A 144,179-nucleotide genomic window follows, 5' to 3' on the forward strand; every position below is an offset into this window, starting at 1 on the left:
AGAAACATATAAAAAGAGGAGCCAAAGCTAGCTCTTTCTCTGAATCTTAACAAATTTACCTCTTACCTATCGCTTTGTCTCTCACTGAATTTTTGCAATGAGACATCAGAGCCTAAGCTTCATTAGGTCCTGAAGTCAGGCATCCTGGGTTTTGGTCGGGCTCGAGTCCCGGGAGACAGAGCTGAAGGACAGGAAGAAAAAGCAGTGGGAAAAACGTGACAAGCGATTTCCTCCATAGCCTGCTGGAAAATCTGTTAAATTTGTGACCTGTGCTCACAGTTTTCATTGGTCTGATTCTTGGCACAGAGAAGAGTAAGGACAGAAGAACCCCCATCAGCTTGTGTAACAGCTACTGGGGCTCAGCAGGTAGCGCCTTTGGGACATGAGGAGTAGTCTCTCCAGACTCCCTCAGTTGTGCCCACTGCCACTCGCTTGTTTGTGGGGGTTCAAGGAGACAAGAAATGAGAGATTGTAAAGGAATTAAGATTTCGTTAGGCATATGTCCCTCCAGCCATAGGAGTGAGGACCTCCTACCTTAACTGGAGGTCTTCTGGAATCTGAGACTGAGCCGCGTGAGCTTTCTGCTGAGTTCGTTTTTCGCTGTCCCGGTTTCCAGCACGATGGGCCTCTTGTCACTTCCCTGCGCTGGGTTTTCTTCACGTTCCGCTTCTACCGCGGGAGCTTCGCTGAGTTGGGCTCCTGCTGCGCTTGACCTCCTCCTCGGGGGGCCATGCCAAGGTTGTTTCAGCCAGGTTAAACCGCGGTCATGGCGCCATAGTTGTCAGGCGAGTGTATGCTCCTCGGCTCTTCTCTCGTCATACCAAAGATTTGGAGTGACGGACATTAAAGCCCCCTTGGCGTGTCACAGCTCTCGGGTCTTGGACAGACCATGTTATAGCTCTCAGGTCTCAAATGGACCGTGTTATAGCTCTTAGACAAATCAGTGTTACAGCTCTATTTTATTTAGAAGATAGCAGGAAAATCCATCTTCAAGGCGTGAGGGCATGTCGATCCAAAGACGTGAAGAGAAGAGCGCCCCAGCGCGCGGGAGAGAGAGAGAGCTAGCTTTGGCTCCTCTTTTTATATGTTTCTCTCTCCCTGGGCCTGTCCTATGTAAATTGGGCCAGCCAGGAGTGCTGTTTGTTTTACCTGAGGTCCTCACTCCGGTCCTTGGACCTTCCTTTGTTCTATTTTCACGGGCTTTTCCCTTCCAGGTCTTTTAGCCACCGCCATTCTGGACTCCTTTTCCCTATTCTAACTACCTAACAGTTGGATGGCATCACCGACTCGATGGACATGGGTTTGGGTGAGACTCTGGGTGTTGGTGATGGACAGGAAAGCCTGGAGGTGCTGCAGTCCACGGTGTCGCAAAGAGCCAGACAAGACTGAGAGACGGAACTGAGTAATGATGCCATACATACTAAAAAGGGCTTCTCTGGTGGCTCAAATGATAAAGAATCTGCCAGCAATGCAGGAGACCCTGGTTTGATCCCTGAGTCAGGAAAATCCCCTGGAGAAGGGAATGACTACCCACTCCAGTATTCTTGTCTGGAGAATCCTATGAATATAAGAGCCTGACCTATGGGATATGGTCCATAGGTTTGCAAAGAGCTAGACAACTGAGCGACTAAGCATGCACATACAACAAATCAATAAACCTATATTTTGAAATTAAATATTCTATTGCAGAAAGTTCTCTCCTGATACAGGAATGAACTTTACCATTCAATTTGAATTCACAGCATGAGTGATATTGAAAAGAACTGGATCAATTTATTGAGGGAATTCTTAATTTTTTTTTAAAAGTAAATGGATTGTTATTACTATTGCTAAACAGGAAGACAAAATATAAGGCTTTCATTGCTATTTAATGAATTATACCAATATACTGAGAGAATAGAGCTTTAACTAAGTGAACATGAATGTATAAAAAAGGAAAATATAAAAATACAAGGTAGAATAGAAAGTGGAATACACACACACATAGAGAGTATAATAATGACATTTAGATGGGAGAAATTTTGAAGAAAAAATGTTCTCTGAAAGATATTGCTTTATGTTTGGTATTAAATATTCATACAATTTAGTCTCTTTAGCCCATGACACAGATCCAGCCTATGAAAAACCCACTATGCCTCCTCTGTACTCTGGACTCTACAGAATTTCCCTAACTTTTGGGGACCAGGGATCAATTTAGTTGATGATAATTTTTCCATGGACCTGGGTGGGGGGTAGTTACAGTATGGCTCAAGCTCATTATGTGTATTTTGCACTTTATTTCTATTATTATTGCATCCTTGTCATATCAGATCATCAGACATTAGATTGCAGAGTTCGGAAGCCCCTGGTCCAATACTTGAGGTCACAACAATGAGTCCATTAGATGTGATTCAGATAAGGAGTTGGAAGTTAGGAAGGTGAATGTGAGTCAGAGTGAGAACTAAGAAGTCTTTCATATTGTTGAAGATTTAACTCCAGTGATGTTCATTTGGGAGACAGTCCCATTCGAGTGATCTTTTTCCTGACATTTTTGGATTGTCTATATTAACTAACAAATACTAATACAAGAAATCAGGTAAAAGATTAGGAAATAACACAATTTTACTGAGTTTGAAGAAAAGAAGAGGAGCTTCCCAATGGGAAAGAAATTATTTAGGGAAAGATGTAATAAAGTCAACAAGTAGCATTTCTATTCCAGTATTTCAAACACTCAGAAAAGCCTAGGTTAAAATTCCTACTCCTCTTATTTAGAGTATGTGATTTGGATAAAATTTAAAAAATATATTTTTAACCTCATACCAATCAATAAAACTGCTGCTGCTGCTGCTGCTAAGTCGCTTCAGTCGTGTCCAACTCTGTGCGACCCCATAGACGGCAGCCCACCAGGCTCCCCATCCTGGGATTCTCCAGGCAAGAACACTGGAGTGGGTTGCCATTTCCTTCTCCAATGCATAAAAGTGAAAGTGAAGTCACTCAGTCGTGTCCAACTCTTCGTGACCCCATGGACTGTAGCCTACCAGGCTCCTCCATCCATGGGATTTTCCAGGCAAGAGTACTGGAGTGGGGTGCCATTGCCTTCTCCCCAAATACACACTAGCATATGGTAAAAAACAAACAAAAAAAGTCTTAAATATAAGTTCTCCCAAGTTAAATTAATATGAAATAGCCCTTCCAGAAATAAATTCCAGTTCTATCCATGGATATTTCCTTTTTCTTTGAGCTTCTTTGTGTTTTTCTCTGAAGGTTATCGAAAAAAACAAGATAATGAGAAACTGCACAGAAATAAGAAAGTTTATCCTCCTGGGACTGTCAGATGACCCACAAGTTCAGGTTGTGATCTTTGTCTTTCTGCTTATCACCTACATGCTCAGCATCACTGGGAACCTGACCATTATCATCCTGACCCTACTGGATGCCCACCTCCAGACCCCCATGTATTTCTTCCTCAGGAGTTTCTCTATATTAGAGGTGTCATTCACAACTGTCACTATACCAAAGTTCCTGGCCACCATCATTACAGGAGATAAAACCATCTCTTTTAATGATTGTATGGCTCAGTTATTTTTTTTCATTCTCTTGGGAGTCACTGAGTTTTACCTTCTGGCTGCCATGTCCTATGACCGTTACATTGCCATCTGCAAACCGCTGCATTACATGACCATCATGAATCATAGAGTCTGCACACTGCTTGTCTTGGTTTCTTGGCTGGCTTCATTCTTAATTATATTTCCATTACTCATGCTGCTCATACAGCTTGATTACTGTAAGTCCAATGCTATCAATCATTTTACTTGTGATTATTTCCCCTTATTACAACTTTCATGTTCAAATACCAAATTACTAGAAGTGATGGGCTTTTCCTCTGCTGTGTTTACCTTAATGTTCACTTTGACATTAATAATTCTGTCTTATACATATATAATCAGAACAATTTTGAGGATCCCTTCTACCACTCAGAGGACAAAGGCCTTTTCCACGTGTTCTTCCCACATGATTGTTATCTCCATCTCTTACGGCAGCTGCATTTTCATGTACATGAATCCATCAGCAAAGGATAGAGTGTCTTTGAGCAAGGGGGTGGCTGTGCTTAACACCTCAGTAGCCCCCATGCTGAACCCCTTTATTTATACCCTAAGGAATCTACAAGTCAAGCGAGCCTTCATGGACATGGCCAGGAAGACTCTACTTTTCTCAAGGAAATGAAAAAATAAAAGTCCTCGCTTTATAAATTAGAGGCATAACAAAGAGCAATCAAATAAAAATCAGGGCTTTTCAACATGCATTACTTTTCACATAATTTCCCTGGAAGTGTTTTTCACTGCTCATACTTTTAGTGCCAGCATCTTACCAGAGATAGTGTATACACTATTCCCATTCTAATTCCCATCATTCACTCATGTATTTCCCTCCCTTTGGGCTCTTCATTCTGCTCTTTAACCTTGGACTGACTTAATTTCCCTTTTTGAAATGTTTTTTAATTCCATGTTTTCACAATATTTCTTAGAAAATTAAGGGCAGACAGAAAGAGGCAGAGCAGCAAACATGAGAGAAACCTGTGTTTTGGTTTCACCAGGAAACATTCTCTCTTGAAATTTAGGAAATATTAAATTATTTTGAACACTGTTTTTTCATTTTTTTAAATTGGAGGATAATTGTTTAACAATGTTGTCTTGGTTTCTGCCATACATTAACATGACTCAGTCATAAGTATCCATATATTTCCTCCTTCTTGACTTCACTCCCACCTCCTGCCCCAGCTCACCACTCTACATTGTCACAGAGTCCTGGGTTAAGTTCCCTATATTATACAGCAACCTCTCATTGGCTACCTATTTTACATATGTAATGTATAAGTTTCAAAGCTATTTTCTCAATTCATCCCACCTTCTCCCAACCCACACTGCCACCATGCTCACAAGTCTGTTCTCTATGTCTGTGTCTCTATTCCTGCCCTGCAAATAGGTTCATCAGTACCATTTTTCTAGATTCTATATTGAACATTGACATTTTAGCATCAGCAAACTAAAATGGATGGGAATGGGTGAATTTAACTCAGATGACCATTGTATCTACTACTGTGGACAAGAATCCCTTAAAAGAAATGAAGTAGCCCTCATAGTCAACAAAAGGGTCCAAAATGCAGTACTTGGATGCAATCTCAAAAATGACAGAATGATCAAAGAGAACACACTGGCCATAGCAAACATCCTATTCCAACAACACAAGAGAAGACTCTACACATAGACATAAGCAGATGGTCAACACCGAAATCAGATTGATTATATTCTATGCAGCCAAAAATGGAGAAGTTCTATACAGTCAGCAAAAACAAGACCAGGAGCTGACTGTGGCTCAGATCATGAATTCCTTATTGCCAAATTCAGACTTAAATTTAAGAAAGTAGGGAAATCACTAGACCATTCAGATATGACCTAAATCAAATCCCTTGCAATTATACATTGGAAGTGACAAATAGATTCAAGAAATTATATATGATAGACAGAATACCTGAAGAACTATGGACAGAGGTTCATGACATTGTACAGGAGGCGGTGATCAAGACCATCTTCAAGAAAAAGAAATGCAAAAAGTCAAAATGGTTGTCTGAGGAGGCCTTACAAATAGCTGAGAAAAGTAGAGACACAAACTCAAAGGAAAAAAGGAAAGATATACCGATTTGAATGCAGAGTTCAAAAGAATAGCAAAGAGCGATAAGAAAGCCTTCCTCAGTGATCAATGCAAAGAAGTACAGGAATACACTAGAATGGGAAAGACTCAAAATCTCTTCAAGAAAATTAGAGATACCAAGGGAACATTTCTTGCAAAGATGGGGACAATAAAGTACATAAATGGTATGAATCTAACAGAAGCAGAAGATGCTAAGAAGAGGTGGCAAGAATACACAAAAGAACTGTACAAAAAAGATCTTCATGACCCAGATAATCACAATGGTGTGATCACTCACCTAGAGCCAGACATCCTGGAATGTGAAGTCAAGTGGGCCTTAGAAAGCATCACTATGAACAAAACTAATGGATAGTAATGGAATTCCAGTTCAGCTCTTTCAAATCCTGAAAGATGATGCTGTGAAAGTGCTGCACTCAATATGCCAGCAAATCTGGGAAACTCAGCAGCGGCCACAGGACTGGAAAAGGTCAGTTTTCATTCCAATATCAAAGAAAGGCAATGCCAAAGAATGCTCAAACAACTGAAGAGTTGCATTCATGTCACACACTAGCAAAGTAATGCTCAAAATCTTCCTAGCCAAGCTTCAACAGTACATGAACCGTGAATTTCCAGATGTTCAAGGTGGATTTAGAGAAAGCAGAGGAACCAGAGATCAAATTGCCAACATCTGTTGGATCATCAAAAAAGCAAAAGAGTTCCAGAAAAACATCTACTTCTGCTTTACTGACTATGGCAAAGCCTTTGACTGTGTAGATCACAACAAACTGTGAAAAATTCTTAAAGAAATGGGAATACCAGACCACCTGATCTGCCTCTTGAGAAATTTGTATGCAGGTCAGGAAGCAACAGTTAGAACCAGACATGAAACAGCAGACTGGTTCCAAATAGGGAAAGGAATACGTCAAGGATGTATATTGTCACTCTGCTTATTTAACTTATATACAAAGTACATCATGAGAAATGCTGGGCTGGATGAAGCACAAGCTGGAATCAAGATTGCCAGGAGAAATATCAATAACCTCAGATACGCAGATGACACCACCCTTATGGCAGAAAGCAAAGAGGAACTGAAGAGCCTCTTGAGTTGAAAGTGAAAGAGGAGAGTGAAAAAGTTGGCTTAAAACTCAACATTCAGAAAACTAAGATCATGGTATCTGGTCCCATCACTTCATGGCAAATAGATGGGGAAACAATGGAAACAGTGATGGATTTTATTTTGGGGGGCTCCAAAATCACTGCAGATGGTGACTGAAACCATGAAATTAAAAGAAGCTTACTCCTTGGAAGAAAAATTATGACCAAACTTCCCAGCATATTAAAAAGCAGAGAAATTACTTTGCCAACAAAGGTTCATTTAGTCAAAGCTATGGTTTTTCCAGTAGTCATGTATGGATGTGAAAGTGGAGCATAAAGAAAGCTGAGTGCTAAAAAATTGATGCCTTTGAACTGTGGTGTTATAAAAGACTCTTGAGAGTCTCTTGGATTACAAGGAGATCCAACTAGTCCATCCTAAAGGAAATCAATCCTGAATATTCATTGGAAGGACTGATGCTGAAGCTGAAACTCCAATACTCTGGCCATCTGATATGAAGAACTGACTCATGGAAAAGACCCTGATGCTGGGAAAGATTGAAGGCAGGAGGAGAAGCAGATGACTGAGAATGGGATGTTTGGATGACATCACTGACTCGATATCCATTGAGTTGGTGATGGGCAGGGAGGCCTGGCATGGTGCAGACCATGGGGTCCCAAAGTGTTAGACATGACTGAGTGTTTGAACTGAACTGATGTGTATGCATTAATATACAACATTTGTTCTCTTTCTGGGAGAAGGCAATGACACCCCGCTCCAGTACTCTTGCCTGGAATATCCCATGGACAGAGGAGCCTGGTAGGCTGCAGTCCATGAGGTCGCTAAGAGTCGGATACGACTGAGCGACTTCACTTTCACTTTTCACTTTCATGCGCTGGAGAAGGACATGGCAACCCACTCCAGTATTCTTGCCTGGAGAATCCCAGGGATGGGGGAGCCTGGTGGGCTGCTGTCTATGGGGTCACACAGAGTCGGACACGGCTGAAGTGACTTAGCAGCAGCAGCAATTCTCTTTCTGACTTACTTCACTCTGTATAGTAGGCTCTAGATTCATGCACCTCACTACAACTGACTCGAATTTGTTCCTTTATGTGAGTGCTTGGTTTATGAATCAGTTTATAACCCAGCATATGGTTGTGCATGTGTGCTCAGTAGGGGCCAACTCTTTGTGACCCTACGACAACCTTCTCTGTGCATGTGCTTAATACAACTTGTTTATCCATTCATCTGTCAATGGACATCAAGGTTGCTTCCATGTCCTGGCTATTGTGAATTTTGCTGCAATGAACATTAGGGTACATGTGTCTTTTAGAACTGTGATTTTGATACATTGATTCTTCCAATCCAAGAATTGCTATATCTCTTCTGCGTGTTTATGTCATCTTTTATTTCTTTCATCAGTGTCTTATTGTTTCCTGTATTGCTTCCTCTTTTGTGCATTTATTCCTATTTTGTTCTTTTGTTGCCTTGGTTAATGTGGTTGATTCCTTAATTTCTCTTTTGGATTTTTGTTGCTAGTGTATAGGAATTCAAGGGATTTCTGTGTATTGATTTTGTATCCTGCAATCTTACTAAATTCACTGATTAACTCTAGTCATTTTCTGATAGTATTTTTATGTTTTTTTTTTTTTTTTTTTTTTGTATAGTATCATGCTGTCTCCAATGAAAGTTTTACTTCTTCTTTTCCAATCTGGATCCCTTTTCTTTCTTACCCTTCTCTATTGCCAATTGAATGTAATTCCAGTTTTTACCTTTTCATCATGGCTGTGAAATAAGAACAATCATATGAAACATTTCCAAATGAAAAACAAGGTAAAAATTTCTTCAAGAGAAAAACAATTACAGTTACCTCAGAAAGTTGTTTAAGAAAAGCTATTATGAACCTAGATAGTGTATTAAAAAGCAGAGACATCACTTTGCAAACAAAGATCCATATAGTGAAAGCTGGTTTTTTTCAGTGGTTATGTATGAGTGTGAGAGTTGGACCATAAAGAAAGTTGAGCACCCAAGAATTGATGCTTTTAGACTGTGCTGCTAGAGAAGATTCAAGTGTCCTTTGGACTACAAGATCAAACCAGTCAATCCTACAGGAAATCAACCCTGAATATTCATTGGAAGGACTGATACTGAAGTTGAAGCACCAAAATTTTGGCCACCTGATTCAAAGAGCCAACTGACTGGAAAAGACCATCATGCTGGGAAAAATTGAGGGCAGGAGGATAAGGGGGCAACAGAGGATGAGATGGTTGGATGGCATCACCAGATCATGACATGAGTTTGAGCAAACTCAGGAAGAGAGTGAAGGACAGGGAAGCCTGGTGTGCTGCAGTCCATGGGAACACAGAATCAGACATGAATGAGCGACTGAGCAATGACATAAAATTGTTGGAAAGATTCAATCAGCCAACATAAAGAAAATAATTAGAATAGGTCTGGACTATAGTAATTGCTGACAAAAATTAATCTCAATCCTCCCTTTCTCTTTCTCCTCATTATCATAATAGTATTATTAATAGTAAAAAGAGTTCAATGTACTTGAATTTCTAATCTTTTAAAAATATTTGAATAGATATTTCTATTGTATTTCCAGCACTCTAGTGATTGTCATTGTTTGATTTCCTGAAAATTCCAAATAGAATAAAATTTCCTAATAATGCCATTTCTATTACCTGTTAAAATGAAAATTTCAGAAATCCACATCAACCCTCACACGTTTTTCATCAAACTAAATGGCCTGTGCATCTTCAAAAATAAAGTTTCTACTCAAAATTACATTTACCTGTATTTTTTACTTCATTCAAGTATATTTGAATAAAAAAATTACAGAATATTCTGAAACAATAGTTAGCTTTAACCAGTTTATTGGGTTGAGTGTGGGTAAAATTTGAATATGGAAATAAATGAAAAGGAATCATAAAACTGTGCTGAAAGAGTTTTTGACAGATTATGAGTAATAGAAAGTATTAACAAGAACTTATTCTTCTAATGATATAATCACTTGCATTTACTGGAGAAAAAGATGACCTTTTGGATGGTCTCCTTGAAGGCTTGCTTCACTTGCTGGTTCCTCAGTGAATATATGAATGGATTCATCATAGGAGCAACAGAAGTATTCATAATAGCAACTCCTTTGTTCAAGGATGCCTTTTCTTTTGCTGAAGGGTTAGCATACATGAATATACAGCTTCCATAAGAGATGGAAATGACAATCATGTGAGAAGAGCACGTAGAAAATGCCTTTTTTCTCTGACTGGCAGAAGGTAGTCTCAGAATTGTCTTGACGATGAACATGTAGGATAGAATTATTAATGCCAAAGTAAAAAGCAGAATCACTATTGCAGAATAAAACCCAATCACTTCAAGGAGCCATGTGTCTGAGCAGGATAGTTGCAAGAGGGGGAAATAGTCACAAGCAAAGTGGTCAATGATGTTAGAACCACAGTAATCTAACTGGAGAAAAAGAATAACAGGTGGGAAGATGTTTAAGAACCCTGCCAGCCAAGCACAAAAGACAAGCAATACACAGACTCTGTTGTTCATGATGCTTGTGTAATGCAGGGGGTTGCAGATAGCTACATAGCGATCATAGGACATGGCAGTTAGAAGATAAAATTCAGTGATACCCAAGAAGATTAAGAAAAACAACTGAGCTGTACAATCATTGTAGGAAATCGTTTTGTCCCTGGTGATAATTGTGCCCAGAAATCTAGGAATACAGACCGTTGTAAAGGAAATTTCTAATATGGAGAAGTTCCTGAGGAAAAAATACATAGGTGTCTCTAGATGGGAGTCCACCAAGGTGAGAATGATGATGGTCAAATTTCCCGTGACACTTAATATATATGTGATGATTAAAAAGAGAAAAGTCACAGTCTGAAGCTCTGGATCATCTGATAGCCCCAGAAGAATGAATTCTGTGGGTCTTGTATAGTTTTTCATTGCTGATCCTTTGCCCCCATTCAAACAGAAAATGGATGTGTTTCCTATAAGAAATAAAAGATCAAAATACATTTGAGCATAGAATACAAAGCTTTTAAAGTATCCTTCATGATGATAATGAATGAAATTTAAAAACATGTTCACCTACAGAACTCTCTCCAATTTCCATTCAACTTTTCATTCTAGTAAGGAATATTATCTGAAGTTCAGTATTATTTATTCTTCAAAAATACATTGTCATAGACTATGGATAAAATAAAACTCATATGATAACACTTATATAAGGCTTTTTCTCTAATAATTTTTAGTTGTTTCAAGTTATTCTTTAAAATATTTAGCTTCCTTTGTAAAACACACAGATAGATTTTAATGATTCTTCTGCTTTCCTCAGTATTATAAAAACCAGTATAGTTTGCATTTTAATCTAAATAGAGAGTTTGAAATTGTACACAGTTTATGTATGCCTACTTCCACATTTTATATTCTGCATAACTGAGGCCCACTTTGTTTAGGTGACTTTCACTAGTTTAAACTACTAGTCAACATACTAAAACTGTGGAAAATTCTTAAAGAGATGGGAATACCAGACAATCTAACTTGCCTCCTGAGAATTGTATATGCAGGACAAGAAGCAAAGTAAGGACTAGACGTGGAACAATGGACTGTTTCGAAACTGGGAAAGGAATACTTCAAGGCTGTATATCATCACCCTGCTGGTTAATGTGTGTGTGATTTAGTCGCTCAGTCATGTCTGACTCTTTGAGACCCCATGGACTGTAGCCCACCAGGCTCCTCTGTCCACAGGATTCTCCAGGCAAGAATACTGGAGTGGGTTGCCATTTTCTTCTCCAGAGGATCCAGAGGATCTTCCTAACCCAGGATCAAACCTGCATCTCCAGCATTGCAGACAGACTTTACCATCTGAGCCAGCAGGGAAGATTATCACCCTGCTTATTTAACTTATATGTAGAATGCATCATGTGAAATGCCAGGCTGGATGAATCACAGGCTGGAATAAAGATTGCTGGGAGAAATATCAATTGCCTCAGTTATGCAGATAATACCACATTAATGGCAGAAAGTGAAGAGGAGTAAATAGTCTCTTGATGAAGGTCAAAGAGGGCAGTGAAAAACCTGGCTTAAAACTCAGCATTCAAAAAGCTAAGATCCCGGCATCTGGTCCCATCACTTCATGGCAAGTAGAAGGGGAAAAAATGGAAACAGTGGCAGATTTTCTTTTCTTGGGTTCTAAAATCATTGCAGATGGTAACTGCAGCCATGAGATTATAAAGGTGCTTGCTCCTTATAAGAAAAGCTATTATGAACCTAGACAGTGTATTAAAAAGCAGAAACATCACTTTGCCAGCAAAGGTCCAAGCAGTCAAAGCTGTGGTTTTCCAATAGTCATGTACGGATGTGAGTTGGACCATAAAGAAGACTTAGAGCCAAAGAATCGATATCTTTGAACTGTGGTGCTAGAGAAGACTCATGAGTCCCTTGGATAGCAAGGAGATGAAACCAGTCAATCCCAAAGGAAATCAACCCTGAATATTCACTGGAAAGACTGATGCTGAAACTGAAGCTCCAATAATTTGGCCACCTGATGGGAAGAGCAGACTCACTTTAAAAGACCCTGATTCAGGGAAAGATTGAGGGCTGAGGAGAAGGCGAAAACAGAAAAAAGATGAGCTACCTTCATGGCATCATCGACTCAGTGGACATGAGTTTGAGCAAACTCCGTGAGACAGTAAAGAACAGCGAAGACTGGCATGCTGCAGTTCATGGGTCACAAAGAGTCAGACACGACTAACCACCTGAGCAACAACCACACAACACAGTAATATCTCACTTCAGAATACGGGTGTTTACCCATGGGGATATTTTGCTGGTACTCTGTCCCAAATTCCCTTTTTAAGGCTTTGGTTGATGCAATCCCTTCTTCCCTTCCTTATAATAGACTAAGAGCACAGGAAGGGCAACTTCTGCTACCAAAAGAAATAATTGCCTGGACACAGTTTATTTCATCCAATGCACACTTGTTTTCTTTTGCTTTACAATTTTACTTTATCAAACGAATAAGTAGATGGTCAAAACCTTTACTGGGAAGCAGATATTCCTCTAAATCGGGGATGTCATTTTTATAGTTTTATTCCTATAAAAGAAAACTTTTCAACTTAAGAAAAATTAATGAACAACTCAAAACTTATTGCTATGCTGCTTCTTTAGGACTCCATGAATAGTTTTCTTGTTAGTAAACCACCACTTACTCTTTAATAACAAAAATTTCCTAAATTCACAAACCCATATGCAAATAATTCTTTAAAACACATAATTGAGATATAATAATATGCATTAACTTGAATAATAACAAATTTTACTTACTTCCTGGTTTTTCTTGATGGTTTAGTTTCAAAATTTATGGTCTGATCACTTCAATGATTATATCATTTCAGAGTTGATGAAGTGAGTTAGCAATTTATTTGGTTTCTATAGTACTCTGAAAACAAATATGGTGAGTTAACTCTGGAATGGCTCTCAAGGATTATATTCTCATTGTGGTTCAACTGGTAATATTTGACCACAACAGCCTTCATTCCTGATACTGCAAGATTTGGGGCACATTTCACTATACCTGCAACTCATAATTGCTATTTGTCTCTTACACAAGCTCTGTATAAAAGGTGGGAGGGGGGTTCAGGATGGGGAACACATGTAAATCCATGGCTGATTCATATCAATGTATGGCAAAAACCACTACAATACTGTAAAGTAATTAGCCTCCAACTAATATAAATAAATGAAAAAAAAGTAAAAAGAAAAACAAAAATCAGAATAGATTGAACAGTCAATAAAGGACTTTCTTGCAAAAAAAAAAAAAAAAAAAACTCAGTTGCACTGGGTAGGTTAGTAAAACACTTCTTATATTTGCCCCTTTTCATATAATTAAAACACTTCTTATTAAAAATTTCTTTGTATTAATGCACAGATTTTAAATGATTATTTTCTAATTCTGTGATTCTATATCCATGCAATTTGAGTAATATTTTTCTTAGATTTCAGAGACTATTATATTTTCCTACAAATGCTGCTTTGAGAAAAAGAGATTTAGAAATTTCTTCTCCATGTAAGTTATACACACAGAATTGGATTTATCTTGTCTTTCCTGTTTTCTCACGGGACTGTGTTAAGTAAACAGAGGGCTGATGAGGCATTATTAAAAGACACAGGTGAATTGGTTTTGTAAGTATGAATAAGACAATGTTTGGGTTTCCCTGGTGGTTCAGTGGTAAAGAATCCACTTGCCAATGCTGGAGACACAGGTTCGATCCCTGATGTGGGAAGGTCCCACGTGCCACGGAGCAACTAAGGCAGTGTGCCACAAGTATTGAGCCTGTGCTCTAGAGCCTGGAAACCACAGTTTCTGAGCCCACATGCTGCAACTACTGAAGCCCCTGCCACCTGCAGCCCTGCTGCACCTGAAGACACGCCACCGCAGTGAGAATCTCACACAACAGAAATAGAGAGTAGCCCCCACCTGTCTCAACTAGAGAAAGCTGGTGCAGCCAAAAATAAATGAATAAGTAAAATTATTTTAAAAAAGAAAGTGTCAAAAACCAAAATGACTGAGGTAAATGAGGCAACTTCATAAACACATGATATTGAGTCAGCAAAATTTTGATTTAGATTTGACTCTTTATTATTGTATTTAAAGAGTCCACACTTTTCCCCCAGAAATTCTGGACTTTTGCTCAGGATAGTTACTGTGATTATTTCCCTTGAATTTTGACTTTGCATCATGGAAATTGGCAAACATGACAAAACAGTGCCTCACCTTCACCCCTGAGAGACAGTTGTTAAACATTTACTATTCTCTTATTTAGAAGATGTCAGTCATGTGGTGGATACTCAATACATAATTCTGAGTGAATAAATACATTCAAATTATTTTGGTGTATAATCAATCTCCAGTACTCAATAAAATCTTTAAAACTGTTAAAGAATTTGAGAAACAAAATATGAAAAGAATCACTATTTGGATACAAAAATGTTAGTCACTCAGTCGTGTCTGACTCTTTGAGACCCCACAGACTGTAACCCATCAGGCTCCTCTGTCCATGGAATTCTCCAGGCAAGAATCCTGGAGTGGGTTGCCAGTCCCTTCAAATATAAAGGCAAATCTCTCACTGTGGCAGATTTCAAGCTACCAGTGCACTGGTGGGTCCTGTGATGTGGTCCAAACAGGCTCCAGCACACCATGGTTGGGAGTGAACCAGTTCATCTACAAAGTGAACAAAGATCACTGCTTTCATGGGGTGAGGGATGTGAGAGAATGTAGACAGTAAGCATGAATGTAATTAACTAGTAAACTATATAGTATTTCATATGCTAATAATTATTTTGAAAAGGAAGAGAAAACTGAAATGCCTTGGAAGTGGGGAGCTGGTATAATTTTAAATAGTGTCAATGGGGTAAATTTTATTGAGGTGGTATTTGGACAGAGATCTGAAGGAGGGATGGGTGCTAACCATATGATCATCTGGGAGAGGAGACTTTCCATTTTAAGAAGCATTTAGTGTAAATACAGTAAGGTCCTAGAAGGAAAATCACATTACTTGAATGATTTTGGTTGTTTATTTTGTTTTCTCCTTTCTGATATTTTTCAATTTTTGTTGAACTAGTCTCCTCAATAGAATCTCTAGGACAGTATTGAATAAAAACAGTTATAGTGGTCCTTCACATCTTGTAACTGATTTTACCAAGACTACAGCTACTATTTAAAACACTAAAAATGATGTTTGCTGTAAACTTTAACTTTTGAATATTTTCAAGTATACACTAGGATAGAGAACTGGAGAAATAGTTTCAAGTGCAGATCAAGCAGATTCAATAAATATGAAGGCTATTTTATATCTCTTTACTTGTTTTTTGAAAAACTTTTAAATATTTTGTTGTATTTTAAACCAGAACTTATACAGGATACTTTTTCTTACCTATATATTTTCAGGATGAATTCCTAAAATATATACATATATATATTTTGCTTAACCCTGATGCAATTTCCAAGATAGCTAAATTAGCAAAATGTCTTTGGTATCATTTATCACCTTGCACACACTTGTGCAAGTTCATGCTCACTTGCTCAGTTGTGCTCAACTCTTTGAGACCCCATGGACTCCAGCCCACCAGGCTCCCCTGCATATGGGATTTCCCAGGCAAGGACAATGGAGAAGGTTGCTGTTTCCTCTTTGAGGGGATCTTCCTAACCCAGAGACTGAACCCATGTCTCCTGAGTCTTCTGCATTGGCAGGAGGATTCTTTCCCACTGAGTCACTGGAAACATACTCCTTGATATCCAGTTGTCTCAAAACATCATTTTTTGTTGACTTTTCAAATTGGAGCCGGACAAGGAGCATGTAGCATATCTAGTTGTGATGATCTAGTCAGGTTACTTATGCTACTGAAATAATGTTTTATTCTATTTTACTAAGAGACTTTGAAAAATCATAAATGGTCACTGCATTTTATCAGAGGATATGTGATTTTCTTTTTCAATTTTTGTTTTCATTTTTAGTCTTTTAATGAGGCAAATTTCACAAATAAATTTTCTAGAGATAAAGTTTATTTGAGATAAGATCACATGTAACATGAAATACTAATTTGATAATTTATTTTAGTGCATTATCTCCTTATTTGTGAGTCAAATTGCTGGTGACTTTATCTCTCACTTAATCTTTTGATATCATAAACATTATAAATGTCCAAAAATGAATTTGAAATGCTTGCCTCATCTTTTTTCTGAAAATACTTGATAAGATTGTGCTCATTTACCTTCTTAACAATAAATAAAAAAATAAACAATTTTGCTGTTAAATTTAAAATCATTATTTTAATTTTTTTGAATTTTCAAATTTTAGTCAAATTACCTTATATTAAATAAGTAGTAATATACTAGCCAATATTTATGGAAAAGTCTGAAACAGAGGTGAGCCAACTGTGGTCCATGGGCAACAGTTTGTCCACCCCCTCTTTGTGTTAAAAGTCTAATTGGACACACCTGAGCACTTTCATTCACACATTGTTTATAGCTTCACTTGTATTACAGAGGGGAAGAGATGAGTAATTTCATCAGGGACGCTATGGTCTGCAAATTCCAAATTATTAATATAGTGTCTTTTAGACACAAATTCTGTTGACTTCTGATACTGATAATTAAAATGATTATACTGATTGAAATCTTTATAATAACCACTAAAGAGTTTGTGTAGAATTATATAAACAGCTTATCTGATATCCGCATAAACTCTCTCATATCTCTTGTAATAATTTTACAGTCCTTTTAATTCCTGGAAATACAACTAGCTAATTTATGGTATATTTTTATTCAGGTAACAAGAACCCACATCATCAATCAATTCTAAGCTTCAGTTTTTCAAATATTTCCAATTAACTGTAGAAATTATTGATTCAACAAGAAGGTAGGAAATAGTAGCTCCATGACTCTTTCCAAACTAGAAAACTCTTTAGTACTGTTTGAAGTTGTTTTCTTTGATTTTCAGCAAAGTATGGCTCTAAATCTCTCAACTGAGTACAGTGTATGCATATCAGGAAGAATTTGGCTCAATGAATTACAATTATAGCCTTTCTAGTAAAATGTTTAGAAAATGTAAGATGAGTTTGTGTAACATTCATATTATTTGAAATTTTGGCTTCATGGAAAAGCAAAAAAAAAAAAAAAAAAAGAGAGAGAGAGAAAAAAATTACTTTAGTGCCAGAGAGCAAGATCTTGGATAATCATCTTCTAAATTCTAATCAACACATTTTCAAATGCAATGCTACATTATAATGCTTAAAACAGAGTAAACACACATTTTTAACAAAAGAAAAGCTAAAATTTATATATAGTAAAATTTTGCCTATGTTAACATCTTTATCCCTATTAATTGTCATTTAATTAGGTAATTGAATGAATTATGTGTACTGTATTAACTAAAAATCCATTAATATGAGAAAGTTGTAAAAAGTGTCAGCTATTGATTATTAAAAAAAACACCTTGACATCAAGCATTAATTTAAATATACAACTGACTATAGCAAATGTAATTATATATAGTTTCCAATAGTATCCAATTCTTCATGGTTTTATTAGAAATTGTTATGTTATATGTGTTAATTAAAGAGTTCCTAAAAAGAGGGACAATTTCACAGTTTTCTTGAAAGTATATATTCATAATTGTTCTCAGATTGATAAATTATATGGCAGAGAAGATTTTAAGATGGATTATAAGAAAAGTTTTTTGATTTCTCAAGAAATTATAATTCCATTACTTTTTTAGTTGTGCTGTTTTTTACACAATTACTAACTAGGCCATAGTATGGAGAAAATAATATGTGTAATACTCTAAAAAGATGGTCAGATTATGTTCATGGTCTTGTATAGTAAATTAAAAATAGTATTTAGCATGATTTGTTATTTCCTGAATTTCTAGAAAGAAAGAAATCATAAAATACAGGTCTCTCTCACATTCTTACTCTGCCTCTTTCTGTCTGAATTTAATTTCCCAAGAAATACTGTGGAAGAAATGGGATTTTTAAAGTTTCAAAGAAGGAAATGGCAGTTTCAGAGTTACAGAGAGGAACACACACGTGCAGCTGCACAATCATGCCCAGTCTTTGCAACAGCATGATCTATAGCCCATCAGGGTCCTCTGTTCACAGAATTTTCCAGGCAAGAATACTGAAGTGTGCTGCCACTTTCCTACTCCAGAGGATCTTCCCCACCCAAGAATCGAACCTGTGACTCTTGTGTCTCCTGCATTGGCAGGTGGATTCTTTACCCTGGTGCCAACTGGGAAGCACAGAATGAAAAGCTGAGCCCAAAAGTAGGGAAGTGCATGAGAGAAGGATGGGAATATGAATAGAAAAAAAAAATGTATAGAGTATGCTTGCAAAGCTGCTGTCAAAGAAAGTATGAGTAATGAAAAAGAACTCCATGGAGACAATATGAATATTAATAGATTTTTGAAAAGCTCTGAGTTTTATTTAATTGCATTTCATTATGCCTCTAGGGTTTACCTGTGGCTCAGATGGTAAAGCATCTGCCTGTAGTGCCAGAGACCCGAGTTCGATCCCTGGGTTGGGAAGATCACGTGGAGAAAGAAATGGCAACCTACTCCAGTACTCTTGCCTGGAAAATTCCACAGACTGAGGAGCCTGGTCGGCTACAGTCCATGGGGTCGCAAAGAGTCGGACATGACTGAACAGACTTCACAGGTCACATGCCTCTAATTTATGCCTCTAATAAATAGGACTTTTATATTTTCATTTCCTTGAGAAAATTACATTCTTCCTTGCCATATCCATGAAAGCTTTCTTGACTTGTTAATTCCTTAAGGTATAGATAAACGGGTTTAGCATGGGGGCTACAGAGGTATTTAGCACAGCTACTCCCTTGCTCAAAGAGACCCTGTCCTTTGCTGATGGATTCATGTACATGAAAATGCAGCTTCCATAAGAGATGGAGAGGACAATCATATGTGATGAACACGTGGAAAAGGCCTTTGTCCTCTGAGTGGTGAAAGGGATCCTCAAAATTGTTCTGATGATATATGTGTAGGACAGAATTATTAATGCCAAAGTGAATATCAGAGTAAACACAGCACAAGAAAACATCATTATCTCCAGGAATTTGGTGTCTGAACATGAAAATTGTAAAATGGGGGAAAAATTATAAGTATAATGTTCAATAACATTGGACTTGCAATAATCAAGCTGTAGGGAGAACATGAGTAATGGAAATGTGATAAAGAATGAAGCCAGCAAAGAAGCCAAGACAAGCAGTGCGCAGACTCTATGATTCATGATGGTCATGTAATGCAGCAGTTTGCAGATGGCAATGTAATGGTCATAGGACATGGTATCCAGAAGATAAAACTCAGTGATTGCCAAGAAAATGAAAAAAGAAAAATAACTGGAAAAAAAATACAATTAAATTGTATTTAATAATACAATCATTAAAAGAAATGGTTTTATCTTCTATAATAATGGTGGCCAGAAACCTGGGTATAGTAACAGTTATGAATGATACTTCTAATATGGAGAAATTCTGAGGAAGAAATACACGGGAATTTGGAGGTGGACATCCAGCAGGGTCAGGATGACAAAGGTCAGGTTCCCAGTGATGCTGAGCATGTACGTGATGAGCAGAAAGACAAAGATCACAACCTGAAGTTGTGGGTCATCTGACAGTCCCAGAAGGATAAACTTTCTTATTTCCATGTAGTTTCTCATTTTTTTCTTCTTCTGAGTAACATTCAGGAGAAAACAGAAACAGAAAAGCTGAAAGAAAAGATAATTATTCATGGACCTCACTGGAATTCACTTCTGAGAGTGTTATGCCATACTGATGTAACTTGGGAGATCTTTGAAACAACAATAAAATAGATAACTTTCTTTAAAAGAATTTCTTAAAATATGCCACTGTGTGTGTTTTCCATAGAATGCTTCTTTTAAAATCTCCATTTTACTTATTGGAGCCAGGCTAAAAATACTTTAAAATTTTTTATCCAAATCACATCCCCTAAATGAGAAGAACAGAAATTTTAATCTAGGCTTTTCTAAGTTTTTGAAACTGGAATAGAAGTGCTGCCTGTTGACATTGACATGAATCAGCCATGGATATACATGTATTCCCCATCCCGATCCCCCTCCCACCTCCCTCTCCACCCCATCCCTCTGGGTCTTCCCAGTGCACCAGGTCCGAGCACTTGTCTCATGCATCCAATCTGGGCTGGTGATCTGTTTCATCCTAGATAATATACATGTTTCGATGCTGTTCTCTTGAAACATCCCACCCTCGCCTTCTTCCACAAAGTCCAAAAGTCTGTTTTATACATCTGTGTCTCTTTTTCTGTTTTGCATATAGGGTTATCGTTACGATCTTTCTAAATTCCAAATATATGTGTTAGTATACTGTAATGGTCTTTATCTTTCTGGCTTACTTCACTCTGTATAATGGGCTCCAGTTTCATCCATCTCATTAGAACTGATTCAAATGAATTCTTTTTAATGGCTGAGTAATATTCCATGGTGTATATGTACCACAGCTTCCTTATCCATTCATCTGCTGATGGGCATCTAGGTTGCTTCCATGTCTTTTTAAAAGTCCTTACCTAAAAGATTTCTTTCCCATTGAGAATCTTGTCTTTTCTTCAAACCTGGTAAAATTATATTATTTCTTAATCATTCACCTAATTTTGTATTGTATTTGTTTTTTAATATATATAAAATTCAAAAATGCCAGGAAAAAGATCACTCAGCTGAGTCTGTCTCTCAAATGAAAGTCATCGGACTTAAATCTTCAACAATGTAAATGATTTCTAAGATTTCACTCTGACTCACATTTACCTTCCCAAGCTCCAATTCCTTATCTGAAGCCACATCTAATGGATTCATTGTCATGACCTCCTCAGATATTAAAGCGGTGGTCCCCAATCTCTGAGTGCTAATGTCTGATGATCTGAGGTAGAGTTGATGTAATAATAATAGAGATGAAGTACACAATAAATGTTATGCACTTGAATCATCCTGAAACCACACCCTTACCCTCGGTCAATGGAATAATTTTCTTCCAAGTAAACTGCCCTTAATGCCAAAATGTTTGAGGACCACTGTAGAGAGTCCAGAGTCCAGAGGAGGCAGAGGGCATGTTTAGTAGACTGGATCTGTGTCATGGGCTAAGAAGACCAAATTGTATAAAAAATCTAAAATAAAACATAAAACATCATCTTCCAAAGAACAGTTTTTTCTTCAAAATGTCTCCCATCTAAATGATGCTATTGTTCTCTCTATCTCCACTTCCTTCTCTCTCTCTGTGTGTGTGTGTGTGTGTGTGTGTGTGTGTGTGTGTGTGTGTGTGTATAGCTTTCTACTCCGTGTTATACTTTTAGGTTTTTCCTTTTATCTACATTAATATTCCTTAATAGAAAGTCTATTTTGCTAGTACTTTGGAGTAATGCAAGAAGTAGCAAGGAAACACCCTTATTTTTGTCTTCCTATATAACAGTAATGATAACGTGCCTTCATTTTAAAAGGAAGCTAAGAGTTCTGTCAGTAAAGAGAGTTTTCGCCCGGACCCATGGAATTTAGGATAACAAGCTTCATATTCCTTTCAATCCTTTTGCTGTTTTTTAAAATGAATTTTAATGTCTTGGATATCTCATTGTCAAATCAGTCTTGTAGCTCACTGAACGTGAAAATCAATTTCTATAAACATATAGAAAGGCAATTTGCACCCTCAGCATTGCTAAACAGTGTTCCAATTCTCTATCTTGCCCTCTTTCTTGACTATCATTTTCTGTGGTAGCTTTATATGCTAGGTTATTTTGTCATAGAAGAGAAGAGAATATTGTTGGTAATTTAATATCTTGGGTAAATTTTGAGCTTAAAACAACCTGAACTTTTTCTGGAATAATCCACTTCACTCTTGACTGTGCTTGTTGACATTTAGTATCATGTAGGAACTTCATCATGACTTCAGTAAAAACAAAAAACCCATAAGAAGAACTAATTTAGATTATTTTAAGATCATTGCTTTAAGACTGCCTTCAAATAGTCCTACAATTAGCTCAGAATTCTGTTTCTCTGAGTCCTCTAGAAAAAAAAAAAAAAATGACCTTATTTTTTCTTAATGGAAAAAGGGAGTCAGATCAAGTCAATCAGATCAAAGCACCAACCAGTACAAATAGGAATAATGAAGGAAAATTGTAATCACCTAAATTACTTTCAAAATCTATAGCTTTTCATAGAGATAGATGCTCTAATTCTTCCCTGATGACTCAGTTTGTTAACTAGTATCTATATTTGAAGATAATATTAACTTAAAAAATAAAAGAAGTTATATATAACATATGAGATTATTTGGGGTTTGCATTCCAAGAGAAATACATGAAAAATGCAGCTCTCTCTGAGTTTTAGGTTTGTTTGTTTGTTTCTCCACTGGGAAGATGGAGATAATATTTTAGGGAATAATTGTGAGGGCTAATTTATGTTATAAGTAAAATTCAACTATACAAAGCTTTTAAAGCATGTACTCCACATAGAAAATATCATTCTTTATTATTTCCTAAAAGTAAAATCGATTATCATATTTGAGGAAGAGGGTCCCGCTAGGAAACAATAATATTCATTTCAAGGAAACTTATTTGAGAGACAATGCTAAGATTTATGCATATATCTCATTGACTCATTACAATTATGTTACTTTTGAAGAAGCTGACCATGAAACTTTAAGTAACATAATGAAGATAATACTACTAGTTAATGCACACATTGGAACTCTAAGCTCTTTTTGCTGAAACTGAAGCATGTGCTACTTATCAAACCTATATTCAATGAGGAGGACCAAACTCAGAAAGTAGTTTTCTGAAAACTAATAAAGAACTAAATTAGTAAGACAAACAGGGGATGTAAACATGTTCATTTTTCATAATCCTGGACATACACTGGAAGAAATGCAACCCCAAAATATTCCACTCAACTGGATGAAAGGTTAAGCCAAGAATGACTAAATCAACACTAAGAAAAAGAATGCTTTATATGCTTTTAACTTTGCAAACTATCTTCTTCTTGTCATACAAATGCATCATATGAGCCAGTTTCAATTATTAAAAATTTACTGGCAGCCATTTCAGTTTTAGGTTAAGCAATCCAGTACTTCTAATAGCCATTCTCTCTCAACACTCTGAGTTATCTCAACACATTCAGAGTTATTTCTATAGATAGTATTTTTGATACATCTTCCACTGTAGCCATGGGAGCAAAAAGAGTGAAGAGAGTCACGATATGGAGTTACTGTGGTCCTTTCTGGACAGGACTTTTATGTGGATTTTAACCTGCATGAGCCACACATTGTTTAATCCACCACACATGGGCAAGGCTCGTGGGAAATACTCCACTGAATCAAATGTGCCAACAAGGGCCATGAAGAAAATGCTCCAAGGATTATAAATATGCTATCGACATTTGTACCACTATTGAAACAGAAATCTTGGAAGACAATGTCCAAACTGCTAGAAGAGCATGAGAAATAGGCCAGAAGTAAATGGAAATTTGTGCATACTTTCTATGTGAAAATATCTAAACATGCAAAATTTTGGAAAAGATTTCCTGAATTTTCTAAGTCAGGATTTCTCTGAAGAATAGGCTTTTTCACTTCTTGTTTGCTGAAATACTGAGAATGTATCTCATGTAAAAATGTTACACTTTTTTTTTTCTCATGTAATGAAAGGTCTCCATAAAATGACTTTGAAAAGGGGCAATTCTCCAAGAAGACCTAAAAATTCCTAATGACTATTTCTAATTCCTAACAACAGATAAACTATGTCATGCATAAATTAATAGAATGATGCACATCCTTCCATATTGATGGACATCAATATCCATCCATCAGAAAGAAACACATCCAGCAGGTAGAACATCAGTAAGGACATAAAGGAACTCAGCAAGGTCATCAACAAACTGGTTAAAACTAACACCTATAAAGTACTCTTTGAAACCCCGTGGACTGTAGCCCACCAGGCTCCTCCATCCATGGGATTCTCCAGGCGAGAATTCTGGTACTTCATCTAGTAACTGGAAAATCTACATTCTTCTCAAGCTTCACACAGAATAACTGTCAAGACATTTTGGACCATCAAACACACTAAACAAATTTAAAAATTATAAATAATATAATGTCTACCCTAAGGCCATAATTGAATTAAACTACAAATAAATTACAAAAAGATAACTAGAAAGCCCACAAATCTCCATTTAATGGAGATTAAATGACATGCTTCTAATAACATATGGAGCAAAGAAGAAATGTCAGAATAAATTTTAAAATATTTTGAGATAAGTAAATAAACAGACCACATCAACATTTGTATGATACAAAAAAACAATGTTTAAAGAGAAATTAATGGCATTGAAAAAATATTAGAAAAGAAGAAAGATCTAAAATTAAAAATCTAAGTTGTGCCTCAGGACACTAGAAAAATAAGAAATTAAATGCAAGTTAAGCCACTCACACAAACTGGAATCAAGATTTCCAGGAGAAACATCATAAAACTTAGATATGCAGATGACACCACTCTTATGGAAGAAAGTGAAGCGGAACTAAAGAACCTCTTGATGAAAGTGAAAGAGGAGAGTGAAAAAGCTGGCTTAAAAGTCAAAAAATGAAGATCTTGGCATCCAGTCCCATCACTTCATGGCAAATAGACAGGGAAACAATGGAAACAGTGAGAGACTTTATTTTCTTGGGTTCCAAAATCACTGCAGATGGTGACTGCAGCCATGAAATTAAAAGACATTTGCTCCTTGGAAGAAAAGCTATGACCAAACTAGACAGCATATTAAAAAGCAGAGACATTACTTTGCCAACAAAGGTCCATCTAGTCAAGGCTATGGTTTTTCCAGTAGTCATGTATGGATGTGAGAGCTGGACCATAAAGAAAGCTGAGTGCCAAAGAATTGATGCTTTCAAACTGTGGTGTTGGAGAAGATTCTTGAGAGTCCCTTGGCCACAAGGAGATCAAATCAGTCAATCCTAAAGGAAATCAGTCCTGAATATTCATTGGAAGGACTGATGATGAAGCTGAAGCTCCAATACTTTGGCCACCTGATGTGAAGAACTGAATAATTAGAAAAGACCCTGATGCTGAAAGAGATTGAAGGCAAGAGGAGAAGGGGATGATAGAGGATAAGATGGCTGGATGGCATCACTGACTCAATGGACATGAATTTGAACAAGCTCTGGGGGTTGGTGATGGACAGGGAAGCCCAGGGTACTGCAGTCCATAGGGTAGCAAAGAGTCAGACACGACAGAGCAATTGAATTGAAACTGAAACTAAGCCGCTCACACAGGATAAATTTATATGACTTTGGAAATATTGGTGACATAGACGCAACAAAGGAATAATCCATGAAATAAATAATTGATTAATAAAAGGTGAACTTTATTAAAATTTAAAACTCAGGTTGTTTGAAAGACAATGCTAAGAAAAGTACAAGGCAAACCACAGACTGAGAGAAACATTTGTGAAAGAAACATCTGATAAACAACTGCTATCCAAAATATGCAAAGAATTATTAAAACTGAACAATAAGAAAGCAAATAACCCAACTAACAAATAGATACTAGACCTTGACAGACCTTACCCCAAAGAAGATACACAGATGACAAATAAGCAAATGAAAAGTTCTTCATATCATGTCATCAGGGAAATGTAAAATGAAACAATGAGACCTACTGCATATCTACTGGAATGGCCCAATCTGGAATACTAACAGCATCAAATGCTGATGGGAACGTGGACCAACAGGAAACCTCATTCATTATTGATGGGGATGTAAAATGGAACAGCCACTTTGGAAGGTAGTTTGGCAGTTTCTTCCAAAGTTGACCATACTCTCTCTACAATCTAGCAATCATTCCCCTTGGTATTTTCTGAAGGGAGTTAAAAACAAGTTTCCAAAAAAAGTGAAACTCTTCTTCCTACCATTGTTAATGTTTCTTTACTCATTTCCATGGTGTGCCAAAGGACTATATATTCTGTCCTGGATTCTGGAGCTCTCCAGAAGGTATTTTCTCCTATGGGTGTTTATTCAATTGGAGATTCTGTTGGGATAAGAGATTTGGAGCCTCCTATCCTGCCATCTTGTTGATCTCACTCTTCCCTACATTGTTTTTAATACACAGGTAATATTTACCAAAATAACCATATGCTGGGCTTTCCAAGTGGCTTAATGGTAAAAGAATCTGCCTGCCAATGCAGGAGGCACAGGAGCCTCCTATTTGATCCCTGGGTCTGGAAGATCTCCTGGAGGAGAAAGTGGCAACCCATCCCTAGAATTCTTGTTTGGACAACCCCATGGACAGGGGCCCTGGAGGAGAGCATGGCAACACACTCCAGTATTCTTTCCTGGAGAATCCCTGTGGTGTGCTACAGTCCATGGAATCAAAAAGAGTAGGACATGACTGAAGTGACTAAGCACATGGACAGAGGAGCCTGTCAGGCTGTAGTCCACAGGGTCACACAGAGTCAGCCACAATTGAGCACACATGTACAACCATATGCTGGGTTATAAACCATTTCATAACAAACAAAACACTCATAAAAAGGAACAAGTTTCATTCAGTTGTTGTGAGGTGGATGAATCTAGAGTCTATAATACAGAGTGAAACAAGTCAGAGAAAACCAAATATCCTATATTAATGCATACATATGAAATCTAGAAAAACAGTACTGATTAATCTATTTACAGAGAAGAAATGGAGATGAAGACATAGAGAATGGAATTGTGGACACAGCAAGGGAAGTAGAGGCTAGGAGAAATTGAGAAAGTAGCCTATATGTGTGTGTGTGTGTGTGTGTGTGTGTGTGTGTGTGTGTAAAATAGATAACTAGAGGGAAGTTGCTATATAACACAGGGAGCCCAGCCTGGCATTCTGTGACAACCTAAAGGGGTGGAATAGAGCAGGGAAAAGAGGCTCAAAGGAAGGATATATATATATATATATATATATATATATATATATATATATATATATATGTATAATTATGACTGATTCACATTGCTGTATGACAGAAACCACCACAACATTGTAAAGCAATTATCCTTCAGTAAAAAAAAAAAAAGTCAAAGAATTGAAAACATTCTGACCACAGAAGTGTTTGGTTAAAAACCAGTATCAATCCCAAGTAATAAGGCTTTCAAAGAAAATATTCCAAATGACTACAGGCAGTATGATTAGAGTTTCTGGGTGTCTGATAAGAATCAATTTTCACTGTTCCTGTTGGTTACATGTGTGCACATTTTTTTTTTCATAATTAGGTGTGTTACAGATGTATTTTATGTGTACCTTTCTTGATGGCCCACAAATTCAGTAAAAACTGAAAGACAATACTGCTGAGGCAATCCTATAAAGAAGACAAGGAAATCAGGATAATTATTCTACCAGATAAAGCCGCCAAAACTAAGACTGTACATGGATAGGCAAATAGTCAGTAGGACTGAAACATCCCAATACATCATGTTAAGAGATATTTGATGTCAGCTTTATATTATCAATGATGTTAGTATTTCTTACTGGTTAGCTAGTTTTTCACTATGAAGTTCTCCACTGTAAAGGTACTTTCCCCTCTGTAATTAACAATGACTAGGCAGTGATATTTTGTGCAATGCAGGAATATTTTGAGATTGTATAAATATCATATTCCTTAACAAACTCTTATCTATTATAATAATTCAGTATTATTTGTTCTCTAATCTAGATAGTGGAAACATATAAGAGTATCATTAATATTAACACAATCTTTATTTTTCTAAATCTATCAGTTCTTTACCATTTATTAGTTGTGATTTTACCATAAAGAACAACACTCTTTATTAATTTATTTTGAAGTGTTTTCTACTTAATGTGTTATTATCTATTTATATAATTATTTATTTCAGTGCTCAAATGTCCTGATATAGAGTAGTCCTTCTAAGTGTGTCCTTTATGACATGTTGCTACACTTTCTGGAACAATAAGATACTCTAGCTCATCATATCCTTCAGATATTTAGTCCTATAATCAACCATTTCTCCAGTTCTCAGAAACTATTTTTAGTGAGAAATGATGCTTAGAACCATGCATCTAGATGCTTTGTGTGGTTTTGCTATTGAGCTATCATTGCTCCTTGGAACTTTCACAAAATGGAGAAAGGAAATGCATAAAAAATAATAGCATCACACTGACAATTTTATTCTAATCCAATAACAGAATTTTTCAACTTCTCTTATACAACATTGGATCTTTCTCTGCCATGAGAAACCAGGCTCCAATGTAAATCTGTTAGCCTATCAGTTATTCAGTTTAAAACACACATAAAATAGTTTCTGAATTGTTAGACAATTATAGAAACTAATATACTAAATAAAGTTCAATTTTTCTCTGCAGTTCCCATCCTACTGATGGTCAGTTGTCAAAATAATTGAAAAAATTATCTTTGAATTTGAAAAATAAAATTGAAAAATTACTTTTATCAGTTTTTTGCTCTTCTCCCTACATGGTTAACAATGTGTTTTAACATTATGCTCAGTGGCGTGTGTTTAATTTTATTGTTTTCCCTGCTTAATTTTATCTTTGGATTATGTGAACAATAAGAATATTTCAAAAGTTTATTCAATTAAGTATACTCAGAAATGTGTCAGTCACTTTTTTTCTCCATTTATCTCTATTTTCTTACCTGAGAACATGTTTTTGTTATAGAAGCCTGATGTTATATTTTAATATTTGTATGGTTATTTCTCTCCTATCACTCTTGTTTCTCAAGATTTCCTAATTATCATGTTTGCTTTTCCATATGAAATTTAGTATTATGCCCTTCTGCATGGGCCAAATGACCAGGAAATTCCAATGTTACTTGAACAATCAGTGACAAATGGAATCCTTTAAGGCTTCATCACAAATAAACATTCATAACACAAACTGTGATTGTGAAACAACCTTTCACAGATAAACATGTTCCTTTGGGACAATACTCCTGGCTTTCTATAGGTGTATGAGAAATGTTTACAAAACTCTGATCATATACTAGGCTATAAATTGTGATTCAAATAATTTAGAAGGATATAACTTAATTAATACATGTTTTATGACAATATAAGAGGATTCTTTGGAAAATTTTATGTCCAGAAGACCCACCTGTAACAGACTGAGGCCAGTGCATCTCAGTGACTCTATCCCAAAGGGAAAAAGAATAGTGTGGAGCATGTATCCGGCATCTGGACTTTTCGGGGACTGGGAAAGCACTAGTGTCTGTGTAGTTTTTCTTGGGGCCTCTATGGGACCTGACATACTATAAATGCCTAAGGGCTACTGAAGTCAAAAAAGGGCTGGGTGATGTGCTGTTACTTCAAGAAGCTGAGTTACAGCAAACAGAAATAGAGGGAGCAAGAGACTATGGGCTCCATGCAAAAAAAAAAAAAAAAAGATAAATTCTTCTAGTTAGGAATCTTCATACACAAATCTGAAAAGACACAGCCTCAGAAAAGATTTAAAAGACCCCTCAGAATCTCTAGGTGGACTGAATGATGAATTCCGCTGTAAAGGTGGTTGTTTTGTCAAATGTGTAGATAGCAACACAGAGTTAAAAGGAACATTAAAAAAAAAAAAACAGAAAAGTGACACAATCAAATAAATCTCAAAACATAAGCCCTAAAAAAATGGAGGTAAGTAAATATCTGACAAAAATTTAGAATAACTGTCATAAGTGCAATCAATGAGTTTAAGAAAGTGGAAGTGTTTTAGTTTTACTTGATTTATTTTGAATTTCTAAATATCAGCATTTTTTAAAATGATACAGAACAAGGAAGTTCTATAATTAATACATAATATCTTGATAAATATTTATCTTGAAAATATGCACTTAATTTCACAAAGTATAAAGAACTACATTTAAAGTGCAATGCATATGTACCACAGCTTCCTCATCCATTCGTCTGCTGATGGGCATCTAGGTTGCTTCCATGTCCTGGCTATTATAAACAGTGCTGTGATGAACATTGGGGTGCACGTGTCTCTTTCAGATCTGGTTTCCTCAGTGTGTATGCCTAGAAGTGGTATTGCTGGGTCATATGGCAGATCTATTTCCAGCTTTTTAAGGAGTCTCCACACTGTTTTCCATAGTGGCTATACTAATTTGCATTCCCACCAACAGTGTAAGAGGGTTCCCTTTTCTCCACACCCTCTCCAGAATTTATTGCTTGTAGACTTTTGGATAGCAGCCATCCTGACTGGCGTGTAATGGTACCTCATTGTGGTTTTGATTTGCATTTCTCTGATAATGAGTGATGTTGAGCATCTTTTCATGTGTTTTTTTGCCATCCGTATGTCTTCCTTGGAGAAATGTCTGTTTAGATCTTTGGCCCATTTTTTGATTGGGTCATTTATTTTCTGGAATTGAGCTGCAGGAGTTGCTTGTATATTTTTGAGATTACTCCTTTGTCTGTTGCTTCATTTGCTATTATTTTCTCCCAATCTGAGGGCTGTCTTTTCACTTTGCTTATAGTTTCCTTTGTTGTGCAAAAGCTTTTAAGTTTCATTAGGTCCCATTTGTTTATCTTTGCTTTTGTTTCTAAAATTCTGGGATGTGGGTCATAGAGGATCCTCCTGTGATTTATGTCAGAGAGTGTTTTGCCTATGTTCTCCTCTAGGAGTTTGATAGTTTCTGGTCTTACATTTAGATCTTTAATCCATTTTGAGTTTATTTTTGTGTGTGGTGTTAGAAAGTGTTCTAGTTTCATTCTTTTACAGGTGGTTGACCAGTTTTCCCAGCACCACTTGTTAAAGAGGTTGTCTTTTTTCCATTGTATATCCTTGCCTCCTTTGTCGAAGATAAGGTGACCATAGGTTCATGGATTTATCTCTGGGCTTTCTATTCTGTTCCATTGATCTATATTTCTGTCTTTGTGCCAGTACCATACTGTCTTGATGACTGTGGCTTTGTAGTATAGTCTGAAGTCAGGCAGGTTGATTCCTCCAGTTCCATTCTTCTTTCTCAAGGTTACTTTGGCTATTCGAGGTTTTTTGTATTTCCATGCAAATTGTGAAATTATTTGTTCTAGTTCTGTGAAAAATACCGTTGGTAGCTTGATAGGGATTGCATTGAATCTATAGATTGCTTTGGGTAGTATAGCCATTTTGACAATATTGATTCTTCCAATCCATGAACACGGTATATTTCTCCATCTGTTTGTGCCCTCTTTGATTTCTTTCATCAGTGTTTTATAGTTTTCTATGTATAAGTCTTTTGTTTCTTTAGGTAGATATACTCCTAAGTATTTTATTCTTTTTGTTGCAATGGTGAATGGTATCGTTTCCTTAATTTCTCTTTCTGTTTTCTCATTGTTAGTGTGTAGGAATGCAAGAGATTTCTCAGCCATGAAAAAGAACTCATTTGAATCAGTTCTAATGAGATGGGTGAAACTGGAACGCATTATACAGAGTGAAGTAAGCCAGAAAGATAAAGACCATTACAGTATACTAACACATATATATGGAATTTAGAAAGATGGTAACGATAACCCTATATGCAAAAAAAGAAAAAGAGACTCAGATGTATAGAACAGACTTGTGGACTCTGTGGGAGAAGGCGAGGGTGGGATGTTTCAAGAGAACAGCATCGAAACATGTATATCTAGGGTGAAACAGATCACCAGCCCAGGTTGGATGCATGAGACAAGTGCTGGGGCCTGGTGCACTGGGAAGACCCAGAGGGATGGGGTGGAGAGGGAGGTGGGAGGGGGGACCGGGATGGGGAATACATGTAAATCCATGGCTAATTCATTTCAATGTATGACAAAAGCCACTGCAATGTTGTAAAGTAACTAGCCTCCAACTAATAAAAATAAATGGAAAAAAAAAGAGTGCAATGTACTACTACATATGATATTTTTGGAATTAATTTACTGTATTATAATATATAAGAGGTAGATTCTTTAATGTTAAGAAATTATAAGTGTTCTTCTTGAAAATACATCAGATATTACACACTAATTTTGAAACTTTGCATTTAAAGTACAATGTGATATCATATGATCATTTTAGGAACTGATATTTACAGAATTAAAACTATTTTTAATTTCACACTATAAAGTATGTCTTAAAGAAATACAATTCTATTCTAGAATATGCTGTAGGATAAAAAACTTTTACTATACTTTAAATGTCAATAAACAATGACTGGAGAAATGGAAGAAATAGACTGAGAAAGTATATATTAGCAGTCATGTGGCCTGGTAAGAGGATATAAACAGCAAAGAGAGTTATACAGATATTTAGGAATTTCAGAATTTAACCTAATTGTTCTTTAAGGTGTTTATGACTGCTCAAAAAATCATTTATTAGCAGAATATATTGCTTTATAGACCATGTCTTTGAAGACTTGTTTCACTTGCTGGTTTCTCAGGGTATAGATGAAAGGATTTAGAATGGGGGCCACAGAGGTATTGAGAATAGCTACTCCTTTTGTCAATGATGCCTTTTCTTTGGCTTAGGGGTTAGCATACATGAATATACAGCTTCCATAAGAGATGGAGATGACAATCATGTGAGAGGAACAAGTGGAGAAGGCCTTTTTTCTCTGACTGGCAGATGGGATTCTCAAAACAGTCCTGACAATGTACATATATGACAAAATCATTAAGGCCAAAGTGAACAGCAAACTAACCAAAGCAAAGTAAAAACCCATTACTTCTAGAAACCATGTATCTGAACAAGACAATTGTAAAAGGGGGAAATAGTCACACAAAAAGTGATCAATGACATTGGGAGCACAGTAATCCAGCTGGGGGAGAAGCATAAGGGGCGGGAAAATGGTCAGAAACCCACTGAGCCATGCGCAGACCACAAGCAGGCTGCAGAGTTTCCTGCTCATGATGGTTGTGTAATGCAGGGGCTTGCAGATGGCAACATAGCGGTCATAGGACATGGCGGTTAGAATGTAAAATTCAGTCACCCCCATGAAAATAGAGAAAAATAGTTGGGCCACACAATTGTTGTAAGAAATGGTCTTGTCTCTGGTGATAATTGCCTCCAGAAACCTAGGGATGCACACAGCAGTAAAGGAGATTTCTAAGAAAGAGAAGTTTCGGAGGAAGAAATACATGGGCGTCTGGAGATGGGAGTCCACCCAGGTTAGGGTGATGATGGTCAGGTTTCCAGCGACACTTAATACATATGTGATAGATAAAAAGAGGAAAATCACAATCTGAAGGTCAGGGTCATCAGAAAGGCCTAGGAGGACAAACTCTGTGATCATGGTGTGGTTCATTTCTCTCCCTCTTCGTCTTTTAAATATATTTAGGTGAAAAGTAAATTAAAAGGGAAGAGGTGAAAGATACAATTTATTATGATCAAAGTCATTATCATTAATACAATTCTAAAACATTCTAATTCATGCTGATGTCATTTTCTTTTAACTTACTTTCATTATATATTAAAACATATATGTTGTTCATGCTTTATATAATACTTCTCTTATTCTAATTAGAAAATCTTCATACAATAAATCACACTACTGAGATGATAAATGAAATTTATACTCTTTATTTTGTTCATTTAATGGAATCCCTTGCAATTTTGTTGGAATAATCCTATAAAATATTCATTTTTCTTTTTTTCTGTCATGTATTTATTAGAAGACACTGCCACTTAAAAAACGGAAAGGTGATCTCACTCCCTTCAAAAGATCAAAAATGAAATTTAAAGGACTAAAATAGCAACCCATTTTTCTTTGTGCACAACTCATTACTTTTTATGATATAAATCAATTAAAATTTTCTTAGCAAATAAATTTTAAAATGCTTAATGATTAAATTATTAATTTTATTTTAATATTAATATTTATGAAGTAATTAACATGAGAATACTCTATACTTATATATATATATTTATAATAAAATAGATAGAATAAATAGCTGAATTATTTAATAGGAAATATATGCACTTAAAGATTTGTCTATAATGCCATTGAACTCATTAACGTTTGGCATCTTCTGTGATTTGCTAAGAATAGACATATAGAAACATTTCTATTTTTGAGTTTAAAAGGATATGCAGCATTTATCTACTTTTCTTTTTGTATTGAAGCACAAACTGAAAAGTAACTACTTGCCTCAGATCATAGCAGCTGTGTCACCCAGATTGTAGCCCAGTGCATTTTCCATTTGAACATCCTTATTTCTCAGCTATTAAGCTTTATAAAAAACATTTTATTCCCTTAAAGTTCTGCCCCACATTTATCTTTTGCATGAGGCAACTGACCCAAAAGGATATTCCAGAAATGTGTAGGTAAACCTCTCCTATGCATGCAAACATATTCACTTAATTCCCATCTCTGCTAGATATATGATTCTGTCTGTTTGTTTTGCTAAAATCTTGACCGATCCCTTCTCCTCATTTCTGATATTCACATTTCTGCTGTGAGTAATAAAATGCAAAATCATTGCTTCCCTGCCAGACACTAGCAAATGTTGTATTAATCAAATTTCACTAAATTTTCTCTATTTTATGGTGACTCAAGGGAAATAGTTCAGGAAATAAAAACAATGTCAGAAACTTTAAGAAGATGTGGAAATACACTATCCTCCTTTTCAATAAAGTTGGTCTAGAAGTTTAAGGAAGCAATATTTAAAGAGAGAACTGCAAAGAATATGACAATATTGGGTATAACGAGCATAGACACTTAAACTAGGATCTGGTATCCCTCTGTCTGCACTAATAGCTCAAATTTTTCACATCCACTTGTTTTGACCTATGAAGAAAGTCATACATTGATCTCTTGGGAATGAAGCAAAGTCGAGGCCAAATCTCTGCTAAGGTATAGACCATGAGGGATTTCTGGAAGCCATCCTTGGCATTCTCAGTAGCCTCCTATTTCTCCTCTATGGTGAATCTCTCTTGAGAATGACTATGTTCATCTTTGTATCCCATAGAAGTCTTCAATGTTGACTTTTATAAAATAACCACTTCCATTAACCACAACTATTTAGTAATTCGTGAGTAATAGAAATAAATAGGAAATCCTTACAAAAAAAACTTTTAATCTAACATGCCCTTGATAAATAGACAGTGTATACAAATAACAGATTCTCAAAGCAATAAGGATCTAACCAATTAGTCAATGTGTTTGTTCTGAAGTTCATAATGACTTCATTAGACAATGAAATCTTGGTACTCTACATGATACACTAGCAAGGCAGAAGTCACTTAGAATTCAGTTCAGTTCAGTTCAGTTCAGTTGCTCAGTCATGTCCGACTCTTTGAGACCCCATGACCATAGCAAGCCAGGTCTCCCTATCCATCACAAATTCCCAGAGTTTACTCAAACTCATGTGCATCAAGTTGGTGATGCCATCCAGCCATCTCATCCTCTGTCGTCCCCTTTGCCTCCTGCCCCCAATCCCTCCCAGCATCAGGGTCTTTTCCAGTGAGTCAACTCTTCACATGAGGTGGCCAAAGTATTGGAGTTTCAGCTTCAGCATCAGTCCTTCCAATGAACACCCAGGACTGATCTCCTTTAGGATGGACTGGTTGGATCTCCTTGCAGTCCAAGGGACTCTCAAGAGTCTTCTCCAACACCACAGTTCAAAAGCATCAATTTTTCGGCACTCAGCTTTCTTTATAGTCCAACTCTCACATCCATACATGACCACTGGAAAAACCATAGCCTTGACTAGAGGGACCTTTGTTGGCAAAGTAATGCCTCTGCTTTTTAATATGCTATCTAGGTTGGTCATAACTTTCCTTCCAAGGAGTAAGCGTCTTTTAATTTCATGGCTGCAATCACCATCTGCAGTGATTTTGGAGCCAAAAAAAAAATAAAGTCTGTCACTGTTTCCATCATTTCCCCATCTATTTGCCATGAAGTGATGGGACCAGATGCCATGATCTTAGTTTTCTGAATGTTGAGCTTTAAGCCAACTTTTTCACTCTCCTCTTTCACTTTCATCAAGAGGCTTTTTTATTTCCTCTTCACTTTCTGCCATAAGGGTGGTGTCCTCTGCATATCTGAGGTTATTGATATTTCTCCTGGCAAACTTGATTCCAGCTTGTCCTTTCACCAGCCCAGCATTTCTCATGATGTACTCTGAATACAAGTTAAATAAGCAGGGTGACAATATACAGCCTTGACATACTCCTTTTCCTATTTGGAACCAGACTGTTGGTCCATGTCCAGATCTAACTGTTGCTGCCTGACCTGCATATAGGTTTCTCAAGAGGCAGGTCAGGTGGTCTGGTATTCCCATCTCTTTCAGAATTTTCCACAGTTTATTGTGATCCACATAGTCAAAGGCTTTGGCATAGTCAATAAAGCAGAAATAGATGTTTTTCTGGAACTCTCTTGCTTTTTTGATGATCCAGTGGATGTTGGCAATTTGATCTCTGGTTCCTCTGCCTTTTCTAAAGCCAGCTTGAACATCTGGAAGTTCACGGTTCATGTATTGCTGAAGCCTGGCTTGGAGAATTTTGAGCATTACTTTACTAGCGTGTGAGATGAGTGCAATTGTGTGGTAGTTTGAGCATTCTTTGGCATTGCCTTTCTTTGGGATTGGAATGAAAACTGACCTTTTCCAGTCCTGTGGCCACTGCTGAGTTTTCCAAATTTGCTGGCATATTGAGTGCAGCACTTTCACAGCATCATCTTTCAGGATTTGAAGTAGCTCAACTGGAATTCCATCACCTCCAGTAGCTTTGTTCATAGTGATGCTTTCTAAAGCCCACTTGACTTCACATTCCAGGATGTCTGGCTCTAGGTGAGTGATCACACCATTGTGATTATCTGGGTCATGAAGATCTTTTTTGTACAGTTCTACGTGCACACTAAAACAGGATTGAAGAAGTTTACATAGTGAATAGGAGTCCTGTGCACTGTGCTGGCATCTTCCAAATGCATCCGAGAGCTAAAAGAAAGAAATATAAATAACTTTAATATTTCAATCATCTCATAACCAAGGAGATGGCATTACCAATAATAAATCTTTTTCCTACAGTCTCTTTAATTATATAAATGATTTAATTCAATTCTTTTCCTCCTGTCTCATGTGAATATTAGTGTGTTGACTGGGAAATGTTGTGGACTGAGAATTAGTATGAAGCTTCTATAGATTCCAGATGACTCAAAAGCTGAATTTGGAAACACCACATAGGTTCCCTTGCCACGAGAAGGATCCATCTCCTTCTGTTTCATGAAGCTAGCCATGCATTGTTTAGGGACCTTGTCATTACCTCACATGAAGGAGCTTTTTGCCTCTTGTGAGCATTTGTCATTCCTAAACCATTTTTAAGCTTATAGCACATATACATGGCTGGAATTATCCAGGAGATGGTAAGCATGAAAAAAACTAAAAATAGCTTTATATATGAAAATTTTCACATTTTTTTTTGCATTTTTGCAAACTTTAAAATTTTTTTATTGAAGTTTAATTGCTTTACAGAATTTTGTTGTTTTCTGTCAAACCTCAACATGAATCAGCCATAGGTATACATATATCCCCTCCCTTTTGAACCTCCCTCCCATCTCCCTCCCCATCCCACCCCTCTAGGTTGATACAGAGCCCCTGTTTGAGTTTCCTGAGCCATACAGCAAATTCCTGTTGGCTATCTATTTTACATATGGTAATATAAGTTTCCATGTTACTCTTTCCATACATCTCACCCTCTCCTCCCCTCTCCCCATGTCCATAAGTCTATTCTCTATGTTTGTTTCTCCATTGCTGCCCTGTAAATAAGTTCTTCAGTACCATTCTTCTAGATTCCATATATATGTGTTAGAATATGATATTTATCTTTCTCTTTCTGACTCACTTCACTCTGTATAATAGGTTCTAGATTCATCCACCTCATTAGAACTGACTCAAATGTATTTCTTTTAGTGCCTGATAATATTCCATTGTGTACGCATACCACAACTTTATCCATTCATCTGTTAATAGACATCTAGGTTGCTTCCATGTTCTAGCTATTGTAAATAGTGCTGCAATGAACAATGGGACACATGTGTCTTTTTCAATTTTGGTTTCCTCAGGGTATATGCCTAGGAGTGGGATTGCTGGATCATATGGTGGTTCTATTCCTAGTTTTTTTTTTTATTCCTAGTTTTTTTAAAGGAATCTCCATACCATCTTCCATGGCTGTATCGATTTACATTCCCACCAACAGTACAAGAGTGTTCCCTTTTCTCCACACCCTCTCCAGCATTTATTGTTTGCAGACTTTTTGATGATGGCCATTCTGACCAGTGTGAGGTGATATCTCACTGTAATTTTGATTTGCATTTTTCTAATAATGAGTGATGTTGAGCATCTTTTCAAGTGTTTGTTAGCCATTTGTATGTCTTCTTTGGAGAAATGTCTGTTTAGGTCTTTTCCCCACTTTTTGATTGGGTTGTTTGTTTTTCTGGCATTGAGTTGTATGAGCTGCTTGTATATTTTGGAAATTAATCTTTTGTCAGTTGTTTCATTTGCTATTATTTTCTCCCATTCTGAGGGTTGTCTTTTCACCTTTCTTATAGTTTCCTATAAGAAAATGATGTGAGGAGCTGACTCATTTGAAAAGACCCTGATGTTGGGAAATATTGAAGGCAGGAGGAGAAGGGGATGACAGAGGATGAGATGGTTAGATGGCATCACCTACTCAATGGACATGAGTTTGCATAAACTTGGGGAGTTGGTAATGGACAGGGAGGCCTGGCGTGCTGCAGTTCATGGGATAACAGAGTCAGACACGAGGGAGCAACTGAACTGAACTGAACTGAACTAGTTGCCTTTGCTGTGTGAAAGCTTTTAAGTTTAATCAGGTCCCACTTGTTTACATTTGTTTTTACTTCTGTTACTCTAGGAGGTGAGTCATAGAGGATCTTGCTTTTAATTTGCTGGCCTCCTGCAGTCACAGGAGCAGGCCTCGATGCTGTCTCTCCTTTCTGGTGCCTCTGGGAGGAGAATTGAAGAACGAGATCTCTGCAAAGCTGGGAACCAGCAGAGGAAGTCTGTGAGCTCCAGGGAGACTCACTGTGGATTTAAACTATAATCCAACCATCAGATAATAGAGTGGCTGTCTTTTCAAGGCCATAAAAATGTTGATGGAGAGAATCCCATCTATGTTTTCTTTCCTTTTTAAAATTATTTTTATTGAAATAGAATTGACATATAACATTGCATTAGTTCAGGTGTACATCATAATGATTAGATATTTGTATAAATCACAAAATAATCATCAAAATAGGTCTAGTTAACACCCCACCACCACAGATAGTTACAATCATTGTTTGTGATGAGAACTTTTAAGATCTACTCTCTTAGCAACTTTCAAATACATAACACAGAATTATTAGCTATAGTCACCATGCTTTACATGATGCTAGATTATTTTAACTTATTGCTGATTTATTTTACTATAAATATGGGAACAAATTCTCATGGCATCGAGAAAAAGAAACAATTATATATCATGCTGAATTTACTGAAATGAGTGCACTTATCAAAAATTCTGGATTTTCCATGTCACCTGGGGTAGATGGGTGAAATACCATTGGATTCTCAGGTGATTAATACACTTCAATTTCAAATTAACTTATTACAAAAGAAGTTGAAATAGCATAAGTTCCTTTATAAAAAGTAGAGTTTTAAACATATAGATTAAAGAGACAGATAGATTGGAATTTATTCAGCATATTCAAAGCTATTGATTGGGGAAGGAGAGGGTGACATGATATGAAAGAATGACATGGGGAAATCAAAGACAGTGCTCTGTGACAACCTAGCAAGGTGGGATGGGGAATGGAGGTGGGTGGGAGGTTCAAGAAGGAGGGGACATATGTATACCTAATGCTGATTCATGTTGATGTATGGCAAAAGACATCACAATATTATAAAATAATTATTCTCTAATTAAAAAAAATAAAGCTGCTCATTAACAGAACAAACTTTATTCTCTAAGATGTCCAGAGTTGAAACAAGTATGTCTTTCCAGTGTCTTTTTTAACAGAGGAATAAAGGACATGGGGTTGACCATTAAAGTGGGAAATGCTGCTATTGAAACATCTGTTAAACATTTCTCCTAACGTTGTCCTTTAAGTCTTGGTTTCAAGAATCCTTTACACACATTTCCAGCTGAGGTTAAATAAGGTAATGCTCTCCTTTCTTTTTTGAGCTCTTATATCTTAAACACATTCCCTTTTCATGGTCTATCTCATGCCATAATTTTTATATTTTTGTATTTTTATTGGTGATTTTACTGCTTAAAATGGTCCTCAAAGCCCAGTCTTAAGGTATCATTTCTTAAGAGCATGTACATTCATATAATCCATTATTGAAAACACTGGTAAAAAGCAGATTCTATGAGAAACTTTGAAAGCACATGAATTGCTATGCTCAGTGGAGATATAAGTTATTGGTTAACATTGTCTCAAGAAGTATTTGTTTTCAGTACTGTACTGGTTTGCTCAGTGCTCTTCAAAAAAATTCATGTCCATCTGGAGTCTGAAGCCTTGACCTTATTTGGAAATAGGATCTTTGCATATGTAAGGAAGCTAAGATGAGGACTTATACATTAATTTTCCATGTAACTTTATTTAGTGGCAGGTTGTCCATTATGTGTAATTTTAAATGTCACTGTGGTTTACAGATAAACATCAGATAAAAGCTATTGTGACATTTATAATTAAGCATGAATCTGTTTATGTCACATTAGTCAAGTTCTCTTTAATAGTCTCTTTCTTCAGTATGTTCTGTGTATTACTTAATCATATACTATGAATAACTTCATTTGTCTCCCAAAGAAACAGCAAAAATAATTTAAAATTCTTTGTTCAGGAATTTCTATTAAGATCATTAAATGATCCCAGGTTTCATTTAATTTAAGCTATATATTTTATGGAACTCCTGGATTAAGAAGCAACATAATATAAATCTCAAAAACTTAATGTGAATGGAATATTATAGACATCTTTTCAGATCAAAGCAGTGAGCAAAAAATTCTGGGAAAGAATATTGCTTATATTGGACAAGAAAAGGGAATCTGAGATTTCAAAAACAATGTAGAATTCTCATACATTTTAGTAAGAAGTGAAAATTAGGTAGAAAGCTATCTTTGTCACCTCTATATTCTCAGAAAAAGTGTCAAAAATAATTATTGAATGAATCAGTGGTATGTCAACATTCAATAGAAATATATAAAAGCTTTAAGATAAGCCTGACATCTCTTATAGTGTAGAATAATTGGTACCTTATAGTGTAGAATAATGGATGTCCTAAACATCACAATGAATTTTTCATGTTTTCTTTATGATTTGAGAAAAACCCACTTTTTCATGGGGCTTCCCTGGTGGCTCAGTCAGTAAAGAAACCACCTGCAATGCAGGAGACCTGGATTCTATCCCTGGGTGGGAAGATCCCTGGAGAAGGGAATGGCAACCCACTTCAGTATTCTTGCCTGGAGAATTCCATGGACAGAGGGAGCCTGCTGAGCTACAGTCTATGGGGTTGCAGAGAGTCAGACACAACTGAGCAGCTAACACTTTCACTTGTTCACAGCCTAGTCTGTTGCCACTTAAGACCTGCTTATCTCTACTGCTTGGTTATTGTTTCTACTCCTAATGAAGTTATGGATTACTATGAAAATGTATATCTTTCTATATATTTTCCTGCTATGATTTCAGGCCACTCTCACCTAAATATTTTATTTGAAACTGTTTACTAATTACTAAACCACTGTTTAGTGATTGGTGTCTTGAGACCAATCTCCATTGTGCCTTTTGTTTTTTCATCAATTAATCCCCCTGAGTCCATTGTAATAGAGCAGATAAAAGTATGGCTAACTTGAATATTACTTCTGCATAAAAACTTGTATCATCTTGCTCACCAAGCTTGAAAAGACACTACATCAGCTTTCATTTCAATTATATCAAGTACTAAGATAATACTTCTAAGTGACAATAGGCAGGAAATAATCCTGGGAACTGAGATCTTTGGAGAAGCTTGCTTTACTATTTAGAAGTGTCTTGATACATACCCTTTTTGTAAACATTGTAGAGGGGAGTCTTACAGTTATTCTTCATTATTGATATTTTGGTTATTTGGTTACAAATATACGATGACAGAGGGGAAACAGATTGCAAAAGCTTTTGAAAAATCCCAAAGTACTTAGTTGAAGGAAATTAAAGCTATTAGAAGTGATATTGACTAACCAGCCATTATTTACCATAAAAGTAAGTACTTCTTTGATAGCTTTTTTAAAAAATTGGCCTTAATAGTATATAATTATGCTTATACAAGTAATCTCAATTATGTACTATGTATAAATAAAATTAAACCACACAGTTTATATGCAATAATAAAGAAAATTTTGAAGCTACTATTTAATAATTTTATGCAACATTTTTATTCATTATAGCATAAATATTTTGTGATTAACAGGACTTTCATGATTTTTTGTGTTCTTGTCTGCATATCTTTCTATAATCATTTTTAATATAATAAATATCAAGACACCATGTAATCATTTTTGTACATTATTCAAAATAATACACTTGATGTGTTTTAACAATTACAGATATTCTTTAAATACAAGCTTTGCACATTTTATATATAGGGAAAGTTAGCATTCATCATATAAAGGCAAAAGACAAAAAAAAAAAATGCTTATTTTATGACCAGAAAGAGAAGACTGAAAGTGGGAATATATCCCTCCCAGACATTTTATAGGTAAAAAATCTAAGTAAGTTTATTAACATATTGAATTAATTGACTAATACTGAGAAAATAGTATTTTTTGAAATCTCTGAAACCTCTGAAGACTATAGAAAACACATGAAGGCATTGCAGACTTAGGCAGTCTTTCTAGACATAAACTATTAAAAAGAATTAGATGACAGGACATCTAAAGTTTTAGTGGAAAATAATATTAAATAAGGATCAAATAACTAAACAAACTCTGTATAGTATCGAGTTATTATACAAACAAAAATAAAAGAGGAAAGAAGCAAAATAGAAAAATTATAAATTTGCATGAAACAGAAAGCAATAAAATATATCTTCAATAATATTGGAGTATACTGGAAGTAAGCTCTCAGTTTTATTTGAAGTTTTGAAGTCAGAGATTTGAGCCTCCTTTTCTCTTTTTTTCAGGAGTATATTGAAGCATTCAGAATATTTTTCTTTTACTGATCTGTGTGAGAGAACAATGAAGGAAGTACAGGATAGTGAATTAATACATGACATAATAAATTGGAAAACTTTAAAAGTCTTTTGTTACTATATACTACTAAAACACTTTCCCCTAAAAGTACAAGGAAGCAATATTATGTGAGTACGTGCGTGTGTGTGTTTCTTTGCTGGTGCCATATATATATATTTTTTAATTTCTTCATCTGTTTTACAGCTAACACAAAGAATATCATTATAATAAAGGTAAGTAATGAGAAATTACACAGAAGTAACCGAGTTTATCCTTCTTGGATTGACAAATGACCCACAGTGGCAGGTTGTACTGTTCCTATTTCTTCTTGCTACCTACATGCTGAGCGTGACTGGGAACCTGGTCATCATCACCCTCACCCTTTCAGATCCCCATCTGCAGACTCCAATGTATTTCTTCCTTCCTTCTCATTCCTAGAAATATCATTCACGTCTGTCTGCATTCCCGGATTCCTTGTCGCGATCATGACCGGAGACAGAACCATTTCTTATAACGGTTGTGTGGCTCAGCTGTTTTTCTTCATCTTCTTGGGGGTGACAGAATTTTACCTCCTGGCTGCCATGTCCTATGACTGCTATGTGGCCATCTGCAAACCTCTACATTACACCACGATCATGAGCAGTAGTGTCTGTATACTTCTTGTCTTTAGCTCCTGGCTTGCAGGATTCCTGATCATCTTTCCACCAATAATCCTGGTGCTGCGATTGGATTTCTGTGCCTCCAATATAGTTGATCATTTCATCTGTGATGCTTCTCCCATCCTGCAGCTTTCTTGCACGAGCACTCGCTTTCTAGAACTCATGGCATTAGTTTTAGCTGTGGTAACACTCATGGTCACTCTAACATTGGTTATTCTCTCCTATGCATATATTACCCAGACAATTCTGAGAATTCCTTCCACGAGTCAAAGGAACAAAGCCTTTTCCACGTGTTCCTCCCACATGATAGTTGTCTCTCTGTCTTATGGTAGCTGCATCTTCATGTATGTTAAGCCTTCGGCAAGGGAAAGGGTGACTCTAAGCAAAGGAGTGGCTGTGCTCAATACCTCAGTGGCTCCTCTTTTGAATCCTTTCATATACACCCTACGAAATCAGCAAGTGCAGCAAGCCTTCAAGAGCATGGTCCAGAGAATGGCCTTTTCTTCAAATTAGTGAATGCGATCATATTAACAAAATTACCTCTAAAAAGAAAGCTGAATGAAAACCTCTCTGCCTCTCTCTACATAAATTCTTTCAAAACCTCATTGCATTCTTACAGTTAGACAGATGTATACATCATCAATGCCCGTTTTTCTTATTAGCTTAAAAACAAGGTCCTAACTCTTTTAAGTTACATGAAAAAGATCAGTTTTCACCCATGTAACAGAATTTTAGGTGTCAGTGATCTCCATTGTTTCTCATATCAAAGAAAGGTAGATTTGGCAGCCTTACAAAAACAGAGATTGTTTTAAGAAGTTTACTAGAAACCACATATAGAAATAAAATATATTTTATGTGAAATAAAAATATGTATTTTAATTAAAATGTCATATGTCACCAAGATAACATGTTATAATATTTAGAAGCATGATTAAAATATCTCCTTGAATTTATTAATAAAATAATTAAAGCATGTTGGAAAATAAAATAGAAATTTAATATAGAATATGCTGTCAGTATCATTAAATTTGCTATTTGAAATGAGGCTATATTTATTTTTCATTATTTTCCCCAGAAAATAAAAGCAATTTCTTTGCAGTAGAAGGGATAAACTTTATCTTATTTTTCCTTTGATAATATCTCCTGAAAACTAGATCTTTAACTGAAGATTAGCTTATTTTTGCCAACCATATTTGAAAAGGAAAACTATGTTCTCTGAAGGCAAATTAAGCTATCCTGATAAAATTCATATTTATATTCAGACTCTTTCAATTCATGCAGGAATGTTCTCTTCTACAGACATGAAGAACATGGTAAACAGAATCTAGAATGGTGTGAGACACTGACACTTTGGAGGGTATCTTGGAAATGGCAATATATTAAATTTTTTTACCTTAGTTTTCCTTTATTAGCAAATCTACAATATTTGCTTTCTCTTCCCATTGTCTTTTTCACAGAAGTTTCTATCTCCCTCATTCATAGCCAAGAAAATGATCCTGGGAGTTAGTATTTGATAACTGCAAAAATGTGTCAAAGCTTGTTTCCTGTAGTTAATGAGCCCCTCAACTTCAATGTTTCAATAAGAAAATTGGTTGCCTTGGGATAGTAGTTATGTCTAACTAGATGCAGGATAAGAGGATTTGACTTTGGTGTCTTGATTTCCGGCTTGGCCTGATTAAAGTACTACTCTTGGTTAATGTAAAGAAGCTCCAATACTTTGGTCACCTGATTTGAACAGCTGACTCATTGGAAAAGACCCTGATGCTGGGAAAGATTGAAGGCAGAAGGAGAAGAGGGCAACAGAGGATGAGATGGTTGGATGGCATCACCAATTCAATGGACATGAACTTGGGCAAACTCTGGGAGATGGTGAGGGACAGAGAATCCTGGCATGCTGCAGTGCAAGTGGTCGCAAAGAGTCAGACATGACTTGGCAACTGAACAACAACAAAGAGCTCTATATATTTCCTAAGTCCATGATAAAAATATCTTTTCTAGTTGGTGATAGAGAAATGTGATTACCATTAAGCTTTCTCCTATTCTTAAATTATACTCTTATGGAATGGATTACCTTTTTTTCAAACAGAATTAATATAATATTACCACAAAATGAAAACTAAAATAATTTTCTTTGATTATGAGTTATTGGGGCAATGTGTAAAGAAATAATACAAGTTTGCCTTTAGAAAACTATGACAAGTAAGCAGAAGTGCAAAAGTGAAAATTAAGAGTGTGGACCTGGACCTGGAAAGTATTATATTAAGCAAAATAAGACAGAGACAGTTACTGTACTATAACTGTGAAAATCTAAAAAATATGTGAAATCAAAAAAATTTTAAAAATGAATGAAACAAACCAGAGAAAAAAGATTCACAGGTGTAAAAAATAAATTAATGGTTAATAAGTTAGTGATGAAATGAATGTTCAAAGGGGCAAATAGGGAAAGTGGTAAAAGAGATGCAAATTACTTGCATAATTTGTATAAGTATAAAATAAATAAGCTACAAAAATACACAGTATAATACAAGGAGTGTAGCCAATCTTTTAAATTACTATAAATGGAATATAACATTAAAAAATTGTGAATCAGCATGTTGCACACATGAAATTTACATAATATTTCAAAACAACTATCTCCATTTTTAAAAATGCATTTTTAAATGTGAAAAGGCTAATTATCTCTAAATAAATAAACATTTTAAATAAAAAGAAGTTAAAAAAAAAACTAAGTTAAATCCCTGCTAAAAATGAAATCATTAATATAGTTCAATTTATGAAAGAGGGATAAAAATGGGTGAAAAGGCAAAGGAGGAAATGCCTAACAGCACAGGAAGACTATTAATTTTTACTGTCATTAAGGATGTAGGCGAATAACCAAATGAAGTTAATTATCATTTGAAAGAACATTCAGAGATATTTGACAAGCAGTCTGTTTTACCCCTTTAAGTGGCTTAAAAGACTAATAGACAACTCTCCTAATGGAAAAAAAAAAAAAAGGAAAAGTTATTTGTATTACTGAACTCCTAGTCAAGTTAAACAAGATGTTAGGGGAGAAAATACAGATTAATACAATCAAAAGTGAAAAAGAAGTGATTGTTACTGATCTCATGCATATTAAATATTAAAAAGCTTTATAATGATGGAAAGAAACTGACCAAAACCATCACCAAGGAATAGAAATGCAAAAAGTCAAAGCAGTTGTCTGAGGAGGCCTTGTAAATAGCTGAGAAAAGAAGAGAAGTGAAAAGCAGAAGAAAAAGGGAAAGATATACCCAACTGAATGCAGAGTTCCAGAGAATAGTAAGGAGAAATAAGAAAACATTCATAAGTGAACAATGCAAAGAAATAGAGGAAAATAATAGAATGGGAATACTAGAGATTTCTTCAAGAAAATTAGAGATACCAAGAAATGCTTCATGCAAAACTGGGCACAGTAAAGGACAGAAATAGCAAGGATATAGCAAAAGCAAAAGAGATCAAGCAAGGATACACAGAAGAAATGTACAAAAAAAGTTCTTAATTACCTGGATAGCCTTGACGGTGTGGCTAGACACCTAGAGGCAGACATCCTGGAGTGAGAAGTCAAGTGGGCTTTAGGAAGCATTATTATAAACAAAGCTAATGGGGGTGATGGAATTCCAGCTGAACTATTTCAAATCTTAAAAGATACTGCTGTTAAAGAGCTGCACTAAATATGCCAGCAAATTTGGAACTCTGCAGTGACCACAGGACAGGAAATGGCCAATTTTCATGCCAATCCTAAAGAAAGGCAATGCCAAAGAATATTCAAACTACCAGACAATTGCACTCATTTCACATGCTAGCAAGATTAGCCTCAAAATCCTTCGAGTTGGACTTCAGGAGTATGAGAAATAAGAACTTTCAGGTGTACAACTGGATTTTGAAAAGGCAAAGGAACCAGAAATCAAATTACCAGTATCCAGTGGATCATAGAAAAGGCAAGAGAATTCCAGAAAATTATCTACTTCTGCCTCACTGACGACAATAAAGCCTTTGACTGTGTGGATCACAAGAAACTGTGTAAAATTCTTAAAGAGAAAGGACTACCAGACAACCTTACCTGTCTCCTGAGAAGACTGTATGCAGGACAAGAAGCAAGAGTTAGAACCATACATGGAACAACAGACTGGTTCCAAATTGGGAAAGGAGTACATCAAGACTGTGTATTGTCAACCTGTGTATTTAACTTCTATGCAGAGTACATCATGCGAAAAACTGGGCTAGATGACTCACAGGCTGTAATCAAGATTTCCAGGGGAAATATCACCATCCTCAGATATGTAGATGATAGCACTTTAACGGGACAGAGAGAAGAGGAATTAAAGATCCTCTTGATGAAAGTGAAAGAAAAGAGTGAAAAAGCTGGCTTAAAACTCAACATTCAAAAAACTAAGATCATGGCATCTGGTCCCATCCCTTCATGGCAAATAGATGGGGAAACAATGGAAACAGTGACAGATTTTATTTTCCTGGGCTCCAAAATCACTGCAGATGGTGACTGCAGCCATGAAATTAAAAGGCACTTGCTCTTTGAAAGGAAAGCTATGACAAACCTAGATAGCATATTAAAAAGCAGACATTACTTTGCCAACAAATGTCCATATAGTCAAAGCTATGGTTTTTCCAGTAGTCATGTATGATGTGAGAGCTGGACAATAAAAAAAAAGGCTGAGCACTGAAGAATTGATGCCTTTGAACTGTGGCATTGGAGAAGACTCTTGAGAGTCCCTTGGACAGCAAGGAGATCAAATCAGTCAATCCTAAAGAAATCAACCCTGAATATTCACTGGAAGAACTGATGCTGAAGCTGAAGCTTCAATACTTTGACCACCCGACGTGAAGAGCTGGCTCATTGGAAAAGAGTCTGATGTTGGGAAATGTTGAGGGCAGGAGGAGAAGGGGTCAAGAGAAAGAGATTGTTGGATGATATCACTGACTTGACGGACATCAATTTGAGCAAACTCTGGGTGATGATGAAGGACAGGGAAGCCTGACTTGCTGCAGTCCATGGGGGTCCCAAAGAGTCACAAACAAGTGAGCAACTGAACAACAGCAGCCTTATTTCTGGTCCAACCCTCAAATCCATACATGACTACAGGAAAAATCATAGCTTTGACAATAGAGACTTTTGCCTGCAAAGTTATATCTTTAATTTTTAATACACTGTTTAGGTGTGTCATAGCTTTTCTTCCAAGGAGTAAGTGTCTTTCAAACTCATGGCAGCAGTAACCATCTGCAGTGATTTTGCTGCCCAAGAAAATAATATCTGACAATGCTTCTTTTTTTTTTTTTTTTTTTATCCCTTCTATATTTACCATGAAGATTTTGGGACCAAATGCCATGATATTATTTTCTTCAATGTTGAGTGTTTTTATTTTTTTTTTTAATTAATTTATTTTTTATTGAAGGATAATTGCTTTACAGAATTTTGCTGTTTTCTGTCAAACCTCAACATGAATCACCCATAGGTATACATATATCCCCTCCCTTTTGAACCTCCCTCCCATCTCCCTTCCCATTCCACCCCTCTTGGTTGATACAGAATCCCTGTTTGAGTTTCCTCAGCCATACAGCAAATTCAGTTGGCTATCTATTTTACATATGGTAGTGTAAGTTTCCATGTTACTCTTTCCATACATCTCACCCTCTCCTCCCCTCCCCCATGTCCATAAGTCTATTCTCTATGTCTGTTTCTCCATTGTTGCCCTGTAAATAAATTCTTCAGTACCATTTTTCTAGATTCCGTATATATGTGTTAGAATATGATATTTATCTTTCTCTTTCTGACTCACTTCACTCTGTATAATAGGTTCTAGGTTCATCCACCTCATTAGAACTGACTCAAATGTGTTCCTTTTTATGGCTGAGTAATATTCCATTGTGTATATATACCACCACTTCTTTATCCATTCATCTGTCGATGGACATCTAGGTTGTTTCCATGTTCTAGCTATTGTAAATAGTGCTGCAATGAACAATGGGATACATGTGTCTCTTTCAATTTTGGTTTCCTTAGGGTTATATGCCTAGGAGTGGGATTGCTGGATCATATGGTGGTTTTATTCCTAGCTTTTTAAGGTATCACCATACCATCTTCCATATTGGCTGTATCAAGTTTTAAGCTAGCTTTTTCACTCTCCTGTTTCACCCTCGACAGGAGGCTCTTTAGTTCACTTCCTGACACTAGAGTGATATCATCTGCATATCTGAGGTTGTTGATATTTCTCCAGAAATCTTGATTCCAGGTTGTGATTCATCCAGCCTGACATTTCACATGATATACTCTTCATGGAAGTTAAAAAAAAAAAAAAAAAAAAAAAACAGGATGACAATACAACCTTATTATACTATTTCTCAATTTTGAACCAGTCACTTATTCCATGTCCAATTCTAATAGTTGCTTCTTGACCACATATAGATTTCTCAGGAGATAAGTAATGTAGTCTGGTATTCCCATCTCTTTAAGAATTTTCCCCAGTATGTTGTAATCCACAGAGTCAAAGGTTTTAGCATGGTCAATAAAGCAGAAGTACATATATTTCTGGAATTCCCTTGCTGTTTCTAACATCCAACAGACATTGGCAATTTGATCTGCTTCCTCTGTCTTTTCTAAACTCAGACTGTACATATGAAAGTTCTCATTTCTCATACTGCTGAAGTCTAGCTTGAAGGATTTTGCTATCATGTGTAATGAGTGAAATTATATGGCAGCTTGACATTCTTTGTCATTGCTTGTCTTTGGAACTGGAATGAAAACTGACCTTTTCCAGTCCTATGGCCACTACTGAGTTTTCCAAATTTTCTAACATATTGAGTGTAGCCCTTTAACAGTGCCATCATATAAGATTTGTAATAGCTCATCTGGAATTCCATCACTTCCACTAGTTTACTTGATAGTAATAATTCCTAAGGCCCACTTGACTTCACACTCCAGGATGTCTGGCTCTAGGTGAGTGACCACACCTTCATGGTTATTTTAAGACATTGTTAAGGCATTTTTTGTATATTTCTTCTGTGTATTCTTGCCACCTCTTCTTAATCTCTTCTGCTTTGGTTAGGTCCTTACCATTTCTGTCCTTTATCATGCCCATCCTTGCATGAAATATTCCCTTGATCTCTCCAATTTTCTTGAAGATATCTCTAGTCAACCCCATTCTTTTATTTTCCTCTACTTCTCTGCATTGTTCACTTGAGGTTTTCTTTTCTTTCTTTGCTTTTCTCTGAAACTCTGAATTCAGTTGGGTATATCTTTTCTTTTCTCCCTTGCTTTTTATTTTTCTTTTTTTCTCAACTATTTGTAAAGCCTCCTCATACAACCACTCCCCTCCTGCATTTTTTTTTTTCCTTTGAGATGGTTTTGGTCACTGACTTCTATACTATGTTAGGAACTTTTGTCCAAGTTCTTCAGGCACTCTGTATATCAGATCTAATTCCTTGAATCTAAGGGATTAGAATGAAAAGATGTTAGGCATCACTGTCCTTAGAAAATTGCAAATTATATCAATAATGAGCTATCTGTATGCACATTTTATGACCTATCTGTAAAGCATTAACAACACCAATTGCTAGAGATAATGCAGGTAACAGGAAGTCTGATATTTTCACTCACTGTGAATGGTAACACAAAATGATGTAGTCACTTTAGGAGACATTTCTCAGCTTTGTAAAAAACTATACCTATGCCTGAGTCATGTATGGCAGAAACCAACAAAATATTGTAAAGCAATTATTTCCAATTAAAAATAAAAAATTAAAAATTAAAAGATATGGGCAGTTTCTAAGTATTTCTGTGGCCCAGTGGTTAAGATTCTGGGCTTTCACTGCCATTGCCCAGGTTCGGTCCCCATGGGGGAACTGATATCCGAAAAGCCAAGTGTCAAAAAGAATAGAAGAATCTAAGTATGGTCTTCCACATAATCCTGCAATTGCAGTTCCAGATACTTACCCAATTGACTTGAAAACTCAAGTCTACACAAAAACTGAATTCAAAGAGTTCCTAGAAGCTGTATTTATAATCACCAAAAACTAGAAGCATCCAAGATGCTTCTACATAGGGAAATGGATGGAAAAAAAGTGGTTCATCTATATATTCAATGAAAGAAAGTAATGAGTTATCAAAGTGTGAAAAGATATGGATGAACCACAAATCAACATTTCTAATTGAATGAAACCAGTTTGAAAAGGCAACATACTGTTTGATTTCAGTTATATGATATTCTAGAAAAACCAAAACAATACATGATGTAAAAAGATCAATGGCTGTCAGGGATTGTTGAGAAATAGAGAGGATTGCATAGGTGACATGAATGGGGACTTTAAGGCACACAAACTATTTTGTTTAATATTGTCATGATGAAGTCATGGTCCTATGCATTTGTCAAAATTCATAGAAAATTAATTCCAAAGAGTAAAGCTTGGGCTTCCCTGGTGGTCCAGTGGTTAACAATCCAACTGACAATATAGAGAACACCTATTTGATGCTGGTCTAAAAGAACCGCATGCCACAAAGCAACTAAGCCCATGCATCACAACTACTGAGCCCATGGCCTAGAGCCTGTGCTCCACAAAAGAAGCCACTGCAGTGAGGAGCCTGTGCACACAACTAAGAGAGTGATTTTCTCTCATCACACTAGAGAAAGCCCTCCTGCAGAAATGAAGACACGGTGTAGCCAAAAAGGGTTTTTTAGGAAGGAGGGAGGTTGGTGTTGGGAGCCACCGGGACGAGAAAGGAACCTGCAAGGCAGCTCTTCCCCTCGAGGTTGTCCCAGGGGCCTGGTATGTCCCTTTCTTCCTTCTGTCTTACTATTGTTGGGCTTTCTATTAATTTTTGGAAATGATAATTTATAGTAATAAGGCCTCGCTGGAAAAGTCCAAGACTTTTTGGAAATGCTCAAGATTGCTCTGGCTCAGGACACGACCATAAACATCAAGTCATAAAAGAAAAGGCCACAGGTATAGTTTGGCTGCTTGCTTAAAAGATTATAATGTTCTAGAATAGAAAAGAGTAGAGGTATTTAGATTTAGAAGTAGATATACTGCTTTAGTTTACTTGCTCCTTGGTTGAAAGGGTTTTCACTATTGCTATTTCCTTGCTGCTATTTGTTCATTGTTTCCCTTTCTTTAAACAACATGGGATATTATGGGTATTTTTGTAAAATTAGAAAATGGGGTATATAGGATTTTAATAGAAGATTTATATTAACCAGCTTTACTGCCATTATTTTACTATTAATAGAGGTGTTTTGCTGCTTTAGAGGTGTTTTTGCTGTTTAATAGTTAATCATTGTAAATTGAGATTTTGTGGTTTCAGGTAAAGAAAAATATCAGGTTTTTCTCATGGTACTATTTTCAGAAATGTCAAACATGTTACTGTAACCCTTCCCATGTATTGTTTTATTGTCCAAAGAATTTACACTATACCTGAGATTTATGAAACATTGTTTTTGTTAGAGTGAGAATGTTAGGCCATTGAGGCAAGAAGATTATGTACGGGATATTTAAGTATAAACCCTGTAATCGGAAACGTTCTAGATGAATGCTTAGGGGAAAAACATGGGGAAAAAAATATTGACGGAAGCACAAACCAATATCTGATGTAATATGTGGTGACTTAAGGGGGAGGTAACATTCATTCTATAAAAACTGAGCTATCCTAAAAATAAAAAAAAGCTACCTCTTCTACGCAACGTGTGTGTGTGTGTGTGTCTGTCTGTCTTCTCTCGCCGACGCCGTTCATCCTGAGGGTTCCCCTGGATCCTGCTGGGGCTGGACCCCTGTGGGGGCGGGAGGAAGTAAACCTTAATTTACACACATGTTTAAAAAAATCACTTAAGAGGTTGGGGGATCACAGACTGGAATATAGAATATGACTCCTAAAACAATTGTATCTTAAATATCTGCAATAATCACACTGAAGGGAGTAGGGTTGAAAGTTGCTGACCTAAGTAGCTTCAAAATGATTGAAATTTGTAAGACTAAAAACAATAAAAGGTACATAAGTTCTACAATCTAGTTAATAAAGGGTTTTCCCTTTGACCATCATTGTATATGTCAATAATTTTAATAATGTTATATAAGTAGACAGGTATTGAAGATTTAAGTAAATGGATAGTGGGTGCCAGGAATCTTTCTTTTGCAGTGTGAGCTTACAGAGAAGAAGACCTGAAGTTATTATAATGTATCTGGTAATGAAGATAACAGTATAGATTCATTTTTAGTTTAGTATAAATCCAGAAGGTAGCATAAAGATTATACATATGTATTGATACACAGATTTGCAGTCTCATATGTTTTTCCTGGTTCTGTCCTGTTAGAGGACCTAGAATCAGTGGCACATGACAGTGATGAAAACACCCAGAGCTGAGATCCTGGTTTCTATGGCAACTCACTCCAGTATTCTTACCTGGAGAATTCCATGGACAGAGGAACCTGGTGGGCTACAGTCATGGGGTCACAGAGAGTCAGACAGGACTAAGTGACTAACACTTTAATCCTAAAGAATCCAGGCATCATTGAAGAAATAACTGAGGGCTGCGGCAAGGAATATACAACATGATCCTGAAGCATCTTATAATTCCAAAAAATAAAGAAGGGCCTTTTTTTCTTTCTTTCTTTCTTTTTAAAGCACTATGATAGCAGTAGGTCAAAAGCAGCAGCAACCCATTGAAAGGGCTCCCAATGGCCAAAGCTGGGGAAAAATTTAGCAACAAGATAAATTAGCAATGGTTATAATTCAAAGTATAAAACAAATATCCATGAACTCACAATGATCTAAAAAAAATTGAAAAAATTAATACATGAAACCAATGCATTAATTACCCATGTAAAGGAATCTTGAATAACTTTATAACAAAACATTTGAATAGCACATTGAGTCTCCTGGTAGCCCTTTCCTCTTGCTATTTTCTGCTTCTTCACAAGTTTACATTAGTTGGAATATACTACCTCAGCAGACATTTATATCAAGCAAAAATAACACTGACAATACAAAGGCCAAAATTTCAAAGATTGCTACTTCCTGGCTGTTGCTTTTTGCAGTTGTCCTCTGACATTTAATGTTTTTTAAAAATTATTTCCCAAGGACACCTAATTAAAATTATTCAACTAAATTTAGGTTGAACTAATAAGCACGATCTCTCTCCAGAGGCATTTGAATTCTGTTTCACTGCAACAATGCTCTGTGGCTATTTTGAGGGGCGGGGGAGAAAACCAGGTAAAAACCAGTCTGTTTGTTTTGGAAACAGTAGTTAGACAATCTAGTCTTCACTCCTGGAAGGTAAACAAGTGTAAACAAAAATTATAAACCATCCTTCTTTCACAAAGGTTACTGAGAGCTAAGTAAGATATTATATTGCTAGATTTTCCTTGCATCTAAGGCTAGGCCACCGCTAGTTTTATGAAAATTTTGGGAAATGAGGTACTAAATGCCTAGCCTTGGTTGGGGAAACGTGGAATAGTTCCAAGTGCATTTTTCTCACAAGTTTCTACTGATACGCCATGCATTGCATCTCTTTTCTAGAGGTTCTATTTCTTGATTCTCACTAAGAAATTTGAGCTCTTGCCTTACGAACTAGGAGCTTCACTTTATTAACCAGCAACGTACATAACTTTATTGCCTTTATTTGCCTGTTTCATGACAATAACTACTGCTCTAATCACACTTTCTTCTTTTCCTTTCTCTTTTTCTATTATCTCTTTAGTTCTTTGAATCTGACCCACATTCCAGGAAAGCTTGGTCTCTGGTTGGTTCTACTGTGCAACCATTTAAACACTTAGAACAAAGTTTCATTTAGCTGCTACTCTCTCCCATTTCCAGCACTTCTAGCTGTCCTCCTGGACAACAAACTAGTATCAGAGACACTGTTACTCAATAAAAAATCTCCCAATACTACCGAGTCTCAGCCTTTCAGACTCAGCATGAGGTGACTACGTGGGACTGCCACAGACCCTCTGCCACCGTGTCACCAACTCTTTCCCGAGGCACCTCTTGAACTCTTTGCTTGTCTTCTGGATGTAACATTCTATCAGCACCTGGGACTATGTCACTTTTCTGTTAGGGTCTTGTCAATTTTGGGAATAAACTTTGTACTGGATTTATCCTTCAATATTTCACCTCACTCTACACAGCCAGGATCAAACTGTCAAATTCCACCTACACACTATGTAAGTATGTTATTGCATAGGAAAATCAGAAAAGGCAGAAACAAGCTTTGAAGTCTGTGAAACACTCCAAAAATAAAGATTCCACACCAACACTCAAATGAAAGCAACACATTACTTGGGTTTGAACAGTCAAATTGTTGCCACATGGGATTATATAATTGTAAGTGTATTTTTCTTATCTCACCTCATTTATTTTTCTCATTTTCTAATAAATTTATACTTTGATCAATTAACTTTGCTTATAAGAATCTCTTCTAAAAAGTAATAGATTATTATTTAACTCATAAAAGAAAAAGTTTAACTTCTGAGTTTATCTAGGAGTATATGCATATTAATATTTTATGTCTCTGATAATTTTGGTAAGTTATTAATTATCTATGTAGGCAGGAATGACATTAAAATTTAAACATATGGAAAATAACTCTCTAAAAAGACTATGTGGTGATTGAGAATATAACATTTTATAATGTTCTACCTAATTTTTTACACAAATGATCAAATCTGAAACACATTATAGGTATATTTTTCTTATACAAATGTGATTATTAGTCCTATCAAGTGACTCACTATTAAAAGTCTGGTGATCTACAAGATGTAAGTTTTCTTCTTGTGGCTTAGCTATATTTTCAAAATTCAGTAATATTTGGTGTCTAATTTACTTCTCCATTATATATGTACAAATATATAGCTCAGCTGGTAAAGATCCACCTACAATGCAGGAGACCCCGGTTCAATTTCTGGGTCAGGAAGTGCCCCTGGAGAGGGATAGGCTACCCACTCCAGGATTCTCGGGCTTCCCTGGTGATTCAGACAGTAAAGAATCCTCCCACAATGCAGGAGACCTGGGTTCAATCCCTGGGTTGGGAAGATCCCATGGAGAAGGAAATGGCAACCCACTCCAGTATTCTTGCCAGGATAATCTCCATGGACAGAGGTACCTGGTGGGCTATAGTCCATGGGGTCCCAAAGAGTGGGACATGACTGAGTGACTAAGCGCACATACACACACACACACACACACACACACACACACATTTCTTAAACCAGCAGAAGTGATTTTTAAAAAGCAAGGCTGGACCCACTAAATCTTGCTTCTTTTTGCATTTACAGACTTGGAATAAGTCGGTAATAAGAAATGAAAAATCACACCTTGTGAAAGAGTTCGTTCTTTTGGGATTAACAGATGATCCAGAGCTAAATGTTTTGATTTTTCTATTTCTATTTTGCACATACATACTGAGTATAAGTGGAAACTTGACAATAATCACCTTTACTCTGGTAGATTCATAGCTCAAAACACCCATTTATTTCTTCCTTAGGGATTTCTCTTTCACAACAGTTTGTATTCCTAGATTTCTGGTCAGCATTGTAACAGGGGATAATCATTTCCTATAGTTCTTGCATGACTCAGGTGTTTTTCTTCATACTCCTTGGTTCAACAGAATTTTTCCTTTTGACTGTAATGTCCTATGATCATTATGCTGCTATCTGTAAGCCACTGAATTACACAATAATGAATAGTAGAATCTGCAACCAGCTTGTCATTAATTCTTGGCTGGCTGGGTTTCTCATTATCTTCCCAACTGTGATCATGGGACTTCAATTGGATTTCTGTGATTCCAACATCATTGACCAGTTCACCTGTGACTCTTCCCCAATGCTACTGATCTCCTGCACAGACACAGCCTTCCTAGAGCTCATAGCATTTTTTCTGGCAGTATTCACACTCATGGTAATCTTAACATTAGTGATTTTTTCCTATGTATTCATCCTTAAAACAATTCTTTGGATCCCCTCTGCTGAGCAAGGGAAAAAGGCATTTTCCACTTGTTCCTCACAAATGATTGTTGTCTCCATTTCTTATGGAAGTTGCATTTTCATGTATGTCAAAGCTTCAGTAAAAGAAGGAGTGGCTTCAACTAAGGGTATAGCAGAGCTTCATACCTCTGTTGCCCCCAAGCTAAATTCTTTAATTTCCTCCTTAAGGAACCAGCAATAAAGTAGTCCTTTAAGAACTTGGTCAAAAAATGCTTCTCAATAAAATTTTAATTGTAAAGAAATGCATGATCTGAACTTTAAATGAAACCTTATAACACAATTATTAATATTCTTGTATTTCTCTGTCAACTACTATATTCAACTTTTGTTTCCTTCAGGTTTTATTCTACATCTATTCCATTTGATCTCACTTGATTCAGCTATCTTATTAATATTTGCATACCCTGAATTTTTTCTTTTGATGAGTGATCTGATGTCACATATACTGGAATGGCAGTGAATAAAAATTCCAAAATTTAGATTTAACAATCACTGAAGAGCTTTCTCTTTGAGCATCAATCAAGAGCTAACTACAAGTTGTTATCAAGTAATTCTAAAAATGATTTCTCCCAATACAGCAGCACAGAGTATTAAAACAATGCTTCTGTGATGTAAAGTCTCCTACTTTTAGTGTGTTTCTATTTATCCTTGTATCTCCTACATTTTTTACATTATTTATGCTGATCTATTCTATTTGGGGCATAGACATTATAACTTCATTGCAAAGTCCATGCTTTAATATTTAATATGCTTTTTGGACTAAATTTCAAAGTTACTACAAATATGGAGTTGATATTTCTGTAAGACCCCAATACCTAAACATGAATCATCTTTAACTAACAACATGGGTGATTGATCCATAGCCCATTTTTTTCTTTTAATTTGTTAATGGTCAGTTTAGAGCTCATCAAATACTCCAATGGAAATATCCTGGCATGCCTTTTTCTGCCTAAGATCTGATAGCATCTCTTTGACTTTTTAGACAATTAAAACACGTGCTTTTTTCACACAGATCTCAAAATTTCTGATATATTAATGATATCTTGAAATGTTTTTCAGTGTTTTTATCATTACACTCATATATTTGTATATATATGTATATATATGTATGTGTATGTATGTATAAATTATTTCAGAATTTTGTGGACTTTGGAGTTTGTGGATTTAAACACATTTGCACTATTGAAACCTTTGACATAAATATTCTCCATAAGTTCTACACTAGTAAGAATAAAATTTCATTTAATATTCATCTACTCATTTATTTGCTATCTTCTTGTACAAGGAATTTATAAGCAAATGTAATAATTTCCATCAGAGCACTTTTCCTTAATATTCATTAGAACTCTCAATACTTGAGCTTATTTTCTCACAGTTAAAAAATGAGTTATTCTAAGAAGTGTATATAGAAACAGCATTGCACATAATGAAAAATATGCAAAAAATTGACAATTTCTGAGAGTATAAGTGTTTAAAACATCCATATGATCTTTACATTTTCTTGTCTCAATAAAAACATTTACCTCATCTGCTTGTAAAAAGTGTTTTACTCAATTTGACAATAGCTTCAGGTAGAATTGGGATGTATACTGGGCTCTTAGGTATTATTTTGCTGTTGTTCAGTCTCTAAGATGTGTCCAACTCTTTGCGACCACATGGACTGCAGCACGCCAGGCCTTCCTGTCCAACACTTTTGCGTCATAGGTGTGAACTTTCCAGTTATTTCAGAATTACAGTTTTGCTTGTCTCTTTGCTTTATGAGACTTTTAATTTTTTCAGTTGTTTCTTGCGAGATTCTTTGTAGATGTAAATACTTGCTTTGCATTTGTTGATGTAGATGTGACTCAAGGAATTTAGTGCTCAATAAAGCCTAGACCCTTCAATGCTAGTGTTCAGAGAAACAGTGTGCTGATGTTTAACAAGCAGTTATCAGAAAAAAATACACAGTTATAGTATAAATTTTACTAATCTAATTCACAAATAATAAAATATGAAACAAACTTCATTGTAAGTTCTATAAACCTAGTTCTATATATCTATTGATTTTCACAGAATGATTTCACTGACTTCTACCAAACTACATAATCAACCTTTGGTTGCCAGTTCAACACAATTTGGCAAATGGATTTGAATCTGACACCAGCTCTCAAATGTGCAATTGCAGTCAGAAGTTTCAGTTCACTCAATAACTGATAGAAAAAGTTATTTTGCTTTTTCAACTGGAAATATATAGAAGACTTGAACAACCTTATCAATCAAATTGACCAAATTGACATTTTTAAAGCATTCACTCACATCAAAGAATACTTATTCTTTTCAAAGTAACACAAAACATTATCATACTAGATCCTATTCTGGGTGACAGACAAGTCTCAAGAAATTCATAAGATTCAAGTCAAACATTGTATGTTTACTGAAGACTATGTAATTAACTTAGAAATCAATATGGAAAGATATCTGGAAAATCGACTATTTGTAAACTAAATAATATATTACTATGTAACCCACAGGTCAAAGAAAATCAAAGAAAATTATTAAAGTGTAGTTTAAACACAATAACATGGAATTATAGTGCTGGAGCCTGCCGGCAAATGAACCGGTCACGGGCGCAATCGCCGAAATACCTAAGAAATAAAGACTCGGAAAGATGGGGTTGAGAGGGACGGAGTCAGCTCTCGACTGAAACCGACAACTTTATTGAGGAGTAACATGCTTATATATGCTAACAGGACTCGCTAAATTTAGATCAAGGACATGTATACGTGCAGAATCGCAGGCATTAGTCTTCGCTCAGGAATTTTATCTCAACTCTTTAAGACTATCAGAGCAAGGGACTGGCGTCTTAGTATGATTACAATCAGTTAAAAGATTATCATGATTACAATCAATTAAAGATTATCTAAAGATTACCTAGACATAAACCATACACAGGAGCCTGACAATCTCGTCAGGAAAATGGGTAAAAGGTCGCTACAGCAATTTCCTTGAGGGAGGTGAGAAAGGTCAACCTGCACTTTAATAAATCAGGGGTGGCGGGACAGAGAGGGACCTCTTGATCTCTCTCAGGGCCAAGAAGGAGCCTGAGCAGTCAGGCTGGCTCCCCGCATCTCCCCCTTTTCTTTTGACTAATGGCCTTTATATCTCCCTCAAGGGAAATGGCTGCGTTTGCAAATGGGAAAACATCAACAATCTTTTATTTATCATTTCAGATAGGCATTGACAAATGCAAGAGCCAAAGGTTGTATCCACAAATCCATCAAGTGTTATTTGGGGCTACGCATCTTATACTAGGACTATTTTCCCAATTTGTCCCTGGCCATTTAACAGACTTGTTGGCAATAAAAGTTACATCCATTACAGTCTTACATTTTTGGGTAGGCAATAGTCCCATATGTTTCATGTGATACCTTGGAAATTCTTGGCCTCCAAATGTTGGTACATGAGTCTTTTGCTCCCAGCAAATGTCAGCAGGGGTCAGTAGCTGTCCTTTTTCAGGGGTCATCCAGAAATATTCATCCCAAATTTGGTAGTAGTCACCCTCAAATCGATTAAAATCATTAGGAGAAGAAACAGATCTATTTTTGTAATATGAGTATGCATTAACAATTTCCTGATAACTTTGTGTTACATCAAAATAAAAAGAAGAAGCGTATAAAGGATCAGAGCATCGAAAATCTATATCAAAATTAACTGTAATTAAGCTTCGATGTTTCTTCTGATTTTTTTTTAAATCACATAAAGCCGAAGTTTCATTTTTTGGAAAGGTAAGCACCCACCAAGGCAATCCTTCGGTAACCGATAAGGGCATGCTTGTGCAGACCTAACAGGCTGTTTATTGTAAAAGTCAGCATAAGAATGGGCCCAGGAAACAAAAGCATTGGCTTCAGCCTGAGGGAAGGCTTGATTGATTATCGCACAAGCCAAAGTGAGCACAATGTAAGCTAGGGCTTGTCGAGGTTGAGCCGTCTCTGCAGCCATCCTCCTTGCTTGAAGAATAAACTCATGCATCTGCTGATTTGTCGGGAGAAGATTCCTCTGCTGAAGAGTCAGACGACTCATCTGCTGGTTTAGGGATCTCCTCCGTCTGGCGTACCAGCCTTTCCGGGAGCCAGCGCGGTGCTTCGGCATCCTGTGGAAAAACACATACATAACCCCTCCCCCAAATTAACACGGGATCTGGGCCATGCCAGTTATTATCTAGCGGGTCCTTCCACAAGACCATCGGCCTTCTGCTGGAAATCTGAGGGTCCCAAAATCTCTGCGCGGCTGAATGTCCTTCTTTATCTAAAATTAAAAAATTTAAAATGTATAAAGCGTGATTAAGGTAATTTCTGGGTAGAAGGGGGTAGAGCTCCCCCCTCTGTATTTTTTGAAGCTGTAGTTTCAAAGTTTGATTGGCACGTTCCACGATGCCTTGACCTTGTGGATTATAAGGAATGCCTGTTTTTAGGGTGATAGAAAAAGAGGAACAAAAATTTTTGAAGGCAGAGGAAACATAGCCGGGGCCATTATCAGTTTTTATAATCTTTGGCGTGCCTAAAACGGAAAAAGCATAAAGACAATGTGAGATAGAATGTTTTGCGGCTTCACCAGTCTGTAAGGATGCCACAATATATCCTGAAAAGGTGTCAATAGATACATGAACGTACTTTAAACGACCAAAAGAAGGGACATGAGTGACATCCATTTGCCAAAGATGATTCGGTAGAAGCCCGCGAGGATTAACGCCAAGGTGTGGAACTGGGAGAAACTTAGGGCAAACAGAACAAGATTTAACAATTTGTCGTGCAGTTTCTCGAGGGATATGAAATTGCAAACGAAGAGTATTACTATTTTGGTGATGTAGCGCATGTGATTGTTGTGCCGCTTCTACCTGTGAAAGAAAAACTCTAGTGTGAGAATCAGCTATTTGATTTCCCATAGATAAAGGTCCAGGGAGTCCAGTGTGAGCACGTAAATGTCCAAAGAAGCAGGGTAAGGTGCGCTGTTGCAGCAGAGACTGAATTGAATGTAACAAATGTTGAATGTTAGAATTCACAGTAGAAATAAAGGGAACAGTTTCTATATACTGCAAAGGCATGAGCAATGTATTTGCTATCTGTAAATAAATTAAAAGGTTGCGAATTATATTGTAAGCAGACCTCCTAAACAGCAGACAATTCTACCTCTTGGGCAGAGCTATATGCAGTTTGCCAAGAGGTAGGGTGATTATTAAGTACAAATGCAGCAATGCCATTAGAGGAACCATCAGTGAATACAGTGAGCGCATCCGGAATAGGTTCAGATAAAACAACCTTAGGGAAGATAAAAGGATGTTGACTAGCAAAATGTAAAATCTTATCAGAAGGTAAATGATTAATTATTTTCCCTGCAAAGGAATCTAGAGCCAAAGCCCATGAGTCATTAAACTGAAAAAGCCAGTCTTGCTGCTCTTTGGTATAGGGTACATAAATATATGTAGGATCAGCTCCGAGCATTTCTCTGGATCGCTGGCGTCCTCGAGCAATCAACAAGCTGATAAAATCAAAAAAGGGAGTAAGAACTTTTGAAGGAGAAATGGGCAGATGAATCCAATGTAATGGAGCATCCTGATACAAAACTGCTGTAGGCGTATGTTTGGAAGGGAGTATGTAAAGACCCCAGGGCTTAGAAAAGTCACAATAAGTAGCGAAATGTTGAGAAAGGGCATTTTCTACTTTAGCTAGTGCTGCTCGACCATCATCTGTAAATGTCCTGGGGGAAGAAGGATCAGTAGGGCCTTTTAAAATATCAAACAAAGGCTTTAATTCACCAGTGGTTAATTTAAGATATGGACGTATCCAATTTATATCCCCAAGTAATTTTTGGAAATCATTAAGGGTTTTTAGATTATCTTTTCGGATCTGCAGTTTTTGGGCCTTGAAAGATTCCTGTTCTAATTTAAATCCCAGGTATGAGAAAGGAGGGAGCCTCTGTACTTTCTCTGGTGCCACTTGAAGGCCGAATTGAGACAACCGTGTGAGCAGCAAATTATAGGCTTGCAAAAGCACACCTTCAAGGTGGTATGCAAGCAGGATGTCATCCATATAATGGACTAAGTAGACATCAGGATATGCAGCTCTCACAGGGTCGATTGCATGATTGACAAACCTTTGACATAAGGTGGGGCTATTAGCCATCCCTTGAGGCAAAACTTTCCAATGATACCTCCGAGCAGGCTGCTTAAAGTTAGTAGAAGGTATGCTGAAGGCAAAACGCTGGCAATCATCAGGATGGAGTGGAATAGTATAGAAACAATCCTTTAAATCTATAATTATCTTAAACGTTTTACGAGGGATCCCTGCAGGCGAGGGCAGGCCAGGTTGTAAGGGTCCCATGACAATCATGGTTTCATTTACTTTGCGGAGGTCCTGCAAAAGCCTCCATTTTCCAGATTTTTTCTTTATAACAAATATTGGTGAATTCCAAGGGGAATTGGAAGGCTCAATATGTCCTAAGCTCAATTGTTCCTGCACCAATTGTTCAGCTGCTGAAATTTTTTCTTTGGTTAGGGGCCACTGATCAACCCAAACAGGCTCATCAGTCTTCCAACTGATAGGATCTGCATGAGTTACAGGAAAATCAGAGGTCCCCGTCAAAAACACCCTAGGCTTGCTCTGGTGGGGCGAGGAGTGGATACAATAGGGCAAGTAATTCCTTGATTACCCTTTCCTAGTCCCTGCTGTGGAAGCAGACCTTGATTCATCATCATATCTGAGATGACTTGATTTGGGGCAAACATATATACACCCATTTGTTGCATAACATCTCTTCCCCAAAGATTAACAGGGAGATGAGGCAGAATAAAGGGTTGGAAATCGCCCTCGTGTCCTTCTAAATCACTCCAGTGAAGGAGGCCGCTACTCTGTTGTGGGTTTTGAGATTGACCTATGCCCCTCAGAGTAGAACAAGCTTCTTGCTTTGGCCAATGCTGTGGCCAATGTTCCTCAGCTATAACTGACACATCTGCACCAGTGTCCAAGATTCCAGAGAACCTTTTTCCTTCAATAGTGAGCTCTAATTTTGGTCTTTGAGCCGAAATAGATTGAACCCAATAAACATCAGAGGAACCAAAACCACCAGCCTTCCTTTCTCTCTGTGAGGCAATCTTTCCTTCCACATGAAGGGGTAGTAAAATTAATTGGGCAATTCTTTGATCAGTGGGTATGCTAATAATGTTAAGGGGGGCACAAGCCATAATTTTAATTTCCCCAGTATAGTCGGCATCAATCACGCCAGGGGAAATGGACAATCCCTTCATGGTCCAACTGCTCCTGCCAATGATTAATCCAACTGTTCCTTTTGGTAGTGGTCCAAATACCCCTGTAGGAATGGCTTGCATCCCCATATCTGGGGTTAATACTGTGTGGGCGGCAGCGCACAAGTCCAATCCTGCGCTGCCTGGGGTGGCTCGGTAGAGGTTTTCGATACCAAGTCGATCAGGTTTGGTTGTGACTCGGCTTTGAGTGCCCCATAACACTGTTTCGGGGCCTGGGGCTGGCCCCTCACCCAGTTTCCCGAGACAGGAGGCAGAGGTTTACCTTCTATGTCAGTCTTAGAACGGCAATCTCTGGCCCAATGTTTTCCCTTTTTACATCTAGGGCAGACATTAGGGTTTTTTGCCGAATCAGGGTTATTGTTCTTTTTTGGGCACTGAGCCATACGATGTCCCATTTGTCCACATGAAAAACAACTACCTGGTGGCCCGCTCCTTTTTATATTTCCCTTATTCCTTGCTTGTTGGTACAGAACCTCTTTAATAGACTTTCCTTGAATAGCTGCGGCCATAGAAAGCCCTTGGAGGTAAGAAGGGCCAATATCAGCACAAATTCTAACATAATCTGTTAAATTTCCCTTTTTCCTATAAGGCCGCAGAGCGGCTTGGCACGCAGCATTTGCATTCTCATAGGCCATCTGTTTTGTTACAATAAGACCTGCCTCTTCATCTCCTATAATCTTGGATATTGCATCTAATAGACGAGCAACAAAATCCTGATAAGGCTGAATTTTCGAAAGATCTTCAGTCTTTCTATTAGAAACGGGAAGTTTTTTCCAGGCTTTTAATGCAGCTTCACTAATCTGAGGGTAAGCTTGTTCTGGATAATTTAGTTGTGCATTAAGAGCCCTAAAGACTCCTTCTCCCATTAGCATGTCAAAATTAATTTGTAACCCATTACGGCGATTACGATCTTCAATAAGACCACAAACTTCTCCATACTCGGAGCGCCAGAGCAAATAATCACCTCCAGAAAGGCAGGCGCGTGCAACGGCTTTCCAATCATTGGGTGGCAAATATTGGGCTCCGAGGCTCTCAATTATAGCTAATGTAAAAGGTGCCGTGGGTCCATACTGGGCACAAGCCTGCTTAAGCTCCTTTAACTGTTTAAATGGAACAGGCTCATGATACCTGCAGCGGTTAGTGTCTTCAAAGACTGGAAAAATCATGGAATATCCCTCAAGGCTTTCTCCTTGGTCTCTAGCATGTTTAACAGCCATTTGAAGTGGGGAAAGGACGGGTTTTTCAAATTTCAAAGGAGCATATACAGGAGCTGTAGGTATTAAGGGAGCCTCAACAAAAGGAGGAGGCATAGGAGGAATCGGAGCGGGATCCAATCCTGCCACAACAGACGGTGTATTGGAGTGCAGCGGCTTGGGACCCGAAGGAGGCAGCAAGTCTAACTGCTCCACTCTCTGTGATATGGATGTTAACATTTCTTTAAGTTCCGAAAAGGGGGATGCCTTGTCCTTCCCTTTTGTGACAATAAAAGCATCCCAATTCTCTCTATTGTACTCAAATGCTTGCTCATCTAGTTCTTCTTGATCCTCATGAGAGAGTTCAGACTCTGAGTCAGATGTTAAAGCAACAGCCTCCTTTTTACTAGATTTTGGGTCTTCTGGGGAATCACAAATGTGTTCAACTGTCCCGGAGGTAGGCTGCAGATTTTTAGGAGTTATAAGCTTTAGAGCAGTTTCTAATTTTTTGCTTTCATGTTCTGGATTTAAACAATCCCTGATCAAAGTCCACAAGGAATAAGCATCGAGGGGAACTTTATCGGGGCCATGCAAAGTATAAGCCAATTGAATTTGCTCTCCCACTTTTGTCCAAGTTTCCAGGCTAACCGTTCCTTCCTCTGGAAACCAGGGGCAAGTTTCTTCTACAAAACTAAGAAATTTTTCTAGCTTAGGCTTAGTTACAGAAATACCTCTAGCTTTGAGCATAGTTTTTAACATAGAAACAAAGAACTGTTTACTATTACTTTGACCCATAATTTTTACTCTCAACTATACCCTCTCCACCCACAATACCTGCAACTTCAGACGCTGCCCGCGGGATTACTTGTTCTCGGGTGGCTGTAGTCCGGGATCCGCTCGTGTCCCTGTTCGGGCGCCACTTGCCGGAGCCTGCTGGCAAACGAACCGGTCACGGGCGCAATCGCCGAAATACCTAAGAAATAAAGACTCGGAAAGATGGGGTTGAGAGGGACGGAGTCAGCTCTCGACTGAAACCGACAACTTTATTGAGGGGTAACATACATATATATGCTAACAGGACTCACTAAATTTAGATCAAGGACATGTATACGTGCAGAATCGCAGGCATTAGTCTTCGCTCAGGAATTTTATCTCAACTCTTTAAGACTATCAGAGCAAGGGACTGGCGTCTTAGTATGATTACAATCAGTTAAAGATTATCATGATTACAATCAGTTAAAGATTATCTAAAGATTACCTAGACGTAAACCATACACAGGAGCCTGACAATCTCGTCAGGAAAATGGGTAAAAGGTCGCTACAGCAATTTCCTTGAGGGAGGTGAGAAAGGCCAACCTGCACTTTAATAAATCAGGGGTGGCGGGACAGAGAGGGACCTCTTGATCTCTCTCAGGGCCAAGAAGGAGCCTGAGCAGTCAGGCCGGCTCCCCGCACACTAGTGGCTCTGTTGTTAAAGAAACTGCCTGCAATTCAGGAGACCGAGGTTCGATCCTTGGCTTGGGAAGAAACCCTGGAAAAGGAATTGGCAACTCAGTCCAGTACTCTTGCCTGGAGTATTCCATGGATAGAGGAGAGGGACAGTTTACAGTCCATGGGATTGCAAAATGTCGGACACAACTGTGCGACTTTCTTTTTTTTCTTTCAGACTATGAATATAAATCAAGAACCAAATATGGATGCCTAATTTCATCACACAATGAGGACCAGCAGTGGGACAGCCAGGGCACCAGGCATGTCATCCAGTTACATTGAGTAGCTGAAGGTCATGTCCCTGCTAGTTAGGGCCTGACAAAATGTGGTCCACTGGAGAAGGGAATGGCAAACCATTTCAGTATTCTTGCCTTGAGAACCTCATGAACAGTATGAAAAGGCAAAAAGATATGACACTGAAAGATGAACCCCCCAGGTTGGTAGGTGTCCAATATACTACTGGGGAAGAGCAGAGAAATAGCTACAGAAAGAATGAAGAGGCTGAGCCAAAGTGGGAAAGAAGCCCTTTCATAACACCCACTTCCAAAAACACAAGAGATGACAATAATTTCATTCTTGTTATTCAACATTGTTTTATGGTCCCGAAACATCATAACAAATAGAAGAACTATAATAGAATTCGTTATAAATGCTAAGCAGAAGATATAAAAATATAGCTTTTAACAATTTAAATATGAATATTTTATGACTCATTAACCTGAATATATAATATTTATAATTTATGATAACATAATTTATATCATAATATATTTAATTGGTAGCATTTTTTTCTGTATAGCAGTGAAATAAGCCATGTTTGTGGATTAATGTTTTCAGTTTATGTAAAGAGGTATATAGTAAGAGAAAAAAATATCATATATTAACACATATATATGGAATCTAGAAAAATGGTACTGATGAACTATTTGTAACTTATATAGATAATGGACTTGAGGACACAATGAGGGAAAGAAAGGATAGGATGAATTGAGAGAGTAGCACTGACATATACACTACCATATGTCAAATATTAATAGATAGCTAGTGGAAAACTGTTGTCCAACACAGGGTGCTCAACTCTGCTCTGTGATCACCTAGATGGGTGGGATGGGAGTATGGGAGGGAGGTTCAAGTGGGAATGAGTATATGGATACTTATAGCTTCAGCAGAAACTAACACAACATTGCAAAGCAACTGTCAGGAAGCATTTAACAAGAGGCTTCCTGCGTGCTGTTTTGGATCTGTCAGGAACCCTCTGGCCCTTATTAATTCCTGAAAATTCAAGAGTTAAGAGGAGAGGTGCGCCTTTCCTGGGGCTGAGGAATCCAGGCATTTCTCATTACGGTGATAAGTACCCTCTTCCTTTTTATGAACCATATGGTAAAAGGTGATTGTTTGCAACTCTCTCTTTGATAGGGATGTCTTATGTTTTGTAAGTCTGGAATTTTAATCTTTATCTTTGCTGAGAATAACTACCTTGTAAGACAGTATATATGCCCACACCATGTTGATTAAAACACCTTTGCTCCATCAGAGCTTTGGTCCCCATGTCTTTCTTTCTTTCTTTCTTTTTTCTCTCTCTCTATCTCTCTATTTCTGGCTGATTCCCTGGAGCTAGGAAGCCGGCTGCATAACCCAGGGAATGTTAGCCTCTTTCTTTCTTTCACTCTCTCATCATCGACTCCGGACCACCAGGTTCCAGTCCATTAAAGGACCAACAAGCAACTATACTCCAATTTAAAAAAAAAAAAATAAAGAGAAGTACACACTCTTCCACTAATGTTATTGAAGGAGGTATAAATTCAAGAAATTCATGGAGAAATAATAAAATTTAGAAGAGAATTTAAGATGGATAAGGATATTTTTTAAAAATCAGTGGTATCTAGGTTGCTTCCATGTCCTGGTAATTATAAACAGAGATGAATGGATAAGGAAGCTATGGTACATATACACAATGGAATATTACTCAGCCATTGAAAAGAATTCATTTGAATCAGTTCTAATGAGATGGATGAAACTGGAGCCCATTATACAGAGTGAAGTAAGCCAGAAAGATAAAGACCAATACAGAATACTAACACATATATATGGAATTTTAAAAGATGGTAATGATAACCCTATATGCGAAACAGAAAAAGAGACACAGATGTACAGAACAGACTTTGGAACTCTGTGGAAGCAGGCGAGGTTGGGATGTTCTGAGAGAATAGCATCAAAACATGTATACTATCAAGGGTGAAATAGATCACCAGCCCAGGTTGGATGTATGAGACAAGTGCTCAGGGCTGGTGCACTGGGAAGACCCAGAGGGATGGGATGGGGAGGGAGGCAGGAGGGGGGATCAGGATGAGGAACACATGTAAATCCATGGCTGATTCATGTCAATGTATGGCAAAAATCACTACAATGCTGTAAAGTAATTAGCCTCCAACTAATAAAAATAAATGAAAAAAAAATCAGTGGCATATTTTGTATAAGAATAAATACTTACAAAGCATAATAAGAAACCAATTTCAATCAAAACAATAAAGAAAGGATGTCACTAAGAAATAAAGCAGTTTTCTAAATGAGGAAAGAGACACAATCAATTTAAATATATACAATCATGGAAACACATAATTTTTAAAGTTATGTTATTCTTGGCTGCAAAGCAACATACCAAAAGTGTAATAATTCACCTAAAACTAACATATAGAATTTAATGTAATTCTCATTAAAATTCTAACAATTATGTTATTAATCACATAAAATTATTTGTAGATGTACCTGGAAGACTAAAACTCACAAACTTCCCACAAATGTATAAGTAAGAGCTATTGAAATAAATTTAAAATGTGTATTAGCCTAGAAATAATTAATGCATAGAACAAAAATATAGAAATGGATTTGTGTAAATAAACTAATGTATTCAATTACAAAAATGCAATTTGAGTTCAGTATGAAAAGAATTAATTAATGAATGTTGTGACTAAAACTTATTCTGCAATAAATATGTTAGACTTATTTTTCACAACATACACAATGGATTCAGTGATTTAGATATTACCTATTCATCTGTTACTAGATTGGTAGATTGATTGATAAATGATACATACACACATGTTCAGTGTGCATATGAATTTCTCATAAAAAATATTTAATGCTGTGATTAAGATATCGCAATGAAAAAAGAAAAAAAACATTAAAATAAAGGAAAGAGATGTCGTACTTTTGAAAATACTCAATTTAAAACATTATAATACACAATGTTCTACATTAATTTATCTCAATCAAACTGGGGGAAAAAATCTCTTTCTTAACCTAGAGGTAATGCAGCAAACAGATGCATATAAAAAATTGTTTATCTTTCAGAGTAATCAAGGAACTGCAAGAGAAAAAGTTTTAAAATAGCTTTTTATATCTACTGCAACAGCAAAATTATAGCTTTTTATTACAGTAACTGTCAATGTTGAAATGAAATTATGTATTCATAGTTGATCACTATTATTAATGGAATACTTTTGGAAAAGAATATGGCAGTAAAGGAGAGTAGCCATAAATATATTTTTAAAAGTAAACATAAAATATTTTATAAGTAAGATTATACCATACACTGTTTAAAAAAAGCATATGCTAGATTAATAGCTAAATTATAGGAGAGCTCTTACATATACAAACAGAATGTATATGTAATTAAATAAAGAATAGGAATACATAATTGCCTATAGGTAAATAAAATTTAGAGGCAAATATATACATATATGAAAATTTGTTTAAACTCATTTGTAGTCCAATACAAAATTAAGTGACATTGAGATACTAGGGATGTTGAAAAGAGTTCTTAAACTCTTTCTTATTACAACCATTGGGAAATGACTACTCTCACAGTGTCTATTGAAATGTAAGTTGCTATGTAAATGCAATTTATTGATAATTGTAAATAAAATGTAATTGTAAATGAAATATAAATTATAATATTGCATTACCATATTTACTTAAGCTCCTAAAGGAAACAAACTAGTCCCTAGTGACAATTTATCAGTGGTTACCTGAGGAGTAGGGAGGTGCAGGAAGAGTAGGGCATAAGAAATAATAAAGATGCATCAAGATACTTGGGGATGATGGACATGTTCACTTTTTTATTATGTAAAAGTTTTCATTAGAGTGTACTTATGTCAAAACTTTAAAATTGTGCAGTTTATTGTATTATGATTTTCCTTCGATAAAGCTCTTAAGAGAAATAAGAAAATGAGCAGAATAACCTGATACTGGTCATCCCCTTGTCTCCAAGGACACTGGAACCAAAACACTTTTTGCTATTTTGCTTTTGCCAAATAAAATTACTCCAAAGATTCATTATTGATTTTTCTGCACAAGTCACCAAGGACCTTTTTTAAATGAATTTATTTGCAAGGTGAACAAACTAAAAAAAAAGAAAAAAAAGGCAAGGTTGATATTATTCAAACCTTTGCCTCTGTCCAAAGATACTGAAACACCAGCTCTTGCAAAAGAGGAAGGAGTCTATGGCATTTCACTGTTATTAGGATCATTTTTTTCCCCACCTTTTAAAAGTTAATCTATATATAAAACTATTTCTTAGGCTTTTCCTAAGAAAGTCAAACCAATTTTTTTAGAGACAGCAATTTCAGAGAGCATTCTATATGTTCAAACACCCTGTGAAAGTGATAGACAATGCATGAGCCAAACAGAAGTTTCTATGAAAATCTTCATTGAACCTTCCATTTCAATTAAATGCCTTTAGGAATTACTATTTTAATCAACTTAAGGAAGTTATGATTGACTGACATAAAAGTAAGTGTGATGTTTTGAAACATTAGTAATATTTCTCTTTGTTTAATTTGAGTTGTAATTTTCTCAGAGGAAAAGGAAATTCATGTACTTGCATTAACTTAAGATCTATGAGCTATAATTTCTGTATTTTACAAAGTCTTCAAAAATATGTATTAAATGTCTTAATATAAATAGGTGGATATATAAAAGAAAATCCAAATATAGTATATATGCAGAAATGACATCAGCTATACTATCAACCTCAAATAGGAAAATATATGTGAGTGTGGGTGGTGTGTCTCTGTGTACTTCTTCCTTCATCATTCTAAGAGATTAGTTGCAGTAACATCACTCATTGGAAATCCCTCCTTTAAAATATTTATTGAAAGATAAATGAACCAAAATATTTGTTGCATGTCAAAGTCAATTAGTTTATGCAATTATCTTTTTTTATTTTATTTTTTTTTTTACAGTCGGCCTTTGTTAGTTATCCATTTTAAATAATCAGTATGTACATGTCAACCCAAAATTCCCAATCAAGCCCTACCCCTGCCATCATTTCCCTCTGGGATGGTAAATTAATTCTCTAAGTCTATGAAGTATGTCTTGTAATAATATGCAGCATTTTGTAAGAAAAAGTACAGTATTTGAACATTGAGTAATGTCCATACCTTATTGAGTAAGGTTACATAGTGATACATATGTAGCCTGAGAGATTAAAAAAAAAGATGAAAAAAGGTAGGTAGATGGCAATAATCATTCCTACTACTTATGAATTAAATCTAATATATATGTTGTATACAACCCAAATTCTCTGGGAGGGTCCTAGTTTTCGAAACTATGAGCCTAGGTCAGCACTTCATCCCATACCGGTGGTTGCCAACACATGGATTTAATCTTATGAATTGGACAAACCATCAGATACAGCTCTTCTCCTATCTCAGTATGAATAAAATACAATTTAAAAACAATGAAGAGAAACTTTTTTTAATGGATGAGTAATATTCCATAGTGTCTATGTACCATAGCTTCCTTATACAGAGTGAAGTAAGCCAGAAAGATAAAAACCAATACAGTATACTAACGCATATATATGGAATTTAAAAAGATGGTAACAATAACCCTATATGCAAAACAGAAAAAGAGACTCAGATGTACAGAACAGAATTTTAGACTCTGTGGGAGAAGGCGAGGGTGGGATATTTGGAGAGAACAGCACCGGAAGATGTATATTATCTAGGGTGAAACAGATCACCAGCCCAGGTTGGATGCATGAGACAAGTGCTCAGACCTGGTGCACTGGGAAGACCCAGAGGGATCGGGCAGAAAGGGATGTGGGAGGGGGGATTGGGATGGGGAATACATGTAAAACCATGGCTGATTCATGTCAATGTATGACAAAAACCACTACAATGTTGTAAAGTAATTAGCCTCCAACTAATTAGAAAAAAAAAAAAGAAAAAAATCAGTAGACAATCATAGCAATAAGCAATGGGAAATTTTTAATATGAGCATGTACATGTGTATTTATGTATTTATGTATTTTGGAATAAGCAATCTATAAGTAATTATAGATTATGTATTGTAGAATCACATATTTATTTGTGTACAGTCATTGAGCAAGTAGAACATTAAAACAAGATAAATTTTAATGCAGGATATTTGAAGCAGAAACTAAGTGATGCAATCAGAAAGAAGAATGGGTAGAACAAAACAAACAAAAAAATTAAACATTCATCATAAAATCACATGAAATATGAGAGTTTCAGTAAATATATATGCATATATATACGTATATTTGAGTATAAAGAAACTTTTTTAAATACATTTGATTCTACAATTGAATGAAAGATTATTAAATATTTGTTGCCAAGTGAAATAAGTGAAGTTGCAGTTTATTTTGTTAATATTAGTTCAATAAAGATATTAATGTGAAAAGATAAACTCTTTTAATGTGTAAATATTGTACATTATACAATGGAATGCTATTCATCCATAAACAGTGGGAAATCATATCACTTGCAACAACAAGACTAGACCTTGAGGGTATTATGTTAAGTGAAATAAGTCAGAAATAGACAAATACTGTATAATCTCATTTTTTTGTGGAATTAAGAAACAAAAACAAAACAAAGAAGTCAACCTCATAGAGAAAGAGATCATATTTGTGGTTATCAGAAGAGGGAGGGAAGAGGCAAATGAACATGATGCTAACACCACTGTAAGGTATATTTGAAAATTGTTAAGAGAGTAATCCTAAGAGTTTTCATCAAAAAGGAAAAAAACATATTTTGTATCTATATGAGATGGATGTTCACTAAACTTTTGTAGTAATCATTTCACAATGTATGTAAGTCTTTACACTGAATGTCATAAACTTGCCATCCAGTGTGGCATATCAACTGTATCTCAATAAAACTAGAAAAAAATTAAATATAAAAACCCCATTAAAAAGAAGAGCACTGCAGACTCAAACAGAGTGGAGGGTATGTGAAAAGACTAAGGTGGAAACTAATAAAATAGAAAAATATTTGAGAAATCATCAAGATTAATGAAGGCATGCCAATAATGTGGCATTGGTGTAAGAATAAACAAATAGATCAGCAGAGAGAATAAACAATGACGGAATAATATATACAAGTGTGGTAAAATGAGGTATGACAAAGCAATACAGATAGAGTAACATTTTCAAAAATCCTGGGCTGTCAGAAATATTTTAGATTTTTATCCTGGTTATTTTGGTTGTTTATTCCTGGTAAACTTGTGAAAATCAATCTTGAAATTCAGGTATAATATGTAAACTTTTAATATGCATATATTTCAGTACAAATGTTTAAATAAAAAATAGTGTAGAATGAAAAGCATACAGCTAATATTACAATTAACAGCAAAAACAAAAAAATTAAAAAGGGCAATGCTTTCAACCTAAGATCAGGAATAAGAAAAAGAAAGCCATAGCAAAATTTCATAAAAATAAAAATTAAACACATGGAGATTTTTTTAATAGGTAGAACTATTTTATTGACAAATAACATACTTGTTTGTGTAGACAAGAATACCAAAAATACTGCTAGAACTAAGAAAACATAGCAAGAACACAGAATGAAAAGTCAATGAACAAAAATTAACTGTATTTCTACATACTAGCAACAAACAATCTGAAAACAAAATTCTGAAAATCCAAAATAACCTAAAATGCCTTTGGAATGAATTTAACAAAAAGCATCTAAGCAAAGACATCACTTTGCCGACAAAGGTCCATACAGTCAAAGCTATGGTTTTTCCAGTAGTCATGTATGGATGTGAGAGTTGGACCATAAAGAAGGCTGAGCACCAAAGAATTGATGCTTTCAAATTGTGGTGCTAGAGAAGAGAAGAGTCCCTTGGACAGCAAGGAGATCAAACCAGTTAATCCTAAAGGAATCAACTCTGAATATTCATTGGAGGGATTGATGCTGGAGCTGAGCTCCAAGACTTTAGCCACCTGATGCAAAGTGCCAATTCATTGGAAAAGACCCTGATGCTGGGAAAGAGTGAAGGCAAAAGGAGAAGAGGGTGGCAGAGAATGAGATGGTTAGATAGCATCCACCAACTCAATGGACATGAATTTGAGAAAACCCTGGGAGATAGTGAAGGACAGGGAACCCTGGTGTGCTGCAGTTCATGGGGTCACAGAGTCAGACACAGCTCAGTGACTGAATAGCAACAAAATCTACACTAAAAATACAAAACATCACTGAGATAAGTCAAACCTAAGAAATAAAGATAGACCACTTCCTTGGATTGAAAGACTATTTTTTTAACCCATAGATTCAAAGCATCCTCATTCAAATTCCAAGCAGGATTTCTGTCGAAATTGATGAATTGATAATTAAATTCATACAGAAACTGCAAGGACCTAGTGGAATCAAAATAATTTTAAACATGATTATGTGGAGAATTTACACTACCTGATTAAAATGAGCTACAGTAATTTTATCAGGTTTTGCCAGGTGGCTCAGTGGTAAAGAATCTGCCTGCCAATGCAGGAGATGTGGGTTCAATCTCTGGGTCAGGAAGATTCCCCTGGAGAAGGGAATGGCAACCCACTCCAGTATTCTTGCCTAGGAAATTCCATGGACAGAGGAAGCTGGCAGGCTACATCCCATGGGGTCTCAAAGATTTGGACATGACTTAGTCACTAAACACCGATTTCATAGAAGGTGAGCCTTCCAGAATGGCGATGTGAAAAGATCAGCAAAAATTCTTCCTGAAAAAGCAAGAATAAATGTGGACAAAAATTGGCAGATTTTTGTCCTACTGATGCGTTTTAAAATATTCATTTCCTAGACACATGTTTAATGAACTATATCTGCAGGGTTCATTAGAGCCTGAAAATTTACAGTCACAAAGTAAGGGCTCTGAGAAAGGAGGAGAAAGAGAGTGGGAGAATTCAACATGTTTACAAAATCAAGAAATCCGAGTGAAGTTTCATATTCTTATAACTTTTCTTGTAAATCTAAAATGATTTCAAAAATTTAAGGTTTTCAAAATATTAAAGAAATATATGCCAATTAAATCCAAAGATTGTGAGGCTGGATTGAAAGATAAGATTCAACCATATGCTACTTATAGGAGACAATCTGTAGGAAGAGACAAAAAGAAAAACGTAGATGGAGAGAGAGACCCATGCAAATACCAACAGAAGAAAGCTGATTGAGGTGTATAAATATGAGATAAGATAGGCTTCAAAGACAGATTATCATCAATAAAGAGATACTTTTCATAATATGCAATGTTCAACTCAAAAAGATTATATAAATTATTTTTTTACAGTTAACAACATTGAAATACATGAAATTAAAATTGATAGAATAAAATAGAAATATAGAAAGATCCAGAATTATAAAGTTTGAACAAGATTTATAGCTGATGAAGCATACATCTGTACTGAGTTTAGTACAGACAAAAGAAGTTTGAAAAACACTAAAACCTATTATGATTGACATTTAGAGAACTCCCTACCAGTAAGAGTATAATATACATATTTTTTTTCAAATTGCACAAGGAACACTCATAACATAGAATATATGTTGCACCTTTGTCTTAACAAATATCCAAGTATTGAAGTAACTTAGATTACATTATATAATCAAAATGGAATTGAACTAAAAATTAACATTTCAATAAAAGATTTCTAGAAATCCATGAAATGTTTGAAATTATGTAACCACTTACACATAGCTTGTGGGTTAGTAGTAGAAAAGCAGGTGGGAGTTTAGAAAATGTACTGAACTACAAGAAAATTCCATATTTGTAAGAAAATTCAAGTTTTAAATGCATATATTTTCAAAAAGAAATATTAAATACTTAAACTTCCATCAGTATGTATATTGGGGACTACCAATATAACAGTCTACCAGAATTGTCCTCCTGGTGTCTGATATTTAATTATAAAATGAATTCCCTCCTAATTTTGTGTCAGATGTCAACAGTTAATACTCTACACATAAAGATAATTTGAAAGCTTTACTCACTAGGGACTTCTGAGGAGGCCAGGATGAGTTCAAACAGGTACAGTTTGAATTGAGTGAGATAGAAGTGGGTTGGGCCTAGACAGTGTCTAGGGACTGGGGAAAGTCCCTGTGAGTGGGCTTGAGACTGGCAAAGTTTTGGTGTTCGCTTTTGGGATAGCACTTTGCAATATGAAACAAAATCCTAATAATGATGCATGCATAGTGAATGCCATTTGGAATAATTTATGATACATTTTCATTATATTTTCTAAAAGATTATTTTGTGGAAATCAGATAATTGTTAAAAATAAAGAATAAATTAATAGCAAATAATGAAATAGTGAATAAGTCCATACAATGAATACCTTGTAATAATTTTAATGAACAGTAGACAAGTATTCAAAGCCAAAGATGGTTTTAAACACTAATGAAGTATTCAGAAAATGAACACTATACACCAGGAATTTTTCTGCTAAAACTTTGTATGAATTATTGAAGTGATACTTAGTTACTGGTGTTTATAAATCTGAAAAATCACAGTTTACAATTAACTTTTACAAATATTTTCCTACTTTAAATGTCTTTAATAAATGTGCATCAGTTCAGTTCAGTTCAGTCACTCAGTCGTGTCCGACTCTTTGCAACCCCATGAATCGCAGCACGCCAGGCCTCCCTGTCCATCACCAACTCCCAGAGTTTACTCAAACTCATGCCCATCAAGTCGGTGATGCCATCCAGCCATCTCATCCTCTGTCGTCCCCTTCTCCTCCTGCCCCTAATCCCTCCCAGCATCAGGGTCTTTTCCAAAAAGAGTCTTTTCAACCCTTCACATGAGGTGGCCAAAGTACTGGAATTTCAGCTTCAGCATCAGTCCTTCCAATGAACACCCAGGACTTATCTCCTTCAGGATGGACTGGTTGGATCTCCTTTCAGTCCAAGGGACTCTCAAGAGTCTTCTCCAACACCATAGTTCAAAAGCATCAATTTTTTGGTGCTCAGCTTTCTTCATAGTCCAACTCTCACATCCATACATGACCACTGGGAAAACCATAGCCTTGACCAGATGGACCTTTGTTGGCAAAGTAATGTCTCTGCTTTTTAATATGCTATCTAGGTTGGTCATAACTTTCCTTCCAAGGAGTAAGAGTCTTTTAATTTCATGGCTGTAGTCACCATCTGCAGTGATTTTGGAGCCCCCCAAAATAAAGTCTGACACTGTTTCCACTGTCTCCCCATCAGATGCCATGATCTTAGTTTTCTGAATGTTAAGCTTTAAGCCAACTTTTTCACTCTCCTCTTTCACTTTCATCAAGAGGCTTTTTAGTTCCTCTTCACTTTCTGCCATAAGGGTGGTGTCATCTGCATATCTGAGGTTATTGATATTTCTCCCAACAATCTTGATTCCAGCTTGTGCTTCTTCCAGCCCAGCATTTCTCATGATGTACTCTGCACATAAGTTAAATAAGCAGGGTGAAAATATATAGCTTTGACATATTCCTTTTCCTATGTGGAACCAGTCTGTTGTTCCATGTCCAGTTCTAACTGTTGCTTCCTTACCTGCATACAGGTTTCTCAAGAGGCAGGTCAGGTGGTCTGGTATTCCCATCTCCTTCAGAATTTTCTACAGTTTATTGTGATCCACACAGTCGAAGATTTTGCTGTAGTCAATAAAGCAGAAATAGATGTTTTTTCTGGAACTCTCTTGTTTTTTTGATGATCCAGCGGATATTGGCAATTTGATCTCTGGTTCCTCTGCCTTTTCTAAAACCAGCTTGAACATCTGGAAGTTCTCGGTTCATGTATTGCTGAAACCTGGCTTGGAGACTTTTTAGCATTACTTTACTAGCATGTGAGATAAGTGCAATTGTGCGGTAGTTTGAGCATTCTTTGGGATTGCCTTTCTTAGGGATTGGAATGAAAACTGACCTTTCCCAGTCCTGTGGCCGCTGCTGAGTTTTCCAAATTTGCTGGCATATTGAGTGCAGCACTTTCATAGCATCATCTTTCGGGATTTGAAATAGCTCAACTGGAATTCCATCACCTCTACTAGCTTTGTTTGTAGTGATGCTTTCTAAGGCCCACTTGACTTCACATTCCAGGATGTCTGGCTCTAGATGAGTGATCACACCATTGTGATTATCTGGCTCATGAAGATCTTTTTTGTACAGTTCTTCTGTGTATTCTTGCCACCTCTTCTTAATATCTTCTGCTTCTGTTAGGTCCATACCATTTCTGTCCTTTATCGAACCCATTTTTGCCTGAAATATTCCCTTGGTATCTCTAATTTTCTTGAAGAGATCTCTAGTCTTTCCCATTCTGTTGGTTTCCTCTATTTCTTTGCATTGATCACTGAGGAAGGCTTTCTTATCTTGCCTGGCTATTCTTTGGAACTCTGCATTCAAATGGGAATATCTTTCCTTTTCTCCTTTGCTTTTCACTTCTCTTCGTTTCACAGCTATTTGTAAGGCCTCCTCAGACAACCATTTTGCCTTTTTGCATTTATTTTCCATGGGGATGGTCTTGGTCCCTGTCTCCTGTACAATGTCATGAACCTCCATCAGGCTCTCTGTCTATCAGATCTAGTCCCTTAAATCTATTTCTCACTTCCACTGTATATTTGTAAGGGATTTGATTTAGTTCATACCTGAATGGTCTAGTGGTTATCCCTACTCTCTTCAGTTTAAGTCTGAATTTGGCAATAAAGAGTTCATGATCTGAGCCACAGTCAGTTCCAGGTCTTGTTTTTGCTGACTGTATAGAGCTTCTCCATCTTTGGCTGCAAAGAATATAATCAATCTGATTTTGGTGTTGACCATCTGGTGATGTCCATGTGTAGAGTCTTCTCTTGTGTTGTTGGAAGAGGGTGTTTGCTATGAGCCCAGTGCGTTCTCTTGGCAAAACTCTATTAGCCTTTGTCCTGCTTCATTCTGTACTCCAAGGCCAAATTTGCCTGTTACTCCAGGTGTTTCTTGACTTCCTGCTTTTGCATTCCAGTCCCTATAATGAAAAGGACACTTTTTTTGGGTGTTAGTTCTAAAAGGTCTTGTAGGTCTTCATAGAAGCATTCAACTTCAGCTTCTTCAGTGTTACTGGTTGGGGTGTAGTAATGTATAAAATAATATATCTAGGTGTATACATACAGATATCAACAATAGCTAACTGTTTACTGTGTATGATCATACATGTACTTTCTTTGTGAATATTTATTTTTGAAATTAAAGTCATAAAAACTAATAAATAAGGAAAAGTGTCCCCTATAATTAAAAGGGTCTATGATGAAGTTCGTGTTTATTTCTGTCTCTAAGAAAACTGTCCCCATTGTTCCTTCAGGAGTATTTCTTTCCCCCAAAGTTAATTACATGCTAAATTCCTTAATGACTTTTGAACCAGTCACCAAGGACCTAAGTGTTTATTCACTTAGTTATGGTACATTAAAAAAATGATAGTATTTCAAAGGAATCATATCATCAAACTCTCTAAAAAACAGAGTGAGGTCTTGTACATGCCAGCCTTTTTCCTTAGAGTACAAGTAAATATTGTTAGATTTCAGTGGGACAAAAATCTTGAGGAAATCTCTAAATATTTTAGATATAGAAAACTTGGGAATCTTTGCCTGTGAATGTGTGAGTGTTGTTTCCTAAAAAAGAAGTGATTGGCAGTGTACCTACCTATTTTTACTCCTTTTAATTTGACACATTCCTGCTCAGCTACCGTCACCTTGAGGAATTTGGGAGTGAAATGCCTATCTGAAGCTATGATTACTAGAAGAATAAGTATGTTCATCTTGGTCATTTATCCTCAACTTATCAGAATGATAGACTGACGCTTGCCTCTGAAAGCTAAGACAATTTCATATTTTCTGAAAAGATCTTTTTACAAAGTTAAGACAAGTAATGAAATAAATATATGAAAATCGTGTTGGCCTGCTTATGCATTGGTAAAACTAAGTTATCTCAATGTAACATTATTTTTTGAACATCCAAAGCAAACTTTCTTGGTATCCCATGCACATGTGAAAAAATATAGAGAAACAAACATACATGGTAGATGTGTCTTGAGCTCTAACATTTTAGAGCAAAACCTTGGTGAGTGAGAAGAAGCAAAATAGTGAGTTAAAAGTGAATTGAAGAATTATTGGGGAAAAAAGGGATATCAGACTACCAGTGAAGTCACCTACATCAATAATCTCTTCTGCTTCTATGGCTGAGACAGAATTAAACAAGTGTATCGCAATGTAAGATAAACTGAAAAAATAACTTGAGAATGTGGAAAGAGTTATAAAAATAAGCTCTCTCATATAGTAAAAGCAATTTTGAGAAAACATTCCCTTAACCAACCATGGAATACATATCAGTTAGAGGTGGAGATAGATATCTGTTCACAATTCATTGTTAAGGATGAAAATCTCTGCAAACCACTTTATGAGAAGTTGATTGGCTAATACCCATTGATGACATGATTTTGGTACCAGTTTTTCAATATTAATCTCAATTTTATAAACAGACTGGGCTGAAGTCAGGAGCCTGTGATGAGAAACCATACAAGACTAACAACATTCATCCTGATGGGATTGACCGATGACCCACAATTCCAAGTTCTGGTATTTATATTTCTGCTTGAGTTACACTCAAACTGTATGCATGTTGAGTGTAACTGGCAATCTGACAATCATCTTCCTCACGTTAGTGAATTCACAGCTTAAATCTGCCATGTACTTTTTCCTCCAAAATTTCTCTTTCTTAGAGATCTCATTCACTACCATCCGTATTCCCAGATTCCTTTATAGCATGTCTACTGGAGACAAGACCATTACTTACAATGCTTGTGCTAGTCAACTACTTTTTGTCAACATTTTTGGAGCCACTAATTTTTTTCTCCTGGGCTTCATGTCCTATGACCACTATGTGGCCATCTACAAACCATTGCATTATGTCACCATCACGAGCAGCAAAGTCTGCAGAAGGTTTGTCCTCAGTTGCTGGGCTGGAGGGCTGTTTATCACAACCCTCCCCAACTAGTCTAGGCTTAAATCTGGAGTTCTGTGATTCTAACGTCATTGATTATTTTCACTGTGATGTGTCTCTTATCTTCAAGATCTCTTGTTCAAACACATGGTTCATAGAGCAGATGGTTTTAGCCTGTGCTGTGATGACCTTCATCATGACCCTTGTGTGTGTAGTTCTTTCCTACATATACATCATAAATACAATCCTAAAATTTCCCTCTGCCCAGCAAAGGGAAAACGCTTTTTTCACTTATTCTTCCCACATGATTGTTGTATCCATCACCTATGGCAGCCGCACTTTTATTTACATTAAACCTTCAGCAAAAGAATGTGCACATTAATGAAGGTGTGTCAGTGCTCACCGCTTCCATTGCCTGCAATGCTAAGCCCCTTTATAGGATGAGAGCTGATCAACAAACTATTCTGATGCACAATAAATACAAAAATAGAAAGTAAACTTTATATACTTTAAAAGCAAAGTGACAAAATTATTAGTGAATCTAACAATAAAAAATGTGAACCAGTATGTTATGCCATTTTATATTTTTACTGTTTTTACAAAAATTTGAGTATGCATCACATTGAAGGTAAATGCTGGTACTTCACCATAAATAGTTCTGGAAATACTAGATTAATGGGTCTTAAGTTTCTAAATGATTCTGTATCATTGTGGTCATCACAGTAGTCACACTAAGTGCCTAAAAGCATTTTTGGCCCTGCAGCCTTAACAGATCATAACTAGTTCATTTCCCCCCCTGTTGCAAAACACATGTGCAAGGTACCATCTCTCATTAAAGAGATTGTCCAGAAAAACAAGCAGAATTATACCTTCAGACCAGTGTCACCTATTCAGCAAACAGTTCAACTATACAAGTGCATGAGAGATGATGATAATGATAGAGGACAAGAGAGAGAGATGTTGTCATCCACATAACCATCAGGACTATTATTCAAATATTAATATAAAAAGACCTTCTAAAATTTTGAGAATTCTCATTACAAAAAAAAAATTCTATTATTATATATGGTGACAGATATTAATTACACTTACTGTGGTGATCATTTCACATTATATACAAATGTCAAATCATCATGTTGTACACCTGAAACTAGTGCAAGGTTTTATTTCAATTATACCTCAATGAAAAATGATTTGCATATACAAACTACTATGTATATTGGGTTAGCCAAATTGGTTCTTTGGGTTTTTCCATAGGATAATAATAAAATAAACAACAAGGTCCTATTATAAGCATAGGGAACTATATCCAATATTCTGCAACAAGCTATAATGAAAAAGAATATGAAAAACAATATATATATGTATGTATAATTGAAGCACTTTGCTATACACTTGCAACTAACACAACTTTGCAAACCAATTGTACTTCAATAAAAAGAAATTTTTTTAATGTTTGCTAAAAATAAAAAAACTGTAGTCCATGTAAAAAATAAATGTACTTTGTTATCAAAGAGGAAGACTAACATTCCAGAACTGAAGGTAGCTTCTTGAATGGAAATTTATAATAAAAATGGAAATTAAAAAAAAAAAAAACTTTTAGGAAAAGGCAGATTAAGTACTGAAATATATACTGAAACACCAGTTATAAAGGTAGGTCTTGCACAAAGACCAAATTTCAATGAAACTCAACTGAAAAAATTGATGGAAAACTCAAGTTATTTATTGATAAGAGGTCAGTAATGTACAGTGAGATAAAAAAGATAAAAGAATAAAAAAGATAAAAGATAAAAAAGATAAAAGAATAAAAAAGATGAACCTTCATATGAGTTCTCAAGGAAAATTAATACTCTTAGATATTAAGTTCTTCATTACCTTTCATGTATCTCTCCCTAGTCTTCTGTGTCTGAGCATATATAATACATTTGTCTCTGTAGTATTTTATTTATAGATCCTTGTTTATTCTTGAAATATTTTCTTCAGTCTTTGCACTGTCCTTTAGATAAATCCTGTTCATCCTTCATATCTCAACATAATGCCACTACCTTGGAAAATCAGTCCTCAGCCTCTTCCCAAATCACCCTTTCTTTCCATTTTCCCCACCTTTTATCCCACTCCCCCACATCCTGTTCTTTCTATTCTTCTTTATTCCTCTCAATGAAAGAAAAACCCTTTTTGCCTAACACTTGACGTGCTTACAGCCTTTATGGTCACAATATTTACTTTTCCTCTCTGCTTCAGTTTACTTAACTTTTATTGTTACAACTAAGTTTTTTTTTTTAATTCTTCATTCTCTACAATTCTATTACTGTTATCCAGTAAATTTCTCATTTCAGGTATTGTATTTCATTTCTCAGAGCTAACCCTTTAGCTTGTGTGTATTTCTGAAGAAGAAATTTCTCTTCTGGAATATTTAGCTAGAGTACAAAAATATTTTTACTAAAATAATACTCTCCAAAAATTACAAAAAAGGAATTTTTAAAAATTAATATATAAATTTGTTGTATCAAATATATAGTTATATGGGTTTCCCTTGTGGCTCAGCTGGTAAAGAACCTGCCTGCAATGCAGGAGACCTGGGTTCAATCCCTGGGTTGGGAAGATCCCCTGGAGAAGGGAAAGGCTACCCACTCCAATATTCTGGCCTGGAGAATTCCATGGACTGTATAGTCCATGGGATCACAAAGAGTTGGACACGACTGAGCAACTTTCACTGAGTCTCACCCTGCTTATATACATATATTCATTTTGATAATGTGAAAATACAAAGTTATAAATTTATACAATGTGCTTATAAATTTCGGGTTGATATTATAGTGACAAAATATTATATATTAAATTTAATTAAAGCTGAAGTGTTAAATAGATCTCTAAAACTGATTTACATTTATATTTACAATTGTTTCAGCAAATTATACAGGTGATGATTGTTGTTCATATACTTTTAAATATTACATATAATATATTGAGATAAAGTTGCTGATTTATAATCTGAGAAGATCTTTTCCAAAGTGTTTACATTAGTTATCTCCAAATTATGCTACTATGTACATTTTATCTGATTAACTTTTCAAAATAATTTTATTATTCATACAAAAGGTAAATTCAATAGAAAATTGAGTTTCCCAGGTGGCACAGTGGTAAAGAATCTGCCTGCCAATGCCAAAGGCATAGAAAATAGGTTCAATCCCTGGGTTGGAAAGATCCCCTGGAATAGTAAATGGCAACCCACCAAAATATTCTTGCAGGGAAAATCACAAAGACTGAGGAGCCTGGCAGGCTACAAGTCCATGGGGTCACAAAGAGCTGCACACAACCGAGCACCACCACCAAAAGAAAATTAGGGCTCTTTGATCTTCATAGTAATTTGAATGATATAATAAATATTTAGAGTAGTGCATCATCTCACTCTTGCTCCTTGTGCTCCAATCTCTAAGCTGTTTCTACTTCTTTCTTCTGAGGATATTCCTCAAAGTTGCATGTTTTAGGCTTTTTGCCAGCACTATGACACAAAAGATTCCATAATGACTTCATTGAACCTGGATCTCTAAGGACCCTTCTGTTAATTCATTAAGTTGTAAGTTTGCTAAATAAAACACCAATCTTGTTAATGTATAAATCTCTCTCTCCAAAAAGAATGTCAAGACCTTCAAAATCTGAGAGAATCCTTGGTAATTCTCAATCTTAGAATTGCCTTTTATTTTCAGCTATAAGCAATAAAAGAAAATACTTTTTAGGTTTGGGATATCCATCATTTATGCAGAAAATTTTATAATATTTGATGATGAATAGCAGAAATAATTAAGCATTTCAAGCTGCACAATAATATAGAGTGAAATTTTGAGCAATATACAACAGAAAGACACATATTTTAACCTTAAGAACTAATGTTGCTAAGCATTCACTTGAAGTTATGATTGATTGGTAAAAAAGTATATAATTTTTTTTTAATTTTTCAGTGCCTTTGTAAGAAATATCCATAAATTCCTATGTAAAAATTGCTTTATATCCATCTTTATCAACTAAGAGCTATTAATGTAAATTTTGACATTTCATAGTGAAACTAAATATTATAAGATATAGATCATTTTTAAATAATTAACTTTGAAAAGATAAACATCATGGGACAGTTTGATTTTTATGCATTAGTTGGTATAGAATAGTATGAGAGATATTAAGACAATAAATTCCTACTTTATCCTCAATCATAACATAAAAAATATATATACACACAAGAAGATCACCACTCCTATGTAAAACACAGGGTGATGATTTATCATCTCATTTGGCATCCTTCCTTCAATACAAATACTTATTCTTGAGAATATTAAAGTAAACAGAAATGAGCATAAGGTCGATTACCTTCTCAATGCTTGATTTGTAACACCTAGGAGAAACTGAGCTTCATCGGTGAACTTTAATTTTGAAAAAGAACACGCTACTTCCAGAATACTGAAAACTGCCTGAAAGTGAAAAGCTGAGTTCACTAGCACAGTGATGCCGTAAGTTTCCACGACTAAAAGAAGGGGAAGAAAGTTTGAACTGTTGAGTGTTTTCACATCATCCCAAATTCACCTAATATTGGACCCAGGGAAGCCCCTAATTTGGGGGAAAGCTTTCAGTCCTCAAGCAAAGAATGAAATAAAAACTGTTTCTTTCTGTATAGTAGTGTTTGTAAAATGTGAAGCTTACTAGGGGACATTATAAAGTTTTTTGTTAGATTTGAGCCTGCTCTCAGATGAGTATGAAGAATATTTTTTAAAATAAAGATAGTAAAATGTAAAATTACATAAAATAACTCCATTATGCAGGGTAATTTCCTAATAGTTTGTTAACATAGAGAAATCCAAGCCCTGGAGGCACTGAATGAAGGCTGAAAACAGTTGAAGTTGGTGTCTTTGTAATAGACGAAAGCTGAGGAATAACCTTAGGAAAATTATCCAAGTATTATAAGGTATTTGACCACTAGTTTCCACAACTCATGAATAGACAGACTAAGCCAAAAGTATTAGGAATAAAGATAAAATTATCTGATTGAAATATGAGGCAAGAATGAAAATACAGTAACTATTTATATACACAATAAAATACTACTCATGGACAAGATACTCACTTCAAGACAGTCAAATCAATTTGCCTTTCATTTACAGCCAGTGTTGAGCACTCATTTTGGCTTCATTACACTCTTTTCAAGTGTCTCTGAATTTTTCCTGATGACTGGGCAAAAGCAGAAATCCTTGATGAGAAACCACACAATAACAACATTCATCCTGCTGGGACTGACTGATGACCCACGAATGAAAGTTCTAGCTTTCATCTTTCTTTTTTTCACCTACATGTTGAGTGTAGCTGGGAACCTGACCATTATCTCCCTCACCCTCACGGATGGCCATCTCAGGACAGCCATGTACTTATTTCTCCAAAATTTCTCTTTCTTGGAAATCTCATTCACAACTGCCTGTATTCCCAGATTTCTGTACAACATAGCAACTGGTGACAAGGTCATTACCTACACTGCTTGTGCTGTTCAAGTATTTTTTACTTACCTTTTTGGGATAATGGAATTTTTTCTTCTAGCCACTATGTCCTTTGACCGCTATGTGGCCATTTGCAAATCCCTGCATTATGTGACCATCATGAATAACAGAGTCTGCCACAGGCTTATCATCAGCTGCTGGATGGCTGGTTTGTTAATCATCATTCCCCCACTTAGCCTGGGCCTCAATCTGGAATTCTGTGACTCTAATGTCATTGATCATTTCTTCTGTGATGCCACTCCCCTCCTAAAGATATCATGCTCAGACACATGGTTCATAGAGAGAATGATTCTGGTGTGTGCTGTCTTGACTTTCATCATGACTCTTGTGTGTGTTGTTCTGTCCTACATGTATATCATCATGACAATTCTAAGATTCTCTTCTTCTCAGCAAAGGAAAAAAGCCTTTTCAACCTGTTCTTCCCACATAGTTGTAGTTTCCATCACTTATGGCAGCTGCATCTTCATCTATATCAAACCTTCATCCAAAAAAGACATGGCTCTTAATAAAGGAGTTTCTCTTCTCATTTTTTCTATTTTACCCATACATGGAAAATTATCAATAGTTTAATAATTATTATTTTCATTGTTTAGATTATCTTATAACAAAAAGATATTGAAAATAGAATAGCAAATGTCTATGATCCTACACTAAGTGCTGCATAGGGTGAAGATGAGTGAACAAACATATTTAAAAATATACCCAAGCAGAATAAATTTAAACACCACAAAGATATGTAATATGCAGTCTCAACAGTCACATGATGAAAAAAAGTTAGAAATGGTGTAATAACATGAACATAACCCTATTAATGCACATTCAATGGAATGGAGAATTAAAACATAATGTATCCAACCACAAATTTGGATAAGTTTGAGCATTTTTACCCATCAGATAAAAAAATAAATAAAAGGAGAAAAATAAATTCTCTAATGTAATTTAAGCTCTCATTATAACAGCAAACAAGTAGAGTTTTTAAAGCCCACAGATCAGATGTAAAATTCAGATTCTTTAAACTTAAAATATATCTTTTAAAATAAGTCAAATGTCAATTAACAATAGATTAAAATTTTGAGAGTGAAATTACAGCATACCTGGCAAACAATGGCATGACAACAATCCATATATAAAGAATGTATAATTATAAAATTTGTACATATATTGCATATTTGCATGTATAAAGTTGTAGTTGAGAGTAATTCATGTGCTTACACTTTCTTGATATTAAAATATTTTTAAGTAGATTAAGAATAAAGGGACTGATATGCCACTTAATTAGGAGAGCTATAATACAAGATGAAACAAAATAGAACAATGAAAGTTTAAGATAAAAAAGCAAAAACAATTATCAGTAAAATTTATGTTAAATATTTCACAGACTGATTCTTTATGATACTCAGGAAAAGAATCTTACACACCCAGATATGGGGAGGAAAAACAGAAAGCAACATATTGAAGATTAAGAGTTAGAAACAAGATATAAATAAAAACAGTTAAGAGATTCAAATAGATATAAATGCATGCTGCATCTGATTTTACAACAAAAGATACAAAAATTGAAAAAGATTTTAAAAATTCTTGATAAAATATGAAAAAAAGGAATTAAAATTTGAATACAGCAAGGCCTCTAAAATTTCTTGGGAAAGTGAATGAATTTCTGGCTGTAAAATAAAGGAGAATGAAATCATTAAAAAAAAAATTCTCAGGAACTCTTAAAATATCCTAAATAATTTCAGCCTAAATTAAACCAATCCAAGCCATTGAAAAAGAAAACATCACAATTTCATTATGTATATAAATAGAAATGTTCTATATAAACTATATATAAGTACATTTTGCTGCTGCTGCTGCTGCTAAGTCATTTCAGTCGTGTCCGACTCTGTGCGGCCCCATAGACGGCAGCCCACCAGGCTCCCCGTCCCTGGGATTCTCCAGGCAAGAACGCTGGAGTGGGTTGCCATTTCCTTCTCCAATGCAGGAAAGTGGAAAGTGAAAACTGAGCATGAAGTCACTCAGTCATGTCTGACTCTTTGCAACCACATGGACTGCAGCCTACCAGGCTCCTCTGTCCATGGGATTCTCCAGGCAAGAGCACTGGAGTGGGCTGCCACTGCCTTCTCCAACCTAACACCACACACAAAGATAAATTAAGAATTGATTAAAGACCTAAATGTAAGACCAGAAACTATAAAACTTTTAGTGGAAAACATAGGCAGAACACTCGATGACATAAATCAAAGCAAGATCCACTGTGACCCACCTCCTAGAGTAATGGAAATAAAGAAAAGTAAACAAGTGGGACCTGATTAAACTTAAAATCTTTTGCACAGCAAAGGAAACTATAAGCAAAGTGAAAGGAAAACTTTAGAGGAGAAAATAATAGCAAATGAAACAACTGACAAAGGATTAATTTCCAAAATATACAAGCAGCTCATACAACTCAATGCCAGAAAAACAAACAACCCAATCAAAAAGTGGGAAAAAGACCTAAACAGACATTTCTCCAAAGAAGATATACAGATGCCTAACAAACACATGAAAAGATGCTCAACATCACTCATCATTAGTTCAGTTCAGTTGCTCGGTTGTGTCCGACTCTTTGCGACCCCATGAATCGCAGCATGCCAGGCCTCCCTGTCCATCACCAACTCCCGGAGCCTACCCAAACCCATGCCCATCGAGTTGGTGATGCCATCCAGCCATCTCATCCTCTGTCATCCACTTCTCCTGCCCCCAGTCCCTCCCAGCATCAGAGTCTTTTCCAATGAGTCAGATCTTCTCATGAGGTGGCCAAAGTACTGGAGTTTCAGTTTCAGCATCAGTCCTTCCAATGAATACTCAGGACTGACCTCCTGCAAATCAAAACCACAATGAGATGTCACCTCACACTGGTCAGAATGGTCATCATCAAAAAGTCTACAAACAATAAATGCTGGAGAGGGTGTGGAGAAAAGGGAATGCTCTTGCACTGTTGGTGGGAATGTACATTGATACATCCACTTTGGAAAACAATATGGAGATTCCTTAAAGAACTAGAAAAAAAAAAAAAAAACCACCATATGACCCAGCAATCCCACTCCGAGGTATATACCCTGAGGAAACCAGGGTTGAAAAAGATACTTGCATCCCATTGTTCATTGCAGCACTACTTACAATAGCTAAGAACATGGAAGCAATCTATATGTCCATCAACAGATGAATAGATAAAGAAGTTGTGGTACATATACACAATGGAATATTACTCAGTCATAAAAAGGAATGCATTTGAGTCAGTTCTGATGAGATGGATGAACCTAGAACCTATTATACAGAGTGAAGTGAGTCAGAAAGAGAAAGATAAATATTATATTCTAATGCACATATACGGAATATAGAAAAATGGTACTGAAGAACTTATTTAGAGGACAGCAAGACTTCCTGGTGGCTCAGATGGTAAAGCATCTGCCTATAATGCAGGAGACCTGGGTTCAGTCCCTGGGTTGGGAAGATCTCCTGGAGAAGGAAATAGCAACCCACTCCAGTATTCTTGCCTGGAAAATCCCATGGATGGAGGAGGTTGGTAGGCTAGAGTCAATAGGGTCACAAAGAGTCAGAAATAACTGAGCAACTTTACAAAAAAAAAAAAAAAAAGAAGAAACAGACATAGACAATAGACTTATGGACATGGGATGAGGGGAAGAGAGGTTGAGATGTATGGAAAAAGTAACATGGAAACTTACATTACCATATGTAAAATAGATAGCCAAGAGGAATTTGCTGTATGGCTCAAGAAACTCAAACAAGGGCTCTGTATCAACCTAGTGGGGTGTGATGGGGAGGGATGTGGGAGGGAGGTTCAAAAAGGATGGGATATTTGTATACCTATGGCTGATTCATGTTGAGGTTTGACAGAAAACAACAAAATTCTGTAAAGCAATTATCTTTTGATTAAAAAACTAAATTTTTTAAAAAGGCAATCAATTGGAAGCACAAAGTATTTCAGGTGGAAATTTAAAAAAAGCTATATGAAAAAAAAAAGCAAAAAAAAAAAACAAAAACAAAAACAAAAATAGAGCTGCCATTTGATTCAGCAATTCTACTTCTGGGAATTTATCCAGATAAAACAAAAATACGAACTTGAAAGATACATGCACCCTCACATTCACTGCAGGATCATTTACAATAGCCAAGACATGGAAACAATCTAAGTGTCCATTAAAGGAGGAATAGGTAAAGAAAATGTGACATAATACTATTCAGTCATAAAAAATAAATGAAATCTTGCCATTTGTAACAACATGGATGGACTTTGAGGGCATTATGCTAAGTGAAATAAAGAAGACATAAAAGAGAAATATATGATCTCACATATACTTAAATTCTAAAAAATAAGACAACCAAGCTAATAGATGCAGAGAACAGACTGTTGATTGCCAGTGGTGAGGGGTGGAGGTGGGCAAAATGGGTGAAGGTGGTGAAAGGTACAAACTTCCAGTTATAAAATTAAAAGTCATGAAGATGTAAAAAAATAAAAAAAAATAAGGTAGTCTTTCTAAGGCTAATTTTGGTACTTGGTTTCTGACATCACCTATTCTCCCTCTACTAAGCAATCCATTAAAATGGCCTGATGGATACAAACTACTATATATAAAATACATAAGCTACAAGGATTTATATTGTCACCCTGCTTATTTAACTTGTATGCAGAGTACATCATGAGAAATGCTGGACTAGATGAAGCACAAGCTGGAATCAAGAATGCCAGGAGAAATATCAATAACCTCAGATATGCAGATGATACCACCCTTATGGCAGAAAGTGAAGAAGAACTAAAGAGCCTCTTGAAAGTGAAAGAGAAGAGTGAAAAATTTGGCTTAAAGCTCAACATTCAGAAAACTAAGATCATGGCATCCGGTCCCATCATTTCATGGCAAATAGATGGGGTAACAGTGGAAACAGTGGCTGGCTTTACTTTTCTGGGCTCCAAAATCACTGCAGATGGTGACTGCAGCCATGAAATTAAAAGACGCTTATTCCTTGGAAGGAAAGTTATGAACAATCTAGACAGCATATTAAAAAACAGAGACATTACCCTGTCAGCAAAGGTCTGTCTAGTCAAGGCTATAGTTTTTCCAGTGGTCATGTATGGATGTGAGAGTTGGACTATAGAGAAAGCTGAGCACCGAGGAATTGATGCTTTTGAACTGTGGTGTTGGAGAAGACTCCTGAAAGTCCCTTGGACTGCATGGAGATCCAACCCGTCCATCCTAAAGCAGATCAGTCCTGAATATTCATTGGTAAGACTTTTGTTGAAGTTGAAACTCCAATACTTTGGCCACCTGATGGGAAGAGCTGACTCATTTGAATAGACCCTGATGCTGGGAAAGATTTAGGGCAGGAGGAGAAGGGGACAACAGAGGATGAGATGGTTAGATGGCATCAACGTCTCAATGGACATAGGTTTGGGTGGACTCTGGGAGCTGGTGATGGACAGGGAGGCCCGGCATGCTGCGGTTCACAGGGTTGCAAAGAGTCGGACCCGACTGAGCAACTGAACTGTACTGAACTGAAGTAACATTTAATGGAAAATAATATACACATATATAACTGAGTTATTATCTATATACCTGAAACTAAAACAGTATGTTAAATCAACTGTACTTCAATGTGAAAAATCACCCTAAAAGTAACCTGATGAATAAATCCCTACTTGATTTCACAAAATTCTTGTTTGTTTGAAACTACTAGTGTAACATGTATATGTAATAAATTACCTTCTTTTAGTAACTCTAAAAATATATTGCCCAATTAAGAAGTTCCATTGAGTCTTTCTTTTGAAAAATGAAAATTCCATCAGAAAAAATATTTAAAGACAGAATGTTTACAATTCCAAACTCTGTAAATTGTTCTTACCTGATCAACCAGGACCTGGGCTAGAATAAACTCTACTCACTAATAACTGTAGATTTTGACCATGTCTTTCTTGGACAATTGTGCTCATGCACAATATGCTGAATAATGAGCCATCTAAAGATATTCTAATCCCTGAAACCTTTGAAGGTTACTTTAAATGGCAGAAGGAATTTGATAGACGTGATAAAGTTATGGATCTTAAAATAAGTTTTTCTTGGATTATCTGAATGGGCACCATTATTTAATCAGAAGGAAAAAGAATCAAATTAGTAGTTGGAGTTGTGACAATTGAAACAATAGGTTGGAATGATACAAGGAAAGAAATAGGAGTCAAAGAATCAATGCAGCCTTTAGAAGCTGAAAGAAAGTAGTTTTCCTCCTAAAGGGTACAGAAAAAATGCACATGCCTATGAACAGTGCATATTCAGCCACTGAAAAGAAAGAAATTCTGTTTTTTAAGACAACATGGATTGAAATTCGGGGCATTAAGTTAAGTGAGAGAAGTCAGACAAAGTTAAATACTGCATGGTATCGCTTATATATGGAATCTAAAAAATAAAATAAAACTCAGACATAATATAAAAGTGGTCACCAAAAATTAGGGGGTGGAGGGAATAAGGAGAGTTCAGTTATTTTAAAAAGCACAAACTTTTAGGTATAAGGATATCTGAGGATCTACTGTATAACATGATGACTATGTGCCAAAGTACTGATGCTTTTTTTCTGTGGCATTGGAGAAGATTCTTGAGAGTCCCTTGGATGGAAAGGAGATCAAACCAATCAATCCTAAAGAAAATCAGTCCTGAATATTCATTGGAAGAACTGATGCTGAAGCTCCAATATTTTGGCCACCTGATGCGAAGAACTGACTCATTGGAAAAGACCCTGATGCTGGGAAAGATTGAAGGCAAGAGGAGAAGGAGATGACAGAGGATGAGATGATCAGATGATATCAACGAGTCTATGGACATGAGTTTGAGAAAGTTCCAGGTATTGGTGATGGACAAGGAAGCCTGGAGTGCTGCAGTCCCAGGGGTCACAAATAGCTGGACATGACTGAGTGACTGAACTAAACTGAACTGATGTGCAGATGATTTTTAGTTTGATGAGGTCCTGCTTGTCTATTTTTGCTTTTGTTGCCTTTGGTTTTGGTGTCAAATTCAAGAAAATGTCGCTAAGCCCAAAGTCAAGGAACTTACTGCCAGTGTTTTCTACTGAGAACTTTATAGTTTCAGGTTTTACATTCAAGTCTTTTATCCATTTGAGTTAATTTTGGTGCAATGTGTAAGGTACCACTAATCCAGTTTTATACTATTTTATTTATTTATTGCATGTGGCTGTCCACTTTTCCCAGGCTTCCCAGGTGGCTCAGTGCTAAAGAATCCACCTGCCAATACAGGAGATATGGGTTCAATCCCTGGATGGGTAAGAGCCCCTGAGGAGGAAATGGCAACCTACTCCAGTAGTCTTGCAAGGAAAACCCCATGGACAGCAGAACCTGGCAGGCTATAATTCATGGGGTCACAAAGAGTCAGACACAACTAAGCACACACACACACACAATGTCGTTTTCCCAGCTCCATTTATCAGACACCATCCTGTCACATTGCATATTTTTGCCTCCTTTGTCATAAATTAGTTGACCATAGGAGCATGGAAAATTTTGAAGAACATGAATTTATAGTACTTTGATTTTAATGTCTGAAGGAACAGTAAAATATTAAGATGTTGAACATGAATTAATAAGAATAAATAATATATAATTATATGTACATTAATTTAAACTATGTTTAGAAGATTAAGAACATTGACTTATGTATCCAATTATACATAATCTCTTGTTAATGCTTATTTTTAGTAGTCTTATAAATATGTGGATACGTTTGAAGAAACAAGTCTATATGGGTTATATGATTTTACATATTTTAAAATTTCTTATCTAATTAAAATTTCCTAAAGGTAATAAGTGATTCATGATATAGACTAGTAAATAAGAGATGTGGTTTTTTTATGGTCTTCCCATACCATGTGTATTAGTTTATTCCATGTGACAGTAAGAAAGTTAAAATTTTGTTTTACAACCAGACTCTTCTGTTGTTCTGTAAGCATGCATGCTAAATCACTTCAGTCGTGTTCAACTCTTTGTGACCTATGGACTGTAGCCCACCAGGCTCCTCTGTCCATAGGATTCTCCAGACAAGAATGCTGGAGTGAGTTGCCATGCCCTTCTCCAGGGGAATCTTCCTGACCCAGGGATCAAACCCGTGTCTCCTGTGGCTCCTGCATTGCAGGCAAATTCTTTGCCACTGATCCACTGGGGAATCCCCTTCTGTTTTCCTACTGGCCTTTATCTGCAGCATCCTCCTGTCTCCAAGGAAACTATATCCAAAGAAGTTATACTTACCATGTTTTTTTTTTTTTTTACCACAAATTTTATTACTCAAAAGATTCATTAGTGACTTTGTTCTTGGGTCACCAGGGAATCTTCTTTTATTCACTTGGTTGTATTTTTATCAAATAAAGCAAAGTGTCAAGATAGATATAGTCAATGTGTTCATAGCCCTGAGAAGTCAGCATAGAAATTTTCCTCAAACTGGAGAAGATTTCTGACATTCCATCGCCTTCATATATTATATTTCTTTATTTTTTTGAGAAAAGTTATAAGAATACAACAAGGAAATTCATGTAATTGTTTGAAGATGGATGATTCAGAAAGATACCTCTAAGAAGCATCTTAGATTTGTTTGAACATGACAGTGGATTCATAAGCAAAAGTAACCAAATGTTCATATGAAAATCTCCATTCTAGCTATCATTTTCAATTTAGGAATTTTAAGACTGCATATGTTTAAACAAACATCAGAAACCAAGATTGACAGTCATAATAGTAAGTGAGATTGGTCATTTTAATTTTATTCAGGCTTGTGTGATTTAAGTCTTGCTATGCTTTGGAAAATATATTTTACCTGTCTTTTAAAAAATTGAAAATGTGAGTGATAAATTTCTATATTTGATAAAATATACTTTTTTCATGTTTTTAGAATACAGTTCCTTTGGATATATCAGAAATTTTTATTCACTAAAATATACTGGCATCTAACAGGATTAAAATTTGATGACCATCCAGAAATATATTAAATTCACATAAAAAAATAACAGGTATATTCATTTAATTGTGTGAGTATACTCTTCAGTTTCTCCACAGAATTACGTGACTGAAATTGCATCCTCATTAGAGATTCTTGCCCTCATTTCAAACATTTCTCTTGAAAAAGTAGGATAAACAAAAACCAGTTAGCCACATATCACTGAGTCTTCTTTTAAATCTTGTTTTATTAAACTTTGTGTAACTTTAAAAGGAAATAAACAGTCTTTTTAGAACATCAGATGATATCCAATGGTAGTGATAGGGCTAAGTTCATTCAGTGACATGATGCATGTGTTGCCTGAGATTTAGGAAAAGAGTTGGAGGAAGGTAGGCAATGAGCAGCAGAAATATTTCTTACATATCAACTTACTCTAATTTAGTTGCTGATATATTTCCAATCCTTTTAGGCTGTTCTGTAAGACAAACCATGAACCTCATTCATTTCTTCTTCCTCATGTCAGGTACTGTAACCCTGAGGCCTTAGCTGCATTTTCTACTGAGACAGTCAGAGCTGACCCTGTCCCACATCAGTAAAGCAATACATTAGTTCACACAACAAAGTGAGTCCACATACACATGAACTGAGGGGTCCAGAGGAAACTTAATGCATAAATAAGTGTTCTTTCTTAAGTGTTAAAATGGTAGCAAGCATTGTTTTCTATGGGAATGCAGAGGCAGGGGTGGCATAGTGATCACACTTTCAGGAAACTTTCCAGGGCTTCAAGGTGAAACTGAAAATCAGTAGAAGTTATTCAAGTGAGTTGAAGACAGAAAGAATATGATGTATGAGAAGTATTTACCAAAAAAATCAGTCACATGGAATGTGCTCAATAAATGCAATCTATTATTGTTATTGAAAGGAACATATCAAGAGAAGGGAGAGAGATAAAGAGCATGTGTTTTATTTGTGACATAGTTCATATGTTCAAATAGATATGTCAAATTTCATCTGAGAATCAAGTATTACAAAACAAAGATATTGATTTACAAATGACCATCTGAAAGACATAGCAAAACATAAGAATTAATGAAAATAAAAAGGGGATATTAGTATGGTGAGATGTGAAAGAAGTGAAGAGAATATTAACACACAGATAAAAGAGTCAGAAAAATACATCATCTGTATTATCTTTGAAGTTTATTTACCAGGCATTTCATGAAAATATAAACATACATTATGCATAAGTACAACTATATTGTGCATTAAGACATTCTATATTTTGCATGACAGTGGGTCATAAGTGATTACTTAGTAAAAGATAAACATTGATGGAAGCAGTATCAGATGGGGAGCTGAAAAAGTTGTGTGTGTGTGTGTGTGTGTGTGTGTGTGTGTGTTTACATGCACATATGATAGAGTTTAGAGGGGTTGAGGGGAAGTGTATGCAATGAACAAAAATAGAAAAGCAAATTCTTTAATCATAGAGCTCAAACAGAGATTTCAAGTGACTACAGAATGTGTGCACAGTGAACTCAAATGATCTTACATATCTTAATACATTAATAAAGAACAAAAGGTCAAGTAATAACATCAAACAGAAAGCTCTTTTTTTTTTAATTTCCTTTTATTAGTTGGAGGCTAAGAGGGAAGTGGAAGGGGAAGATCGGGATGGGGAACACATGCAAACAGAGAACTGAATATCACAAGACATCTTTGCTCCTACAAAACGACAGACCCACCACAGTCAAAAGTAGTCCTTTACAGAGTGAATATTTCAATTGCAAATATTTTTAAATAATGATAAATAAGGAAAAACTTGAATATGATACCTTCCATACTGTTAAAATAATCTAAAATGAAACATTTCAACATTAACATGCAGATTTAACAGAACTCAGCAATCAGCAATGAGAAACAGTACAGTAACCACATTCATTCTGCTGGGACTGACAGATGACCCTCAACTGCAGGTTTTGCTTCTTATCTTTCTCTTTCTCACCTACATGCTAAGCATAACTGGGAATCTGACCACCATCTTCCTCATCTTACTGGACTCCCACCTTAAGACAGCCATGTACTATTTCCTACAAAATTTCTCCTTCTTGGAGATCTCATTCACATCAGCTTGTATTCCCAGATATCTGTATAGCATCATGACAGGTGACAAGGTCATTACCTACAATGCCTGTGTCAGCCAAGTATTTTTTACTGACCTCTTTGGTGTAACTGAATTTTTTCTCCTAGCTGCTATGTCCTATGACCGCTATGTGGCCATCTGCAAACCCCTGCATTATGTGACCATCATGAGTAGCATGGTCTGCAGAAGACTTGTATTTTGTTGTTGGGTAGCTGGTCTATTCATTATAATCCCCCCACTTAGCCTAGGCCTAGAATTGGAATTTTGTGATTCTAATACCATTGATCATTTTGTCTGTGATGCATCTCCCCTCCTGAAAATCTCGTGTTCAAATACTTGGTACATGGAACAGACTGTTCTCATCTGTGCTGTGCTGACCTTCCTTATGACACTGATGTGTGTGGCTCTGTCCTATATTTATATCATCAAGACAATTTTAGGATTCCCTTCTGCCCAACAGAAGAAAAAGGCCTTTTCTACTTGCTCTTCCCACATGATTGTGGTTTCAATCACCTATGGTAGCTGCATCTTCATCTACATCAAACCTTCAGCGAAGGACTCAGTGGCCATTAACAAGGGTGTGACCGTGCTCACTACTTCCATCGCTCCAGTGCTGAACCCTTTCATTTATACATTGAGGAACAAGCAAGTCAAACAAGCCTTCAATAACTCAATCAAAAGACTTGCTATATTAAAAAAAAATAAGAGAATGTAAAGCCAAATAAACACATACTGAACTTACCAAGTTTTGCCATCAGGGTAATTTACTCAAAACACTCTCATTCATCCTGGTCTAGTGACAACTTCTTCAGAAACATCATTTACGAGCAGGTTAACAATTTTTAAAAATTTAAATCCTAGCTTCACCTCCAAATTAAAAGTAGCAAAAATGAAACACAACAGGTAAAACAGAAGCATATCACCAAATTAGACCTACCAAGAGAGAACAGTAAGTTGATAAATTTTTACATTTTCCAGAGAAAGAATAAGTAATGATTGTTATTAATTTTTCAAATTACTTTCAAATGAAAAGCTTTTAAATGATTTATTTATTGATTCACATAACAAATATGTATTAGGTAATTTCTTTGGGGTAGGTACAATAGAGAAGAACTAGAAAAATTTTATTCCCATGTACCTTTGGGAGTGAATAGAAGCAATACTATGTTAAATAAAGCAAAAGTTAACTCCGCAGAAAATAAGCACTTTTATGAAGGAGAATAATAAATGTTTACAATTATGGAAATAATAAATAGCATTTTGCTAAATACTAATACTAAATACTAAAAGCTAAACAGAACAGTTTGGTACAGACACAAAAACTGACACATTGATCAAGGGAAGAGAGTAGAGAGCCCAGAAAGAAACTCAGGCACCTATTATCAATTAATCTATAGCAAAACTAAATACTAAACATTAAAACGAAAATTACAAAAAATGCATGTTGAATTTTTAATAACAAAACTTTTAAATATTATGGTAATAATAGTAATACATACAGGCTCAGTCATGTCTAACTCTTTGCGACCCCATGGACTGTAGCCCATCAGGCTCCTCTGTCCACAGGATTTTCCAGGCAAGAATACTGTAGTGGGTTGCCATTTCCTACTCCAGGATATCTTCCCAATCCAGGGATTGAACTGGTGTCTCTTGTGTCTTCTGCATTGACAGGCAGAGTCTTTACCACTGCACCTCCTGGGAAGCCTCTTAAATGTTATAAGCTTTTCTAAAAATAAAAAAAGAAAGAAAGAAAGAAATGAAAGGGAAAATTGTGAGAGCAGATAACAACTATTTTGAGGAATTTAAGTATTTTGGTATTGCAAAAACTTGCCAGGTGCACAATATATTGAAATGCCAACACACAATGTCTCTAAAATAGGCAAGCACACATCAAAAATTAAGTAAAAGAAATAAAGAATATAAAAACAGCCAGATGTATGAAATCTTGGAAACTTACAAATGTTTTCAAAAGAAATATGAAAAGCTGTACATAAAGGTATTGCATTTTTTAATGATATGAATGGTTATACATTGGAGGAACAGAAACTATTTACTACATTTCCTAGAAAAAGAAGCTTACACAGATCATCATCTGAAACCATTTCCTCTATTCACTACAATTTATGCTATATGCTCTTGAACCTACAGGCCTCTCTGTGTTCACATTTAGTCTTTTACAACTTCTATTTCCCTGTATTTTATATATATTCTCATTATTTATTGGATCACTCTTTTTTTCCTTCAGTTTTTTTTTTGTTTGCTTGTTTTTTTATTTAATAGTCACTCAGTTTCCTTAAAAAATAAAACATAGCACTACCCTATGATTCAACCAAGCTACTTCCTGGTATATATCCAAAAGTACTGAAAAGGATTTCAAAGAGATGTGTGTACACTCATGTTCATTGTAGCAATATTCACAATAACTAATATGTAGAAACAACCTAAATGTCTTCCTATTGATTAATGGATAAGTTAAATGTGGTATATACACACAATGGAATACTACTTGGTCTTCAAAAAGAAGAAAATTCAGCAACCTGTGAAAATATGGATGGATCTCGAAGACAGTATCCTAAGTGAAATAAACCAGATACAGAAAGACAAAAACTTCATGATTTCATTTACATGAAATTTCTAAAATAGTCAATAAAATTAAAAACTGGAATAGTGGTTACCAGGGAACAGGGCTGAAAGGGTCAGGGGAATGGAGAATTATTAATGAAAAGGCATAAAATGTTAGTTAAGTAAAATCCATAAACTCTAGAGACCTGCTTTACAACATTGTACCTATAATCAACAATAATGTATTCTACACTAAAAATTTGTTAAAAGGGTAGATCTTACAGTGTTCTTACCACAATAAAATCTTTTCAGAAAATATACACACATATACATTTTTCAGATAAAAGACAAGCTTTTATCAATATGATTTCAGTGAATACCTAGATCTAAACCTTGATGCTAGTTAATATTCCTGTACTTGATAACCAACCCATCATTCACCCATACCTACTGTTATTAAAAGGACTATTCCTTTCAGATTTTACATTTTTACAACATGTCTATGCTTCACCCTTGAAATTTTATGAAAGAATCATCAGAATATCCATTGTATATTTTCCAAAAAACAAAATGGGCTCCGAAATCAACACAGTAATCATAACAGTGGTACTGTTACCTTATCATGAACAATGAAGATCATTGGGCTATGTGATATTGTGACTTATTAAAAAAAAAATACCTATATGTCATCATCCAGTTCCTGAAAGGATGCTCCTACAATACTTGGAATTTCTTAAGGGATGAGAGCAATAAAGGTATTTTACCTTATGTTAATGAAAAGATAAGGCAAGCCCTTAAATCACCTTAGGATAAAGCCTGGTTGCCAGGGAAATCAATCAATTGATTAGAGGATTGGAATTTACAGTCCCCAAATTGGAAAAGAACCTGATGCTGGGAAACACTGAAGGCAGGAGGAGAAGGGGACGACAGAGGATGAGATGGTTGGATGGCATCACCGACTCGATGGACATGAGTTTGAGCAGGCTCCGGGAGTTGGTGATGGACAGGGAGGCCTGGTGTGCTGCAGTCCATGGGGTCGCAAAGAGTCGGACACGACTGAGCGACTGAACTGAACTGAACTGAAATCCCTCACCTCAATGAAGAGAGAGGGTACTCGCTGGAGATTTAGTTCAATGTACAGAGACCAATGATTTAAACAATAATCACTACGTAATAAAGCCTCCATAAAACCCCAAAAAGATGGGTTTCAGAGAGCTTCTGGGCTGGTGAACATCTGGTGGGGCTGAAACGGGAAGCGGGATTCTGTTCACAGAGGCAGAGAATTAATTTCACAAACTCGCAAACACTCACGCAGGCAAAGTTTATGTTTAAAAAGATAGAGACACAAGGCCCTCAATATAGACACTGAGAAGGGGTAAAGAGCCCCAAAAGATGGGAATAACAGCAGCTTTTATATCTTTATTAGAATTGATCTGTTCGTTATTGGTTGGCTCGGGCCCAGATATGTGTAATTTTTCATCAATCAGTTTAAATGTTGCAATGTCCAGTTTGTCATTTTTATGGCTTTCTTGGATCTCCCAGCTTCTCAGTTTTTCTAGACATATCGACGCCATCCCTTGACCCTTTCTCAAGACCCCCAGACCATTATTTAGGGGCTAGATGGCAACCCACTCCAGTGTTCTTGCCTGGAGAATCCCCACGGACAGAGGAGGCTGGGGGCCTGCAGTCCATGAAGCCGCAGATCGGACACTGCTGAGCGACTAAGCACAGCACAGCACAGATGTGTGTTTAGGAGCGAATTGTCTGCCCAGAATGTTTCTCCTTGCTAAACTGGACAGGCATCAGTGATTCTCTTGTCCTGGATCTGAATGTTCTATGATCCTCCGGACCAGGAAGGCATTCCTCTGAATGCCTGGAAACTGGGACAAATACAAATTTAGGCTAGTGGAGCCAAAACACTTGTGTGTGAGAATTAAAATTGAAATTAGAAAAAGAACAAAGACTCTGACTTCTACACTGACTGCCTAACAATTTCTACCTCAGTGCTTTCTCATAGAAATCCTTTTTCAAATGTGTGCATTGTGACTATTTTCTCCCGGTCTGTGATTTGCATTTTTGTTTTCTTAACGATGTCTTTTGAAGAGCAGTTTTAATTTTGATGAAATCCAGTTTATCAATTTTTCCTTTTATGGTTTGTGCTGGATTATGTGTCCCAAGAAATCTTTGCCTACATGTTGAATTACTCCAGTGCCTTTGTCAAAATCAGTAGGCCATGTATCTGTGAATTTGGCTGATCCATTTTATGTTATTTATCTGTGTGTTGATCTTTTCACCAGTACCTCACTGTTTTTGTCACTGTGGCTTTAAAGTGTCTTGAATCTATGTACTGTAAATTCTGCAGCATTTTCAAGATTGGTTTGACTTGATATCAGCTACTCCCTTTCCCATAAAAATTTTACATATAGCTTGTCAGTTTTTCTTAAAAAAAAAAAAAAAATCCAGCTGGGATAGTGATTGAAATTGCATTTGAATTTAGAAATCAATTTGGGAAGAACTGATAAACAACACTGAATCTGCCAACCCATAGATGTGACATATTTCCACACTTATTTGAGTCTTTTAAAATGTATCTCAAAATAAATAAATAAGTAAAATGTACCTCAGCAATTTTTTTAGTGAAGAAGCTTTACACATATTTTCTCAAATATCTTTCTAAATATTTTCTGATTTTTATGCTATTATAAATGGTATTTAAAATTTCATTTTCAAGTTTGTTTTGAGTGTATAGAAATGCAATTTTTTTCTCATGCATTTTCTTTTTTATTATTCTTTTCTTAATTAATTAATTTATTTACTTATTTTACTTTACAACATTGTATTGGTTTTGCCATACAATTTATTTTTGTACATTGATTTTGCATCTGAAATCTTATTAAATTCACATATTAGTTCAGTAGTCTTTTTTATTTTTTTATAAATGCCCTAGAATTTCCTGTGTACATAATCATGTATGAAAAAAAGCATTTCTACCTCCTTACTCCAAATCTTTTTATGTATTTATTCTTCTTCTTGCTTTATTGAAAGAGCTGGAAACTTCAACTAGTACTGAACTGAAGTTATGTGAGTGAATATCCTGTCCTGTTCCTAACAATAGAGGAGAGCATCCATTTTTTCACTGTTAAAATATGATGTTAATTATAGGTTTTTCTTGCATGCTTCTCATCAGATTGGAAAATTTCCCTTTTAATTCTAGTTTCTGAGGATATCATGTATGTGTGCTGAATTTTGATAAATGCTTTTTCTGCATGTATTGAGATGATTTTTCTCTCCTTTATTTTGTTAATGTGGTTTGTTACATTGACTGACTAATATTAAGCTAAACTTGCACTTCTGGTCCAAACTCTGCTTGGTTATGATGTATTATTTTTTTATATAGTTCTGGATTCAATATTTTGTTTCATTTTTACATCTATACTCATGAGAAAGAGTAACCTGTGATTTTCCACTCTTGTAAGTTCTATCTTGTTTTGGTGTCAGGTCTTGTTTATTTTGGGTGCATTTATAAGAATATACATTTTCAACATAAAAGTAAATATACTGTACACAGTGAGAACAAAACAAAAAGAGGGAAAAAAGAAACATTCCACTACAGAAAGTCATCAAATGACAAAAGAAGAGGGCAAAAGAAAAAGAAAGGAAAAAAGGAATTGCAAAACAGGTAAAAAAAACTATTAACAAAGTGGCAATATGTCTAAATCATGGATATTTCTCAGTAATGTAAGTGAACTACTTATATGTGCAATAGTAAAATTGAATATTAAAAAATTATAAGGGAAGAATGCCATGATTATTCCATTCAAGTGTAACACAAGAAAAAGGCAAATCAAATCTGATTTAAAATGACAGAAAGATCACTGGCTGCCTAGAAATAAAAAGTTTACTAGCAAAGGATATGATGGAAATTTGTGGGAATATGGAAATGTTTATTGTCTTTACAGTGAAAGTAATGATTAGGGAAGTACATATTTTGAAAATTCACTAGTTAAAATATTTTAAAGGTTCCACCTATTGTATGTAAATTTTACTTCAATCTGCAACCCAGCCTTGACCTACATTAGTCCACAAATGAATAAAGGTAATAGTTATTTAAAGGAAAAGCAATCTTGAGTGTATGCATAAAGATACTCTTATGACTTGAAGGAACATACTAATTATTAGTTAATAGTAGATTATAGTTCTAAGTATGTATCTCAGTATCTCAGAGAAATTTTACCTTGATCCAGTTTTCCAGACAATATACAGAAATAGTTTTTAAAAACTTCTTGCAATATTTTTATAATTGTAGAAAATATAAAAGAAGCTCATATGATTAAAGGTAATTAGAAACATCATAATTATCTATAGAGTGATATTTTACAATGGTAAAACTGGAAGCAACATTTATTTACAACAATGATAAATTTGAATTTAAATGCTGTTGTTAAAGTAATACAGTGGACTGAAATTAAATAGGTTTAAAATGATGCAAGCAAATAATTATTGAGACATAAATAGGCTCACAAATATCTAAGTGTAGTGTTGTTGTTGTTTAGTAACTCTGTCATCACCAACTCTTTGCAACCCCATGGATTGTAGCTCAGCAGGTTCCTCAGTTCATGGGATTTCCCAGGCAATAGTACTGGAGTAGGCTGTCATTTCCTTCTCCAGGGGATTTTTCCAACCCAGGGACTGAACCTACAACTATGGCATTGCAGGTTCATTCTTTACCACTGAGCCACCTGGGAAGCCCAAGTGTAAAATAACTGTGACAATCTGAGTACCACAGCGTGGAAGCATTTTTAATAATGTTCATGCATTTGTAATTATTACATGTGATACACATGGATATATGTGCAGGAGTATAGAAAAGTATGGAAGGACATGCTCCAAAATGTTACCTTTCATTTCCTCTATTACCTCTTCCTTTATTCTTTTTCACTTTAATTTTTCATTGTCATATGTCTCATCAAATGTCAATATATAATATATTCATTTTATAACAAATAGAAAAGTAGAGAGAGAGATCCATCTTCTTTACCTTACACAAGAATTAGTTAAAAGAAATTGGACTATGTTTTGTTTTTAATTAAAGTCAGTTGTCCTCCCAGTCTGCAAAGTGATTCTGTTGTTTTTCCTGTCTCTAAAGGTTGTTTTCCCTCTGTTGCTCTACTAGTTGGCTTGTTTCATTTACCCAAAGGTCACACGATACAAGATGATTACACAGATGCTCCATTAGTAGTTTTTGATCCTGAGTAACCAAGGACTATTTTATTTATTAATTTTTGTGGCAGATTCAGCAAATGAAATAAATATTAAGGGTGAAACTGGAAAATCCTCTCTCTGAGCATAATGGTTTGGAACATCAGCTTGTCCAAAACTACTAGGAGTTCCTCTGAGCCTGCTTTTCTTCTCACTTATTGAAAGTTTTTATTTTCTTTTTTTTAAAGCTGTTTCCTAGATTTGTCTTAGCACTACATCTATTGTGAGGAAGTTGATGTATTTGAAGACAAAAAAAATTAAGGAAATTATGCATTCGCAAGCTGCTGTTACTGTAGAAGTGACCAGATTCAATCAGTGCTGTTGTTGGTGTTCAGTCACCAAGTCATGTCTGACTCTTATTGACCCCATGGACTGCAGCATGCCAGCCTACCTTGTTCCTCACCATCTCCCAGAGTTTGCCCAAGTTTAAGTCCATTGAATTGGGGAAACCATCCAACCATCTCACCCTGTGTTTCCCATTCAATCAATAGTAACCAGAAATTCTCATACCTCTAATACTATTTGCATTATATTCATTTTCAAGTTGTAGCTATAAGAATAGTTGTAATTAAGTAACTAGTAGAGAGAGGCTGTGATTAACTGTCAGAATGTAAGTATTATAAATTATGCATTTCATTTACATTTTTTGAGGTTTGGGTAATATTTGTCTCAAGTAAATTAGTCTTTCCTGATTGTACAAAATTTATCAGTGGAAATTCTAATGTGAGTATCAGTTAAACATCATTTTCAGAGCACTTTAATCTTGGATGTTATATATTTATTGATAAGATTATTTTGAGCTACAAATAAATAATAGATCATCTAAAAATAACTTAATGTGTATACCATGACAAATTAATACACCTGGAAACTAAAAAATGAAAACAAGTGGCTGAGTATGTGCTTGTCCAGCAAAATTCAAGACTGGGAACAGAGATGACATTGGGAAACAATGAGCACCGGAGGGAAGACTATTCCAGGTCAATAGTCTATGAAGTATCTATTTCAATATCAAGTATATAACAAAGGTCCAAGAAGTATAAAGTACCAGTTTGGTTATTAAAAAATAAGAAGAGAGTGTGAAAAGTCAAGAGTTTCATTTTGGAAGTTTTATATTTGCAGTGCATTTGGGTATATGACTGAAGATCAATCATTTTGGAGATAAGTTCGAGAAAACACTCAAAAAGAGTATATATGTTAAGAAGTAAAGCTTTGGGTAAAAACTTGCAATGAGTAGTAAGTAAATCAAAGAGATCTAATGTACCTATTGATAGCAATATTATATTATAATTACATAAGGTGATAAGTATCCACTACATGAGCAATCATGTTGCAATTATAAATGCATCAAAGTAACACCCTATACACTTTAAATTTACACAATGTTGCATGTCAAATGTATTCAATTTAAAAAAATCAGGAAAATAGTAAAGAAATGCTAAGAACTATCACTATAGAGTTCAGGGGGAAAAAAAAGTGTCTAGATATTAGAAAGCCAAAAGATGACAGGAAAACATGTTGGGATTAAAGTCAGTTATGAGAGAATTCTATAACTACTGTATGGTTAAAACTATACAATTATTGTGAAGTTTCCTGAACTCTAACAGCCAAAAGAAGATGAACTTTCGCATAAAGTGCTTCATTAGATTTATTGTGACAAAATGTGATTACGATGTATTGATGATTGAATGTATGGTCTCTAAAAGGAAAATTGTTGTTGACAAGGTCACTGAAATAGTTAAAATTTGTTTATTACTCATTTTCTGCCAGGCACTTTTTATAAGTACTCTAAATGTTAACATTTTATTTTTCAACATTACATATATATATGTGAAGGATAATAATATTATTTCCACTTTGTAAATGACATAACTGAGTCACAGTGAAAGCAAGCCATGCTTGAAGAATATGCTTAAGAATTTAACCTGAATTTTTTGTAGTTAGTAATATTAATAACAGCACTTTGGAATGTGTCTTAACCTTAGCAGATTGAAAACCAAAAAGATTGTGATAATTTTTTACATCCTTATATGTTTATACCCAACACATATTGTTATTCTACACCACGTATTTGTCATCAAAATATTCCTTGTCTTCTGTACCACAGTAGGAAATTGGTGTAATTTTAATCTATGAGATAATTATGAGATAAGCTAGGAGATAAACTATGAGAAAATTATGAGGTAGAGTCAGGGGCATAGGTGAAAGAAGTTGTTTAAAGGAAACATAGACTTTTAAAATTGTAATCCTAGAGCTCAACATATTCAGTACTGGATGTGGAAAGCATTTAGTGAGACAAACTAGTTGTGATCAACTGTTTCAATAACAAAATTTTAAGGAAACACATGAAGGTAAAAATGAAAGTTTAAAATTCAGCTTTATGAGTCAGTCTGTAAACAAGAAAAAACTCTTACTCTCACAAAACATTAGCAGCTAAATCCAAATATAAAGGGAAAATCAAATCCAAGATATAGACAAAATATAAAGTGGAAACAAAACATAAAATGTAATGAGGAAAAGCACCAATAATATTTCATAGTATGATATAAATAAAGAAATTCTGATTTTTTAATCTCCCCTGAAATGATCAATAATACACAATTGTGGAACCAGGATACCAGCGTACTGAAAATATTTGTGAACAAGAATTTTTAATGCCTGTGAGTTTGTTTGCATGGTTTTGCCTTCATTAATAACCACTCTATGCATATCAAATATTTCTGAATTATAAATGCAGATTGAGTAGAAGTCAGGATTCAGTGATGAGAAACCACACAGTAACAACTTTTATCCTGCTGGGATTACTGATGATCCACAGCTGAACATTGTGATTTTCACCTTTTTATTTCTCACTTACATGTTGAGTGTAACTGGAAACCTGACAATCATCTCCCTCATCTTCATAGACTCTCACCTGAAAACTGCTGTGTACTTTTTCCTGCAAAATTTCTTCTTCTTAGAAATCTCATTTATATCTGCTTGTATTCCCAGATAATTCCAGGTGACAAGACAATAGCATATAATAACTGTATCAGTCAAATATTTTTTGCTGATCTTTTTGGTGTAAGTGAATTTTTTCTCCTGGCTACCATGTCCTATAATTGATACGTGGCCATCTGTAATCCCCTGCATCATGTGACTATCATGAACAACATGGTCTGTAGAAGACTCATCCTTTGTTGCTGGATGTCTGGCTTGTTGATCATAATCCCTCCACTTAGCCTGCGCCTGCATCTGGAATTCCTGTGACACCAATGTTATTGACCATTTTTTCTGTGATGCAGTCCCCCTTCTAAAAATCTCATGCTGAGAAATGTGGCTTATGAAGCAAATGATCATAGTCTGTGCAGTGTTGACCTTTATCATGACCCTCCTGTGTGTTGTTCTATCATATGTACACATCATCAAGACCATTTTACAATTCTCTTCTGCCCAGCAAAGGAAAAAGGCATTTTTCACATGTTCTTCCCATTTGATTGTGGTCTCCGTCACCTATGGAAGCAGTATTTTCATCTATGTTAAGCCTTCAGCAAAGGACTCAGCTATTAATAAGGACTCACGTATTAATAAGGGTGTTACAATGCTCACTACTTCAGTTGCTCATATGCTGAACCCCTTCATTTACACCTTGAGAAACAAGCAAGTTAAACAAGCCTTTGGTGATGCAATCAAAAGAATTGCATTATTCTTAAGATCTAATGGAATTTGCTAATGTAAAGAAATAAATTTTTCATAAAAAGATCATTTGTTCCTAAGTATGTATTTTAAGCTTTTGAGTCATTTCTTTCCTGGTATGGAAACTGTTTCAGGCAGCTCTCTTAAAAAGACAGTATTATACATTTCTGGGAAACAGAAGAATGATGTTACACACTGACAAGACTACCAAAGGCCTAACAATGAAATGAAAGAAGGAAAACCTACAAGTTCATTATGCATTTTGAACAGGGTGGTTGTATGATTGTTTTTCCCTTTTTCTAGATTTCAAGATAGTTTTTTGATACCATTTCAAGTATTAAATAGAAAAGCTAAAAATGTATTGCCTTTACATTTTTATAGTTTAGAAGGGATACATGACCAGGGCATTAAAAAAAAAACATAACCATCAAGGAGCAACAATAAAAATATTATTTTTAAGTTAACAAAAGAAACTATTACAAATGATAATATCTTAAGGTAGAAACTGAGTAATAAAAATAGTCTCCTACAATATTGAATACTCTAAAAATTCCAGACTAACAGAAAACTTGTGAAATTAAAGTGCTAACAATTTTTCCGTGTGAATTTTTGAGGAAAAAGATTATTTATATATTAGATTGGCCAAAAAAGTTCTTTCAAGTTTTTCCATAACATCTCACAGAAAACTCTGAATGAACTTTTGGGCCAATCCAACACATAAGTATTTGTCTCTATACATTAATCTTTAACAGTATGCATTGGCTGGTAAGAAAATGATTAGAAGAGGGACTTCCATGTACTTTCAGCTTTGTTAAGCCATCAGTAAAAGAATCAGTGACTATTAAAAAAGGTATGATTGGGCTCACTGCCTCCTGTGCTGAATCTCTTCGTTTTGCTTACTTAAAAAGATTGCCAGTTACTTCTCCTGCAGGGAAAAAAAAACAAACAAAGTGTTTATTCAAGATCAAAAAGAATTGTTATTTGTAGTCTGTTTCTATGGTGAGCCATATAGAAGTCCTCACACAAGAATGAGGACTCTTTTAAAGTGGGGAAAGGAAGTTGGAAGGGCCGTAGTAAACAAAGAGTATATGACTTTGCATTGGCTGAGTTGTGACAATCTCTCATAGGCTGAACTCTCACCAAGGACAAAGAGGAAGTCCTTCTTCCTGTTAGGCTCTGCTGCTGTCCTAGGGCATAAGAGACCCCATTCAGGCCTCTTGACCCTATATTAGTTGAAATTGCATTTATTAACTTTCACAATTTACACCTTGAGAAACAAGCAGGTTAAATAAGACATCAATCACATTTCAAGGAAATTAATTGTGACATATCTCAAAAATAATTTTATATTGACATCAAGTTGAAATAATATTTTGATGCACTGGATTTAAGATTACCAAGTGGCTCAGTGGTGATGAATCCATTTGCCAATGAGTAGATGCAGGAGATGCACATTTGATCCCTGGGTTGGGAAGATCCCCTGGAGGAGGAAATCGCAATCCACTCCAGTATTCTTGCTTGGAAAATCCCACGGACACAGGAACCTAGTGGCTTATAGTCTGTAGAGTCACAAAGAGTCAGACACAACTGAGTACATCCTGGCTTTATTAAAAATTTCATTTTTATTTTATAATATGGCTACTAGAAAATTCTAAATTGCACATGTGTCTCATGCTATATTTATATTAAAAGACCAGATTAACCAAACTGGTTAGTAGCAGATCCAGAATTCAAATTCTATGTGTTTGACCAAAATTTTGTTTTTAACTTAGGGAAGCCTTACCAGAGAAACACTTTCAATAAGTTATTTTCAAGTAACACCTCAAGAAAAACCTACATGTATTAAAATCAGTATAAGTAATACATAGTAAAAATGCTCACAGCAAGCTTAAACTACAAAATATAATACATCTTTTTAATAGAAGACTGATGATGAATAAATAAAATCAATCTGTGAAATAAAAATTAAAAGAGCTATTGAATGAAAATATAAATGTTGGGCCTACTAGCATAACTCTTATTTTCCTTTTTAAAAAGAGTTGAGCTGTTAAATATAGATAAATTAACATAGATAATGAAAATCTGCATATTTAAACCATGTGGCTTCTTAGAGCAACACTCCTATTTGAGGGGTTAGTAAGAGCAGCAGGTTGAAATGAGTTCAGGAAACTTGCGAAGCTCTTTTTAACACAGGCAAAGCTTTTTGGCAACTCATTGTTTCAATTTTCCACAGCATTTACTCCAGTTCATTCTGCTACAAAACCTCTGATTTTCTGGTGACTCATGTTTTTCCACAGCATTTTTGCACCTTTGCCCAATTTTCTCACACTTCCTTTATTGGACTCATCCATGCCCTCACCCTCAGGTTGTTATCATTCAGTCACTAAATCATGTCCAACTCTTTGTGACCCCATGAACTGCAGCATGCCAGGCTTTCCTGTCCTTCACTATCTCCCAGAGTTTGCTCAAACTCATGTCCATTGAGTCGGTGATACCATCCAACCATCTCATCTTCTGCTGCCCACTTTCCTCCTGCCCTCTATCTTTCTCAGGATCAGAGTCTTTTCCAATGAGTCAACTCTTTATTGTTAAGTTCATTGATCACCTCTTGGAAACAACTAATGTTTGTCAGATCAGGGATTCAGGACAAGGAGAATATGATTCATAGTATTGAACTGCGGTGCTAGAGAAGACTCTTGAGAGTTCCTTGGACAGCAAGGAGAACCAATCAGTCAATCCTAAAGGAAATCAATGCTGAATATTCACCAGAAGGACTGATGCTGAAGCTCCAATACTTTGGCCATCTGATGTGAAGATCTGACTCATTGTAAAAGAACTTGATGTTGGGAAAGATTGAAGGCATCAGCCCCAATCAGAACTAGTCTCCTAAGTTCTTTGAAATGTCCAAAAGTGTTTAAAAAAATTTAATAAACATATATTTTGAGGTGCTTATTCTGTGCCAAGCCATGTGCTATGTACTTTATTTCTCTTAATTTTAAGCTTTTATAAATACACAACATTTCATAATGCTCACTACCGTATGCATCACTGTTTCAAGCATCAATTTATAGCTGATATTGTCCCATCTACAAAGTGGTCCATTCCTCTCAACCCCTACTTGATTATCTGAAACAGATATGCATAGTACTTCATCTATAATATTTCAGTATGTCTCTCTAAAACCACAAATATTTTTTAAACATTCAGGTGTAATGTAAAGAAAAAAAATTCAGTGTGCAGTTTGATGAATTCTTGTAAGTATAGATACCCATGTAAACATTTGTTGTTGTTCAGTCACTCAGTCACGTCCAACTCTTTGCAACCCCATGGACTGCAGTGCACCAGGCCTCCCTGTCCTTCATCATCTCCCAGAGCTTGCTCAAACTCATTGAGTCGGTGATGCCCTCCAACTATCTCATCCTCTGTTGTCCCCTTCTTCTCCTGCCTTCAATCTTTCCCAGAATCAGGGTCTTTTCCAATGAGTCGGCTCTTCACATCAGGTGGTCAAAGTATTGGAGCTTCAGCTTCATCATCAGTCCTTCTGATGAATATTCAGGATTGATTTCCTTTAGGATTAACTGATTTGATCTAAACATTACACAGATGCAAATATAGCATATTTTCAAAATCATAGAAATCTCTTTCATGCCTCTCCAGATCAATATACTCCCAAATGAATCTGCTATACTGCCTTACAAGGCTGAACATAATTAGTTTTGTATATTCAAGATTATCATATTAATAGAAATGCACAGAATGAACTGTTTTGAGTCTGGCTTCATTTGCTCAACATTATGTCTGTACAGTTGTCCAAGCTGTTATGTCAGCAATGATTTATTCTTTTAATTTATAAGTTGTAGTCAATAGTAGAAATGACACAATTCATTAATCATTAATCATTTACTCAATAGAAATTTAGGTTTTTCACATATATGATTTATAAACAAAGCTGCTAAGAATTTTCTTATATTGCTTTTTGGCAGAAGTATGCATTAGTATGTTTAGCATATAGAACTAGAAATGGAATTGACAGGCTATAATTGATAGCTGTGTGTTCAACTGTCAAATAATTATTTATTGAACTTATTGTGCCAATTTACTCTCCTATCAGCAATGGATAAAGATTATCATTGCTCCACATTTTTGCCAGTGTGTAACTTTGTCAAACCTATTTATTTTAGTCATAACTAGTGATATTGAACACCTTACCATATGCTTTTTGAATATTGGACATCTTTGTGTAAAGTGCCTACCAAAATAATTTGCCTTTTTATTAGATTTATTTTTTTAATTTATTTTTGAAAGTTTTATGAATCTTCTGTCCATCAGTCCTTTGTCAAAAGTATGCATTATAGTTTTTTTATCCTCTATTATGTCTTGATCTTTATGCTGTTTTTTATGTGAGTTAAAAAGCAAAAGTTCTTAATTTTATGAACACCAGTTCATGATTTTATTTCTGTTTTTGATTGATAGGGCTCTTGGTTTTCTTTTTTTTTATTTCAGAAATTTTTGCATAACCTAATACATGAAAGTAGGTAACAGTGTTCTAATCTATAAGTTCTCTCAACTCTCTCCCAAATTAAGGCTAATTGCCCATCTGGTGTTAACTTATATCTGTGGTTTGAGATAAGAAACAATATTTTTGTGTGTGAGTAGCTAAGTTAATCAGCATTATTTATGGAAAAGATTGACCGTTTCTCCTTGCATTCAGTGGCAACCCTGTCATAATCAATTGTTTCATAAGTGAATCTTTTTCAGATTTCATCATTTAATTCCATTAATTATTGTTGTTGTGGTTCAGTAGATCAGTCCTGTCTGACTCTTTGCAACACCATGGACTGCAGCATACCAGGCCTCCCTGTCCTTCACCATCTCCCAGAGCTTGCTCAAACTCATGTCCACTGAGTTGGTGATGCCATCCAACCATCTCATCCTCTGTGGTCCCCTTCTCCTCCTGCCTTCAATCTTTCCCAGTGTCAGGGTCTTTTCTAAAGAAACGGCTCTTTAAATCAGATGGCCAAAATATAGGAGCTTCAGCTTCAGCATCAGCCCTTCCAAGGAATATTCAGGACTGATTTCCTTTAGGATGGACTGGTTGGATCTCCTTGCAGTCAAAGGGACTCTCAAGAGTCTTCACAGTTCAAAAGCATCAATTCTTTGGTTCTCAGCCTTTGTTATGGTACAATTCTCATATCCATACCTGACTACTGGAAAAACCATGTGTGTGCTAGTCACTCAGTTGTGTCCCACTCTTTGTGACCCTATGAACTGTAGCCCTGCCAGGCTTCTCTGTCCATGGAATTCTCCAGGTGAGAATACTGGAGTGGATTGCCATTCCCTTCTCCAGAGGATCTTCCGACCCAGGGATGGAACCCTGGTCTCCTGCATCACAGGCAGATTCTTTCACTTTTTGAGCTACAGGGAAGTCATAGCTTTGACCATAAGGACCTTGGTCGGCAAAATAATGTCTCTGCTTTTTAATGTGCTGTCTAAGTTTGTCATAGCTCTTCTTCCAGGGAGCAAGTGTCTTTTAATTTCATGGCTGCAGTCACCATCTGCAGTGATTTTGGAGACAAAGAAATTAAGTCTGTCACTGTTTCTATTGTTTCCCCATCTATTTGCCATTGATATTGTCTCTGAATCAATACTGTACTATATTATTTACAGTAGCTTTAAAATTAGTTTTCATATTAAGTATTGTTGCTCAAGGTCTTCCCAGGTGGCACAGTGGTAAAGAATCCACCTGCCAATGCAGGAAAAACAAAAGATGTGGGTTCTATCCCTGGTTTGGGAAGATTCCATGGAGTAGGAAATAGCAAACTACTCCAGTATTTTTGCCTGGAAAAATCCTGGACAGAGGAGCTGGGCAGGCTACAATCCATGCAGTCACAAAGAGTTTGACACAATTGAGTGAGTGAGCATGGATACTTACATAGTTATTCAAACAACTTGCTTCTGCTTCCTAAATGTGACTTTGGTTCTTTTCAGCCCATTGTCTTTCATAAAGCTTTAAAAGTGTTGGGGATTTCTATAAACAAAAATTATCATTAGTGATTTTAAGATTGCACTGACTATATAGGCCAATTTGGTGGAAATTAATGTCTTAACAACATTGAGAGTTACAATACATTAAAACATGGTATAAAGCCAACCCATTGGTGTCTTCATTATTTTAAAAAAATTTCACAGTTTTAAGTGTATAGAGGCCTTGCACAATATTCATAGACTTTTCACAGGGTATTTTGGTAGGTTTATTCCTATGTATTTAATAACAGGCTTTTTATATGAATTTTGAATTTTTATTTTCTAACTGTTTCTGGCTATTGTGTAGAGGTACTATGTTTTTGCATGTTGATTTTTGTCAGGAAACTTTTCTAAGATTTATTGTTGTTCAACCACAAAGTAATTTCTGATTCTGTGACCGCATGGACAGCAACATACCAGGCTTCTCTCTTCCTCACTATATTCCAGAGTTTGCTCAAACTCATGTCCATTGAGTCAGTGATGCCATCCAACCATTTCATCCTCTGATGCTGGGAAAGATTGAGGGCAGGAGAAGGGGACAACAGAGAAAGCCTGGAGTGCTGCAATCCATGCAGTCTCAAAGAGTTGGATACGACTGAGAGACTGAACGACAACAATAGCTTAAATAAAGCTGATATGAACAGTTGTTCATGTAAACAGCAACTAAAGTTTGCTTTGTCTGATAATAGTATAATTACTAAAGCTTTTTTTAAAAAAATGTTACACAATATATCTCTCCTTTTATCCTTTAATACCAGTGTGTGTACCTATATAAAATGTCACATAAGCAAATAATTTATTATGAGTGTCTTATTAAAAGTTTATGATTGGGTTTGATTTCTGTTTAATCTTAATGACAATGTTTAATGCATTTGCATTTCCCATAATTACTGCTAAACTAGTGTTTAATTCTTTTCACTTACTATTTGCTTTCTTATTTGACATGTTATTTGCTCTCTCTCTTGTTTGTTCTCTCTCTCCATCCCTCTTTGTGTAAGATGCAAGAAAAATTGGCTTTTCCAGCCAACAGGTCAAGAAATTACTAGTGTATATACTGTAGCTTTTTTTTTTTTAAGTACACAGGATTAATCCAAGAAAATAATATGAAGACTGAAAAGCAGTCACAAACACCCACACCAGTGTTTATTATGAAAAGAGAATATAAGTATCTTAATGTAAAAATATATAGGAAAGCATCCACAATTAAATTTATTGTGAAAAGAAAGCATATCTTTATTTGAATTAAAAGAAAACTATCTTCACATGAACCTGTATAGCCACATCTTAGGGAGATAAAAATGGTATTTTTAAAATACTCATGTTCATATTTTTAGAATATTAAGAAGAGTTATCACCTACTTTGAGTTTTCTAATATTTTCCAAATTTGTAATCTTACTTAATGATTGAGACAAAAGTAGCAGGTGGGATAAAGTTGTAAAGTTGTGATCTTCCATATGTAAGGAAAAAATGCAGGAAAAGAAAACTACTCCTTCTTCTTCTTCTTCTTCTTTTTTTTTTTTACTTTACAATATTGTATTGGTTTTGCCATACATTGACATGAATCCTCCACAGGTGTACATGTGTTCCCCATCCTGAACCCCCCTCCCACCTCCCTCCCCATCCCATCCCTCTGGGTCATCCCAGTGCACCAGCCCCAAGCACCCTGTATCATGCATCAAACCTGGACTGGTGATCTATTTCACATATGATAATATACATGTTTCAATGCCATTCTCCCAAATCATCCCACCCTCGCCCTCTCCCACAGAGTTCAAAAAACAGTTCTATACACCTGTGTCTCTTTTGCTGTCTCACATACAGGGTTATCATTACCATCTTTCTACTTTTTGACGATCTGTATTTTTTACTATTTTGTCTTCACCTGTGCCTGTTGCTGTTGTTGCATCTTTGTGTCTCTGAGGACACTGCCCACACTATTGCATTTCTCAGGATTTTTGCCCAAGTTCATTACAAAGGAGACTCATTAGTCATATTTGAATATGGGTCACCAAGGATCAAGTTGCTTATTATTTACTTGGAGGTTTAGCAAATAAATCAAATATAAATCTTAATAGTGTAAAAGCCACTTACAGAGAAATCACTTATCAGTGATTTCAGAGCAAGAGGGGGAAATAGCTGAACAATATTTTACTTTCAGTCAAGTCAGAGATAGAATATATTTGCTCGGCATAAAGGTAACCAAAGTATTCAGGTTGAAAATTTCTCAGTGTGTCGGAGATGAAAAAACTCAATTCTAGTTACCCTGATCCTCCCACAGCACCAGTCAGGGTAAGTACAGTAATAAGCTGAAAAACAAAGTCTCACACAAACTTTTTCTAATTGATTCTCTTCATCAGATTAGGCTATTAGACTCTTTTTGTTAAAGAATCAGCTGAAATTATTATTAACTCTCAGAAGAGTAAGTATAATAGCCATTGCATTTACTTTCATCTTCAGTGAATCTGATTTATTTCTTCTCTTATTTTCTACAAAAATCAGATATGGCATGTTTTAATTATTACATGAAGATTCAGAGATCTTTCTGCATTGTATATTTGAATGCTGATTTTTATAGCTTACATAAATTTAATGTGAATTTCTATGTAATGAAAAATTATCTCTGCCATACTCACTTTTCTTTTTAAAGAGAAAAAATGTGTATCTATGTTAAAATCACCTAATATGAATATTTAGATCATAATATTGACAAAACTACTTATCCTTGCACTTTTAAAAAATATGAAGGTTTTAGAAAGATGCAAAGCATTTTCTTGAACTCTGCCTCTCAAACATTTCTTATTAATGACTATAATAATTGAAGAATGTTTTGGAATAAGGGTTAGCCCCGGAGGGTACAGGAAAGAGCATACTATCTTGTGAAACTCTAGATGTCACTGGTTGGAGGATAATGGATTAGGAATACTGAAAAGAGAATCTTTTCCTTTAATTAAAAGTATCTATTGCAGTTATTTTGATGTGTCTCTATAGTTCTTAGGAATGTCAAAGTTCTTTTAGAGAAACCATTGTCATCTGTCATTTCCAGTGATGGTTACAATAAACCTTCAGGCTTTACTATAAAAACTGGTCATAAAGTAAGAGATTATCCTGTCCTAACCTCTGGAGAAAGGTAATATTTTAACAGAACAAATGTGAGCCAATCATATAACTAATTGAATTTCACCAGGAAATTGAAAAGCAAATTGCTTTCTATTCAATTTGATAAGAGGTCCAAACCCTAGAATTAATTAGCTTAAACCTAAGAAAATATTTGAGTATATTAGTCAAGCACTGGTGTGATAGTTGAGGAACAACTACTAAACCAAATCAAGATTTAGAAATTCCTTAAACTCTCATTTTCTTTTTTTTTTTAACATTCCATAGCTTTATTTATTTTACTTTTTTTTTTAATTTATTTATTTATTTATTTTACTTTACAAGATTGTATTGGTTTTGCCATACATTGACTTGAATCCACCATGGTTGTACATGTGTTTCCCATCTTGAAATCCCTGCCCACCTCCCTGCCTATCCCATCCCTCTGGGTCATCCCAGTGCACCAGCCCCAAGCATCCTGTATCATGCATTGAACCTGGGTCTGGTGATTCGTTTCACATATGATAATTTGCATGTTTCAATGCCATTCTCCCATATCATCCCACCCTCGCCCTCTCCCACAGAGTCCAAAAGACTGTCAATTCATTTATACAAATATCTTGACCTTCAGTTTAAGTATCTTACTACCCGATTCAACACAAAAGCAAAAATAGTCACCAAGAAGGATACAACTATTCATCTGCTTGACAGCTAGAGCAGTGAAGAGATGCTAGAGCAGTGAAGAGATGCCAGTTCAGAATGGCCAGCATGGAAAATAATAACATAGACAAAGAGGGTGTTAATTTTATGGTATGCATAACTTTATTCACTAACAAATTTATTCATTTTATTCAATAGCATAACTTTATTCAAAACTAATGTTTCAAATGTAAAAAAGAAAAAAAAAATCCTCCATGTTAAATAGAGGGACATATAAAATTAAAACAATCAAAACCAGTAACAAAGCAGTTTCAAGATAAAAATCCAAATAGTACAGAAGATAGGTTTGAATGCATAAGGAAATGAATAAGTATATATTTATACAACAGTGTATCTTACCATTGACTGTAAGTCTAGAATTGTGTTAGTTTGGGTAGTTAACCTAGTAAAAAAGACAACAGTCCCTGATTAATTTAACAGACAATTTTTCTGAGGAAATGCTAAGATGGAAGTAGCAATTATTTGTTATGGGAGAACAAATAAGGTCCAGTTAACATAGGCAATCGTTTTTAGAAGACTTTTCAGATGAGATCCACACATTCAGGGTGGTATGGCCATAGATTGGAAGACTTTTAGGTAGAAGTGGTACTCAGTGAAAAATCACAAATGAATAGTTGAGGCCAGGTTGTTTGGGAGACTGGGAAGTAAGGATCAGTGTGTAAGGAGAGAAACAAGAGTGGAGATTTTTTTCAAACATAAAATCATTGTGAAGTGCTTACATTCAATACCCATCCCATGGCAATTTCTCACTAAATAGAATCTCTTCTCTTGATTATAGGGAACATGGAATAGAAAGAAGATACGGGCTTCCCTGGTGGCTCAGAGGGTAAAGTGTCTGCCTGCAATGCGGGAGACCTGGGTTCATCCCTGGGTAGGGAAGATCCCCTGGAGAAGAATACAGCAACCCACTCCAGTACATTTGTCTGGAAAATTCCATGGGCAGAGGAGCTTGGTATGCTACAGTGAATGGGATCACAGAGTTGTACATGACTGAGCAATTTAACTTCTCATGAGTCACACAGAGCAAAAGTACCACATTGGATTTGTGTGTCTTACATCACATCATTATCTGTAAGAGTCCAGAAAATAACAGCTGATATTTATGAAGCACAGACCATGCATCCAACTTTATTATAAATATATTACTTCTTCTAGTCATTTTTAGTATATATGGCAGAGATTATTATTATTTGCATTTTATTTTTTAAATGACTTTATGTTTTTAAATTTTAATTGGAGGCTAATTACTTTACAATAGTGTAGTGGTTTTGCCATACAATGACATGAATCAGCCATTCTTTTTTTTTTTTAATCTTTTTTTTTCCCATTTATTTTTATTAGTTGGAGGCTAATTACTTTACATCATTACAGTAGTTTTTATCATACATTGAAATGAATTAGCCATAGATTTACATGTATTCCCCATCCCGGTCCCCCCTCCCACCTCCCTCTCTGCCCGATCCCTCTGGGTCTTCCCAGTGCACCAGGCCCGAGCACTTGTCTCATGCACCCAACCTGGGCTGGTGATCTGTTTCACCCTAGATAATATACATGTTTCAATGCTGTTCTCTTGAAACATCCCACCCTCGCCTTCTCTCAGAGTCCACAAGTCTGTTCTATATATCTGAGTCTCTTTTTCTGTTTTGCATATAGGGTTATCGTTACCATCTTTCTAAATTCCATGTATATGTGTTAGTATACTGTAATGGTCTTTATCTTTCTGGCTTACTTCGCTCTGTATAATGGGCTCCACTTTCATCCATCTCATTAGAACTGATTCAAATGAATTCTTTTTAATGGCTGAGTAATATTCCATGGTGTATATGTACCACAGCTTCCTCATCCATTCGTCTGCTGATGGGCATCTGGGTTGCTTCCATGTCCTGGCTATTATAAACAGTGCTGCGATGAACATTGGGGTGCACGTGTCTCTTTCAGATCTGGTTTCCTTGGTGTGTATGCCCAGAAGTGGGATTGCTGGGTCATATGGCAGTTCTATTTCCAGCTTTTTAAGAAATCTCCACACTGTTTTGCATAGTGGTTGTACTAATTTGCATTCCCACCAACAGTATAAGAGGGTTCCCTTTTCTCCACACCCTCTCCAGCATTTATTGCTTGTAGACTTTTGGATAGCAGCCATCCTGACTGGTGTATAATGGTACCTCTTTGTGGTTTTGATTTGCATTTCTCTGATAATAGTAATGTTGAGCATCTTTTCATGTGTTTGTTAGCCATCTGTATGTCTTCCTTGGAGAAATGTCTGTTGAGTTCTTTGGCCCATTTTTTGATTGGGTCATTTATTTTTCTGGAGTTGAGCTGGAGGAGTTGCTTGTATATTTTTGAGATTAATCCTTTGTCTGTTGCTTCGTTTGCTATTATTTTCTCCCAATCTGAGGGCTGTCTTTTCACCTTGCTTATAGTTTCCTTTGTTGTGCAGAAGCTTTTAAGTTTCATTAGGTCCCATTTGTTTATTTTTGCTTTTATTTCTAAAATTCTGGGATGTGGGTCATAGAGGATACTGCTGTGATTTATGTCGGAGAGTGTTTTGCCTATGCTCTCCTGTAGGAGTTTTATAATTTCTGGTCCTACATTTAGATCTTTAATCCATTTTGAGTTTATTTTTGTGTATGGTGTTAGAAAGTGTTCTAGTTTCATTCTTTTACAGGTGGTTGACCAGTTTTCCCAGCACCACTTGTTAAAGAGGTTATCTTTTCTCCATTGTATATCCTTGCCTCCTTTGTCGAAGATAAGGTGACCATAGGATCGTGGATTTATCTCTGGGCTTTCTATTCTGTTCCATTGATCTATATTTCTGTCTTTGTGCCAGTACCATATTGTCTTGTTGACTGTGGCTTTGTAGTAGAGTCTGAAGTCAGGCAGATTGATTCCTCCAGGTCCATTCTTCTTTCTCAGGATTACTTTGGCTATTCGAGGTTTTTTTGTATTTCCATACAAATTGTGAAATTATTTGTTCTAGTTCTGTGAAAAATACCGTTGGTAGTTTGATAGGGATTGCATTGAATCTATAGATTGCTTTGGGTAGTATAGCCATTTTGATAATATTGATTCTTCCAATCCATGAACACGGTATATTTCTCCATCTCTTTGTGTCCTCTTTGATTTCTTTCATCAGTGTTTTATAGTTTTCTATGTATAGGTCTTTTGTTTCTTTAGGTAGATATACTCCTAAGTATTTTATTCTTTTTGTTGCAATGTTGAATGGTATTGTTTCATTAATTTCTCTTTCTGTTTTCTCATTGTTAGTGTATAGGAATGAAAGAGATTTCTGTGTGTTAATTTTATATCCTGCAACTTTACTGTATCCATTGATTAGCTCTAGTAACTTTCTGGTAGAGTCTTTAGGGTTTTCTATGTAGAGGATCATGTCATCTGCAAACAGAGAGAGTTTCACTTCTTCTTTTCCTATCTGGATTCCTTTTACTTCTTTGTCTGCCCTGATTGCTGTGGCCAACACTTCCTAAACTATGTTGAATAGTAGTGGTGAGAGTGGGCACCCTTGTCTTGTTCCTGATTTCAGGGGAAATGCTTTCAATTTTTCACCATTGAGGGTGATGCTTGCTATGGGTTTGTCATATATAGCTTTTATTATGTTGAGGTATGTTCCTTCTATTCCTGCTTTCTGGAGAGTTTTAATCATAAATGGATGTTGAATTTTGTCAAAGGCTTTTTCTGCATCTATTGAGATAATCATATGGTTTTTATCTTTCAATTTGTTAATGTGGTGTATGACATTGATTGACTTGTGGATATTAAAGAATCCTTGCATTCCAGGGATAAAGCCCACTTGGTCATGATGAATGATTTTTTTAATATGTTGTTGGATTCTGTTTGCTAGAATTTTGTTAAGGATTTTTGCATCTATGTTCATCAGTGATATTGGCCTGTAGTTTTCTTTTTTTGTGGCATCTTTGTCTGGTTTTGGGGAATTAGGGTGATGGTGGCCTCATAGAATGAGTTTGGAAGTTTACCTTCTTCTGCAATTTTCTGGAAGAGTTTGAGTAAGCTAGGTGTTAGCTCTTCTCTAAATTTTTGGTAGAATTCAGCTGTGAAGCCATCTGGTCCTGGGCTTTTGTTTGCTGGAAGATTTCTGCTTACAGTTTCGATTTCCTTGCTTGTGATCGTTTTGTTAAGATCTTCCATTTCTTCCTGGTTCAGTTTTGGAAAGTTATACTTCTCTAAGAACTTGCCCATTTCTTCCAAGTTGTCCATTTTTTTGGCATAGAGCTGCTGGTAGTAGTCTCTTATGATCCTTTGTATTTCAGTGTTGTCTGTTGTGATCTCTCCATTTTCGTTTCTAATTTTGTTAATTTGGTTCTTCTCCCTTTGTTTCTTAATGAGTCTTGCTAATGGTTTGTCAATTTTGTTCATTTTTTCAAAAAACCAGCTTTCAGCTTTGCTAATTTTTGCTATGATCTCTTTAGCTTCTTTTGCATTTATTTCTGCCCTAATTTTTAAGATTTCTTTCCTTCTACTAACCCTGGGGTTCTTCATTTCTTCCTCCTCTAGTTGCTTTAGGTGTAGAGTTAGGTTATTTATTTGACTTTTTTCTTGTTTCTTGAGGTAGGCCTGTAATGCTATGAATCTTCCCCTTAGCACTGCTTCTACAGTGTCCCATAGGTTTTGGGTTGTTGTGTTTTCATTTTCATTCATTTCTATGCACATTTTGATTTCTTTTTTGATTTCTTCTATGATTTGTTGGTTATTCAGAAGCGTGTTGTTTAGCCTCCATATGTTTGAATTTTTAATAATTTTTTTCCTGTAATTGAGATCTAATCTTACTGCACTGTGGTCAGAAAAGATGACTGGAATGATTTCAATCTTTTTGAATTTACCAAGACTAGATTTATTGCCCAGGATGTGATCTATTCTGGAGAAGGTTCCGTGTGCACTTAAGAAAAAGGTGAAGTTGATTGTTTTGGGGTGAAACGTCCTATAGATGTCAATTAGGTCTAGGTGGTCCATTGTGTCCATTAAAGTTTGTGTTTCCTTGTTCATTTTCTGTTTAGTTGATCTATCCATAGTTGTGAGTGGGGTATTAAAGTCTCCTACTATTATTGTGTTACTATTAATTTCCTCTTTCATACTCGTTAGCGTTTGCCTTACATATAGCGGTGCTCCTATGTTGGGTGCATATATATTTATAATTGTTATATCTTCTTCTTGGATTGATCCTTTGATCATTATGTAGTGTCCATCTTTGTCTCTTTTCACAGACTTAATTTGAAAGTCTATTTTATCTGATATGAGTATTGCGACTCCTGCTTTCTTTTGGTCTCCGTTTGCGTGGAATATTTTTTTCCAGCCCTTCACTTTTAGTTTGTATGTGTCCCTTGCTTTGAGGTGGGTCCCTTGTAGACAGCATATATAGGGGTCTTGCTTTTGTATCCATTCAGCCAGCCTTTGTCTTTTGGTTGGGGCATTCGAACCCATTTACATTTAAGGTAATTATTGATAGGTATGGTCCCGTTGCCATTTATTTTGTTTGGGGTTCACGTTTATACCACCTTTCTGTGTTTCCTGTCTAGAGAAGATCCTTTAGTATTTGTTGAAGAGCTGGTTTGGTGGTGCTGAATTCTCTCAGCTTTTGCTTGTCTGTAAAGCTTTTGAGTTCTCCTTCATATCTGAATGAGATCCTTGCTGGGTAGAGTAATCTAGGTTGTAGGTTATTCTCTTTCATTACTTTAAGTATGTCCTGCCATTCCCTTCTGGCCTGAAGGGTTTCTATTGATAGATCAGCTGTTATCCTTATGTGAATCCCTTTGTGTGTTATTTTTGTTTCTCCCTTGCTGCTTTTAATATTTGCTCTTTGTGTTTGATCTTTGTTAATTTGATTAATATGTGTCTTGGGGTGTTTCGCCTTGGGTTTATCCTGGGACTCTCTGGGTTTCTTGGACTTGGGTGGCTATTTCCTTCCCCATTTTAGGGAAGTTTTCAGCTATTATCTCCTCGAGTATCTTCTCATGGCCTTTCTTTTTGTCTTCTTCTTCTGGGACTCCTATGATTCGAATTTTGGGGTGTTTCACATTTTCCCAGAGGTCCCTGAGGTTGTCCTCATTTCTTTTTATTCTTTTTTCTTTTTTCCTCTCTGCTTCATTTATTTCCACCATTTTATCTTCTAACTCACTTATCGTATCTTCTGTCTCTGTTATTCTACTCATGGTTCCCTCCAGAGTGTTTTTGATCTCATTTATTTCATTATTAATTTTTAATTGACTTTTTTTAATTTCTTCTAGGTCCTTGTTAAACATTTCTTGTATCTTCTCAATCTTTGTCTCCAGGCTATTTATTTATAACTCCATTTTGTTTTCAAGATTTTGGATCATTTTTATTATCATTATTCTAAATTCTTTTTCAGGTAGATTCCCTATTTCCTCCTCTTTTGTTTGACTTGGTGGGCTTTTTTCATGTTCCTTTAGCTGTTGGGTATTTCTCTGCCTTTTCATCTTGTTTAAATTGTTGTGTCTGGAGTGGGCTTTCTGTATTCTTTTGGTCTGAGGTTCCTTTTTATTGTGGAGGTTTCACCCAGTGGGTGGGGTTGGACGATTGGTTTGTCAAGGTTTCCTGGTTAGGGAAGCCTGTGTCAGCGTTCTGGTGCGTAGAATTGGATTCCTTCTCTCTGGAGTGCAATGGAGTGTCCAGTAATGAGTTTTGCGATGGGTCTCTGTGTTAGGTGTGACTTTGGAGAGCCTGTATGTTGACACTCAGGTCTATGTTCCTGCGTTGCTAAAGAATTTGCGTGGTATGTCTTGTACTGGAGCTTATTGGCTCTTGGGTGGTGGTTGGTTTTGGTGTAGGTATGGAAGCTTTTGGATGGTCTCTTATTCCTTAATGTTCCGTGTAGTCAGGAGTTTTCTGGTTTTCTCAGGATTTGGGCTCAAGTCTCCTGCCTCTGGATTTCAGTTTTATTCTTCCAATAGTCTCAACGACTTCTCCAACTATACAGCACTGATAATAAAACTTCTAGGTTAATGGTGAAAAGATTCTCCACCGTGAGAGACAACCAGAGAGGTTCACAGAGTTACATGAAGAATAGGAGAGGGAGGAAGGAGATAGAGGTGAGCAGGAGGAGAAAAGGGGGACTCAAGAGGAGAGAGACAGATCTATGCAGTTATCTGTTCCCAAAGTGTTCTCCGTAGCCCAGACACCCACAAAGATTCACAGAGTTGGATTGGGAAGAGAAGGGGAATGAAGGAAATAGAGGTGTTCTGAGGTAGAAAACAGAGAGTCAAAAGTGGGAGAGTATCACCACACTCCTGAATAGAAATGGGAACTGAATGTTGGATTCTTAAATGACCAAAATTTATATCACATACTACTGAAAAACAAAGATTGAAAATCTAGTGTAGAGGTTAGACTCTTTGAAATACAATATTTAAAAACAAAAACAAAAACACACAAAAAAATTTAGAACTGTATATGAAGTTACAGTTTAAAAATAGGGTTTCTCTCTCTCTCTCTTTTTTTTTTTTTTGGCAAGGTTATAGTGAAATGAAAATGAAAGTTAAGGAATAATAGAGGAGTATTAGAGGACCTTAAAAGGAAATAGGAGAGAAAAACAAGAAAAAGAAAAAAAAATGAAAAAAAAAAATTTTTCCCTAATTAAAAAAATCGTAAAAATATATGAAAATGAAAGTTGAGGAGTAATGGGGGAGTAATAGGGAATTATAAAAGAAAATAAAAGAGAAAAAATAAAAAATTAAAAAAAAGGAAAGAAAAAAAATTTTTTTTTAAATTAAAAAAAATATATGTACATATATATCTAGGAATTTCTCTGGAGTTGTTGCGGTCAGCGTAGGATCAGTTCAATTTTAGATAGCTCCTCTTTCCAGCTTACACTTCTCGATATCTGTAGGCCCCTTCCCGTGTAGTCGATGTTACCTTCAGGGATTTTAATCTCTTGCACCGGTCCTTTCTGAAGCGGTTCCCTTTGTTTATTTGGCTTCTGTTTGCCGTCTCTTTGGTGTCTAATTTCCGCCCTGACACAGGCGGGCGGAGGTGATCTCTTATTTAGGTTCTCTAGTTCAGTTCAGTCCTGCTACGGGGAGGGCGGGGCGCTGCAGACAGACACCGCTCTGTGTGGATAGCGCTCACCGTGTTCCGGTCACACTGGGTTTGCCCCGCTCACGGGTGTCTGTGCTTTCGCCGTCTACACTGCTCAGGCTCCCGGCTGCTCTATATGGAGCGGGCCCTGCGTTGAGTGCAGTTCCAGTTTTCGGGTACTCCACAAAAGCGCAGATTCGGTTGCTCCTGCGTTTTGTGCCTTCCCCGGCCTGAGCGGCCCAGGCAGCCAGAGGCTTGGGCGCACTCTCCCCGGGTACGGCGCGCTTTTTCCCTCTGCGGCCCCAGCACGCACCGCCAGTCGGGTCTCAGGAAGTCTTTAGCTAGAACCCAGAGGCCTGTTTGCAGTGTGGGAGGGGGTGGCTTCTCAGGGGCTGAGTTTGCCCTTTTCCCCTCCCCCCTGCCTCCTACCTCCAGCGGGGATGGGCCGGCTCTTCTCTGGAGATTCTCAGTCCCTTTGTTTTGTGAACCACCGGCAGTGTGTTCGGGCCAGTTAATTTTGACCCTTGCTATCCCACAGTTTAAAAAAGCTCCCTCCGATTGCTCTCAGGGTCTTCGGGCCGGTCCTTACCCTAAGCAATGCCGCCCGCTCCTCTCCGTTCCGCCCCGCTTGTTGCTGGCGGGCACGGGCGTCTGGGGTACTTTTCTGCTGGGAGTTGCTTTTAGGCACGTAATCTGTGGGCCTTGTTTAATTTTTCCTCCCAGTTAGAATGCCGAAAACTTCCCCCAGTCCCGCCAGTGAGAGGGTTTCCTGGTGATTGGAAACTTCCTCTATTAAGACTCCCTTCCCTGGACGGGTCTCCATCCGTAGCTCTTTTGACTTCCTTATTATCATTTATATTTTGTCCTACCTCCCTTCGAAGACAATGGGCTGCTTTTCTGGGCACCTGATGTCCTCTGCTAGCGATCAGAAGTTGTTTTGTGAAATTTGCTCAGCGTTCAAATGTTCTTTCGATGAATTTGTAGGAGAGAAAGTGGTCTCTCCGTCCTATTCCTCCGCCATCTTCAAATTAGGAAAGAAATAATATTAAAAAGAAAGAATACTATTTTCACTGGTAACAAGGAAAATACTCTCAAAATTCTTAAGCAATATTTTAAAATAAGAAATAAATACAAAATTTAAAATTAAAAAAAAAACCCTTTACCAATAAGGAAGACTTAAGGTCACAATTTACATATTTATTGTATTTACTAAATGCATCTAATCAATATAGAAGTTATTTTTAAATTGCCAATAAAACAGATTAAAGGGAGAAATGCCTTTGTAATTTCTGCTAAGGATTAAAACCTGCATTGAAATTTCATGAAAGAGATTGACACTATTGTACCTACTAAAATGTTAAATCATAAAGACAAAGCAAAAAGTCTAAAGACTCCCATAAGGCTAGATAAATAAATAAGCAGCAACAGAAATATGCAGGAGATGGGGAAAATTCACATACTAATATCAATAAAATTATTTATTTTTGAAAATGAAAACTTAAGTCATTCCAAGAGTTCAAAATATGCACCCAATTACAGCTCTCAAGGAAAGAACATCATTTAATTACTTGTTAAATACTTCACCGTCTTTAACTTTCAGAATCACCCTACTTTAATGTCCTTTGACCTTTTCTTTCTTACTTGAGTTTATTTACTATGGCACCTGAGGGCAGGAATTTTCCACCCTTTTCAGCTACACAATTCCAGGGTCCTCCATTTTAAATAACATTTCCACAAGAAATCTTTTGCTGATGTCTTATTCCTCCTCCACCAACATGACCATCAAGACTGGATTAGTCTTACTCATCTAAACCTGTCATCACTTATCTTCTGCTCTTATATCTCTTTTCAAACTACACTTTCATGTTTGCTTGTTCTTAATCTACTCTAAGTGGTGAATGCCTTGGAGAAGTTTATCCCATGTGTCAAATTCTATTCTCTCTTATTCCTGGCACATAGACAAATATTAGTTATGCAATAGATCAGCTTCTGACATGGTGATCTGAATACTTCTGATAATGCAAAATGAGAAATTTTATAGGAACATGAAAAATACAAAATTAACATTAGGGTTTAATCCATGAACAAGGGGAAACAATGGCATGGTGAAAGTACAATCCTGTTTAAAATGTTTATTTTTGTAATGAAATAGAATATAAGCCAAAATTTATTAAAAATTGATAGTAAAAATTCATAATACTGATACACCTGAAAATTACCCCACAAATTTTAATCATAATTTGTAATGGAATCTATGGAGAAATAAAAGTTAAAATAAGTAAACTATCATTAGCAAGTGACATAACTAGGATCCAAAACTATTTTTTATTGATTTTCAATGGAGCTATTTTATCAAGTAACTGTACCTGCCTCAGCATAGGCATCAAGAGAGTTTCAAGGAAGAGCCCAAAGAATAATTACCAGTACTAAAATTGAGCAAGGTGTGTCATAAACAAAGTACAAAGATAAAATTAAAATGTTGGGCTTCCCAAAATGGCTCAGTGGTAAAGTGTCTCCCTGCCAATGCAGGAGACCCAGGAGACTAAGTAGACACAGGACTGATCCCAGGGTCTGGAAGATCCCCTGGAGGAGAAAATGGCAACCTGCTCCACTATTACTTCCTGGAGAATCCCATGGACAGAGAAGCCTGGGAGGCTAGAATCCATGGGGTCGCAAAGTGCACATGACTGAGCAACTGAGCACAAAATATTTATACACATATGTTAATAATTCTATGGCAATAATAAATGGTATATAGTCAGTTCAGTTCAGTAGCTCAGTCGTGTCCAACTCTTTGTGACCCCATGGACTGCAGCATGCTAGGCTTCCCTGTCCATCACCAGCTCCCAGAGCTTGCTCAAACTCATATCCATTGAATCGGTGATGCCATCCAACCATCTCATCCTCTGTCACCCCCTTCTCCTCCTGCTTTCAATCTTTCCCAGCATCAGGGTCTTTTCCAGTGAATTAGTTCTTCACATCTCGTGGCCAAAGTATTGGAGTTTCACCTTCAACATTAATCCTTCCAATGAATATTCAGGGCTAATTTCCTTAGGATTGACTGGTTGGATCTCCTTGCAGGCCAAGGGACTCTCAAGAATCTTCTCCAACACCACAGTTCAAAAGCAGCAATTCCTCTGTGCTCAGCTTTCTTTATAGTCCAACTGTCACATCCATACACGACTATTGGAAAAACCATAGCTCTGACTAGACGCATCATTTTAGCAAAGTAATGTCTCTGCTTTTAAATATGCTGTCTAGATTGACCATAGCTTTTCTTCCAAAGAGCAAGCGTCTTTTAATATCATGGTTGCAGTCACCATCTGCAGTGATTTTGGAGCCCCCCCAAATAAAGTCTGTCACTGTTTCGATTGTTTCCCAGTCTACTTGCCATGAAGTGATGGGACCATATGCCATGATCTTAGTTTTCTGAATGTTGAGCTTTAAGCCTGCTTTTTCACTCTCCTTGTTCACTTTAATCAAGAGACTCTTTAGTTCCTCTTTGCTTTCTACCATAAGGGTGATATCATCGCCATATCTGAGGTTATTGATATTTCTCCTAGCAATATTGATTCCAGCTTGTGGTTCAACCAGCCTGGCATATTGCATGATGTACTCTGCATGTAAGATAAATAAACAGGGTGACAGCATACAGCCTTGATGTACTCCTTTCCCGATTTGTAACCAATCAGTTGTTCCATGTCCAGTTCTAACTGTCGCTCTTGACCTGCATACAGACTTCTCAGGAGGTAGGTTAGGTGGTCTGGTATTCCCATCTCTTGAAGGATTTTCCACAGTTTGTTGTGATCTACAACAGTCAGAGGATTTGGCATAGTCAATAAAGCAGCTGTAGATGGTTTTCTGGAATTCTCTTGCTTCTTCAATGATTCAGCAAAAGTTGGCAATTTGATCTCTGGTTCCTCTTACCTTCTAAATACAGCTTGAACATCTGTCATGTACTGTTGAATCCTGGCTTGGAGGGTTTTGAGCATTACTTTGCTAGCATGTGAGATGAGTGCAATTGTGTGGATAGTTTGAACATTCTTTGGCATTGCCCTTCTTTGGGATTGGAATGAAAACTGACCTTTTCTAGTCCTGTGGTCACTGCTGAGATTTTAAAATTTTCTGGCATTATTGAGTGAAAAAAAGCAGCACTTTCACAACATCATCTTGTAGGATTTGAAATAGCTCAACTGGAATTCCATCACCTCCGCTAACTTTGTTTATAGTGATGCCTAAGGCCCACTTGAATTCACATTCCAGGATGTCTGACTCTATGTGAGTGATCACAACATAGTGGTTAGCTGAGTTATGAAGATCTTTTCTGTACAGGTCCTCTGTGTATTCTTGTCACCTCTTCTTAATATCTTCTGCTTCTGTTAGGTCCATACCATTTCTGTCCTTTACTGAGTGTATCTTTTCATGAAATGTTTCCCTTTGTATCTCTAATTTTCTTGAAGAGATCTCTAGCTCCCCCCATTCTATAATTTTCCTCTATTTCTTTGCACTGATCACTGAAGATGGCTTTCTTACCTCTCCTTGCTATTCTTTGGAACTCTGCATTCAAGTGGGTATATCTTTTATTTTCTCCTTGACTTTCACTTCTCTCTTTTCTCAGCTATTTGTAAGGTCTCCTCAGGCAAACTTTGCCTTTTTGCATTTCTTTTTCTTGGGGATGGTCTTGATCAAGGCCTCCTGTACAATGTCACAAAACTCCATCCATAGTTCTTCAGGCACTCTATCAGATCTAATCCTTTGAATCTATTTGTCACTTCCACTATATAATCATAAGGGATTTGATTTAGGTCATACCTGAATGGTCTAGTGGTTTTCCCTACTTTCTTCAACTTAAGTCTGAATTTGGCAATAAGGAGTTCATGATCTGAGCCACAGTCAGCTCCCAGTCTTGTTTGCTGACTGTATAGAGCTTCTCCATCGTTGGCTGCAAAAAATATAATCAATCTGATTTTGGTATTGACCATCTGGTGATGTCCATGTGTAGAGTTGTCTCTTGTGTTGTTGGAAGAAGGTGTTTGCTATGACCAGTGTGTTCTCTTGGCAAAACTCTGTTAGCCTTTGCCCTACTTCATTTTGTACTCCAAGGCCAAATTTGCCTGTTACTCCAGGTATCTCTTGACTTCCTACTTTTGCATTCCAGTCCCCCATGATGAAAAGAACATTTTTGGAGGGTGTTAGTTCTAGAAGATCTTGTAGGTCTTCAGAGAACCATTCAACTTCAGCTTCTTCAGCATCACTAGTTGGAGCATAGACTTGGGTTACTGTGATATTAAGTGGCGTGTCTTGTAAATGAACAGAGATCATTCTGTTGTTTTTTGAGATTGTACCCAGGTACTGAATTTAGAACTCTTTTTTGGACTGTGAGGACTACTCTATTTCTTCTAAAGGATTCTTGCCCACAGTAGTAGATATAATGGTCATCTGAGTTAAATTTGCCCATTCCAGTCCATTTTAGTTCACTGATTCCTAAAATGTCAATGTTCACTCTTGCCATCTCCTGTTTGACCACTTCCAATTTACCTTGATTCATGGACCTAATATTTCAGGTTCCTATGCAATATTGCTCTTTACAGTATCAGACTTTACTTCCATCACCAGTCACATCCACAAATGGGCATGTTTTTGCTTTGGCTCCATCTCTTCATTTCGCTGGAGTTATTTCTCCACTTTTCTCTAGTTGTATATTGGGCACCCACCAACCTAGGGAGTTCATCTTTCAGTTTCATATCTTTTTCTGATCATGGAGGAAGTTCCAAAGAATAGCAAGGAGAGACAAGAAAGCTTTCCTCATTGATGAACGCTGGTTTGCACTGTTCATAGCAAGCACCCTCTTCCTGGTGCACACAAGGTTTTGTTTGAGCCCTCCAAGCATCTCTGGCAGGTATGGGGTTTGATTCTAAACATGATTTCACCCCTCCTACCATCTTGCTGGGGCTTCTCCTTTGCCCTTGGATGTGGGGTATATTTCGTTGGTGGGATCCAACATTCTCCTATCGTTGTTCAGCAGTGAATTGTAATTTTGGAGTTCTCACAGAGGATGATGAGCTCAGGTCCTTCTACTCTGCCATCTTGCAAGAACCTAAATGACATTATTATAATTGGAAAAATACAATAAAAACTGCAAGATTAAATAAAAATTAGAGTACCATCACCCTGATTATTTAATTTGTATGCCAAGTACGTCATGCAAAATGTCAGACTGGATGAAGCACAAGCTGTAATTGAGATTGCTGGGAGAAATATCAATAACCTCAGATATGCAGATGACACCACCATTATGGCAGAAGAGGAACTAAAGAGTCTCTTGATGAAAGTGAAAGATAAGAGTGGGGAAAGCTGGTTTAAAACTCAACATTCGAAAAATGAAGATCAAGGCATCCAGTCCCATCACTTCATGGTAAATAGATGGGGAAACAATTCAAACAGTGACAGTCTTTGTTTTCTTGGGCTCCAAAATCACTGTGGATGGTGACTGCAGACATGAAATTAAAGGACACTTGCTCCTTGGAAGAAAAGCTATGACCAACCTAGACAGCATATTAGAAAGCAGAGACATCACTTTGCAAACAAAGGTCCACCTAGTCAAAGCTATGGTTTTTCCAGTAATCATGTATGGATATGAGAGATGGACCATAAAGAAGGCTGGATGCCAAAGGATTGACGCTTTTGTACTGTGGTGTTGGAGAAGACTCTTGAGAGTCCCTTGGACTGCATGGAGATGAAACCAGTTAATCCCAAAGGAAATTAGTCCTAAATATTCATTGGAAGGACTGATGCTGAAGGTAAAACTCCAATACTTTGGTCACCTGATGCAAAGAACTGACTCAGTGGGAAAGGCCCTGATGCTGGGAAAGATTGAAGGCAGGGGGAGCCCTTAGAGATGACAGAGGATGAGATGATTGGATGGCATCACCAACTTGATGCACATGAGTTTGAGCAAGCTTTAGGAGTTGGTGATGGACAGGGAAGCCTGGCGTGCTGCCCTCCATGGGGCTGCAAAGAGACACAACAGAGTGACTGAACTGAATTGAGAGTACCAATATATAGAATTAAAGAGCAAGAAAAAAAGAACAAAGTAGTACATGCAAGAGAAAAGGAAAAAAGAAAAAAAATGGCCTTGTAATTTGTATCTTCAATGTCATTGAGAAAAACCTGCCTCCAGAAACTTCTTGGTGCTGATCATCTGTCCTCCTAAGGCACAGACTTCAAATGTCAATCCATTTAGAACCCGCAGGTTCTCTGGTTAAATTCATTCTTTGGCACTTAAGGAAGGCCTAGGAGGCTAAAGGTTTTTCTACAGTCAAGAGTCAGGCATAAGACATGGTAGGCATGGTGGTGGGCAGGGAAGGGGGAGGTTTGTTCCAGGGAGGCCCAGATAGGTCCTGCTTGGTTATAAAATGTCCAAGTCTGCACTGACTCTTATAGAAAACTTAAGGATGAGGGTTCACAACTCATCCTTTTGATCCTGTGAGGCCAGTATCTCTATGATATGAGAACACAGATTTTATTAAAAAAAAGAAAGAAAGAAAACTATAGAACCATATCCTTCTTGAACATAGTTGAAATAATTCTTAACAAAACTTTAATAAATTAAATTCAACATATATTTTAGAGAAGTTAATGCACCATGGCCAATTGGTAGGTGAAAATAAACTAAGTTGAAGGCAGAAAAGTGTGCTGGGGTGAAAGCAGACTTCAGAAGGGCACAGGTCCTGGCTCCAGCCCCATCTGAACCACTTATCAGCTGTGTGACCTCAGAGGAAGGATGATGGTGATGATCATGATTCTTTCTTCCATTTCTTAAGCATATGCTATGTGCATGGTGTCAGGTGCTTTAATATTTCCTCTCTCTTAATCCTAAGATCAATCATGTGAAGTTCATATTTTCCAAATATTACCAAACTGGAATTTGAACCCATATCAGGATTCAATGAGACAATAACACCAAGCAGCTGGCCCAGCACTGCCTGGCACATTAGAGAAACTTTTCCACACCTACTTATCTAACCCCATATCTAAATTACTGTTACTCTATAGCTGACTCTATATACCCTGTAAATCAGAATTGTACTTTGGTCATAGAGATGCTTCAGTAGACTGACTTGGAACCTAGCAGATCCATATTCAAATTCTTATTACATAATTTATTTCCTACCTGGTGTGAAGAACCCACTTAATTCTCTGAAACTCTCTGGACCTTTTTACCTATCAAGTGGCTTACCTATCTTGCTGTTAGGATTAATTATATTGTGTGTAGTACCCAGTGTAGCATCTGATAAGAGTAAGTGTTCAATGATGCATGACTGTTGCTATGGTAACAGGGTTAGTAACATAAAATCTGTGACAAGGATAAACGTGTATTGACAAGCAAAGACATCACTTTGCCAACAAAGGTCCATATAGTCAAAGCTATGGTTTTTCCAGTAGTCATGTAGATGTGAGACTCATACTGTAAAAAAGGCTGAGCACCAAAGAATTGATGCTGGACAACACTCTTGAGAGTCCCTTTGGACAGCAAGGAGATCAAACCAGTCAATCCCAAAGGAAATCAACCCTGAATATTCTCTGAAAAACTGATGCTGAAGTTGAAGCTTCAATACTTTGGGCACCTGATGCGAAAAGCCAACACTTTGGAAAAGATCTCGATGTTAGGAAAAATTGAGGCAGGAGAGAAGGGAGCGACAGAGGATGAGATGGCTGGATGGCATCACTGACTCAATGGATATGAGTTTGAGCAAACTCTGGGAGATAGTGAAGGACAAGGAAGCCTGGCATGCTGCAGTTCATGGAGTATCAAAGAGTTGGACACAACTTGGCGATTGAACAAACAACAGTAATACAATAATTAGATATGTGGCCTTAGATAATATTAGGTTTTAAAAAAATAGATCCTTTGGGAATTTCTTAAAATCTTTGAGTGCTTGAACGAGAGGTTCTCCAACTTCTGTGCCCATCTGGGACCAAAAATGTTCAGTGGTCTTGCAGATTTTAAAAGATTGATTTAAAAAATCAACATTTTAAAATTATATTTTCTCTGTAACAATTTTATCTTTTATTTTTGACTATCATTTAACCTAACAGCAATGAAAACTTGGATTCAAATTTTTCAAAAGGTAGTTGATAAGTGAGGCTGTGTGACTCATACTGCAAGACTTCATGAGCCTTATAAAGTCAGCTGAACCTTCTTTCAATACTATCTGATGTGTTGATTAGAAATATCCCTGTCAAATGGTCCTTTGTACATAAGAATGTATTGCTTAGATTCATCCATATATGATAAAAATAAAAATCTAAATATAATCAAAATTAAATCTAATTAATACGTGAGAAGAAAGTAAGCACTAGAGAAATAATTTCAGTGATCGTGTATGTGTGTGTGTGTGTGTTAGTCACTCAGTTGTGTCTGACTCTTTGTGACCCCATGGACTGTAGCCCACCAGGCTTCTCTGTCCATGGGATTCTCCAGGCAAGAATACTGGAGTGGGTTGTCATTTCCTTCTCCAGGGGATCTTCCCATATAGCTTCCAATTAAAATCAATTTAAAAATAAATAAATAAAATGACAAAAAAAGAGGGGAAAAAAAAAAAAGAATAGATAGAATGTGGTAAGTAACCTAACAACTGAACATGATAAAGAATTTTCTTTGGATTTTGATTCACACACCTAATAGTGAAAAAAAAAAAATCTTTATGTGAACCAGGAAAGTATGAATACACTCTGAATATGAGAATCTATTTTGACTTACTGATACATGGAACAACAGCATGGTGGAGCTAAAAGAATACTTTCTTATCAGTTAGCTACACCTACTGATACCAGGGTGTCCCTGGTAGCTCAGCTAGTAAAGAATCCACCTGCAATGCAGGAGACCCTGGTTCAATTCCTGGGTCAGGAAGATCTGCTGGAGAAGGGATAGGCTACCCACTCCAGTATTCTTGGGCTTCCCTGGTGGCTCAGCTGGTAAAGAATTCACCTCTAGCATGGGAGATCTGGGTTGGGAAGATCCCCTGGAGAAGGAAACTCCAGTATTCTGGCCTGGAGAATTCCATGGATAGTCCATGGAGTCGCAAAGAGTTGGACACGATTGAGTGATTTTCCCTTCCCTACACCTACTGATAAACTTATGGATAAAATAAAGTGAATTTATGGGTAAAATGCTATAAGGTGAAATGATAGTCAAAAAGTAAATGATCAGAAAGTGACAGAGGAAAATAATTTTAATATGTTGCTAATTATGACACCTGAAAAATGGGTATTTTTCCATTAACTATTGTGTCTTTTCTCCCCTTATGAGTGTATAAAAACACCATTTGAGAATGGTTTAAAACCTTTATGTACACAGTATTATGTCTAAAACAGACAACCAACAAAATATTGGATAGCACAGGAAACTCAGCTCAGAATGGATACATGTATATGTATGGCTGAGCGGCATTGCAGTTCACCTAAAACTATAGCAGCATTCTTAATCGTCTATACTTCACTGTGAAATAAAAAATTAAAACTACAACTTTACTGTATTCATTGATTAGCTCTAGTAATTTTCTGGTAGAGTCTTTAGGGTTTTCTATGTAGAGGATCATGTCATCTGCAAACAGAGAGAGTTTCACTTCTTCTTTTCCTATCTGGATTCCTTTTACTTCTTTTTCTGCCCTGATTGCTGTGGCCAAAACTTCCAAAACTATGTTGAATAGTAGTGGTGAGAGTGGGCACCCTTGTCTTGTTCCTGATTTCAGGGGAAATGCTTTCAATTTTTCACCATTGAGGGTGATGCTTGCTGTGGGTTTGTCATATATAGCTTTTATTATGTTGAGGTATGTTCCTTCTATTCCTGCTTTCTGGAGAGTTTTAATCATAAATGGATGTTGAATTTTGTCAAAGGCTTTTTCTGCATCTATTGAGATAATCATATGGTTTTTATCTTTCAATTTGTTAATGTGGTGTATGACATTGATTGACTTGTGGATATTAAAGAATCCTTGCATTCCAGGGATAAAGCCCACTTGGTCATGATGAATGATTTTTTTAATATGTTGTTGGATTCTGTTTGCTAGAATTTTGTTAAGGATATTTGCATCTATGTTCATCAGTGATATTGGCCTGTAGTTTTCTTTTTTTGTGGCATCTTTGTCTGGTTTTGGAATTAGGGTGATGGTGGCCTCATAGAATGAGTTTGGAAGTTTACCTTCTTCTGCAAATTTTCTGGAAGAGTTTGAGTAAGCTAGGTGTTAGCTCTTCTCTAAATTTTTGGTAGAATTCAGCTGTGAAGCCATCTGGTCCTGGGCTTTTGTTTGCTGGAAGATTTCTGATTACAGTTTCGATTTCCTTGCTTGTGATCGTTTTGTTAAGATCTTCTATTTCTTCCTGGTTCAGTTTTGGAAAGTTATACTTCTCTAAGAACTTGTCCATTTCTTCCAAGTTGTCCATTTTATTGGCATAGAGCTGCTGGTAGTAGTCTCTTATGATCCTTTGTATTTCAGTGTTGTCTGTTTTGATCTCTCCATTTTCGTTTCTAATTTTGTTAATTTGGTTCTTCTCCCTTTGTTTCTTAATGAGTCTTGCTAATGGTTTGTCAATTTTGTTTATTTTTTCAAAAAACCAGCTTTTAGCTTTGTTAATTTTTGCTATGATCTCTTTAGTTTCTTTTGCATTTATTTCTGCCCTAATTTTTAAGATTTCTTTCCTTCTACTAACCCTGGGGTTCTTCATTTCTTCCTCCTCTAGTTGCTTTAGGTGTAGAGTTAGGTTATTTATTTGACTTTTTTCTTGTTTCTTGAGGTAGGCCTGTAATGCTATGAATCTTCCCCTTAGCACTGCTTCTACAGTGTCCCATAGGTTTTGGGTTGTTGTGTTTTCATTTTCATTCATTTCTATGCACATTTTGATTTCTTTTTTGATTTCTTCTATGATTTGTTGGTTATTCAGAAGCGTGTTGTTTAGCCTCCATATGTTTGAATTTTTAATAATTTTTTTCCTGTAATTGAGATCTAATCTTACTTCACTGTGGTCAGAAAAGATGACTGGAATGATTTCAATCTTTTTGAATTTACCAAGACTAGATTTATGGCCCAGGATGTGATCTATTCTGGAGAAGGTTCTGTGTGCACTTGAGAAAAAGGTGAAGTTGATTGTTTTGGGGTGAAATGTCCTATAGATGTCAATTAGGTCTAGGTGGTCCATTGTGTCCCTTAAAGTTTGTGTTTCCTTGTTCATTTTCTGTTTAGTTGATTTATCCATAGTTGTGAGTGGGGTATTAAAGTCTCCTACTATTATTGTGTTACTATTAATTTCCTCTTTCATACTCGTTAGCGTTTGCCTTACATATAGCGGTGCTCCTATGTTGGGTGCATATATATTTATAATTGTTATATCTTCTTCTTGGATTGATCCTTTGATCATTATGTAGTGTCCATCTTTGTCTCTTTTCACAGACTTAATTTGAAAGTCTATTTTATCTGATATGAGTATTGCCACTCCTGCTTTCTTTTGGTCTCCGTTTGCGTGGAATATTTTTTTCCAGCCCTTCACTTTTAGTCTGTATGTGTCCCTTGCTTTGAGGTGGGTCCCTTGTAGACAGCATATATAGGGGTCTTGCTTTTGTATCCATTCAGCCAGCCTTTGTCTTTTGGTTGGGGCATTCAACCCATTTACATTTAAGGTAATTATTGATAGGTATGGTCCCGTTGCCATTTATTTTAGTTGTTTGGGGTTCACGTTTATACCACCTTTCTGTGTTTCCTGTCTAGAGAAGATCCTTTAGTATTTGTTGAAGAGCTGGTTTGGTGGTGCTGAATTCTCTCAGCTTTTGCTTGTCTGTAAAGCTTTTGAGTTCTCCTTCATATCTGAATGAGATCCTTGCTGGGTACAGTAATCTAGGTTGTAGGTTATTCTCTTTCATTACATTAAGTATGTCCTGCCATTCCCTTCTCGCCTGAAGGGTTTCTATTGATAGATCAGCTGTTATCCTTATGGGAATCCCTTTGTGTGTTATTTCTGTTTCTCCCTTGCTGCTTTTAATATTTGTTCTTTGTGTTTGATCTTTGTTAATTTGATTAATATGTGTCTTGGGGTGTTTCACCTTGGGTTTATCCTGTTTGGGACTCTCTGGGTTTCTTGGACTTGGGTGGCTATTTCCTTCCCCATTTTAGGGAAGTTTTCAGCTATTATCTCCTCGAGTATCTTCTCATGGCCTTTCTTTTTTGTCTTCTTCTTCTGGGACTCCTATGATTCGAATGTTGGGACATTTCACATTGTCCCAGAGGTCCCTGAGGTTGTCCTCATTTTTTTTTATTCTTTTTTCTTTTTTCCTCTCTGCTTCATTTATTTCCACCATTTTATCTTCTAACTCACTTATCCTATCTTCTGTCTCTGTTATTCTACTCATGGTTCCCTCCAGAGTGTTTTTGATCTCATTTATTTCATTATTAATTTTTAATTGACTTTTTTTAAATTTCTTCTAGGTCCTTGTTAAACATTTCTTGCATCTTCTCAATCTTTGTCTCCAGGCTATTTATTTGTAACTCCATTTTTTTTCAAGATTTTGGATCATTTTTATTATCATTATTCTAAATTCTTTTTCAGGTAGATTCCCTATTTCCTCCTCTTTTGATGGGCTTTTTTCATGTTCCTTTTGCTGTTGGGTATTTCTCTGCCTTTTCATCATGTTTAGATTGCTGTGTCTGGAGTGGACTTTCAGTATTCTTGTGGTCTGAGGTTCCTTTTTATTGTGGAGGTTTCACCCAGTGGGTGGGGTTGGACGATTGGTTTGTCAAGGTTTCCTGGTTAGGGAAGCCTGTGTCAGCGTTCTGGTGCGTGGAATTGGATTTCTTCTCTCTGGAGTGCAATGGAGTGTCCAGTAATGAGTTTTGCGATGGGTCTCTGTGTTAGGTGTGACTTTGGAGAGCCTGTATGTTGACACTCAGGTCTATGTTCCTGCGTTGCTAAAGAATTTGCGTGGTATGTCTTGTACTGGAGCTTATTGGCTGTTGGGTGGTGGTTGGTTTTGGTGTAGGTATGGAAGCTTTTGGATGGTCTCTTATTCCTTAATGTTCCGTGTAGTCAGGAGTTTTCTGGTTTTCTCAGGATTTGGGCTCAATCTCCTGCCCCTGGATTTCAGTTTTATTCTTCCAATAGTCTCAAGGCTTCTCCAACTATACAGCACTGATAATAAAACTTCTAGGTTAATGGTGAAAAGATTCTCCACCGTGAGAGACAACCAGAGAGGTTCACAGAGTTACATGAAGAATAGGAGAGGGAGGAAGGAGATAGAGGTGAGCAGGAGGAGCAAAAGGGGACTCAAGAGGAGAGAGACAGATCTACGCAGTTATCTGTTCCCAAAGTGTTCTCCGTAGCCCAGACACCCACAGAGATTCACAGAGTTGGATTAGGAAGAGAAGGGGAATGGAGGAAATAGAGGTGTTCTGAGGTAGAAAACAGAGAGTCAAAAGTGGGAGAGTATCACCACACTCCTGAATAGAAATGGGAACTGAATATTGGATTCTTAAATGACCAAAATTTATATCACATACTACTGAAAAACAAAGATTAAAAATCTAGTGTAGAGGTTAGACTCTTTGAAATACAATATTTAAAAACAAAAACACACAAAAAATTTAGAACTGTATATGAAGTTCGGTTTAAAAATAGGGTTTCTCTCTCTCTCTTTTTTTTTTTTGGCAAGGTTATAGTGAAATGAAAATGAAAGTTAAGGAATAATAGAGGAGTATTAGAGAACCTTAAAAGGAAATAGGAGAGAAAAA

The 144,179-nt window shown here is 36.2% G+C and overlaps 6 protein-coding genes and 4 pseudogenes across 6 annotated transcripts; 7 read left to right on the forward strand and 3 right to left on the reverse strand.

Moving 5' to 3' along the window:
• Nucleotides 1-3,264: 3,264 nt before the first annotated feature.
• On the forward strand, nucleotides 3,265-4,203 carry LOC110124285 (olfactory receptor 6C1-like). Its single transcript, XM_070463032.1, has one exon. It carries the CDS (start codon nucleotides 3,265-3,267, stop codon nucleotides 4,201-4,203), a length of 939 nt encoding a protein of 312 aa, XP_070319133.1.
• Nucleotides 4,204-9,775: 5,572 nt separating this feature from the next.
• Nucleotides 9,776-10,720, reverse strand: LOC110124577 (olfactory receptor 6C3-like). The gene has a single exon (XM_020873179.2). The coding sequence runs from the start codon at nucleotides 10,718-10,720 to the stop codon at nucleotides 9,776-9,778; it is 945 nt and encodes a 314-aa protein (XP_020728838.2).
• Nucleotides 10,721-19,039: 8,319 nt separating this feature from the next.
• Nucleotides 19,040-20,008, reverse strand: LOC110124697 (olfactory receptor 6C1-like; annotated as a pseudogene).
• A 12,636-nt stretch (nucleotides 20,009-32,644) lies between these two features.
• Nucleotides 32,645-33,580, reverse strand: LOC110122940 (olfactory receptor 6C3-like). The gene is given in 1 exon segment (XM_070463022.1): nucleotides 32,645-33,580. A coding segment is annotated over 1 exon segment (936 nt).
• Nucleotides 33,581-43,722: 10,142 nt separating this feature from the next.
• Nucleotides 43,723-44,654, forward strand: LOC110122939 (olfactory receptor 6C75-like). The gene is given in 2 exon segments (XM_020870582.2): nucleotides 43,723-43,903; nucleotides 43,906-44,654. Coding segments are annotated over 2 exon segments (930 nt in total).
• Nucleotides 44,655-48,367: 3,713 nt separating this feature from the next.
• On the forward strand, nucleotides 48,368-58,323 carry LOC110122053 (olfactory receptor 6C76-like; annotated as a pseudogene).
• Nucleotides 58,324-82,916: 24,593 nt separating this feature from the next.
• Nucleotides 82,917-83,849, forward strand: LOC110124695 (olfactory receptor 6C2-like; annotated as a pseudogene).
• Nucleotides 83,850-88,592: 4,743 nt separating this feature from the next.
• LOC110152725 (olfactory receptor 6C2-like) lies at nucleotides 88,593-89,459 on the forward strand. The gene has a single exon (XM_020916501.2). The coding sequence runs from the start codon at nucleotides 88,593-88,595 to the stop codon at nucleotides 89,457-89,459; it is 867 nt and encodes a 288-aa protein (XP_020772160.2).
• A 10,318-nt stretch (nucleotides 89,460-99,777) lies between these two features.
• LOC110152724 (olfactory receptor 6C2-like) lies at nucleotides 99,778-100,722 on the forward strand. Its single transcript, XM_020916499.2, has one exon. It carries the CDS (start codon nucleotides 99,778-99,780, stop codon nucleotides 100,720-100,722), a length of 945 nt encoding a protein of 314 aa, XP_020772158.2.
• A 9,868-nt stretch (nucleotides 100,723-110,590) lies between these two features.
• On the forward strand, nucleotides 110,591-114,095 carry LOC110152726 (olfactory receptor 6C2-like; annotated as a pseudogene).
• The last annotated feature ends 30,084 nt before the right edge of the window (nucleotides 114,096-144,179 follow it).

This window comes from Odocoileus virginianus, unplaced genomic scaffold, assembly GCF_023699985.2.
Source record: "Odocoileus virginianus isolate 20LAN1187 ecotype Illinois unplaced genomic scaffold, Ovbor_1.2 Unplaced_Scaffold_21, whole genome shotgun sequence".
NCBI classification, from domain to species: Eukaryota; Metazoa; Chordata; class Mammalia; order Artiodactyla; family Cervidae; genus Odocoileus; species Odocoileus virginianus.

Bases quoted from the DNA above. Each gene is read 5' to 3' on its own strand.
- LOC110124577 (XM_020873179.2), bottom strand. From the start codon at position 10,720: ATGAAAAACTATACAAGACCCACAGAATTCATTCTTCTGGGGCTATCA.
- LOC110152724 (XM_020916499.2), top strand. From the start codon at position 99,778: ATGAGAAACAGTACAGTAACCACATTCATTCTGCTGGGACTGACAGAT.
- LOC110124285 (XM_070463032.1), top strand. From the start codon at position 3,265: ATGAGAAACTGCACAGAAATAAGAAAGTTTATCCTCCTGGGACTGTCA.
- LOC110152725 (XM_020916501.2), top strand. From the start codon at position 88,593: ATGAGAAACCACACAATAACAACATTCATCCTGCTGGGACTGACTGAT.